This window comes from Grus americana, chromosome 14, assembly GCF_028858705.1.
Source record: "Grus americana isolate bGruAme1 chromosome 14, bGruAme1.mat, whole genome shotgun sequence".
NCBI classification, from domain to species: domain Eukaryota; kingdom Metazoa; phylum Chordata; class Aves; order Gruiformes; family Gruidae; genus Grus; species Grus americana.
This window is the reverse complement of record NC_072865.1, coordinates 8,090,802-8,231,694: the sequence shown is the minus strand read 5'-3', so window position 1 is coordinate 8,231,694 and position 140,893 is coordinate 8,090,802. Positions and strand designations below refer to the sequence as shown.

The 140,893-nt window shown below is 47.0% G+C and overlaps 5 protein-coding genes across 12 annotated transcripts; 2 read left to right on the top strand and 3 right to left on the bottom strand.

Annotated features, from left to right (window-relative positions):
- Window positions 1–25,779: 25,779 nt before the first annotated feature.
- Window positions 25,780–35,418, bottom strand: MRPL22 (mitochondrial ribosomal protein L22). Of its 2 annotated transcripts, XM_054842319.1 has the most exons (8): window positions 35,293–35,418; window positions 35,164–35,209; window positions 33,091–33,226; window positions 31,066–31,131; window positions 30,464–30,541; window positions 29,545–29,614; window positions 28,096–28,328; window positions 25,780–27,974 (listed from the first exon to the last, which is right to left on the bottom strand). In XM_054842319.1, exons 1-7 carry the CDS (start codon window positions 35,318–35,320, stop codon window positions 28,117–28,119), a joined length of 636 nt encoding a protein of 211 aa, XP_054698294.1. In that variant the 5' UTR covers window positions 35,321–35,418; the 3' UTR covers window positions 25,780–27,974; window positions 28,096–28,116. The 2 variants fall into 2 exon arrangements, with proteins under 2 accessions (XP_054698294.1, XP_054698293.1); XM_054842318.1 differs by having other exon boundaries at window positions 25,780–28,328.
- Window positions 35,401–54,054, top strand: GEMIN5 (gem nuclear organelle associated protein 5). Of its 2 annotated transcripts, none has more exons than XM_054842315.1 (28): window positions 35,401–35,610; window positions 35,867–36,021; window positions 36,545–36,726; window positions 37,250–37,401; window positions 37,623–37,751; window positions 38,002–38,134; window positions 38,583–38,742; window positions 39,376–39,588; window positions 40,345–40,430; window positions 40,940–41,034; window positions 41,689–41,825; window positions 43,023–43,096; window positions 43,502–43,683; window positions 43,785–43,924; window positions 44,357–44,528; window positions 44,791–45,015; window positions 45,532–45,645; window positions 46,089–46,217; window positions 46,813–46,908; window positions 47,208–47,345; window positions 47,892–48,039; window positions 48,160–48,279; window positions 49,114–49,324; window positions 49,948–50,205; window positions 50,859–51,021; window positions 51,648–52,227; window positions 52,674–52,770; window positions 53,433–54,054. In XM_054842315.1, the coding sequence occupies exons 1-28, from the start codon at window positions 35,457–35,459 to the stop codon at window positions 53,586–53,588; spliced, it is 4,599 nt and encodes a 1,532-aa protein (XP_054698290.1). In that variant the 5' UTR covers window positions 35,401–35,456; the 3' UTR covers window positions 53,589–54,054. The 2 variants fall into 2 exon arrangements, with proteins under 2 accessions (XP_054698290.1, XP_054698289.1); XM_054842314.1 differs by having other exon boundaries at window positions 37,620–37,751.
- A 1,255-nt stretch (window positions 54,055–55,309) lies between these two features.
- Window positions 55,310–63,513, bottom strand: CNOT8 (CCR4-NOT transcription complex subunit 8). 2 transcript variants are annotated; one of them, XM_054842316.1, is made up of 7 exons: window positions 63,419–63,513; window positions 62,116–62,315; window positions 60,270–60,463; window positions 58,650–58,811; window positions 57,667–57,811; window positions 56,988–57,098; window positions 55,310–56,667 (listed from the first exon to the last, which is right to left on the bottom strand). In XM_054842316.1, the coding sequence occupies exons 2-7, from the start codon at window positions 62,230–62,232 to the stop codon at window positions 56,518–56,520; spliced, it is 879 nt and encodes a 292-aa protein (XP_054698291.1). In that variant the 5' UTR covers window positions 62,233–62,315; window positions 63,419–63,513; the 3' UTR covers window positions 55,310–56,517. The 2 variants fall into 2 exon arrangements, with proteins under 2 accessions (XP_054698291.1, XP_054698292.1); XM_054842317.1 differs by lacking the exon at window positions 63,419–63,513 and adding an exon at window positions 63,265–63,398.
- A 2,561-nt stretch (window positions 63,514–66,074) lies between these two features.
- FAXDC2 (fatty acid hydroxylase domain containing 2) lies at window positions 66,075–80,502 on the top strand. Of its 4 annotated transcripts, none has more exons than XM_054842312.1 (11): window positions 66,075–66,319; window positions 67,999–68,119; window positions 70,879–70,943; window positions 71,560–71,607; window positions 74,469–74,560; window positions 74,664–74,767; window positions 75,509–75,630; window positions 75,950–76,155; window positions 77,068–77,173; window positions 78,652–78,818; window positions 80,062–80,502. In XM_054842312.1, exons 4-11 carry the CDS (start codon window positions 71,560–71,562, stop codon window positions 80,216–80,218), a joined length of 1,002 nt encoding a protein of 333 aa, XP_054698287.1. In that variant the 5' UTR covers window positions 66,075–66,319; window positions 67,999–68,119; window positions 70,879–70,943; the 3' UTR covers window positions 80,219–80,502. The 4 variants fall into 4 exon arrangements, with proteins under 4 accessions (XP_054698287.1, XP_054698286.1, XP_054698284.1 ...); XM_054842311.1 differs by having other exon boundaries at window positions 67,990–68,119; XM_054842309.1 differs by lacking the exon at window positions 66,075–66,319 and adding an exon at window positions 67,767–67,870.
- A 1,885-nt stretch (window positions 80,503–82,387) lies between these two features.
- LARP1 (La ribonucleoprotein 1, translational regulator) lies at window positions 82,388–128,606 on the bottom strand. Of its 2 annotated transcripts, XM_054841443.1 has the most exons (20): window positions 128,170–128,605; window positions 111,600–111,626; window positions 99,211–99,272; window positions 97,520–97,585; window positions 96,560–96,731; window positions 95,840–95,971; window positions 95,504–95,647; window positions 94,632–94,794; window positions 94,215–94,359; window positions 93,817–93,991; window positions 92,830–92,999; window positions 92,167–92,526; window positions 90,830–90,953; window positions 90,034–90,239; window positions 89,831–89,937; window positions 89,295–89,446; window positions 88,872–89,016; window positions 88,538–88,647; window positions 87,961–88,088; window positions 82,388–87,374 (listed from the first exon to the last, which is right to left on the bottom strand). In XM_054841443.1, exons 1-20 carry the CDS (start codon window positions 128,519–128,521, stop codon window positions 87,153–87,155), a joined length of 3,162 nt encoding a protein of 1,053 aa, XP_054697418.1. In that variant the 5' UTR covers window positions 128,522–128,605; the 3' UTR covers window positions 82,388–87,152. The 2 variants fall into 2 exon arrangements, with proteins under 2 accessions (XP_054697418.1, XP_054697419.1); XM_054841444.1 differs by lacking the exon at window positions 95,840–95,971 and having other exon boundaries at window positions 128,170–128,606.
- Between the last annotated feature and the right edge of the window lie 12,287 nt (window positions 128,607–140,893).

The following is a 140,893-nucleotide window of genomic DNA, read 5'->3' as shown; positions in this document are numbered from 1 at the left end:
ACATACCGGGCCATTTTACAGTTCAAGGCTTACTTGCATTCAGTTCTTTTGTTTTCAGTCCAAGAAGCAAGGAGAGACCCCAGAAGTCCGACAGTCTGGTGTGGTACTGCTGCATAGGCTAAGACACTTAATATGAGTCACTTTTGGCAAACAGAGCTATCTCCAGATCCAAATTTGGACAATTAAGTTAAATTTGAAAGGAAATTAAAACTACCCAAAAATTCCAACAAAAGCAAACCACTGAAACGAGAGGGTACACATTTCACACCCAAGCATCCAAAGAAAGGTGGGGTTTTCATTCCTCCTTTCTTCCTTCAGATTGCACAGTTTTATCACGGTTTTTCCCATTTCTCTGTGGGAGAGACTGCCCAAGACAAGAGGAAGATAGGACACCAGACACTACCTGATATCTTGAACAACCACATTTGTGACAAGAACATGCAGCAATTACTTTCAAGACCCTGAAAGACTGCTTTCCTTGATACACATGCTCCAGTCCAAACATGGTAGACTATTCTACAATATCTTTGGGGTTTGCCCAGGGTAGAATCTTTGGGGATAATAATGATAATCTTCCCCAAGCACGGTTACGCCTGACTATGGGACACTGCATACTCTGCCTAATCGCAACTACACAGAAGTCAGAAAACCCTCCCTGGAACATTAAAACACTTAAAACTGCCATTTCAGCTCTACTTGACTACTCTCACTAGAACAAGCCACTACTATTTGCTTAATAAGGTGTTTTGCAAGACAAGTGAAGAGCAGCACAGGATGAGAGTAACACAGAAACCAGCCTGAAACCAGAGAGCTGCATCAATATGTCACCACATACACATACCAGCAAAGAGCCCGACCCTGCAGACACTGACAGCAATTCAGCCAAAACCTGATGAATATAATTAACAGGTGAGGAAAGACATCTTCAAGATCAAACCCATTTATTTGTATAGTTATTTTTCCATTACAATGATGTATTCTGGCATAACTTGCCATATCTACCGTTTCTGCCCCTTTCTTTAACACTTCTGCAAGTCTCCCTGATAAAGAGCTGCGTTCCTGGTCTAAGCAATCTCATTTCTTTCTTAGTTTGTCTATCACTACTAATGTCTTGGGTTAACTAATTGAATTCAAGTTGCTTAATTGAAACATGTTAAGTGCAGTGCCTGTTTCTAATGCAGCAGGAGGGGGAAAAAAAAAATCCAAAACAATGAGTTTCAGAGCTGTCTAAATTTCTTGGCAGTATGTTGTGGTTTTTTTACCTTGATGTAGAATAGGATGTTCAGAGCAATATTATGGAGACTATTCGAATTTCTACCTAAGAACAAGATAGAAAATATTCCTTTTGTACAACAACATTTCTGTAAATTTTGTTTAGCTTGCGTGGGATACAGTTAATTACAGTAATTTATCAAACTGGCACAAGGTAGTATTCACACACAAAGTTTTTCCTGCAGTCAGAATCCTTAGTTTTATATGAGACTGGTTTGTACTAATTGAATTTTCACTTGGGTAGATAAAATCTTTAACAACTCTGGAATAACTAAGTGCTCTTTGTTCAATGATGTGGATCAGAATGATTTACAGCACCTTTCATATAATCATGCTAATTTTGCTTTCATATGATTAATTAAAACAATATGTTCTTTCTTCGTAAAATAGAATTAGTGCACCCAAGGAGACAGGTTTTATTGCAAACTTCTTTTTCTGCTAATAAAAGCAATTTTCACGCACCATCTTTTTGGCAAAGCTAAGTAAACATACTTAAGTGGGCAAGAAAACTGCAGCTGGGGTCAGATCCCTTCATGGTGTACCACCAATGCGCTTAGCACACCGCACCAGAGAGGATTTAGCCCCAGTGCTGTGAAGCAGAGCATAGCCAGCATGAAGCTGGCCTGGACATCCCAAAAGCAGAAGTCCCTTCCCACTGCCATAGTTTCCTATAGACAGGCTCAACTCTCATCACATCTAGAGCCAAACTGAAGGACATACTTGTAACAAAACAGAAATTCAAAGGCTAAATTGCATCGTGCCTGTGGTCCAAGCTATAGATTCAGCACAAACAGGTAATTTTCAGCACCGTTCAAGCACACCTAGAAGGGTCAGATTATCTGACCGTGGTGGTCATGCTGAGTCTGACCAGCAAGTTGAAACAAAAATAAGGCTGACTTAGCCCTTGAGAAGTTATCTGGTAAAGCACAGTTTATGTGCTGACTCCTTGGCTCCCTGCTCAGCTGTAGGAATGCAGAGCATCACTGAGCCCTACAGCTATTGATGGGTCCACAGGTTACCTTAGCTCTTCTAGGCCAGGTGGCTTTTGATGCAATACTGATAATTCTCAGTGAGACAAACTCAGAACATCGTTAGCAGCATTAAATTGCCACACCTCATCATGCTGATGCTGGGTAACGGGGGCAGGGGGGGAGGGAAATCGGCAAAAGGTAAAAACAACAACAAAAGACAAAATTATGTGAAACCATGGAATATGTTTTCTATGATCCTTGTCACCACAGTGGCATGACAATACTCCTTTGATCAGAGGCTGTGCAGGAACCACTGTATTAAAATTCACTGAAGAAGAAAGCAAGTGACTTTCAGGTCTGATCGGCAATGCAAGGAAGCAGGGAGGAGTCATCTTCTGCCATCCATATTCAACTCAGCATCTTCCCTGCACAAGGCTTACCCGCTCTTGGTTAAGTGATGGCCAAGAACCAACAGTTAATTTTACATGGGCACAGTGACTAGCGGTATGAACGAACGATGAATTTTAACAGAGATACCTGGCAAAGACCTGAAACCATCTGGTTGCAGATGATCAAGCTCAACACAGGTTAATTCACCCAGAAAAGAAACCACACTGAGCCAAAGTGTCAGGCAAGAGTAGCACACCAGATTATTTTACAGCCTTTAAGGCAAGCAAAGGGGTGTCAGTCTGGTGCTGTAACCTTCCAGGTAGGCACATCACGAGCTCCTTGCACTTTCCAAACAGGTATGAAAACCAGAACCTAACTTGGGGTCTGCGGCAAGTTCTGTGGCATTTCAGTAAGAATTGGGATTTAAGCAAGAAATTCAAGCAGCAACAGTGACATAACTAAGTGTCTGTGTGCCATCAGTGCCCTGGGTGGCCCAGGAACTCCCCAGCTAATCTCTGTCCAGAGGCAACAGACCGCTCCCCAACAAGGCCACTGACTGCTACAAGAGTGGGAGTTTTGGACAGTGCTGGAGATCACAGAATGGTTTGGATGGGAAGGGACCTTTAAAGATCACCTAGCCCAACCCCACTGCCATGGACAGGGACATCTTTCACTAGAGATGCTCCTAGGCAGCTCCTGCTGTGCACAGATCAATTGATGGACACCACTCCTCACCTCAGAGGGATGGATCAACCCCCTGGGTGGAGAGCCCACCAACCCCTGCTGCTGAAGCAACCAAATTGCACACAGGTAACTAAGTTGGCAGTAAAAACTGTTCCTGCAGATACAGAAGTGGTCACTTCAGACCCATGCAGAGGATGTGAGTGAACTTGACAGGGTCTTACTCTGTGTATTGGGTACCAAAGAAGAAATTGTTTTATAGGGGGTTTTTTATTGTCCTTTCCAGTTTTTATTATTGTGCCTTGGCAGGATTATTTAGATCTTCTCCTTAAGGTAAATACTGATGAAATACCCCAGATAATGAGACCTGTTACAAGAGAGTGGTGAAGTGGATCCCATGGGGAGCTCTAGAGGAGAGGCAGGTGTTCTGGCTGATGGCAAAAAGTGAAGAGGGAACCTCAAGAGATACTCTAATAGCACCAAAGGGGTAATTGTGCAACTTGATGCATGAGAATGTAGTTCCACAACCATCATTACCATTAATGGCAACCACGTGGATGGCTAAACTCCCCACACAGAGTATTTATCTCCAGGTGCTCTCTCCTGTCTTATTTCACTTCAAGCCTGGATCGAGGTGCTGGACAGCAAAGGTTATCCAACTCACTAAGGTCATGATATCACATCTCTGACTACAGGCCCAGATCTAAGACTTTCTCTAATGCATGAAACACTGAAGGAAAGTCTACAGCATTGGGTTTCTTTAACCAAATATTCAAAGCAAGAGAACTTTATTTTTGTCCATCATCCAAAGATCTCAAGTTACTTTATCTGAAGTATCCACGTGTACCAGCAAAAAGAAACCTCTCAACTGTTAAGTGTCAGGGAAAACAGATTCAATTGGCATCATTTATTAAAGCAGATATTTTCATCACAAAAAGAGTATAATCCTCCCAGACAGAAAACCAATGCAAAACCTGAAGTCACCCAATTACACCCAACTTTGAGGACTTGCATGCTGCATAAGATTCCCTGCAAGAAAGGGGAATTCCAGCTGCTTATTAAATATTTTTCTTGTAATGGTCAGTTTATTGCACAAAACTTCCCATGACATTAATATGAAAAGATTGAGGGTTTCTTCCCCACCCTGAAGCATACCTGGTGTTCAGATGTGAAGTACACTGTAAGAGTGAATGGCCAGACACAGGTTTTCTGCTTGGACCTACGTTGTTCATTGGCACTATCAGAGACAGAAGAAAGAAGGGGAACCCAGAGAGGTGCAGCAGAACCCTATGGCAGTCCAAGAGACACCTACAAGTCCTAGCGTTGGCTGATGACATTGAGTTACTATACCATTCCTCCAAGTAGCTACAAACAAAGTGAAGAGCCCAGCAAAAATAGTGAGTCAGGTAAGGCTACACATATGTATGTCTAATCCTTGGAGCTCAGGTATCAAGAAGCACCATCATAGCAGAAAGCATTTCAAGAAGGTAACCCACCAACCATACCATACGAAGAAACCTGCCTAGAGATATAAATATAAGAGTGAAGATCGGTCAAAGCAATCGCTTGGTGGGAAAGAAAAAAAAAATCAACACTGGACAGATGGAAACGTGTTTCTGTACCTATCAAAAAGTCTCCAAGGATGACTGCACAGGTTCTCTCTAACAAAATAAGCAGTGAACCCAGAGACACTTTAGCTGGAAGAGAACCTCTCAGCACTAGATCAGTTTGACAACTGCAGGGAGCATGGTCTCCTCTTATTCTAGTAATTTGTGGGCTAAAATATTCTCTAATTATTTAAAATCAGTATAAATATATTCTACCCATACCAGTACTTTTTGCACCTGTCAGACTGCCACTGTTTTGCAGAAAGATAGATACCCTACTGGGGTCGATGAAGTATCCACGATTGTGTTTTCAAGTCACATTTGAGATCTAGAGTGAACAAACTTTTGAAAAGAAACATACAAGCACACCTCATACACATATGGCTTTTCCAAGAGTTCTGGCAAGTGGCTAAAGACCAAGGCACGTGCAAGACTGCACCATCTGTAACTACATTAGCAGTCACGCTGGTTTTGGTGGAACAGCCAACAAGCTTTATGGAAAGCACATTTATTTTGTTGTGTTAGACACAGAAGGCTCGGTCTTCTCAGGAACTGGTCAGAGCCCATGAAGTAAAACAGCTTTTTGTGTTATTAAAGGACCATCACTGCACTCTCTGCCGCAAGTATCGCCACATCTCAGCTTGCTTTCTCCAGGAAATAGAAGAGTGTATGGTTATTTAAAAAATTCCTACCACTAGAAATAACTTCTGCACACAGTTATCTCCAGGGCAGAGGATGAACAAAACAAACTGCATGTGACAGGTCACTTAATGCATTTTCATGACTACAGCTTAGGGCTGTAGTCAAACTATCTACTATTGGACTCTAATTTAGGTGTCATGACTACTTCTCTTCAGCAGCTGATGAGCATCTTGCTGTCTAAGAGCCCTGGCCAGTTCCCAATCTTAACTTCTCCATGCTCTCTGGAGCTCAGGTGATACAGCAGCTAAGGAAGCTGCTGTGGCTGGCGCGGTTATGCCCATCCATGCTATTGTGCTGAGGACAGAATGAAAACCCCATCTAGAAAAGCATGGGGAGAACAGACCAAGGAGTTTGCTTCCAGCTAAGGGTGGTCTGGACACCACCAGAGGTCAAACAGCATGGTTGGTCTGTTTGTTCTCTTGCTGCCTCTACCACAGTCCCTCTGGAGACAAAAAACGGGCTGTGTGTTGCACACCACTGCCACCTCCTCCAGTGATTGGCATTTTCTGCTTCTGTAAAATTAATTTGATGACTGAATTAAACTAATAATTGCCTCATTTCCAAATACAGTCTCCAGGTGCACTTGACTTAGAACATGCTTCTCTTGGGAGGTAGCAGGGAGATCTAGTTGTATTACTTACGGAATCCGGGTTAATTTAATTAATTTTTGATGGAAAGTGCTCAATTTTGCAATTGTAGCTGTCTGTTTCTTTGGTAGCCAGGGCCACACACAGTTGCTGATATCTTTTCACTTTCCCCTTTGATGTAAGGCATGATAAAGGGCCCAATTAATAAAGTCACCTTGAAAGGGAGACCTTCTGTTAATGGGAGAACCAAAAGTGATTCACCATTTGGGAGAATTCTGGTTTCCTTATTCCTATCCTATCAACCACTCACAATATGCCTCTCAAAAACAACTGAGCACTGAGGGAGTCCATATGTCCACACTTTCACAAAGTCTTTCAAAGCAAGGTAACGATTACAATTGACATCCTGAAATCATGCCATTCTCCTCTTTCATTGAGCATCGCCTCCAGTTCCACATGCTCCCATCAGAGCTCACCAGCCCCTGACCGCCAGCCCCGCAAGCAGGAACAGGGCATTCGGATCCTGCGTCAAAAGTCTGGGAACTCGAGTGCTGACAATGCAGAAATAATACCAGAGTAAATAATGATAAATAGTTGTTTCAAAAGTAAGTCTGTACTGTTCAGACAATTAAATCAAAATTTTCCTTTCCCCCCAGCCAGGGGAAGAGTCACAGATCTCCACCCAGGAGCATCACACTTGCTTCCTGCGCTGCCACTGATGTCCGGAGTAGCCTTGAAGTCATTGCTAGGGCTTCTAGCAAGCTCCTTAGGAAAGGGTGCTCCCCTTCTCTCTTTGCCTTATATTCACTGTGGAAAAGGACACATATTTTTGTTTCTTGCCCTCTTAGCTACCCAGATCTTTTTTTCCTGCAGGTCAAATCACTGCTCATTGTAGTTACATACAGAATCCAGTCCTGCAAAATAAACAGGGGCTCTGATTTCACACGGGATGAGATGCCAACAGGACACAAGCAACATGAAATTAGGCCAGTCAGCATTTAATGGTTAGTGCCTCGTCAGCGTACTGAAGCGAGGTGGAGAGTATCATCTCATTCCCACAGCTCACAAGGAATCCTGACAGGCACTTGAGTCCATAGAACATGAAACACAACAGTAAAGATGCATTTCAGAGCTTGGGATTCACTCTCAAGGGCAAAGCGGTTGAGTTCTGCTGAACAATGTCTAGCTTTAAACGGCATGGAGAATAAGTAGAATCAGCTCAGCTGCTTTCTCCAGAAAAGATGCACCAGATCTAGGTCATCTGTCAGTGATGGGGAGGAAACCTACCCAGAGAAAATTAGCCAGAGGAGGACGAAGTTAGAAAGTGAAAGTGGAATAGTTCTGCAAAAAAAAAAAAAAAAATGAAGAGGTAAGAAAGAGCCATCCACAGCTTTGATCCATCCTAGAGATGAATGAAATGGTGGACTCTGGTGCCATGGCAAGTCTCTGAGTGGTTTAAACCCCACCTCTAGTATGGGTCATTTTCTATTATAACTGGTAAGACAATCATTCACATTTAAATCTATTCTACAGGTACCAAACCAAGATTTGTAAGGTTTTATCCCACAAACTCTCTCAAAGCACCAAATGGAAGAGTAGAAGCAAAGGGAACGGCACACACAGCATCATGCCCAAGCCTGGCCTTGGAAGCTCAGGAGTCCTCTCCCGAGGCACTGGGTGACATCTGCTGTGGTCTCAGGGCTGCCAGGGACCACATGCACATCAGCAGAAGGAGTTTAGGATATTTCCATGGGTTCTGGAGCCTTCACAGCAGAGCATCTCACCATGAAACTCTGGCAGTAATGTTATTTTTGCACACAGTGTTTTCCTATTTATTACAGAGTCTTGAGATAAGCATTCATTCTGGACATTCATTTCTATTAATGAGGCTCAGGATCAGAAAATCCAAAACTAGAAGAATGAAAGCACACACTCAGCAACATCCACGCACATCGACAGCGGCCAGCCTAGAATCTTGCGACCCCCCTTGGGACACTGAGGAGGGCTCGAAAGAGAAAAGCTCGATTCGGCAGCGCTGACATTATAAGGTCTCCAGTACAATATTAAATTAGAGGCTTGGTACTCCCTCTAGGACCACATACTGTTATTTGTAATACAGTTGAGCTGCACTTCAAATGAGGACTTGTGAAAGGAATACACTACCATAAAGAGAATTAATTTTCTGTACTCTAGATCAGAGCTGCAGCACTCAAGTGAGTCCTTTGGAAATGAACAACCGAAAAGCAATAAACCTATTAAAAGAATAAACTTTTACTGCACCAAAGGGGTGAAATAGTGACCTGTCACATGAATGGTTCAGTTAAATTAATACATTTTCTGTTTCGCAAATCAAAGCACATTTCCTAGGGAAATGGATCTTTTTTGAACAAATGCTTCTTTTAGGATTAGGCATGTTGGAACTGCAGCTTGACTTTACAAGATGGCTGTGCATTAAACAGATTTTTACTAGAGCAAAGAAGTTATGGATGTAGTTAGTCAGCAAAAAATTAAAAGAGGATTATCAGAATAGTTCAGCATTAAAGACTGAGAGAGACTATTCTGCATGCAAAATGCTCTCGAGCTGCAGCTTTCAGACTGTGGCAGAGCAATCACGGCTGGTGCCCAGTGCTTTGGGTGGAGGTGCAGACCCCGTTTAAGGCAAGTGCCCCACTTCCCAGTGACCCTCTTGCTCTTGTCTGTTCTTTGCCAGTGCCAGCTATAGAGTTTGCACCTACGGTAGGTTGCAGCAAGGACACGTCCAGCTTATTTAAACCTCTGTGCCCTGTTCCCCAAGTTTCACAGCAGGGGCTGACTGCTTTCACGTTCTGTCGTAGGGACCTCCGTCAAGTTACACAGGTCTCGTGCATCAGGTGTTCATCCCTTCGGTACTCTCAGCACCGCTGCTCCAAAAGTACACGTACTTAGATAAAAGGCCTAGTGCTTCATGGCAAAAAATGTTTGGATTTCCTCCCGGTCTGATGCAGACAGGTCAGATATTCATGATCCACCTACGCAGATGAAGATAGGAGGCTCATGCCTTTAAAAACAAACAAATCAGACATTTCTGGGAGCTGCAGTCTTCAGAAAGACATCAAGTGAGGACTCAAAATTAAAGTGGCAAACCCAGCAATAGTTACATGTACCCAAAACACCCCCGTGGGGGTAAGAGGGAAACCTTCCTCACCCAAAGCCTCCACAAAAATGTATCCAGTCCCTCCATTTTTCCATAATGACAAAGGTTTATTTACCTAAACAAGATGTATCCAGATTTTGATGAGCTCTTGCTGCTTTTTAATCTCTCACTCAGGGAGCTGCTCTTGCAGGGAGTACTTGACACCGCGTGAGAGGCAGCAGCGGCCTGCAAAACCCACCTTGCCTATTTTTACGGAGGCTACGTTCAAGCATCCATCAGGCATGAGGATCCCACCGCCCAGGCAGACACTGCTCTCTGGCAGCTTTGGCAGACATCACAGCACTGTCTCTCATTCAGAGAGCGCGCTGCTTCTTCCCTCGCTACCCAGATGAAGGAGAAACCCGAGGAGACAGGCGCCCTTCTTCCTCACACTGCTTTTGCACTTCAGTCACGGCATTGCCGAGCTCTACAAAGTCTCCATCTTTTTCTTGCTCTAAATGTGCTAAGGCGCAACATTTTTTATTCCACCTTTAATAACATGGAAACTGGCATTTAATTTTTAATGTTAGCTTAAAACCCAGGTGGTTGCGAGGCTTTACACATCAGCAAAATCAATCTCCTTCTGGGTCATTTAGAGAGTTCAGGAGTCCAACGCTACTGCCTGCAGCTAATCCCTTCCTCCCCCTCTTCCCTGCTCTCTCAACAAACACCCTTTCAATTTGGCTGGACTAAAGGCAGGGGTAAGGTCAGATGACTGGCAGGGCTCCTGAGGTACTGCAGGGGCCATAAACCAACAGGAATTAAAGTGGGATATATATGCTAGGTTATCAAGCCCATTTCCTGGCCAGCACAGGTTAGTGGCCCACGACACAGTCCCTTGTGCTTCATCTACAGCTCTTGAATAGAGCTTGCTACTATTCACTTCTGGTCACTATGACTTTGCAGCTCTTATGATGACCTGCAGGCTGGTTTGATCCTACCTGCAAAGGTCATCTTGTCTAAGAAAAAAAAAAAAAATTGAGTGTATAAAGGAATAGATAAGATGATATTCCTGCAGAGATGAGTCCCCAAGGTTTTAGGGTTTCATGTACTACCAGCAAGTTCACTGCACTTGCGAGATGTGTCCATACCACCAGTGTTTTAAAACCTACATTAGAGAACAGACTGCTTTTTCTTCTCTTTGGATTTTCTAAAGGGAAAGATCAAGAGGCTGGAATGGAAGGTGGAAAGCCACAAATAGGACCGGTTCCAAGAATATCAGCTACTTGTCAGCTCTGCAAAATAGCTGTTAATTTATAGCAGAGAAGTGTGCAGGTTCTTTCAGAGCCATACGTCAAAGCTTTCTCACTATGATACCTGGCTTTATTTGGCCTTCATATTATGGACCAAATTGGATTTCTCTGGTTCTGGATAAACCGCACAAGGGTGATGTACACTGTGATTTATTGCTGTAAGCACTTAAAATGCCTCCCACTAAATTTGTTGTGACCTTATCACACTATTAAAACCTGAAGTAAATAAGTGCACTGAATAAAGGTTAGCAACACACCAAATAAAACAAACAGCAAACAGAGGGGATCGGACCTACTCACTCACCTCACTGGCACGCTCCAGGAAATGAAATTGCTGCATGTTCTGGCAGCACAAGGGAAAAGCCCAGAGGATGCAGAGCCCTACAGAGATGAAGAATGGGTTTTAGCTCCCCAGACCAGTCCTGCAGCCCACCAAGTGTGACAGCTTTGCCTGTGCTTTGCAAGGACACTTTTTCACCTCCAGAAGCCCCTGGATGAGGCTCCATAACAAACAGCATCCCTCCACATCCAGCCCAGGCTGGAGGTTCACAGGCCTCCCTCTGCGCAGGGAGCCTGCGACTAGTATCAAAGCCCAAAAACCACCAAAGAGGACCCTTTACAAGAGCATTAAGGATTACATGCACTGCCAGAAGGTAAGCAACTAGCAGCCTTCGAGATAGACCCGAAAGGGACTGTACGACTTATTTGCCTGCATTAGCCAGATTCCTCTTCCTAAGGGGTGAGATGCTCCCCATCCAGCCCACGATACTCAAAGCAACAAGCCCAGGCAGGTTCGTGAAAGCCTGGGTACCACAGAAATCAGTTCCCCTTCTTCTCAAGCAAGCCCCCTTGAGCTGGATTCCCCATCTCCACACCCCCCCTAGCGAGTTAGGCCCAAAGGGCTAAACCACGTACACACCAGAGGCAAGAGAGCAGAGCTGCCCATTTCTGGGGCAGACTTAAACCATCAGATAACAAATCAGTAACGCAAAGTTACCACTCTCTCCCTTCTCAGTGTACCAGCACCCCCCTCCAGACAGAGTAGTAACTTCTTCAGCAATAGCTCTGCTTCCACAAGAAGATCCTTTAGAGAAACAAACTTTACGCTGTCGTCTGAAGACAGAGTCACCAGGGACAAATCTAGCTAAAAGTTTTAAACAAGGGCTGAGTATTTTCTCTATAATAATAATTGTTTTAGGTTGTTTTTCTAAAAGAACATACCTAGGTCATGTCTTCTATTGTTTCTCACCAAGACTTACAAGTTACCAATATCTGAATAAAATTAGTAGAAGTCCTCAGAGAAACATGAGCAACACGTGAACAAAAGCAGACAGCTGACACAGAGAAAGAAAAAGAATCATCTAAACCACTGATTTAAACAGATTCCTTGCTGTTTTGTAGAGGGAGACATTCTCATCTCCAGGTGTTCATCATTACAACTGTAACACTAAAGCCTTGTGCAACTCAGAGCAACAGGACACGCCTTCCCAAAGCCAGAGCTTGCTCAAGTGAAAAGCACAGGTAAAAAAAAAAAAAAAAAAAAAGGCATTTTTCATTAGAGATCCTCACAAAAAGTGTTTGAAGGCTTCAAGACAAAAAAAAAAAAAAACCCAAACATTTCTGAATAAAAGTTGAAAGGGGTTTCATTAGTTTAGCCTCTGCATTCGCCTGATTAAAAAAGGGGGTTTTGTTCCAAAGTAAAATATTTGTTTCACATTTCTGGTAAGTGTGAAGTTCTGAAAGTTCATCCCCAAATGTTAAACTGTTTGAATATAAAATTTAATACTCCAAACCACATTTTCTTCTGATATATCAGCAAAGGCAAGTCAGGTCATTAGAATCTCCTTCCTTCTTATTCCAATAGCAGTTGTGATAATAAATTCATTATTTTCATAATTGCCCCATTATAATTTAGTAATAGGTTCACATTAATTTCAAAAATCTTACTATGAGGCATTATCCAAACAAAATAAGAAACAATTAAAATTAGATTAATCAAAAAATCCTACTTAGAAGGCATTATCCAAACAAAATAAGTAGTACATAGCATGAAATTTATCTAACATCCCATTAAAAATTATGACTTTGAGGCACCCAAAACAATATTTTACTTAAAAGCATATAATATAATTGCCTTTTTCTAGTGTATTTGTGAAGTGAGAGCAGATAGCCAGTCCCAGTGCTAAAACAGACAGAGAACCACAGAGGCTTCAACCTCCCAAGGCAGGCCCCAGAGCCCCCCCCAAGCCCTCTCCTCTCACCCTCCCAAATATTTTCCCTCCATGAATTCAGGGGTGTTATTACACCAGTCACTCACTTTTACCAGGGCAGCCAGGACTCCTCAGGAAACTTCTTCACAGGCTCACCACTGCCTTCAAGCCTCAGGGCTCAGAAATTCCTCCTGCCGAGCTGCAGGAAAGCACCACAGCCAGTATCTTCTCCCCAGCAGATAACCACAGCCTCACCCTGCAGCTCACACCCCCAGGGCACTCCAGCTGGGTGTGGGGAGAAGCTCTCAGCCCATAATCACAAAAACCCTTTCACCTGGGTGCTGCTTGCTCAGAACCAGAATATTTCAAGGAAAAAAGGCTTTTAAACGAGAGGCACCTGATGTGTCTGACTGCTTTGTCCAGCGTTGGTGCACCTTTCTTGCAGAAATGACAGCAGTTACTATTTGTTCCCTAAGGCTTCTGACATCTTTGTGGCAACATCTACTATCTTGAATCATAAACTACTTTATTTTTTGCCGCTTTGGGGAGCGTGTGGCTAAGTCCTGCCTTGGAGTGCCCTTTTGAATGTCTCCCCATTAGGTTGTAGCCCCTTTTAAATTAAAACCCTCATATTTTTTTTTGTTTTAAGCATGTGTTGAACTGTTCTTGCTAGGGAAATGTATTTTCTCTGCAGCAACGGAACTTCTTGTAGTATTGCAAAACAGCCTTTTGTGTTACAAATACATGGTAACCCTAAGACATTTCTACAGTACATCTCAATAACTAGGTCATATACAGCATTAAGAAAAATGCTACAGGTCAGATTCCCATCTGCCATGCCCCACAGGGGGAACTAACAGCATCATTTTCTATGAGTAACTTGATCTCAGTGTCCAGTTTTACATTTGAGAGTGTATGTCCATGTTCAGAAACATGTTCAAGCAAACACTTAACTCCACCTGTCAGTTATCTCCTGTCTCTGCCTTCCTGAAATGAGTCATTAACTGTATTTCATCTGTTCAGTTCCAAAATCCTCAGATTCAGCTGCAGAAATGGAACCCCTTTGATCTTAGATTGCCGCTAATTCATAATTGATAACCCAGTCTGCAAGGAAGTGAAAAGCTTCATCCCCATTAGTAGTTCCACTTAATATGTTCTGGTGCTTCAATTATGCAAACCCGAACTCTCAGGGTCTGACTGCCTTCCAAAATGTGAGTCAATGGGGGAAAGAGAAAAACCCAGATCGAATTATTCCAGCTGTAAATCTTTGTAATAGCATAGATGTCACAAGAGTGATATCCAACATTGAACAATTCTGTTTGTTTTCTGAGCTGTTGCTTTGTAGAATTCCCAAGGCACCCATCAACGACTTCAGAGAGCTCAGCAGAGAAGGACTCATTCCCTCTCACATATTTTTTTGGTCAGGTCATTAGGCTGCTTGCTGTAATGACCCTTTTTGGCCCAAGGCACTAAAAGCCTTGGAGTAAAATATGACCTGGTAAGTGAGTAAGCAAGCACGAATAATTAACACAAGTCATTTTCCTCTTTATTTTGTAGAAGAAAAACTGTCACTTCTTTCTGAAGATGTTTGAATTATGAATGCTAATAATATGAGCACTGTGAAGAAAACAGTAATGTGCAGACTTCACTGGGCCAAAGTATGTTTTTCTACTGGGACACTCTGACAGAAGCAGGACTACACAGCAGGGAACTCAGCAAAAAAGGCACATACCTACATCACCCCGTATGAAACACCAGCAATCAAAAATACATACATGACTGTACCTGTGTTCTGTCACCCAGCAGGTTGTTAGGCTTAAAGAAGAATCATTTGACTTACATTTCTCTTAGATAAAACTGTACAACCATGCGGCAAACTCCCAGGAATCGGGGGAATTAAAGACTGCAATTGCACAGGTGCTTTTCAAACAAGAACTGATTTTAAGCACAGGACTTCCCAGTGAAATCAGGTGGATCACCTGTTCAGGACATTTCAGTTCCATAGTTTTCCAGAATTCACCCACATTAGCACAAAAAGAAAAAAATATAGTTTGATTTTCTACTGGCTTGTGTCAAGTGACTGATTGGACTTCATGCTCTAGTAAGATGTGAACTCCAGTTGAAAGTTTTCCTGGAGCTGGACCAGGACAAGGTCTCTTTTCTGAAGGTCACCACTTAAAAGAAAAACACAAATATTTTGGAAGAGAAATTCACATCCTCTCTTTTCTCTTACATACAGTGAGTTTCTCATCGTAACAGAATAAAGCAAAAGGCTTAGAGCAAATGGAGGAAAAATCTTCACATTGCATATATTGCTAGAATCTGCCAAAGCCATCTCATCAACCTCCTAGTGTTTTCTGGTACATTTTAAGGGCTAACCCATTAACCTCTTCCAATGCTAAATCTATGGAGTTCTCCAGGCTTCCCTTGCTCCGTTCTTGTTTCCCTGCTGAATCCCTTTCAATACTTGGAAATTGCGGGGTAGACCATGTCCTTTATAAATAGACAGAAGGCGCTCGTCCTCACAGAGCATCCCCTTTTCCCTCTTTCCTTTGTGATGTGCTGCAACCCACCCGCTGTTACTTTTGCCCTCCTGGCATTCTCATTCCCCCCCAAATTTCCCCTCATTTCTCAAGAGAAAAACCTGCCTCAGCCTTACACAAATTCACGAAAGCAGTAAACTCTCAGCTTGCTTCCTTGGGCAGTGCAGGCCCTTCCCCAGACCCCAGGGTGGGAGCTATCCTGCAGGTGATGGGGGTTCAGAGCTCTGGCTTTGCTGGCAGACACTGGGAATCCTGTCTTGTGGCCAGCAGGACTGGGACCATTGATCCAGGGACAGTTCTTGCCTTACATTTTGCCTCACATTTTGCCTCTCCTGCTTTGCTGCATGTTTTCCTGTTGGTTTTATTTTTCACAGACACCTGGCAATAGAAAAACAACCCTGCACCTCACAGACATTTTAATAATTCATATCCAAGTTCAGTTACTGCAAGTTTAATAAACAAGTACTTATTAGAATACAATCATTTCTTCTTAAAGCAGGCAGTTTTTAGGAATGAAATCACAATAATTACCTCTAAGAATATGTATGAATAACAAACATTCAGTCCTCCTGTTTCTGTTGTTTCGTTCATTTGCATGAAAGCCTTCCCCATTGTTCCCCTTGTCTTTCTTTTAGCAGAGACTTTGCTTTTAATTGAACTGAATATTCAGCTGGGTTCAAACCCAAATTTGTATGTAAAAAAGCTATACATAGCAACCAGCTCATCCTGGAATCCATTAAAACTAACAAGAAGGATCTAAATGAGATTATTTCAAGAGCTCTCTTGCATTCATAGGAAACAGATTTATTGCACTTGCAGAGAAGCTCTCACAGGTAAGGGAGATGCAGGTGATAACATTGAGTCCTCCTGGTTTTTCCTCTTATCCACAAAGCGGAACCACGCGAATTTCCAAGCTAATTTCATACCTGAAAAACAGCTTGTCATGCACCGAGCACCTGCTATCCATTTCTACGCAGAGACAGATTTTACTTTAAGGACAGTGACATACCAACACCGTCTGTTTCAGCAGGCTCCTTCCTTCAGCCCTCCCTGGGGATGCTTTACAGGCCCCCACAAAGTTCAACTTAGCACTATACGGAAGCACTGGAGAACAGAGTAGCCTGTACAAACCTAAAATAAACCAGACGCTGGTAAGTGGCAACTACAATAAACACACCTGCAAAAGCCAGGAAAGCAGGTTGAAAAGCCGACTTAAATCTCCAGAGAAGGTAAACCCAGCAGCCTCAGCATCATGCTGCAACAGGGGGGGCTGACCACAGCCCTGTGACCCACCCTAGCAAGCACAGCCATCTTCTCACCGGGCTCCAAGGAAATTTGGGCTCACTGCATAAAAAGCAGCGTGCTGCCCAAAGGGCAGACCACAGTGCCAAATTGCAGCCTGCCACCTCAGCTGCCACCCCTCCGGGAGGATGCACGCTGTGTTTTCATTCCAGGGGAGGTTTTTTATTATTTTTCTCACTTAAAAAATAGCTATTTTCATAAAGAGCATCTTTCCTGCACTCCCACTCACAGCAAGAAAATGGAAAAGTGATTCAGAGACTTTAGGTTTCTCTTTCTAGCACTTGACAGGGGAAGTTTCCCAGGAAGAAAAAGAAACCCCACCTTAACAAGATAATGAAGGATTTTTGGGGACATGTGTTGTGGAACTGTTTAATGGAAGAGAACACAGGGGGAGGACAATTTTGACTTTCGCAGCAGGGAAAAATAATACCTTTACAAGTCAGAAGCACACACCCTGGGGCTGCGGCTGAATTTTTGAAGGGCAAGTCCTCCACTAAGACCTGCCTTGCTGGTTACCCTGCAGTGACCTCATACAGCAGTCCCAGAAGAGGCCTTGAAGTCATCATCTCCAAAGGCACAGGCTCAGATGTGCCTCCTCTGAGATAACCTGCCATCCTGGGGAGGACGTACATTTAACTCCAGGGCTACAGAGGCCAGGGTGAAGCAGCAGCATGTTCTCCTGGGTCAGGTAAAGCATGGCCTTTCAAGTTGCTCTTCAAAACAGAGCATTTTCCTTTGGACCACAGAGGCATACACAACTCCAGCTTAGGTTACTGGTAAAGGTCTGTGCTCAGGCTGTGATTAGAGGCCAAATGAAACAGGATAAATTTGTAGTGGTTTTGAGAGAATGTTTTACTGACTGTCACAGACCCTTAAGTGTTCAAAGTCTGTTGATCCCAAAAGGTTCAGGCCACTAAACAGAAGTCACAGGAGCCAAGGGTGTTTTCTTTGAAGTCTTGCTTCTAGTTGCTTACAACATCCAGCTCTCAAACTAAATGAGCTGAAGCTTGGCTCTCTGTAGATAAAGGTCTTACATTTGCACTATACCAAAAGAGGTCCCAGAGCGCAGAGTAACTGCTCTGTACCACGCAGATTCCTCTAAATCACTGGAAAGCACAGTAGGGTCTTTTGGTGAAAAGCACTGAAGTTCCATTTTTTCTTACAGATTCCACATTTCACATTTGTTTGGTTTGAGGTTTGTTTTCTTTCCTAAAAGTGAACTGAAATTAGTTGAACACTAGTGTGCTCAGTTTTATAGTAGATCCTTAACTGATATAAATTAACAGACTCTGACCCATATTCCTAATTCACACCTTCTTGCCAACCCAGGAATGGATGTTCGGTGGTGAAACACTACCAAGATGACAATAGTTTACTGTGCAAGCCTTGGCTTCAATAAGGTGAAGGGCTCATCAATTTACCCTCATTTTGATAGTCCACATTCCACAACTAGAAGAGGAAAGCAGCTTTTATTTCAGTATCCTAGAGTTTGTCCACTCTCCATATGAACTCAAAAACATTTCATAAGAGCCTGTGGCTTGTGTCTTCTGCCAACTCATTTTCCTGGGTGCACTGGCAAAGAGGCATGCCAGGCAAACGCAAAAAAACCAACAAAAGATAGTGACCATGTTTGCATGTAACCTAGTTTGGGAATCCCTGGGATGGAGGGGAATATGAACTGGCTACCCAGTTCCGGCTGTGTAAAAGAGCCCTGGCTTCTTTTTAAGCTTATTTATGTACAGATCAAACAAACAGACTTCCAAGTACTTTCATTTAACTTTGATGCCAAACTTTGATGTCTTCACCATTTACAGTAATCATTTTTATGTGCATTTAATATTATTTTTTAGTCCAAACCGCTACACATAAAAAGACCCAACTTCATTTGAAATATGCAGCATTTTTGCTATTTGAAAACTCTGCATTTTTAATTTGTTTCTTATCAGCAAAGTACTTCTGGGGCAAAGAGAACGTCAAGTTTTTAATGCCTTTCAGTTGATTTAAATTAATATTTTATGTTTGCATTCGAAAGAGCTGGCTAATAGAAGGGTGCTGACATTTTTTCACACTCTTTCTCTGGCATGTGTTATATGCAAAGTAATGGTTATTTCTCAAATGTTTGGTGCTTTATTCCATGATGAGTACCTAAAAGATGGCATCTCCACACAGTTTAATCCACTTGGATTACTGCTCAAAAGCCTTGTGCCCAAGCTGGGGTGGAAAGGCACCCCAACCTCTCAAGACTAAGATTTAGATGATAATATATCAACTCTTTGCTTTAGATACAAATACCTACCTTTGTGTGTTTGAAAGCCCCATCCCCCAACACAAAGTAGGGCAGCATTTCTCTCCCCAGTTCTGTATTTCTGCTGAGCTCTTTTCCAAGAGCATAGCAAGCCAGAGATAAGAGTGAACCTTTTAATCAAAAGGGGCCTGAATGATTTCTATTGCCTTTAATAACCACTTCAGTGTCATGAGATGAGTGCTGTATTGGATTCCATAGCTGACAACAGTGGTGAGGTAGAGGATAGTCTTCAATTAGGAAGCTGTACCCCTTTCCTTTTAAAACTGATGGAGGAGGACATTATCTGAAGTTACCTTTTCACTGCTGAACACTCCAGCTAGCTTTAATCTAGGTAGCTCCGAGGCTGGTAGCAATCTAGTACCAGCAGGATGGAGCTCAGTTTGTATTTATCATTGTATTTATCAGAATTAAGGTCAGAGTGATGCCATGGTCATATTGTTCAGAAATCTTCCAAGACGACAGTACTAGCTGACTGCTAAGGAAGCTGGGAATCATTTCCCATAGGCATCTGCTATACAGAAACTGAGTTAACTTAGTACAACTTAAACACTCAGATTTAACCTACAGGATTCACTAACCAGAGATGAACCCTGAGCTCCCAAAACCAAAAAATGTATTTTTAAGTTGGGATTCCTGCCATGCTACACCTGTTTAGGGCACAACTAGTAACCTTCAGCTCACTGAATCAAGAATATACCTTCCAGCAGGAAGAACTGCCACACTGTTCCTGACATGCCCACATATTGTACTAAACATTTTCTTTCTTTGTGTTTGCGTATATACAGTGTTGTAGCCCTAAACTTTCCCACAGGCCTGACTACTCTGAGAATTTCATGGGCACACAAACCATTTTTTAATGCTCCTCAGTTGAAACTACTGGAGTCAACCTGGACCAGCCGTGCAAATGAGTCAGCAGAAGGTCACCACCCACTCGTACAAAGTTTTCACTGAGCACCTCAGGAGGAGAATTTTAGAAGTGCTCTGGAAGCATTAACTCTTCCATCACTTTGGTTAACAGGAAGTGGCTGAACAGCTCAGAGGAGTCAGTGGAGATACAAGCTCTCAGACTATCCCTGCTACAACTATCACAGTCACAGGCAGGACCTACAAATAAAGTCTGGAAAAGGAGGGAATTAGAGAAAGAATGTAATTAAATAGCTGAGTCCCACACAGCACAGGCTATGGCAGTGTTAGCACCACATTTTTACAGAAAGAAACCATTTATGCCATTATCCAAGAGGACAGAGCACAGGGGAGAAAGTTTTCCTCTCTAGGGCAGATGAAGGAGGACAGCACTGAGAAGCAATTATTAGCAAAATAATTGGCTGCCTGCTTTGCACAGTAGCCACAAAATGTTTATGCTGTCAGTGCCATGAAAGTGTTGGCTTGCCAGTCACAGCTGTGCCAAGGGTCTACTGCTGGGGCTGCTGTTGCATGTCACCTTGTCGGTATATGACACACGCCTGGGTCATCACCCCTGTTCCCCTGCTATCCCAGGAACCATATCAGGAAAATTTATTATTAGCCTCCTTCTGAAACCTAGAATTTTGGCCCCCATGATTGCTGTCAGGAACAAATATAACATCTGAAACTTACTTTTGAGAAATGAAGATACTATGCTGCCTTATAAAGGATCTGAATTAAGTATTTACTTTTTTTAAATAGTCTTAAGTTGGAAGCTTTTGTGTCAGAACAAGAAAAAGACCTTTTTTTTCCTGCTGTAGATACAAAGGAAATGTCTTATGTTTGGGGACAATGATCCTGAGTTTATTGTACTGTGCTGGAGTGGGATAGAATTGTCACTTCCTGAAAGTATTTTTGTTTGCTTTTCCCCCTCATTTTCCAGCTAACTTTAACAAAGCATACCTTGAAGAAGGAAGGATACCTTTGTTTCTTATCAAAGAAGATGGACATAGAAAAGAACTCAGAAAAGACCCAAAAGTGGTTAACTGGGCACAAGCAGTCATTGCAATAATTTCATCAAGAAGTCTCACTTATCAGCGAGAAATCATATTAAAGAAGGGTATGGTCTTAGAAAGAAAGACACGCACCACACAGTAACTTATTCATATACTTCATGGGTGAAGATACTTCCACAAACACAATCCTGAAAGATGCTGCAGGCTCCCTGCAAGTTACTGCTGTTCTCAGTTGCAGTGGCATTGAGCATCCTCAGCACACTGCAGGATTTACCTCTAATGGCTATCTGATCCAAAAGCCAAACTGTTAAATGAATAAAATCCCTGCATGCTAGATCAGGACATGAGAAGATTGTCTGCATTGCTGAGAGATTAAGATTATCCAGTGAATAAATCTAGCATGTGATAGATAAAAGAAATACCCATTAAACTAGGAAGAGAAATGCATTCCCAGCACAGACTCTGAAAGCCTTCAAGAAGACAGACATATCCCGCATCAGAACAGATGGAGATGAACAATAATTTCTCTCCAAGCATCCATCTCCACAGATGTAGTGAGCACAGGCCCCCTAAAGAGACAGATAATAAGAGCAAAAGAAAAATGAAGAGTATCTTTGAAACACCTAGGACTTGATGAGAACAGGTGGGAATCTCTGCTTTGAAATGTGACATACTAGAGGTAAACCCAGACATTTCTAGCTCCTTAGCCAATACTTTAGTTAGTATTGTCTTGATCTCGGACAGAAATTTCCACCAACTTTTGTGGGTAAGAGACATGTAACTGCACCAGACTTCTGACCCTTATTCTTGACTCCTGTCAGTCCAAGGTAATCCAAGTTCCAAATCATTTTGTCCCTTCCCTTTGCTGACTTTGGAAATCACCTTCCCCTTCTAAGGGCATCACAATTCCGGCTGTTTCAGACTCAAATTCTTCCAGATGTGTCTCAGTCAAGAAGGTGCCATTTGCCTTCCCTCATTCAACTGTCTGCAACCACATTTTCACACTTACTGAAGTGCCCAGGCACACTGTGGATGAAACTTAGCCACAGCGTTACTTAAGAGTTTGCTACCAACAGGGATCTTGGGCAGCTTCCCCAGTTCACGTGGACAGGGCAGACAAACCATAGCTAGAGCATACGCACGGATACACTACTATAACATAGCTCTTCCACTACTATAAGCTCTATGTAGAACTCATCCATGGTGACTGAATCTTTCCAGCTCAAGGTTTGGTATTTCCAGCCTGTCTTTTTCTTGCAAGAACCATGTTACAGGCTCCAACTCAAGGCACCTCTGTCATGCCACAGACCGTTGCTTCAGCCTGTGCTCTGAGCTGACAGACTACGACCCCGTCCAGGCGGCCTTCAGCCACAATACTAACCCGAGTAAAACCCCAAGCCCAGCCCTGCTGGGAGGACCCTGGCTGCTAACTCAGGACTGCCTTCCCCTGCCTGTGCAGGCAGGTGGTTCTTTAGACAGTCCAACGTTCAGACTCACTGAACTAGTGACACATTTCAGGCCTGAATGAAGCAGAAAAGGACTTTAAGTCAGGGGAGAGAACCAGAACTGGAAGACTAGCAGAAAGCTAAAGCCATGCAAGTTATGATACAGCACACTGACAAAAGTCAATTAGCTGCTGGACGGAGAACTACCCCCAAGGCAGACATCCCACCTCCATTCACCACAGTGAGGTTCAGCTACATCCCCTTTCTGGTGAAAACTTCTGCCTTTTCTGATTTGCAGCCCTTTTAAAAATTTTCCAGTACACCTTGCTGTACTGGAATGATTCAGGGAATTCAAACTGCAGAAGAGAGGATAGGAGGACAAGGCTCATTATTAATGATTTAATCAGCCATTTGTGGGGGTTTCTGGGTTTGTGCCAACTCTACCTTCAGAGTTTTAGGACGCCCACTGAACAAGGGGACGTAGGACTTCTGTGCACTCTCTCAAGCTGTTCCATTACACCTGACTTATAGCACGACACTACTTGTTTTGCCCATAACCTTGAGCTTGTAAACTACACAGAGGAAAATTTACTAACTACTGAGTTCATCTTAATACACTACAGGGAATTTTAAGTGGGGCAAAAAAAGAAGGCAAGGAATCGGGGGCATCTAGAAGAGCTGGTTTTGAACAGCAATACTTTAACGGCCCGGTGCAGTGCACCTCATGGTCCACTCTGTTTTCCTTTAATTAAAGTTTTAATTTACATGGCCAGTATACAGTAAGGACCTATGTTTGTCTTGCTCTGAAGGAGATAATCAATAGGAGATGTAGACACATTTCATCACTGATTAGCTGCATACATTGATGGAGTTTACCACAACAGCATGTACAAATGCCTTTACTCCACTCTTAGCTAGTCTAAGAGTTTGATTAATAACAGAAACCAGAAAACTGTTTTGCAACTTTCCTATTAGGAAAGAAAATCATCCACATAACAGAACAATTTCCTAGTGGTAAAGGAGTCCTCATTAGTGCATACAGAAAAGCAATGAGAGCTGGAACATGGTTGCCACAGGTACTTAGTGCAATCCTGACAAGCAACCTAAAAAGGACCTGGGGCTTGCATGAACATCAAGCTGAATGCAAGTCAACAACGTGCTCTTATCACGGACACAGCAAACTGCATACTTGGCTTGATTAAAAGCATGGCCAGATGACCAAGGGAAGTTACCTCCTTCTCATCAGTGCTGGTGAAGCTGTACCTAGAACACGGAGTCCGGTTTGAGGTCCCCCACTGCAACAGAGATGGGGGAAGTGGAGAGGGTACAGCACAAGGGCTAGAGAACTAGATTTATAAGAGGCTGAAGCTGGGCTTGTTCATCCTGCCAAAAAGGTGGTTAGCAGCGTGATCCAATAGCAACAGGGCAGTTGCAATGTGATAAGAGTAACCAGGTCTCAGTAGCACCAGGCAATAGAACAAAGGACAAGGACAACAGTACAGCTTGGGAGGCTCAGGCTGGGCTTTGCAAGCTTTCACAGGGAGAGTAGCATAACCTTAGCGCAGGCTACCAGAGAGGCGGTTGGATTTCCAATATTGTTAGACAGTGACAGAGGTGACTTGATGCAGCATTGACAATGGTCCCAACTCAGAGCTCATTTAAAACAAAGATGTCATATGAATACAAATATGCTTTAAGCCTCCATTTCATTATTTTTGGAGGAAAGAGAGAGTGAATCTAGGTTCATATATGACAAAATTCATTTCACCACACAAAACTTGATGACTGTAGTACAGCACAATACACAGAAGCAGCACCCACAGATGCAATAGTTATTCAGATGCTCTGCCCCACTTTTTGTCTTTAGTTTCAAGAATGCTCTATTCAAGTGTATTACATAGACTTTCAGATTAATTTCCTCATCTAGTACTCTGAGACGGATGCCTAATTTGCTCAATGTAAAGTTACACTCTCCTTGGCTTGTTCTCTTCAATGGCAGCCTGCCCTCTGTATTAGCGTACAACTTCCTTGAAACAAGAAGAGAGTGTTGATGTTATAGAGCAAATACAAAATTAGCTCTGCATTTGCTGACTCCTCCCAAGAGATACCTTGTTCCTTACTTCAGTCTAAGTACTCAAAAGTCAGTTCCTGAAACCTTCCCCTCCTTTCAAGTTATTTTCCCTAGGTAAGACTCCAGCAAACAGTAACTTGTGTGATTATTATTGCTATTAGTCTCTTATTTTGTTTAATTAGTAATTATTTTAAATTACATGACTGAAGTGCAGCTGGATAGATGTCACTCAACAACAAAGGCTTGCTCTTTGAAAAGCTAGAAATAGGGGCATTTTCAGCAGGACTATAGCTCATATGGTGAAGAATGTCACATTTTGTTTCTATGGTTCACTGATGATATTAGGAGTAACCTTATTCCTATTTAAAGAATTCTGTTTGCAAATGACTTTCCAGCGTCCCACCAGTGGATTTTCACAGGGACTGGCAAAAGCAAACAGCAATTCCTATTGTTCCTTCACTCCAGTGACTGAAAGATTTCCCAAGTGTCTCCACAACGTGGAGGTGGCAGTACCGTTATACACCTCCCATTTGTGCAAACAGGGGTAATCAGAAGATTCACACAGCATGACAGTGGTCTAGTCAAGTTCCTGCCAGGTACAGCAACACAGCTGAAGCACCGGGTAGAACATGCCTGTCTGTGCCCAGGTACCACCCCAGCCTTATGCAGTCCACTTCACAACAGCAATTTCCAGACCTGACCAGAATCAGAGAACCTCAACTGTCCAGTGTGTTTATCACACTCACATTTGTCTTTCATATTTTTAAATAGGCTGATGATCACTTTATAATTATATTCATGAGTCTTTCCTAACTCTACCTTTGATGAACTACCTCCTCAATAACTGCCCAGGAGTTTTTTAAAGGAAAAAACCCACATCCAAAAAGACTTCAGGCTGTCTGACAGAAGTACTTTGACTTTCTCACTGGATACTTTAAAATGTTTATGAACAAGCCCAACAGCAGGTTTTTAAGTTTTCCTCAATTAAATCTCACATTGCTGAGCACAGCTCACAGCTCTACTCTCTTCAGATTTCCCTGAAGCCTTACTACACCTTCATGCATACTTGCTCCTCCAGTTTCCGTAACATCAGCACATACACAAGTGGTGAGTTTACAGTGCCCCCAGACGTTACTAATAAAATCAGCATCAAATAGATGCTTAGGTGCCTCTCCTCCTCTTTTCTGGTGATGGCTCATTTAAGAATGTTCTTTTATTGGAGGTTACAGTAATAACTGATCTTCTGCTAAAGACTTGTTGCACTTAGCATGGAATTTTCTGTCTGAATCCATATCAAATATCTAACTGAACTGTAGGTGTACTAACTACTAAGAAAGCACAGTAGAATCAAAACCCAAAAACTTTATTTATATATAGAACTTGACGGTATGAAGCTTTATCACTAGATCTTACTGAATTTTAAAAGGTTCAGGCAGGTTCCCATACCAATGTTCTTATACACCTATCACAGAAACCATTTCAGACACTCTTATCGTCCTACCAGCGAAAGGCAGGATCAAGTCAGTTCAAGCCCCTCATCTCACCACATCTCCCATTGTACTGCTACAGCCACAGCTGTGGAGCTTCCTTAAGCCAATACTGTAAGGATCCACTATGGGTTACGCATCTTTAAGAAGGCAGAAAAGGGACAAAGTAAGAGGGATGCAGAAAAGCATGTAAAAAAAAAAGTCTTCCCATTTCTTGTTTTGAGAAAGAAAACAAGAATGACAAACCACCACCTTGCTTTTTGATGGAAAGATTTTAAAGCCCAGGTCTGTTTGTTTAAAGGAGTGTCAGGGCCACTTCATAAAGAAGCTGGAAAAGACATCAGTCACATTCTCACTTCTCTCCCTGTCTGCAGATTCATAACTAGAGCAATGATATCTATAAGAATACAACCTTGTCTGGAGGTCCAGAAGGGATCTGAAGGGAAAAATCTACAGCATGCAGGAGAAACAGGTACTAGAATAAAGTATCTGGAAGTCAGGTTTTACATGCTTAGATGACAAGTGCATATTAACCTTGGATTATTTTGTGATTCCTTAAGTCTTCTCCCAGATCACTGACCCCCCCAAAAGATTAAGTTATTCAAGTTTGCTACAACTTGTAAGAGATTCAGTATGACAAAAAGAGTTTAACGGCAGCTGGCAAAGCAAAGCACAACTGTTTATCACAGCACATCAGAAACAGTTGTTCAAACACGTATCAGAGACTACAGGGATAGAGACTTTCATCAGCAACATACCTTTCAGACAGAAGTTACTAAATCATGGCTTTAAAGCAAGTAATGCATCTGTAAGTGCACTGCAGTATACCAGACTGCAAATAAGCACCCATTACGGGTATCAGGCTATGCACATACTTCTTGTGTAACTTCACCATCCCTAACACACTAAGATCATGAGAGCCTTTCTTTCGTAGCCAAAAGAAACAGCTGTATGCCATCTTCATTATGACAACAAAGATAATTTGTTTCCTTATAGGAACTGTCCCTCTGCCATCATTCAAGTACCCATCAAAGTAAACACATGTAAGAAAGGCTACCACTGGTTGATGTGGTAAAAAAGACCCAAATGAAGTAGGCTAGCTATCTCCCATTCTAATGTTCCCAGAATGGAAAAGGTCTAAATATCAGGCATTTGCATAAACAAGCAACTACTCATTCTCTTTTTATGCTGATGTTCATGATCTCTGGCCATCTGAGTTGAAAATTTGACTGGGTGAAATGAGATTCCCCCTATTGACCTCAGTCTTTCTCTTCAAAGAAGTAATGACAAAAGTAGGATTGTTTTCACAGTAAGGAAATCCTGATTTCCTATTAGCCATTCCTATTAAATCTACAGAGCATTTTATTTGCCTCAATATTACAAAAGTAATTTGTTTCCAGACAGTGCAGAATACTTAGTTCACTTTTCACCAAGACATACTTTTCTCCATATTGTGCCTGTTACCCATACTGAGTTTCCATACAGAACTGCCTGAACTCCATGCACATATCAGACTACTAATGCCATGGTCAGAATCAAGAACAGTTTCAACATGCTCTAAGTTTTCACTGTCACTTCCTTCTCTGACAAACTAAACATTGCCACCTACCGACTCTGTCAAAACCTGACCATTAAATGAATTTAATCCCCATTCCCAGACACAATGCCCAAAATGCACAGCAGAGGCTACAAGGAAAGAGCATTACAGCCCAGATAAAGAAATCATAAACTGATGCCTGATAATCTCAACTACTATTGTTACTTATTTTGTTCCACTGTTGTAGCTACTTTAAGATGTCAAGTTTTAGTAATTTTAGTCGAAGTCTCAATCTTGCAACATGACTGTCAAGCACATATTTTTAAAATAAAAGACCCAACCATACATGACAGATGCAGCTGTGTGAATCTGAGGACAACCACAGTTTCTTACAAGCTTTATAACGCCACCATACGTTCTAGATTTGATAGTCCAGGGTAGAGCTCGAATGCTGTGGTCCAAGTAACTCAGAAAAAGTAACATCTGTTGCTGCTTTTCCAAGATTTTTCCATACCTGTGGCTTGACAAGAAAAAAGTCTATGATCATTCTTGCATCATCCAGCTCCAGGAGCACCAAAGATATAACTAAAACGTGATTTTAATTATTCTTTTATATAATTACATTATGTATCAAGAAATACCTATATAGTCACAATAGTTTGTCACAGTGTATTAACAAGGGTTCTACTTCGCAGCTGCTGCACGTATTCTTTTGCTTGGTCAAAACCAGTCCTTCGTGGCTCTGGAGGAGGAGGAGGACCTTCCACCAACTTCACAAAGTAATGGCACCTGACGATTTTCATGATGCCAAACATGCCTTTGCCATGGTAACGAATCCGCTTCACATAGCGGCCTCTGCCTGTCGTTGACTCAGCTGAAGGAAAAAGGCAGGAGGGAGAGAAGACTATTCAGTCAAGAATAAACTACTATGCATCTGTAACTGAAACACGGTCTTGTCAGCATATTCTTCATGACGGCATATGAAAAGTTAATTTTATTCAGGATTCTCTCCTCCATCTTTCTTCTATTCCATTTAGCAGATTACTGCTATAGAGAAACCTGCGAGTTGAATTAACACTCCTCACAAGTGCCAAAAAGGTGAATTTAGAAAGCATGCATGCAAAAATAAATATGTAGTAAAGGACAAATCCAAAGGAAGCTACACTGAGCACTCACTAGATCATATAGCTCTTCTGAAGGTGGTATTAATTCCACTGCTTTTCAATAGTTTGTCTCATGAATTCCTGTAGAAGCCTTACAGACCTAATTTTCCCTCCTTTCTCCCTTTATTGTATTCATCATAGGTATTTTCATTATCTACACATCCAGTCCTGCACTAGCAGATAAACCTTCTTATGGCAGAGGCCTGGAAGGCTCCAAAGAATTCTAATCAAATCTGCTCCACAATCCATGTAACTTCGAGCTTATGAGGTCAGCTTAAGAACATTTCCCATTTTGCAAAATATGGTATAATTTTTTTCTTTGGGCCTAAAAACACCTACAAGCAAACATTTCTCTAGGCAAGAAAGTGCTGTAGTTATTACAAGCTTATCCTGTAATCATATATAACAAAGCCTTTTTAAGAAGTCTACTGTCAATATTCATTTACTTTTATACTAAACAGAAGTTCAGATTCCGATCCTGCAAAGCTAGTAGCACTTGCCGTGAACGAAGCTTCCAGCATCTATGCTCACTGGCAACATTAACAAGTAATAACAGTTTGCCTTCTGTTGTCTAGTATTTCATAATCATGTCAAGCATGTTTCCCTTCAGGACTTTTGTTTCACACAGGGAACAGAAACTCCACTCTCAGACGAATGCATCTTAAAATCAGTGCATCTAGGAGATGCCAGAACACCAGTCAGACACCAAGTATAACAAAATGATGGTTGAGGGCTCAACAACCACACTAACTTCAGTTGTGCTGCAAGTCAGAAGCACGTGCCTTTCATGTTTTGGTAAGGATAAGTTTACTCGAATCTATCCTCTATTCGTTTCTGCTGATTTCAAGCAACAAAATCTTATTAAGGATAAAACTCTTTCATAGGGTAGGATGACATTTCTCTGCACTAAAATAAGAAAAAAAGTACCTATATGTAAATTTGATTTGAATTCCACATTGTGATTTCTTACTGCCATTTCCTGCGCTTCTAACAGAACCTGCAACAAAAGGAAAAGAAATGGAAATACCAAGTAAGAATTTAAGCAATGCTATTTCTTATCTCTAGATAACATGGAAGAAATTGCAAGTTTAAGTCAGTTACAGAAGAAGTATTCTATAGAGATAAAAATTGTTAAGAGACAAACATCTCTTACATAAGTATGTTCTCTGCATACGGACTGAAAAAGCTTCAGCACAACGTTATTACATTTTTTGGGAGGAAAGGGAGTGGAAAAGATGGTTCACATCAGCATTTGTCAGCCTTCCATCCATGGAGCTTTGTCTAATTAGGCATCAGACCAGAAACAAATTCCAAGATGGGCACAACAAACTTAGGCCATTCAATATTTTCAGCTAATACAGGATACTTCTTTGTCATTATTATCTCATAAATCAATGCTTTGGCCAAGAAAATGAGTAATTTGAGACTCCTAGCAACTACAGTGTATGAAAAACTTTCATGCCTTTACAGGACTCAGTCCTTTCCCTGATGATATCCTTCACATCTTACAATTTGAAGAATCAAAGAACATAGATGTAGCAGCTGTTAGTGACAAGGATTCTGCATTATTTACCATGAACTTAACACCAAGCATTGTTAGAAAGGGTACCCACATGTAATTTATTATCATTACAAGTTAAAACAGCCAGCACAAGTGCCCTCTGCATAGTCGTAAGTCACAACATTACACAACTGCTACAAAAACTTGTTGTTTGAATATGCTCCCAACTGCCCTAAGAGAAACATAGAAAAACACAGAAATAAAACCTATCACCAGAACTTTGGAGATGTTATCAATTTTAAAGTTTTCTTGAAACTAGGAGTGTTAAAGAATAGTACTACATACCTCTTTGATCACCTTTGCTCCCTTTTTATCATTAAACTCCAGCTGAGCAAGAGCCTGATCAATGGACATTCCTTTTATCTGCAATCAAAGTGCTGAAGTTAACTTCTGCAATTACAAGTATTTCCCTTCTCTTATTCAGAATTTAACTTAATTTATTTTGCCATTATAAAGAGCAAATCAAAAGACTTCAGTCTCCTTAATTACCATTTCTTCAGTGTATTATCTTAGGTGCAGAACTTCTGAGCTAAATATTCAATAAATCTTGATAACACATTCTATTATTTTTTTTCTTAAAGAGAAAAAACAGCCTGTTATTGTCCTTCCAAGTCCCCCTCACCATCTACTACGAGGCAGAAACCAACATGAAAATTCTTGCACAGTGCATAATCTGCATATGATCCTGGGTACACATCTGAGAGCATACAAGGACAAAGCAGCTAAACCAAACTACAAACAACTGTTCGCTTGCACAGATGCGTGCTCTTCCCCAGGACTCTATTGTGAAGATGTGATTAGACTGTGATTAAACTAGGCTGTTAAGGCAAATACAGCAATTAAATTTTGTGTTCTAACAAATACAGTGCAAAGCACTTTTTCCTTACCAGTTTTGCCAGATACCACATCTTATCTTTGCTATATTTTATATCCCTCCGACAGTGATATATTTCCTAGGTGCAAAAAAAAAACCAGTTAGAGGACACCAGTAGTTTTGCTGTGAAAACAATAGAGCATACATGTCTGCTCCACAATCTGTATTCTTACTAGGAATAAAATAAGTATGACTCCCCCTACTATACCATGAACATACCAAATCAGGCGTATCTTTGACAAGTGAAACTAAAAGCATTCTAAAAAAAAGTGGCTAGCACACAGAAAATTTTTATAAACTAAATCTCGTAAGATTGTATTAACAGAAGTCCCTGAAAAGGATAATCAGAATCGGATTTCATGAGTTTCAATCATCTTTTCCTTTCCTCCTCCCCACCTTTTGAAGCAGTTTAAGACTGACATGCCCATTCAGTCTTAAAAACATTACCCTGCTGTCAAGTCAACTTACTAGGATAGCAACTAAACAATATTATCAGAATGAACTTAATTAGCTCTTCAGAAGTGAAGAGGGTTTCAAGTTTGATTGGCATGAAGAGCTGTCTCCAAAGACCCATTTAACATCATTACTGTACCAACAGGGACCAAAACTAGCAAGTAAAATTTAACATCAATACAAATTTGAAAGAGATGGCATTCTTTATGAGCAGGTAAAAAACTGATTTAATAAGCAAGTTGGTCGATAACTGCATTTTCCCATACATTGCATTAGTCAGCACAGTACATAGCATGTATTTCTACATCCTGGGCCATAATGTTCACAGAAGTGATACATGCTCATGGCCTACAAAAGCACATGTCGACAAAACCCTATTCTTTTGTGATGCAAATAGGCATACTGCTTAAAGTAAGGTAACAGAGGACACAATACATTCATTCCCAGTGAAGAACAATTACAAAAATGGAACTCCACAATATCAGTTCGAGAGTGAGGAAATACTGAAAAATTCACCTAAAATTCTCCCAGGCTGTGGTGAAGGGAATGCGGCACTGATCAGTCCCTTCAGCAGTCAAATACACAACAGTTTTCATACGCAACTTGCTTCTGTTCACATTTAACTGTGCTTCCCAGTTATAAAATGATCAATAAGAGGGGACAGGGAGAAACAGGCATAAACCTGCTGTTATCAAAAACTAATCTGTTATGACTGCATTTAAAAAATTTACCATGTTACTTATACTGACTTTTCCAAAAGTTGTCTTCAACAGCCAGCAGAAGGCCCTACACTGAGCATACAGGCAGCAAAAGGATTTTAGATTCTTTGTTTCAGTTTATGGTTTAGCAAAACACAAGTTATTGTGCAACAGACTGAAGAAACAACCTCATTGTTTATATATATAGTATAAAATCGTTTCCTAAGGAAAAAACCTCCTGCAACCACATGCCACATGTGACTCTCATGCCCCTCCCCACATAACTTTGGAACCTTAGTCCATATTAAAGATTTCAAGCAATCACTATGACAGAAAACAACCTCTGAATAGCTTCATTAAGGGGAGGCCACAGCAAGAGGGGACACATTATCAGACCTCAGAGAATTAATAACGCAGGGAAATTAAAAATTAAAAGAGTATGCACTCTATTGTACCTACATGAAACAGGCACCACTAGCTCCAGTACTCAAGGAAGGTTACATTTATATCTTTGTGCACAGGAGTAACAATACAATCACATTCTTCTCAAGTTATTTACTCTCAGTACAAACACTTTTTCTAAGTGTGTAATGATACATCCTTGGTAACTTCCACCTCCTTGTAGTTTAGAGACTTCTACAAAGAGCGGATGGTACCTTTGTAGTTCACATTACACATCAGGCAGGCAATCAGCTACAAGCAACTTGAAGCTCCAATATAATTTAGAAATTGAAAACATTCAAAATGATGTGAACTTTTACTGACTATAAAGTTAACAAATGAATAAACCGTCAAACTAATGTCCTGTGCAGTCACCCAGAGACAGTGACAATCTGCTCAGAAATTGCTAAACAAACAGGTAAGGAATTCCACAGGTGTATCCTTACAGCTGGTCTGCGAGGTTCTCCAGGCAGCTGCGGAGGGTAAACAATCCTGTTCTTTTTCTCCCACTTCCCCAATTTCTGCAGAGATGTGCTTGTGTGGATACATGACAGAGGGAAAAGGCTACCGGATGCTAGCCACCTGCAAAACAAGACCACAGTTTTTGCTGCTGAACTCAAGTTCTTTGCTTCTGCCCAGTTTATCTGGATAATTGTGAACTTACCTCTCTTGATAAAGAGAAATGACATGTTTGACTACTCACAAAATAAAACTGTTTAAGTCCTCTATAGTTTACATTGAAAGGGTTTTTTAATTCAACAAGAAGCCTCAGGCTTCCTAAAGCAAACCATGAACCATAGGTCACATTTGTATGGCATGAGGTTCCACATTGTGTGACTATCTGGGGACACTTAAAGATACAAATCACCTCTGATCTTGTGTGAGGTTCATTACTCACACAAATGATCTGTTTCTTTTCCAAGACTAGCCAATACTTATTTAACTCTTATCAACAAAATTTTTAGTAGTAAAATAGGCTAGTTTTTCAAGGGATTGAGTACCAAAAAAGTATTAGAAGTTTATAAACATCCATCTCTTCTGATATTTGAAATGAAAGATATTCTAAACTACTTTCAAAATTCAATCAGGTCAATATAAAACAGCTGACAGAAAAAACCCTCTAGTTTTCAGTCAGTTCATTCACCTCAATTTCAGAAGAACTAAGCTACATTTTGCCCCCTGCTGACTAGATAAAGCAGTACTGGGCAGCCACTGGTAGCTACAAGAAACAGATGAGTTAAAGACCAGATACTGTGACTTTTACTAAGGCTTAAAAAGCTTCATGTGGGTAGCCAAATCACACAAAGCATTTTAAAAATGACTGGCAAACAGAACACATTGATTAGTTTCAAGAAAGCGTTGTACACCTTAAAGTTTTCACATCCTATCAGCAGGGGGTAGCAGAGTATACAGGTTTAAATGTTATGGAGTTTGGGGTTTGTTTTTTTTTTTAATATTTACCAAAATTGATTTATTTGCTTAATACTTAAAAATTTTACTCATCAAGACAACAATTCATCATCACCAGGCATAATATCATCAATTAATACAAGAAAATATTTGACAAGCACATGAATATCATTTTGCAATGTAACAACTTAAGCAGTAATGAATTAATGATTGTCATCTTGGTACTAGCAGAACACATTAAGATAGAGGGAACATAAAATTCCTTAGTTTGCCAAATGTATTAAAGTAACCCAACCTCACATGAGCAGCAACCCTATTTATCATAACTTTAGGAAAAGAAAGAGGACACAAATTTATTGTAAGCAAAAGAAAACAATGATAAGTAACAAACAGAAGTATATTATATATGGGTAAGGGAAACAGGAAAGAAAAAAGCTGAGCACCTTTCTAGAAAGAATCATGCATAAGCAGCAAGTAGGAGACACACAGACTACAGAAACTGAGTAAAACAAGTGATTAGCATGTAACTCTCTTCAACTGCAAGGCTGTAGGCAAAGCACAGGCAACATAAGCCTACTTCTTCTTCCTTCAGCAACACAGACTTCTGCAATTTACCTCCACAGACTCTAGCAGAGACCAAAGCTCTGCACTTGCAGAATCCACATCAGCCTTTCTTCTGAAGTCAGGGATACAGTCAGCAGTGACCAACACCCCCCAGCACAACTCTGCCATTCCTCCGGACTGAGGGGAAAGAGCAGCAGCTACAGAAGAGCAATGACTGGGGAGAACGCAGAGAGGAGCGACACCTACTATGTTGCTGTGATCTACACCATAAAGCCGGAGAAAATCTGAATGCCCGATAGAAAGGGGTCAGGAGAGAAAGACATGTCCATCATGCCACAATCTCCAAGCACGTAGAAGGACACAAGCACGTAGCGACCTGTTCCCTACAGCTCCGGGGAAGGGCGAGAAGCCAGAGAGAAGGCCGAGCCAAGAGACCCGGGGAGTGTACAGACCCGGAGACTCCCCAGGCGAGACGGCCCGAGACCCGGTACCCGGGGCGCCGGCGGAACGGCCCTTCTCCAGGGCCACAGCAGAGCCAGACTCACCTCTCCGGCCTCACCCAACCGAAGAGACCACGCACCCAGGCACTACCTGCAAGGATACAGCACAGTGAGCAAGGATAAAACAGCCGAAACCCCCAAAAAAACCACTCTGCTCCATCCCCTCAGACTTACCCGCGCTGACTGCCCACCGCGCCGCCATCTTCCCCGCCTCGCTCCACGGCAGGCGTTCCTGACGCACGCGCAGTGAGGCGGCTTGTTTGCGACGTTTACGGCGGCGTGCGCGGCGCTTGGCGGCAGCGCCCGCGGGGGCCTGGCGGCACGCGCGGCCCGGGGCGATGGCGGCTGTGGGGGTGCGGGTGCTGCCCGCCTCGCCCAACTGGTACTGTAGCCGCTGCAGCGATGCCAGCAGCGATGGCCGCCTCTTCGGCTTCGCGGCGAGGCACCGTGTCTGCCTGCTGGATGTCGGAGCCGCCGCACCCGCGTTTTACGGTACTGCCACGGCCCGCTCCTGCGGGGACCCGGGCCTACGGGGGGCCCTCCCTGACCCCCGTCTTTTATAGGAGCGCCCCGACCCCGCGGGGCCGCTCCTCCGTCGGGAGCCGCCGTGCGCCGCTCGGGCACTGGGGGATAGCGGGAATCCAGGGGGCGGGGAGGCGGCGGGAGCCCCGGCGGCGCGGGAGGGGGGGTTTAGGAGGGTGCCGTGCCCTCACGGAGGGTGCCATCGCGGTCTGTGCTGTCGGTGCAGGAGAGCTCATCGGACACACGGACAGGATCTCCGGGTTCGCCTTTTGCCACTGCCCCGGGCAGAGCAGCCTTTGCGCCAGCAGCTCCGACGACGGGAGCGTCAAAATCTGGGACACGGAGGCCCTGGCCCCGGTGGCGGAGTACAGCCTGCACCAGGTAGGGTGCCCACCAGGAGCCCCCGCTGCGGGGTGAGACAGAACGATCGCACAGGGTGAGGTGGGGTTTTTAGGTCTCGCACACAGAGCAGGGTGATGCTGCTTTACCAAATTGCAAACCCGGTGAAATTAAAAACCATTGAATGTTTCTGCCAGCTTTTTGTTGTAGCCTTAGGTCTGCAGCGTTGTTACAGCACCTTAATAAGCTGTTGGTTACCATCAAAGCCTCGGTAAGCGAGTACGCTGCAGTGCGTACTCATTGCCACTTAACCCAACTCATTTAAAAATCCTTTCAGCATGTTACCGTTCCACACAGGGCAGCCTAAGAATGCACGTGAACAGTTACCATGACTCGAGACACCATATTAGCAAATCCATCAATTGTCCCCAAGTTCAAAAGAACCAAAACACTTCAGAACAAACTCAGGTGGTGCTGGGGAGTACTTGCAGATTATTTTCTGCCTATTACTCTGTGTTAGATGGTGGTAAAACAGCTTTAAGTGTATTCCATTCTTTTTCTTCAGAATGCAATCTCAGCGTTGCACTGGTCACCACTTGTGAAAGATTTGATTGTATCCGGTGATGAAAAAGGTATAGTTGTTTGTTACTGGCACAACAGAAGTGACAGCCAGCAGTTCTTCCCAGAGCCTCGGACGATTTTTTGTCTTACTTGTTCTCCTCATCATGAAAACCTGGTGGCGATTGGGTAAATACTCATTGCGTTTTGTTTTCCATTATTCTTCTGCGAGAACCTTATTGTGTAATTTTTTCTACACAGTTGTAAGGTTAATTTTAAGAGGTTTTGGTGGCTGGTTTTTTTTCTTCTGGTATACAACAAATTGGACATAACATTTAGATTTGGTAGACCTGCAAGACACAGAAATCCATAACGGTGTGAGGGTCCAGGTTTGGTTTGCATCTTTGAAGTTTCTTAAAACTGTTATTTTTTAATTAGACTTGACTGAAAACTGTATTACTAATGAATTGCTGTCATTCTTGAAGCCAAATGTACCAGTTGCACTTCTTGAAAAGGCAGCTGCAGGTACGCCAGTGCGATACTGGGGTTCCCATTGACCGTTAGTCTGCTACTCCCATTGCTGCTTGGGATTTGGCTTCTCTGTCTGTAATATGGTGATAGTGATCCTGGTAAAGAGCTGAGAAGTCAAGTCAGATATTATTCCACAAGGATCCAAGAATCTCTTCATTAATTTAAATCTCTTTTTTTTAAGCTACAAGGATGGCATGGTGGTTATAATTGATATCAGCAGGAAAAGAGAAGTAATTCATCGGCTAAGAGGCCATGACGATGAAATACATTGTCTGGCCTGGTGCCCCGTGCCTGGTGAAGAAAGGTTACCTGCTTGGCAAGATGAGCTCCATGGTATGTAGAAATGATTAATAGTTTGTGAAGTAATTTTTAGTTCATGTAAATGTCCTTCTAGAGAATTGAGTTCCTTATAGAAAGTCAGTAAGTAGCTAAGCAAAGATAACTGATAAGTTCAATAAAGTATGTTCTTATACAAATCAATATACTTTCAGTTAGTTTTTATAAAGCTTTGAATTTTAAAGTATTAATAACATGACTTCAATGGTCTTCAGTAGTTCCTTCGGAGGAAGGCGAAGTTCCAAATGGGGCATTGACACAGGACACAACCACGAAGAAAGGTTGTTACCTGGCTTCGGGAAGCAAAGATCAGACCATACGAGTATGGAGCTGTACTAGAGGCAGAAGTAAGTAACGTTAATAATGTGAGAGAAACAATAACGATATGGGGGAAGAGTTCTTCTCTAACTGCAGCCTTCATTTGCTAACTTGATAGGTTAAAGTATGGGGAGCGCCCTTAAAGCTTCAGATTCACGGGGCTTCTTTTTCTCTCAGAATTTTGATGTATTAGGTCTAGATCATAGAATTACAGAATTGTTTTGGTTGGAAAAGACCTTTTAAGATCTCATCTCGTCCTCATCCCTCTTGGTTCCATAGGTATAATGACTTTGAAGTTGCCACCCACAAAGAGAAGAGGTGGAGCCGTTGATCCTGCTGTTAAAGAGCGCATTTGGCTGACTGTTCACTGGCCTTCCGGTCGTTCCACAGAAATAGTATCCAGCAGTTTTGGGTACGTAGGGCATCATGAGTAACTGCAGATTCATTTATTGATACAGAAGGAAGAACTGGGTAGGAAATGATGACACCCCCTCCCTCCTTCCTTCCCAGTATAACTGGAGAGAAGGCAGGCCAAGAGTTAAAGTGGGTGTTTAGACTTCTACAAAACTACCATTTGTCCCATAATTTGTCTGATAATCTAACTGAATATTGACTGCTACTGGTACTAATTGTGATTTTGCCCATTTACTGGGAGAAAATTACATGTCAGTTTTCAGTGTGGTTAATTATTGTTCGTAGGGTGGTGTTTGTGTGCGTGTCTGTGTATAGGCACATGTAGTGGATGTGTGTCTGGCTGTATTACTCTTGTACTTGCAGTATGTATAGATGTCATGTGGTCTGTATATACCTGTATTATTCTTTTGAAGTGAACAATGAAGTACACACTTTAAATTTTGCAGAGGAGAACTGCTACTCTGGGATTTGACCCAATCTGGAAAACGCAAGTGGACTCTTCTAGGATCTTCAGAAGGACAAAATCACTCCCGCATTGTGTTCAATCTGAGTTCTGTGAAGCATCAAGACAAAGAGCTCCTTTTTTCCATTTCAATGGACAGAGATGTAAGAACCATTTATAAAATTAACATAAACATAGCTAGACCTAAAGAGCTTGACTGAGTGAGGCTATCTCTTTTAGGGCCACAAATTTTCTCTTAAAGTGGGCTTATTGCAGTGTCTTGTAACATCATTGCTTAAAATTCGTTCTGAGCACAGGTTGTGTATATTTTTGTTAGTTTATAAGCTCAAGCTCTTAACGTGCTGGAGCACATGCTTAAGACGTTCTGGACTTGAATGGTAAGCATTTAATAAAGGGAGTTTACCATTTCTTTTTTCTGTATGTTTCACTTTTAAAAGGCCTATTTTTCCTTCTTAAAATCATTTACTTGTACAAACTCTAAAGGATCTATTTTTTTATATATTTTAAACTTTTTGCCTTTTACAGGCAGCAGAGCGCGTCCTGTTTTGAAGTCAGAGGAGGACCACAGTATTAAAATACAGTCTTTTTGTCCAGTCCATTAGTCTTCCAACTATTGCAGCCCTGTGTGTGACATGTAATCCTCTGGGTGCAGATCACGTACTATGTCAAGCCTTGAATTTGACCCTTTGATTCTTCATCTCACTCACGCTTTGTTTTTCCTTGTCATACCAGTCACTCTACATTTAACCATTCCTTGTCCCTTAAATATTCTTCAGGTGAAGTGCTGGGACCTCTCAACTCTCGATTGTAGCTGGACCATGCCCTCGCTTGGGGGATTTGTCTATAGTCTTGCCTTCTCCCCTGTTGACACAGGCTGTCTTGCCATCGGTGTTGGAGACAGCATGATCCGGGTGTGGAATACTTTGTCCATGAACAATATTTATGATGTTAAAACCTTCTGGCAAAGCATAAAGTCCAAGGTTACAGCAGTAAGTGTGCTTTTGATCCCCCCCCCCCTTTTTTTTCCCTTGTCTTTTTTTCCTCTTCACTCCATTTTTTTCTTTCAAGAATATTTTTCTTTCACTCTGAAGAAGGTTTTTCCCAACTAAAAATCTGTAAAGCCAAGTAGTTCCTTTTGTACTTGATTTTTTTGGTATACAATACATTTTAGAATCTGGCAACAAATTTTTAGACCTTTTTACAACCCTAGATGCTTGCAGTACATATAGTGAAAATCAGCTGAAGTCCAGCTGGCTGTTACGGTACTTTTTCACTTTTATCCTCCTTCATGATCCTTCCTTGCTTCATCCATGGTTACCCCTGCTCAGCTAAGAAGTTTGATACGCACAAAAACCAACATGGATGTCGTCAGTTTGGGTTTAACCAGCAGTTAACCAGAGGCTACTGCTGGTAAAATTGCTGTCAGCAGTAAACATGGTAGCTATTCTTGTTCACACCAAAAGTTTCTTACTACCCTACCATATTCTGCATTTCTATTTTGTAATGTAGATGTCCAATAGCACGTTAATGATTTTTTTCCCTTTCATCTTACCCCCCTATCGCTGGTAGGGGGAGAGCCTTTAAAACTCACAGTGGAGTGATCAAATCAAGTGGCTGCAGTTGGAAGGGTGGGCATAAGGGATGGTGCTTGCTCCTCAGTTTCAATGTTTTCCTTTTGTTCATGATTTAGAAATAAAGTGTCTGTAGCTTGTGTCATTATGGGTCTCTTTCTGTTTTGCTTACAGTTATCCTGGCATCCAACTAAGGAAGGCTGCTTGGCTTTTGGAACAGATGATGGAAAAGTTGGCATATTTGACACCTTCTCCAGCAGGTGAGAAAGTAGCTTTGAAATTCATTAGTGTCAGATCCTGCTGGTATGTGACCAGGCACAGGTGGTGTGGTCTTTCCTGACATATATCTGTACTGTTAGACAAGAGTAGAATTAAATTAAAATAGTCAAACAATTGGATTTTTCAGTGCATCTTTTCATGTCTCCATTATATCTGGTAGCTTCTAAGGTAAACTTGACTGAAGGTAAACTTAAAATTGCATAACCAGAGATCAAACTCTGGGAGGACATCAGTCAAGGAAAACTTTAGCCAGAAAGACATTTTCAGAGAATGAAGAGCAACATGCAGGTGAAGGTCATCAGGACAGTTTTGTTAGGATTTTAGTAGTGTCCTACAGGAGATGTTAAAGAAGGTTTGGTTGAGCCATGGCTTTAGTGTGTTAAAGCACCTGGTGTCTGTTTTCACCACTAGAAATATGTTCCTTTGATTTTTTTTTTTATTTCCCTTTGCTGTAATCTGACTGCCCCTGCTTCCTTATCTTCCTGCCCAGTGCTAAGAATAAGCCACCTCAGATCTCCAGTACTTACCACAAGAAGACTGTATACACATTAGCCTGGGGGCCTCCAACTCCTCCTCTATCTTCTGGTGAGTTTTCCAACGCCTTGTGACAAAGTAGAACATCCATGCAGAGTGCACAGATGCCATCGAGTTGGTATGCCTTCCATCCTTAGGAAAAGGAGCCCCGTTTGCTTGGTAGCAATCCTTTCTAGCAGCTAAGAAGGCATTCTGCTTGAGGAATTAATAGTTTTGCAAGGAAGCAAAATAATCTCTTATGGTTTTTGAATTCTGGTAGCTTCGGGAAATAGGTGGGAGCAGCATACCACACCTCTCTGCTTACTTCACGGTATTACAGACCACTGACTGCCTGCACAGGCTTCCTGCAGGAACTGCATTGCATCAAATGTAGGTTCCTTAGCTCCAGAAGTACGTTTCTACCATTTGAACTAAACGGAACGAATCCATTAGCTCTTCTTGCACAACTTGAATTTTTTTTAAGGACCAAACTTTAAAGGGAATTTTAACGCTTGCAGTGATTGCGTTGTAGAGAGATCTGTTGGTAGAAATGAGCAGTCCTTTCAGAGGATTGTATTGTGAGAATTCCGTGTTGCCAGATCACAGACAATTGAAACGTGTATATAGCCTTTTAAAATAACGTTTTGATTTATAGTGGGAGTGATTACTTCTGGGAAGACTGATGAAGAACATGGAATATTTAGCTTTTTTTTCTCTGTTGGATAGGAGGAGAAGGTGAACAACCCTCTGTAACTTTATACAGTTGTGCTGGAGAAGGTATTGTTTTTCAACACAACCCCTGGAAGCTTAATGGAGAGGCAAATGACATCAACAAAGTCATCCGAGACACTAATTCAATCAAAGTGAGTATGATTTTGAGGGTTTTTTATGGATTCGTGGTAACCATGTCATAGTTTCTGTGGCCTTGTAGTTTTAGGTTTCTGATTTTGCCTTCATGATGTATCTGTAACAGATAAAAAATTTGAAACCCAGGGTCTCCACAGATGAACTTCAGAGACACTTATTGCCTCAAACTATTTAAACAGTTTGCGTTTGCCTCTGAAAAAGGGTCTTTTTTTCCCCCCCCCAATGTCAACATGGCACATCTGTTCCTGGCGTCAGTCAGTTAATTTTCTACTGTGTAATTTACTTAACCAGAAAAATTGAATTGCAGTATAGAGCATGGTTTTAAAGCTGTGTGTGGCTGTTTAAAATAATTTGTTCATACAGAGCTTTCCCGTTTCAAAGCACTTAAAGTAATATCCTGAATAATGTCCTAGCTCAGATCACGTGGTGGGCATGCATGAGTTAACTACCTCAACTTCTCTAGTTCTCGTTTCAAACGTTAACTTTTTTAAATAAATTTTGCAGTGAAAGCAGTCATGATTTTGCAGGAGTCTGTTTCCATTTACACTGCAGCTAATGCAGAGTGCTTGGACATAACTGACTAACATCTTCTTAAGTATGGTCAGTCATTTCTTAGTTGAAAGTACAAATTCAGTGAAATGGGTTAGATCTTCAGTTGCTTTAAGTCAGCATAAGTCAACTGAAATCAATCAAACTATATTGATTTATATCAGCTGGGTTTTGGCTTCTTCCTTGAGTAGAAGATTCACTGAGGTTTAAGAGACTAATGTTACAGGCAATGAAACAATCATTTTTAGGCATCTAAACTGTAAATTGTAAGTAGCTTTCATCTGAATTAGAAAGAAGTAATTACAAGTAAACTTCGATTTCTTTTGAAATATGACAGAATTTGCTTCCAATGTCTGGGGCTTTTCAAGGAGCATAAGGAGACCAAGCATCAAGGTCCTACTGGAATCCAGACAAAATTCCTTTGAGACATTTCACTGAACTGACAAAAATAATCACTGGTTCTTGCATCAGTTCTTTCAGTCTTAATTGCTCAAGCTTACATTACTGCTAAAAAAGCAAGGGACCCTTCTGTGACTTTCATTTTGCAGACTGATTGCAGCTCTGTCCAGTTGCTAGTCTTGCTCTGTTGAATGTACGCGAGAGATTTAAGAGTTTTTGGCAATGGTTGTGTCTTCTTTCTACAGCACAAATTGCCTGCGCGTACAGAGGTCAGCTGGAAACCAGACGGCAAACTCCTGGCTCTTGGCAATGAAGATGGGTATGTTTCACTTGTAGGATAAGGTGGTATATGTGCTGATCTTGACTAGAATCACCGTAGTGAAGCAAAAGTACTTTATGTTGCCCTGGTTTGTCTCTGTTCTTTTACTGCCGACATATTTCAATTGTGGTAATATAGCATTCTTTGCCGTTATTTGGCTTAGCTGCTCTTGGCATGGAGGATCCACATCATCATGTTAAATTATTTTGCAAGGATCCAGTCATGATTGAAATGCACTTTTGCTGATTTACTAAACAAGGATTTGAGTTGAATCCAGAAAAGAAAAACTCATGTAGTTACTCTATTTCATGATCTGTAATTCTGCTCATGCAGGATAACAAAAAAAAAAAAAATCCCATTTTCACTGCCTACTGGAATTCTTACACTGTTGTTCTTACATTTCAGGTCAATTGAAATATTTCAGGCACCAAACTTGAAGTTGCTCTGCACTATCCAGCAGCATCATAAACTGATTAACGCTATCCGTTGGCATCATGAGCATGGGAGCCAGCCAGAGCTGAGTTACTTGGTAGCTTCAGGCTCAATCAACGCCACTATTTATGTGCACAATCTGAAGAGTGTTGTAGGTAAAAGTTTGCAGACTGTATTTGAAGTCTTGGCATCTTGTTTTGGTTTACTCCCAGTTTGTTTTGCTGGCCATACTCAACCCTTTTCTGTTTTCTTTCAGAGAGCACTTCAGAAAGTCCTTTGACAATAACAGAGCCTTTTCGAACTCTGGCTGGGCACACAGCTAAAATCACAAGTCTTTCTTGGAGTCCCCACCATGAGGGAAGATTGGTATCTGCTTGCTATGATGGCACTGCACAGGTAGTGTTCCATAGCCACTCAGAAATGTATTTCTTTTAGTTTCAAATCATCCATTCTGCAGTGTTTTAGAAGCAAGCTGACTAAACAGCAAAGCTTCTTTTGTGAGAGAAACTACTAAATTACTGCAAATTTACCCTTGGTAACGATTTCCTGGTTTTGTTTTTGCCACTTGCGAATTGATTTGTAAGTCCAGTCATTATCGTTTGCATATTAGCACTTTTGGATCCTTAAAAAAGAGAGATACTATGCAAATGTATGGATGCAAACAAAGGAAGCCTTGAATTTTCCCTATTTGCATGTTGGTATTTGAAATACCTGTGCAAACACCCTAAAAGAGAAGCTCCTACAAGTGCAAATCACTGAAGAGAAAATGCAGGGTATTGGGGGAAGATGAGACTTTCTGAATAATTGGATTTCTTTCTTGTTCATAAGGTATGGGATGTTATGAAGGAAGAGCCACTCTGCAACTACCGAGGGCACCAGGGCCGGCTACTGAGTGTCCAGTGGTCACCAGTGGATTCAGATTCTGTTTATACAGGAGCAGATGATTTTTCTGTTCACAAATGGCACATCTCAAAGCAGGAGCATACACGGCCTCCTCAGGGTAAGTACGTTCAAACAGAAGATCCTTTCCTGAAGGTAATGTTGGAGCTGGGAAATAGAAGGTTGCCAGGTTGAAATGATGTGATAAGGTCTGGTGCTGAATTCCAAATCTGCCTGCTACCTCTTCAGGAATAAACTGTGTCTAGGTTTAAATTGAGCTGTGTCGTTATTTGGAAACTATATGTTGGTCTTGAAAAACAGACAGCTAACATACTAAAAGTCTCTACAGATAATATCAGGGTATCTTTTGCAACTTTTTACAGGCAAAAAGAGTATAGAATTAGAGAAGAAAAGAAGTATGCAACCAAAAGTCAAAACCAAGAAGAAAAAGCCTACAGGAAAGAGTCCAGCCAAGCAGGACCTAAGTGATGCCATGAATGGAGATGACAGCACGAAGGAAATGTTGCTAGAGGAAAATGGAGTGTCATACCATGAAGGAGAAAAAGATGCTCAGGAGGCAGAGTTGCCTGATAAAGTCTCCATGACTGGTAATAATCAAATCAAATCATCTTAGTTCAATGGTTCCCAGACTGTTTAGCCCTCAGAGCATCACCAAGTTTAATATTTTCACGCAGATTTTCTCCTAATACAATGTTATTGAAATAGTCCACTTGAAGAAAATACAGTTCTGGAATGTCTTTCATAATTTTCTAAACTAGTTTGGGACTAATTGTCTGTAAATAAGAAGATTCTGGCCTAATGAACAAAGTTACTGTGTTTGACTTGAATCAATGTCATTTTTTATGAGTGTTGCCTTCTGGTGATAAATCTTATAATACTGGTGGACCTTCGTTAGTGGCTGTTGGCATCTTATTTAGCTTTCTGACAGTTCCATAATGTTTTCTTAATATTTCCTTTCCCTAAAAGCTGTTAAGTTCTATGGCAAAGAAAAGCTTGGTTTCTGCATATTTCAAAATCAGTGTCGTAGAATGTGAATATGTCAGGTATTTTGCTATGGGCTTTTCCATGTAATATTTTTCCTTTTTTATCACTTAACTCCACAGTGTCCAAGGATACATCTTCATCCGCATGTGATTATTCTTCATTCAACTTGCCAAAGCCTTTTGTGACCCAGAAAGCCACTCCTGTGAAAAAGGATCCACCTAAAGAGAAACCAAGTTAGTATGGTTCAGGGATTTTTAACAGTCCTGCATCAAGGCACAGTTCCTCATTCTAATGCTCTGTTTGGCTGCAGCTTCCTTTCCTAATGTGACACCAAATAAATGCTGGAGAAAGAAGAGCATGCTTTTAAAATCTTAAATCTTTTAAGTTGCTTCTTTTATTTCCCCTGCTTGTCGGGTCAATTGAGTGGTTGTTTAATATGGGTTTAGATACTGCCTTTTAGTTGCTAGTCTCATTCCAAGCAAGCTGGGCAGAAAAATATGCAGTGATCAGTATTCAAAAATCAGAGTTGTCACAATAGAGATGCCTGTGGCACTTGAGCATCTGGGTTTTGTTTTCCTGCGTGAGGAAGAAGGGGGTTTGGAATACATTGGAGTGTTCTGCTGTAGAAGACTCTTGTAACTGTGCAGCAGCAACTAAAATGTGCCTGATTTTTCAGCTTCTGATGCCTCTCTGAAGAAGAGGAAGCCTCGTTCTATTCTACCCTTCAGCACATTCATGGATCACAGATCAAAAGATGAATTGCATCAGGATTGCTTGAGGCTGGCTACATGTCTGAAAACCAAAGGTACCAGTCTAAAACTAAAATACTTAGAGGGCAGGTTCTCTAAAGTATTCAAAGCGTGTGTCCAAGGACTTGAGTGTGACCACTAGGCATTATTTTCTTAAAATCCTTACCTTTATCAAAGTGTGTGACTAGTTGTGGTCTCTTATCTAACTTCTCTTGCAGTGTTTCAGCACTCTGTAGCCACTCCAGACAAGTTTTGAGTAGGATCCTGTGTTGTGGAGATAGAGTAGAATTGTCTGCATACGTGCCAAGTGTTTTTCTCCTTCAGAAGTATAATATGGGCAGGAGAAAATAAGCCATGAGGGAGATGTTTGTATTCTCACAGAATACATCCTTAGAGCATGCAAAGGAACATGCTGTGTTTGGTTTAGAATAAATGTTCTGCACAAACATGGTCCTTCCTTCTAGTCAAACTTAGATGTAAATTCTGAGTGTTGATCTGCAAGTTGTTACATCTGCTATACAGGAAAGAAAGTAGAAGACACAAGTACTTGCCAACAGTCGAGTGTAACGTTGTGTGTGGTACAGTGACTTGGCAGGTCCCAGTTGCTGGATGTACCCAATCTTAAATACTCATTCTTTTTATCTGGTCTAGGTAATAATGAAGATGTGTCCCCTGACCTCAAGGATCGCATCCACCTGGGACTGTTCACAGACAGGGCTTCTCTGCATGAGATGATTGATGTGGAAGGTAAGTGGAATAATGAATCCACTTTGACAATATGTCCATTGTAACTATTACATTCAAGGAGAAAACAAATTGGGAAAAATGCTCGAATTTTCTTTACTGTGGATTAAAATGTAGGATTAAGAATGCAGGTCTGTGTCAAAAGAAGAAAAGACATATTTTTCCCAAATAGTTTTTACGTCTTTCAGATGCAAACCTGCAATACCTTAAGCTTGAATAATCTCACTTTTGCCAAGTTATTTTAGTATGGTAAATAATGCTGTTGCCCTCACACTGACAGGAAGTGTGTTTGCTTCCAACAGGAAAACATCACTTGGAGAATGGGCATCCAGAGCTCTTTCAGCAGCTCATGTTGTGGAAAGGAGATATGAAGGGTGTCCTCCAGGCAGCCGCTGAGAGGGGAGAGCTGACAGACCAGCTGGTAGCAATCTCGCCCATGGGTATGTTTGTTCTTGTAACACGTAAGCAGATGGAATTAGCTGCCAAGGGTAGCCTCATTCTGATTGTTCTGGGTTGGAAACTCATGATTGTTCCAGATTAGAAGGAAGTTGCTTCTTTAACTGCCTGATAACAAAAATCAAACACAAAACCTATCCTATTTATGACAAAGACCTGGATGTTTCCACAAACACCCTTAGGTTGGAATAGCAGGAAACAGAATGGTGTCTTTGGGACTTCTTGAAGGAGCAGGCCCATCCTTCCAAGCACAAAGTTGGTTCTTTGTAATATGTAGCAGTCCTTCTGGCTTGTTGTTGCTTTAAATGTGCTTTTTAAGTTATTTTACTGGTAGTGAAGTGCTACAGTCATGTTCAAGCCCTAGCTTTGCCCTGTTTCATTGCCTCAGTGACTCATATTAGGATGGTTAAGAAACAAGAAACTAATCTGGGTCAGAGAAAAGGTACATGTTGAAGAAACCAGTGATTATCCCACAGGAATTCTTCTGTTTTAAAACTTTGCCTCCAATTGTATTGCCTTCTCTTTTGCAGCTGGATATCAGGCCTGGGTTTGGACAGTAGAAGCCTTTGCGAAGCAGCTGTGTTTTCAGGAGCAATATGTGAAGGCTGCCTCCCATCTCCTGTCCATCCATAAAGTGTATGAGGCTATCGAGCTCCTGAAAGTGAACCATTTTTACAGGTTGCTGTATATTTATGTTTAGGATTTGCTCGTTTTGTAGTGGGATAGATTTGACGTTTTGGTTCACTATTTGTACACAGTCAATTAACTTTTCTATCTGGTTTCTCTTACATGCATTAGGGAAGCAATTGTAATTGCTAAGGCCAGGTTGCGTCCAGAAGATCCAATTCTGAAGGATCTCTACACCAGTTGGGCAGCTTTGTTAGAGAAAGATGGTCATTATTCCATGGCCGCCAAATGGTGAGTGTTACTGCAGAGAAGACGGAATTGGTTCTGTGCCTGAAACAGAGAAGGTTCTTGGGTTTATAGCAGCTGAAATCCATTAACTGGTCTGGTCGTTATTTGTCTAAGGTGCTTTCTGAGTGTGATCTCACTAGACTCCCTCTAGAAGCTCCAGAGGGCCGTTCAGAGCAGAAGGTCCACATGCCATGCTACAGTAGAGCCATTTCACTCCATAGACATTACTGGAAGTCTTTGAAAACCAGTCTAGTAAGAATAAGATTAGGATGTATACGAAAAGACTATGTGATGTTTCCAACCTTTCCACTGGATATGTGCAGTGCAACAGTTCACCTTGAGTTTCTGGAGGCTTTAGCTGATATCCTAATCACTGGGTTATCTGCCTCCAACTACAGTGGAGGAAGGTATTACCAACTAATAACGCTTGAAATATTTTGGCTGGAGTAGTGTCCTTTGCTTGATGCTGATTTCAGTTCTGGCATTTTTGATGGTGTTCATGCTTGTGAAAGGATTCAGATGAAATTTGGAGACAAAGGTTATATGCATTTCTCTGGATCTATTTATTTCTGTCATCCAAGCCGTGCATGGTATGCACACCACCAGAAGCTCCAGTACAGATTATTAAGCTGTGTGACTTTCCCTTTGTAGCTTTGCATCAGATGAGACACCATATGTCTATAGTAAACTTCAGTAAGACAAAGTGCTGAGAGCTCTGAGAACCTGTGGAAAATACAGGTTTATCTTCATTTGTATGTGTGTGCTATTATCTTGCAATACAATTTTAAAATGGTATTTTTGTACTAAGCAAGTTGATTTGCTTTTATCTCTTTCCAGTTATTTAGGGGCTTCCTCACCCTATGATGCAGTTAAGGTTTTGGCAAAAAAGGGAGATGTGACATCCCTTAAAACTGCTGCTGAGCTTGCGCTGATATCGGGAGAGGAGGAGTTGTCAGCCACTTTGTCTTTCAGATGTGCCCAAGACCTGCTGTTATCCAGGAACTGGGTGGGAGCTCAGGAAGTCCTTCAGCATCATAAAACTTTATTTGTGAGTCTGGTCATTTCCTTTCTGCTTTCTTTAGCGTTGTCTCTCTCCAGATTAACTTGATTAACTTGGCACCACTTCCCATACGTTAATAGACCACAGGTAGTCCTTTGACCTGGTTTTGCCTCAAAATATTTTTCCAGAAGTTTATTGCAATGACCCTATGAAAAAGCACATGCCTTCACAGAGGCAAAGGGCCCGTGGAGGGGAGGCACATAGGCTCGATGCTTGTTAGTTAGATGAGAGGTAGTTGAGAAAAGTGGCATTTATTTTAAGTATGTAAAACTGATCATAAGAAGAAAGAAGTGAAGTATTTGCTGTTTACATTAAAGGAACAAATGAGCTAACTCCAAGTCCATCTGCTGGAGGCTTAATCCAGAAATTTGTTTTTGTGTGGATTGAGAAGCAGAAGGCTGTTTTAGTTTGTTCTGAGGTTTCCTTCTGACCTTAGAGTCTCTATCAGCATTGTTCTTTGGTAGCTGCAGTTGTGAAACAGTCTATCACTGACAAGCTGCTACTAGCCATGATGTTCTTAAATTTGTCTGCCTGCTGTGGTCAGTAAGGGATTGTTTTTCTTCTAGCAGCAGTTCAGTGCTTTTTCTTTTTTTTTTTTTTTCTTATTAAAGGGACAAAGACTTGTTTTCTGCCTTAACGAACTGCTTTGCAAGTGCCTTAGTGAAAGAAATCCCTGTGACCGAAGGAGCCCCGTGCCTCCCTGTTATCACAGCTGGGAGCTGAACAGAGAGGCCTCATTTTTTGACATGGTGATACAAGTGTGGCAGAATGTATTGGGCATGGACACCACTGAACAAGCCACGTGTGCGCAGGAGCAGCTGCGCAGCATTGAGCATCCTCCTTCTACCAGCAACACACACCCAAAGCAGGTAAATGGACTTAGATCTGTATACACGCTAAGCCTTGCTAAAACGCAACCACATTGTGGTGGTCTGCCAGCCATTCCCAGGGGACTGATGTCTGCACCCAGCTGCAGGATGAGGTCTGGGAGAAGTAGATGACAGGCAGCTGGGACGGCTTGCGTAGCCATCAGTTTGTTTCTTCGCAGGGTAAGAACCAACGTATGGTGTTAGCGATGAGCACTGAGATCACCCACATGTGCTGGCTGGGTGGGAGTGACTGGCATAGCTGAGCAGCAGTCTCAGCAGTGATTCCGGGGTTTGTGTCGAACTGTTAGGAGAGGCAGGGCTGCTCGTTAAAATATCCTGGAGTTCAGAAGGTCTGTTCATAGACTGGTGCTCCCGCAGCTCTCCTCTCTGACCACAGAGTTACTGACCTTTGGTGTGCTCCCGCTTCTCATCTGTTTAGCAGGACACGTGCAAGCACAGCTGCTGCTTTTACAGTTATAAGTAATGTAAAAGTGCTGTATCTCCTGTATGAAGGAGCCTATGTAAATTGCATTGTCATTAGAATTGCTTTTGGTTAAGTCATGTGCTTCTAGGCTTTTCCACAAGTCATAAGCTGTGAGTAATTCATACTGTGCAGTAAAACTATTAATCATGCTCTCTGGTGCTTCCTATAGGTGCTTTTCCATATCTCCCATGACCTGACCCTTGCAGCCCTGAGCTATCAGACTGCTACCTGGGATGAGGCAGTGAAAAGTATTCTTGGAGCTGTGACCCGCAGTTACGATGCTGGTAATTTCACGCTGATGCAAGAGATTTGCAGTATCGTCCTTCCTGAAGGTAAGTCTCTTCTCATGTATCTCCTGGCCCTGACAGATGGGGTGATCTTCCTTGTAAGCACAGCTGTGTGTCCATTAGTATTATTGGGCATAATAATGTTTGCAAGGAGCAAGACATACCCATATATATGGAAACCTGTGGAGTTTGGTTAGTGCAGGGGCCATTGGGTGATCAAAATTCCCAACCGCGGAAGGAAGCTCAGCAGTGTTAGCTGGTGTGGGTGATGTAAGAAACTGAGCAAATTGTTCTGTAAAGGAGATGAGGACATTGGAAAACTGTGTTCAACAGTGGCAAATCGCTCCAAGCTGCCCTTCCCTTTTATCTCTGCAGAGTATGCAGTGCATTAATTTTGCAGCTCTTCATCATGTGAGTGTCTTGATGTGCAGCTTAGTACCAAGGAAGTTTGCTGTAGATGATGATAACATGCAGTCTCATGCTAGCTAGCACAAAGGATTGTATTTAAAAAGATACCAAAGATGCCTGCCTTTGCTTTTTTGCTTTGTACACCACTCTGAGAGCATCTGAGTAAATCTCTGATTTGGGACTCCAGGACAGCCGTTCATTTACCAGATTTCTTTGGGAATCTCTAGAAACTATTTTTAATCCTTTTTTTTTTTCATTTTTAGGCTGTGATAAACTGAGACACAAACTGGACAACACAAATTCTCAGAGCACGGATGCTTGCAGAAGTTTAGAGGGCTTTGTGGCTTACAGGCTGCTGTATGACCTGTGGTGGAACCCACCCCAAGACTCCCTTGTCTTGCAAAAGGCTGGTTTGGATCCTGTGCTGTGTCCCAGTGAGCAGACAGCTCTTGAGAAGAGTTACATTTCAGGTCACTCCTCCCCTGAAGAAACTCCTGATCAAACTGCAGTTGAAATGCATGAAAACCCCTGTGGTACAACTGAAGTTTGTAGGTGTGAGACAGAAAGTGACTCAAGAACTAGCTCAGTCGATGACTTGGTAAACAGACAGTCAAAATTGACCAGCTGCGAAGTGCTTCTTTCAGAAGAGATTGCTGCTTTACAGAACACCCAGAGAGATATAGCTGAGGTCCAGCAGATTTTAGCAGATATGATCCGCCAGCATCAGCAGCAGAGGAACAATCTCCAGGAAAACACAAACGGAAGCAGCCAGGAAAGCAACCCGCAGCAGAGTTTGGAGACTGAATCAGACAAACCGTGCTCTGACAGCGAACAGATGAATTGGTAAGTGTCAGAACATGAATGAATGGATTGAAAAGCGTTGCTTTTTTTGTGTGTTTGTGCAGCACATTTCTTGTTTAGCTCAGATTGCCTCTATTCTCAAGCTTGTCACCCAGGGACGTTTCAACATACAGCTTACAAGTCTTGCATTTCCCTGGGGCTGAACTATTATGTGCATAAACCTACTACAGCTGAATAACTTTCCGATACACAGGCTATGTTGGTACAGTGATTAAACAGGGCAGCTTGAAAAGGGGAGGATAATGAAAAGGACAAGCGTGATCTAAGAGGTCTGTCTCTTTGTTGAACAATTATTTGGGACTTTGGCAAGAACAAGCTAGAGTGTGTTATACTTGTCCAACTCTCTCCTGTGCTCCCTGTACAGGAGGGAGTTTATGCAGTCGTTTAAGCTAAACAGTTACTCATATCACCTGCTCTTTCCTTGACAGTAAAGATGAAGTAAAGGAACCAATTACACTCCCTGAGCTAACGAAGCAGCTTCTAAATGCAAAGCAGAAACTAGCAGAATTTCCAGACAATTTAAAGGTAAGTTTTCAGAAGGGGCATTGTGGTTCTGAAAAGAGAGCCTTTTTATAAGGGCAGCCTCATCCCAGAATCCCTTTCATACATAAAGTAAGGAACAGTGACTTTCTTGGTGATCCTGAGGCAATTTTGAGAGAGAATTGACACATGGCATCAAGGTGATGTTTTTGTTTGAAGCATAATTTTTTCCGTGCAGTGGGAAAGTGTAGGTAAAGCATGGGAGAACTCAGTGGGATATTCTGTATGAATTTCTCCTGTGCATTTTAAAAGTAATCCCTTGCTACTTACAATTATGTATGCAAAAAGTTTTGATAAACAGTGAAATCAGGAATTTAAGGATAAAATGGCCTTTATAGATTAGGAACTGTAGAAGCTACATGTTTGAAAACAATGTTTCCTAGCCTGTCTCATCCCCTCTGTTCTCTAGTCTGTAATAGTCTATAATATAACTAAAGATAATCATGGTGATTGTGCAAGAGGGAGCAAACCTGGTTAAACGTGAGCTAATACACTAGAAGAAGAGGAAAAAATGCATCTGACTCATGACTATCTGTTCCAAAGATCCTGTAAAGCAGTATCTTTAGAGCTAGCTGCTCTGGAGTATGTTGTATTTGAACAATTATAATTGAAAGAGTAGACATGACCTCACGTTCCTTTTTTTGCAGGTCTTCCCATTCCCCGATGTGCTGGAGTGCTGCCTTGTGCTCCTTCACATGGGATCCCAGTGCCCTCCTGAACTACACAAACAGGCATTGGATCTTCTTAGGAAACACGGTATCGCTAATATTTACAAAAAGGCTGGCAGGAGGTTCCTGACATGACATTTTGAGACCAAACCATCTCCCTCGAGCTGCCTACAGCTACTTAACATGAAGGCTGCTCTTTCTTCAAGTGCAGGCTTGTTTCAATGGCCATGGTTGTTGAAGGCTATTGTTTTGGATAAAACCACAAAAAATCAGGTTTATATACAGACTCACTTGTGGGCATCTACTACTACTACAGATTGTGTTAGAAAATTGAAAAGCAGTAGGTTGTGGCCTTGAACTGTATACAGGATTATTGTATAGTTTGTTTGGGTTATTTGTTGGAAGTTGTGAAAGCTCTTGGAATTTACATGTAAGAAAAGCAGTTTTGAGCAGCTGTATCAGTCTTTCAGTAGAAGGGAAATAGTAGCTGCCCTCAGGAAAAACAATGGTTTCTGTAAGCAAACTGACCCTTAAGCCAGTATTGTTCTTAAAAGCAGTGTGAGTTTATTTTCTCTCCTTTAAATAAAGTCTTCTACCACTATGAATTGTTATTTAATTTGATGGATAGAAATCAGTATCAGTCAAGGGCAAATGCATGAAAAATAAGCCTGCTTGAGTTTCTTTTAAATATACTTTATCAATCAAATTCAGTAGATAAAACAAGTGTGTGCTTTGACTTTTAGCTTTGCATGGTGAAGCTACCTGTACAACATAACAGGGAGGACAAGATCTTTTATATTTGTTTCCAGCATGACAAGGAAGAGATAGGGGATTTCTCCAGATAAAGAAAGTCCCTGCTTTTGGCAACATCCATGACTGAACAAACTGCTTTTTGCTACAGTGATGGTAAATGTGAGGTACTATCAAGTTCTCTAGAAAAGCCGCTATTCTGGAAGTGCCAAAAACAAACCTCGACTCTGTGGAGTCTTGAACATGCAACATTTTCACCAGTCTTACAGCTTACCTAAAGGCTGTGCCTGTCTTGGTAGAAAAACCAAAAAAAAAAAGAAGAGGGCTGTATAAGCCTTAGTGAACACAGCATCTTAGTAATTTCTAGAAGAAAGTTTTTAAATGCAGCAGAAAAGTTCAAGGGGGAGGGGTGTATCACAAATTTAGAAAGTTTCTAAGTACAGTAAAGATTACTGTTTAAGAAAAAAAGTAGGAGAGATGGAGTTCTTAGATCAGGAGCTGTTCTAGATGCTTTCAGCCAAAATGCAGACTTGATACTGATAGATTCCCTGCTCCAAGCTGAGTAAAGCCTCAGAGCAACCTGGAAGAGCAGTAGGTGAAAGCCAGGGGTTACACACATCTACAGAAGGATCTTTTAGTATGTTAATCTGGTAAACTGTTACCACTAACTTGAACTTGCTAAATTTTGTACTAAGTACTTCAAAACCAGGAGGGGGAGCTAGTGCTTAACCAAACAGCCCTTCTACACTAAGCAAGAACCACTAGAGTTTAAATGGAGCAGCAGAACTTCACACAGGACAGATGAGCAAAACCAATTTGTTACCAAGTGGCTATGCTGTACTGAAAGAATACCCCACGATACTGCTAGGTGCACTGAGAGACGAGCAGAAAGAGAATACAAATCCCCCAAAGAGGTCTTAAGCTCAACTTTCATCAGCTACTGTACAGTAACCTCAAAAGCAGTTTTTACCACAACCTACCCCAGCAGCACATCATAAATGGTAAAAGAAACTTGAGCAGCTTGGAGCATGTATTGCTTAAATTCAGATTCCAAAGGCTGAACTTTGGGAACTTTAGTGCTTGATGGAAAAATCCAAAACAAGGCCTGGTTTAAAAAAATTTATTTTATAAAAATTAAAAACAAGTAGTATTTACAAGCATTTTAAATACCAGCGCTAAACCTCAACTCCTAATAATGTATTGTTTCAGCTTGTTTAAAACGCAAGACAAAGTCTTAAAATTTTGTTTGTGGTGTCCAAAAGGGTTGTGGTTGTTTGGGGTTTTTTTAAGAAATCTCATTACAGAGATGTTAAAAAAAATACTATAGAATAGCTCATTTTTTTAAAAAGTCAGAAGCCCAAGTTGTTCTTCCATCCTCTAACTACTTTTCAGATGTTTATAATGAAGAGAAGTGAAGCTGTTTTGTCTGTTATGCATATAGTAAAATTAGAGTCTGGAGAAGGGGGACAGAAGAGGAACAAATATTTATCCACTTGCTGAACTGCTTGTGTTGCAACAGGAAGAAACAAATTTGTAGGTTAAGCTGAGGAAGACTGAAGTCAGAGTATTGGTCCAATCCTCTGTCAAAAGGTCCTTGAGCAAAGCTAAGCTTTCAGGCTCTCAATCTATTTCCAGAACAGTTTATTAATACCCATAAAAACTAAGCTGAGGCTCAGTATGGGTCCAACTTGTACCATACAGAATTAGAAACTATGGAGAGCTGATCAAATCAGCTCCAGTAATATCCATTCCCCCTGTTAAAGCAAATCTCTGAATATTTGTAGCTGCAAGGATCATTTTTAATGTCATCCATTCCCAAACCTCTGCAGTGATCAAAGGGAGCGATTTCCACAGACTACACAAAGATAAAATAATCAAAACATGAGGTGAAGCAGTCACCCTCACAACATGCAGAAGTTTTAAAATAAGCTTTATAAAGGACAATTTGCAAATTTGTGTGCATGTCTGTGTCTTTTCACTGGATTTCCAGACCCTTAGCTCTACTGAATATTCTACCGTTAAGTCTTCCTTGCAGATTCTGTACAGTATAAAGAGGAAAAAAAACAGAGGTATACACAGTAGGTTCTGTCTTTTGCCCTTGGTATTAAAAAGATGGCAAACCACAAATGCTGGCTTTAGGAATTCAGTCAGCTCTCTTCTTGGTTTCAAATGAAGATGCAGCTCTTCGGCAAAACTGCAGGCCTTCTGCAAGCTGTATACTGTAATGCCTTTCGTTTGAGACATTATTAGGGAAAATGGTTGAGGACAGCAGCTGCCAATATGGTAACCACATTCTGCTGAGGGGTACCGCTTATCAGGGCTGCATGTTGTTGATAATGGCCAAAATGCTCATTTTCTCTTGGGCGGAGTCCACATCTTCATTTTGTTTCTGAGCCACTCCTGTGCCAAGGCCATACAGCCGCCCACAATACTTTGCATCATCAATTGTATCCTCAAAAAACAACTGCAGATTAAAAAAAAGGAAGAAACAGGTATTGTTTAATTGTGCCTCTAAATCAGAAAGCACCTGATCTTAATTAAACAGCTCATTTCAAGTCAGCCACCTCTAAGATGCAGCATGGGAATTCAAATAAGCACATGAAAGAGGAGTAAACAAAAGAAGTCTGTGCCAATATCAACAATTCCTATTATTGACAGTTTGAAATGTGATGGCCACAAGGCTCAAAAAAAACCCCAAACCAAAACAAAAGCCACATTGTGCATGTTGACATTTATGGATAGGAACTGGAGAAAGCAGCAGCACAAAGAAGAATATTGCAGTACCTCTTTCATTCTGAAGAATGCCATTCCTGTGAGAAGAGAGTCTGATCCTGCCTGGTGTTGTCGTCCGATTCGCTGCAAATCCAGCTGATCTGCCACTTCTTGAAGGCCACCCTGCAATCAGAACAGATTTTATTTTGTAATATCCATCTCTTACCAAAATTGCCACGCTCCTCCAAAACATGAAGGAAAACACTGGCTACAATGAATCAATGCAGATACTCTTGCTTTCCTGCTGCAGATACTTGAGATGACTGTGGGCACATTCATAGGTTACAAATTCCTGAAACAAGGCTGTGATTCTGTAGATAAATTACTTTCAACCCTCCAAGCGTCTACCAGTTAATCAAGTCATGTAATAGTTCATGTAAGAAGAAATACTCCACCTTGCATAGGGAAGATAAGCATGCTGAATTATAATTAGCCTCTGAAATTACAGATACACAAACCGGAAGGTTATGGGAATGTTCCCTATATAATATACATATCGATAAGTCTAAAACTGGGGAGGCAGTATCTAATAGATACACACTTAGTCATAGGTGCTTACATGTGACTACTAGCTTTTAAACACGTTCCAGTTTAAAGACTTGATATATGCAGCATTTCTGTCATTTGGCTAACCGTACATTTACAGTGTTACAGCCCATCCATCCCTTGCTTGCTGGGGAGATACAAGTACCTTGAGGTTTTTGCAGCTCTTCATTAAGTACTTTACATCATAGATAGATGGGAAGAAAAGGTTCAAGATATGGAAAAATTCATGTTCCTCTTCTGGTAACCTGGAATCTGTCAACAACTTCACCATGTAGCCAAAGTCATAACCACTGAAAACAAACACATACAGAAACCCGATAAGCAGGCAACACCTATATCTCACCTATATCAGTACCAATATCTCATTTTTCACAAGTTTTACATGCTTTAGCTTTCAAACCGTAACATTTTCTGACATTCATAAAACTCAGCTGGATCAGAGGCAGAATTCATCCTGATCATCTATGTCAATATAGGACTTTTGAATGTTCCCTGCGTGCCTCCACTCACCTCTTGCAGAACAGCTAAGCCGTTAGGAAGAACATACTTTTCTCCCCAATGCTGCAAGTTTCTGTAGCTATGGGCAATATGGAAAAGCAGGAAAGCCTGTAAGTATCTGTTGCCAGCACCTCCTCCTCCCTCAAGTTCTTTTACTTGCAATGCTATCAAGGACCACAGGCTTTGTAATCAAGCTGCTTGAAATGCTACAAGACACCTTAACTACACAGATTTCTCCCTTTATGTAGACACAAAACGGACATTGAGAACACCAACATTGTAAGGAAGAAACAAAAACCTTACTGTACAATGCATACAAGTTACTAAGTGTAAAAATCACATTTCAACTTGTTAATAACTTCTTCCATAGAGGAAAACTGTAACAGCGAAAGGATTTGCAATAAACACATACACGAAATTCAGACTGCAGTAAGTGCTAGTACAAAACAAAGTGCCAAGTGTCCTTATTTCTTAAACTTGGCCTTTATATCTTCAAGCTTATTCTGAGAACTGCAGAGCTGCTAATTCTTCTCCTTAAAATCTGTGTCAGTCTCCATGGACAAAAGCAGCAGTATTTCACAATCAAAAAGGTTTCTCACTTGATAGCATCAGCGTCCATCTCGGACCTACCTGTGGAAGGACAGCCATTTCACACTGTCACTAAGGACGACCCCAGATGTCATTAGCAACTCAGCAAAATGCAGGGTATCGATCCCTTCTTCTTCATGCTTCTGGAACTGCAGCCCAGAGCTGGCAAGGAGGTCTATGGAATCCTGAGAGTACATGTCCTCCCTGAAGGAGAAAAGCAGCTTTGCATTCAAGGTGCTACCAAGTCAGGCTCATTTTAGCAAAATTCCCACATACTATATTGGAAAAATTGGAGCGACCAGTAGGCTACGTCTGGATTCCACATTTTTCTCTCCAGAAAATTCAAATTGAATCAGTTCTAATACCACTACTGCAGCCTCCTACATCTGTAACAAGCTATTCTGCAATCGTAACTAGTTAATAACTCTGTTGCTAGTGCAAATTCCAAAGATTCCATGTCCACAGAACTGAATGACGTTTTGAAAAACGTCACTTCTGCAAGGCAAATGGAAGCATCACAGATGAGAGCATGGAGAAAAGGGGAGTTCTCCCAAATAGGAAGACATGCAGCTCTAAAGCACTGACCATCATTCCTGTCTACATTTTTCTTTTTCACTTCACAGCACATACCACCATATCATCATCTCCTGTTCCATCACTGGGAGTAAACAAAATTGCATCATACTTGGCTAAGGGAGGAGGACAGGGATGAGTGATGATATGCTTGGTGGACAGCTGAGCAGGAACCTAACTTTGATACTCAGTTGTTCCATCTGAGGGTGAGGGGGGAAGAACATGACAACACTCAGAGCAAAATTCATGCCAGATATGGTAATTGAATCAAATGAAGTGATCACATTGTGAAAACCACTTCAACACTTTTAAGAGGTCCACAAATTTATGGAAGTAAATATTGCAACTTTGGGGTTCAAGAACTGTATGATCTGCACATGCTAGCTATGAATTTTTGTAATGTTTTCCACCGACAGTCCCATAAAAATACTGTTTGATTTCCAATAAATGTGCGAGTTTAGCAGATAAACTCTCTATTTCCAGGCAGCTCTAGTGGTAATTATGCTGAGTTTGTCTTTACAGTTACAGGGGATGGGATAATGAATCTTGGCTCAACTGTAACAAGGACATTGCAGTATGGAGGAGACAAGAACAACTGCCATGCTTGATTTAACAAGATTCCTTCTCCTGAACACGTGTGACAATTATGCCAGCTTTTTTTTTTTAGATCCCAGTTTATGTTTTAGCACGGATCTGGTACAGAGGTACTTTCCTTTTTGCTGAAAATAGCACATCCATTTATTTTTAGAAGAGATAGATTTTTTTGACATATATATAAAATGTATAAAGTTTAAGACTATAACATTGTTGCAGAAAAAAGTTTAAGGTACATATAATTATTGGGGATAGGCTATTTATCAAGGGAAAAGGGTAGAGAGAAGAGGATTTTAGCATGGCTTGGACTTCCAGAAATACTGCTAACTCCTGTCATACCCAAATAGGTTCCCACATAATCTGTGTTAGAAACTGAATTTTTATTGCTCAGAACCAGCCAGTGATGATGAACTTAGGGACACCTGCACTTGCTAAAGGAAAGCAGCACTTCGGCAGAATAGAGTAGGTGATTATTCCCTAGCTCAAGAGACTCACGTAAGGTTGAATTTGAAGTTAAACTGCCAGGTGTTGATGCCGGAAGGATATTCTCCTTTCTCATTTGTGAAAGTCAGGCCCAACTGGATAATTTTCAGAAGGTCAACATTACACCGAAGGAGCTGATATTGATAGTCTATGGAACTGCGGAATTCACCAATTGGCCTTACAACAACTCCAGGAAACTCTGTGTCCTAGGAGAGAAGGGAAAAAAAAATATGTTATTTCACCACTTACTTTATTAGGAATCATCATTGTCACTCTATTAGGAGTCTATTCACTTCCACACTTGCAGGTCTCAGCACTGCATTCTGTGAATTCTTCTGTAAAAATGACTTATTTTTTTCTCCTTTTCCATATTCATACAGATTTTAAACTGCTACAAGTCAGACACCAGAAGAACCCTACATAATTTGTTAACTATTGCATTCATTCGTTACAGATATCCTTTCTGGCAGTTTTGTTTTATTCCAAAACAAAAATGGTATAACATCATCCAATATGCACTATTGTATAATCTAAACATCTCTCTCCCACAAAGGACTCTCTCATTTTTCCTAAATCTACTAAAATGGATGTTTGTTTATTTAGTGTTCTTTCATGTTCTAAATACAAGTTAAATTTAGCACTCTGACCATCTTCATTCGATAGTCCAGATAGCGTTTTCACTGGTTTTGAGGAACACCCAATGCCTACATGAACAAAAACTACTGCCAGTCAACACAGATCTTAACAACAGAGCAACCATCTATTAATTAGATGAAAAACATTTTACTTGGCCAGTGATTGCGTGCTGTCTTTGCTGAAACCCAAACTTCCATACTATTTCTACTTTACTTCCATACTATTTTTACTTTCAGACTATGTCATATAACTTCTACTGATTAGAGTGTATGCAAAAACTTTCATGAAGAACCCAGTGCTATGTACCTGACAAAATTTCTCCCTTGCCCAAGATTTTTTTGTGTCTGCCCTTACAGCACAGCCACTAAAACAGGTCATAAGCACACCTTCAATGAGAACAAATAGAAGCAAGAAAGCTCATTTCCCATTGACATATGATAACAAAAAACTCATATTCACTTACACAACTGCATTCTACACTGACATACTACACACTCTGCAGGGGCGTGTGTTTTTATGCCACGCTTTTATTAAGGACTTTTCATATCTTGAAGTTTAGTGTTCCTAAGCAAAGTTTGCATAACTTACAGTATCATAACTAAACCCAGTTATTTATGTAACTTACTGGCTCCTGCCAAGCAGATACAGACTTTTAAAAGCAGGAAGAGATTCCTCCCACCTGCGGGGGATTCTGGTTGTCCTAAACAAAGCTTTCTGAACACACTGTCATATCTACAGCCAAAATATTTTTCTTCCATAAGAATCAACATCTGACCCAAAAAGGAGGCAGCCCAGCTTACTAGCCATCACTTGCAGGTCTTTTGTCCCACAACACCATAGCATCTTCCATAACCAAACAGAGAAAGACATTCAAAGGACAAATACACTGGTGAAAATCTGAAGATTTGAACCCCGTTGTACATCCAATCTGTTTCATTTTCTGTTGCATAAATTAATACGCACTGAATAGGTAAATATGAAATGAATTCAGGTTTTTAAGGTGGTGTCTCTTCCTCATCTTTCATCCAATGCATATTCAACACTACTTGTATTAAATTCTGGAAAGCTTCTACTGAACTGCTTCCTAATTTTTCACCACTTAACTTCTAGCTCAATTTGAATGGGGATGGGGGAAAATAATTTCTTGCTCAAGAATCAACTTATTCCCCTTCCCCCAAAACCCCCTTGACTAAGGCAGTTAGGTCAAGTATAAAACATTTACCATTGCAATATAGCTGTAACTTAGAACAATCTCTCGAATTTTCCTCATCTCTTCTTCCAGATTGTTCGCCCATACTTCACAGATGACCTGGCTGTTCTCTGCAAGGGCTGCTGGCATCTTGCAGGGACCAGGGTAAAGACAGCTGATGTTGAATTCAGGTGACAGAGTAGAATTGCAAGCCGTGTGATCTTATCGGTGTGCTGCGTTAAACAGATAAATAAATAATGCTTTATGTGAAGAAAGATCTACATATAAGAATGAATGCTCTGGCAGAGTTAGTCACACCTTCATGTTCAGATTCAACTAGCCCATTTAAAATTTACACCAAGTTTTTTTTTGCTTTTATCACTTCCTATAAACATGCTGAACGAGAAGAAAATCTAGAGCATCTGTTCAGGTGACGAGAGCGGATGCACAATTAACAGTCCAGTTATTTACGAAGAGAGTCATTCTCCTTGTCTTTCTTCTTGTCCTGGCACAAGCTCTGAAACCTTGAGCATAGGATGTACACGCAAGGAATCCTCACGTTTAGTACTGCTCAGCTATTGTGACAGCTTTTAAAAACAGTCACAGAACGCTTTACAGACTACATTTACAGACACCAGCTTCTCTAATGTAATTCAGGAAACACTGAAGTAAGGTATTTCAGCCCGCGCTAATGGCAGTTCCAGCAGCGCTACGCCGAGGATAAATCACCCGTTGTTTACCGTTTCCTGCAAGAACGCGGGCAAAACGAGCCCAGACTCCTGCAAGCAGCGCTCAAGCGCTCCAACCAACGGCCGGGCCCCGCGCACCCAGTTACCGGGAGGGCCTTAACCCAACCGCCACAGCTCAGCCGGCCGCGGGGGAGTTCCCCCCTCCTCAGCCCGCCGACAAAGGCCCCGCGGCCTCCGAGCCGGGGCCCGCCCTGAGGCACGGCGCCCCCCCCCCCCCCCGCCCCGCAGCCTGCCCCGCCGCCGTCAGCCCCGCGCAGGGCCGGGGCCGCCCAGACGCCCGGTCGGTAAGCCGGGAGGGCCGCTCCGCTCCCCTCCACCACCACCACCACCACCACCACCACCCCCACCACCCCCGCCCCCGCCCCCGCCCCCGCCGTCCCCTCAGCCCGGGGGGGGGGGTCCCGCACAGCGCCCGGGGCCGCCCCGCCCGCACCTGCTCGCGCGCCGCCGGGCCCCGCCGCTCGCGCTCCGGGAGCCGGGCCCCGCCGCGCAGCCTGCAGCGGGCCGCCCGGCCGCTTTAGCCCTCACTCCCCCCCGCCGCTCGTCTGCTCCGGAGCTCCCCATCGCCTTCCCTGCCCCCACGCTACCTGCCCGGAAGCCGGGGCCGGGCCGTTCGCCTCCGCGCAGGCGCGATGCGGCCTCCGGGCGGGGCGGGACTTCCGGGTTTCCGTTTTACTCTCGCGAGAGATATGGCAAAGCCGCAGGGGCGCGCGGTGGGGTACGTTGCTGCGCGCGCCTATCTCGCGGCCGCGCGCGCTCCCGCGGAGAGGAGGGGAAAGGGAGGGGGCGGGGAAAGCGGAACGCCACGCGGGGTTCTGCCCGGAGTGCGCCTGCGCAAAGCCCTCGGCCTGCTGATGAGTCCTCATTCTCCTTCCCCCCCCTCCTCTTTGCGACTAGTGGATTCGCCCGGGCTCCTTGCGCTGCGGGCTGCGGGCGAGTCCAAAGTCCGCGGGCGGGGGGAGGACTAAGGGAGTTAGGTGCCCTCCTCTCCTTGAGGGAACAGGGGCCTCGAGGCTGGGTGGCCACAGGCACCCACTGGGGCTCGGGTGGACTTCCAGCATGCCGGCGTGGGGAGCCCCCCTGCAACCCTGCAGCCAGGTCCCCTGTGACAGGGGCTGCACCAGGCCCTGGCTGAGCGTCCCCAAAAGAAATAGCGGCCACCCCTCCCTCACAAAGCGAGGCGAACGGGTCGCAGCAGAGACCCTTGGGCCGCGGCCTCCATCAGGCCTGGGCTGCTGCGAGGCCCGAGTCTCCCTATGGACTCAGGCCTTTCCTGTGCAGCCCAGCCATGGGCGTGCAGGTTTGCGGAGCAGGACGAGGATGTGTTTAACAAGGCCATGACGGCAAACCACTGCTGTCCTGGCACGTGTTGCTCATACGTTGTAGTGTGTAGCAAGCGTGATAGTTGAGGAAGTTCTGCCTCTTCCTGCAGAAGTTTAGAAGTCATTTTTCAAGTACTTACTATGGCTGCAAACGTTTAGGCTGGCTTCTCCTGTTCAAGAAATGCTATTTAAATTACATTAGTAACAGAAGTTTGTATCCGGTAAAGCAGCATAATGTAACTTATTGTGTAACGTAGCTGCCAACAGTGTTGCTTTGCTGGCTGATGCTGGCAGCAGACGCGCTACATATTTGGAAGCTTATCTACTAATAATTAAGCTTAGATAGTATTTCCTTTCTTTTGCCCCTTCTGGGCAGGGTTGCATCTGTTATAAAGTACTGCTGTTCCAGTACTGCTGCAGAATTGTTACATGCCCACCATTTGGGTTCAGTTGGAGACTTTCCTCTCACTGAATCTCACATACCTACTACCACTTTGATACAAGTACCTGGATAAACAAATCTTGGTATCTTTTACACTTCAGACATAGTTCAGTGTCTCAGGTTTAATGTTCATACCTCAGCAGAAACATAACTTTTAGAAAAGGTTTTTTTCGAGTACTCTATCAAGTCAGTCTATCAAGTGACCTTAGTGCTGTCGGCATCTGATGACATCCCATTACTGAACGTTATTTTCATTCAAAGTTTATCTTTATAGATGATAGATAGCTGCCATTTTGCCTTCTCAGCTCTGCAGTCTCTCATGTTGTGTAATTTATTTATTATGCAATATGCTAGACTGGCAGAAAGTAATCACCTTTCTTCCCGTGGTCACTTGAGTTTGGGATTTGTGCAAGAAAACATATGTTGTTAGCAGGCAAATATAGCAGGTTAGATTACAGCACTCTCTAAATATAAAGCTAGAATTTCTTTTTTTTTTTTCCCCTAAAGAGTTCAGAATAAAATACATATTTTTCTTGCTCATAAATGCAGCACTTAAAGGTATGTTGAATGCAGGGAAAAGGGAGGATGAATCCTCTCAGGACAGCGAAAATATGTGTGCCTTGCTACTCTAATAAATGTATTGCAGGAAATAATCACTTGTGATAAATTATGCTTGTAATGTTTAACAGTTTGCATGTAGTTTAAAAAAAAAAAAGCTATTCAAGGATGTTTACAAGCACTGGTGGTGAGAGCTGGAAACATATTTTGTTCAAGGAGATTACAATTTGGGTTTTTTTTCAATCATGGCTAATTTTCATCATGGCTAATAAAGATGAAGAGTAGCTGGAAAAGGCACCCAACTCTTTAAAAACAGCCTGTAGTTCTTGTGTTTGGAAGTTACCAAACTTGCTTCCAGGTCCAGCACTCCAACAAAGGTTCTTGAAGAGTCCTCACACCCTCTGTATGGTTGTTAAGACCACAGTAACAAAACAGTTTGTGTGTGTAGACCTACAACATCATAAGGTGGAAGAAGGGGCTTTAGCTCAACATTTTCACATTAGTCAGCTTGAGCTGCATGTCCTGGACCGTGCCCTGTCGAAACGGTTGTGTGTTTCCTTTGGAGCTTAGTAACAGCACCACAAATGGCAGAAAACTTACTTATGGAAATCTTAAAATGTGAATTGGGAGTTAAAAGATGCAACCATCGCAGAACATGTTTGAACCATAATGGCAAGGCCATCGTTTACATTTTCCTAATCCTTCCATTACTCCACAGATGTTTCCAAAGTGTACCCCTGCATATGTGCACTGGCAGATGGTTAGAAATACAGTTCAGAATGCAGGGAATTAATGATTCGGCAAGGTGCACTAAGTTCAGAATTCCTCTTTGACATTAGATGAAATGTCAATGTAGTTTTGTACAAACCTGAAAGATAATTCATAGTTTTTCTCCTAATGTGTTTTTTTTTTTTCAAACAGCAAAGCAAGCTGTGGTTATTACAAAAACTATGGCAAGTGAACAAAAAGAAGTTATTTTACGAAGTGTCTGATCAAAAAGCCTTTCTACTGACAGGAAATCGACCTTCTTGCATGCTTCAGCAAAGATTGCACTAACGTTGGAGGATTTGTGGTGAAGGCACCAGTGAGGGCACAGGATAGCCAACAGACAGAAACAGCTTTTAGATTACTGCCAACCTGCGCTAGACGCAAACTTGGAGCAGAAGGTAAATTGCATTTACATCCTAATGTAATTACATGACTAATACGCTGAGCTGACTGTTCCTGTTGGGTATAAATATTTCAGAGATAACCCTTGTTGGAACTGAACAGCAGTTAAAAAGAAACACTGTGGTCTGTGAAACTCACTGGCTTATCACCGACTTTTGGCTATTGTATGAACAGTTCTCCCAGTGCAAGCTCAAGTCCAAATAAATGTCTGCTCAGGACAATGTTCATATGGCACTCATCTCTTGAAATGCCAATTTCCACTTCCTTCTCTGCACGTGTGTAAATAATTTGAAGGAATTGCATTCTTCCCTGTTGAGTCTGCTGTCTATGATAAATAACAATTAGTAGCAACAGCTAAGAGTTACAAACTCTTTCCCCACTAGGGAATAGTTAGTATTAGTCAAGAGAAAGTGTCAATGAAAACAGTAACATAGTCTGAAATCTGAAATGAAGCAACAGTGAATGTTTACTGGACTAAGAGGACAAACAGTGTCAGGTTGGGAGAGGAGTTCTGGGAATGCTCTCCTTCCAGAAAAAAGTAAATTGACAGAAATACAGATGTAGTGTTAGGTACAAGAAACTAGGCACAGACACCACCACCATTATTCATGTTGCCAAACCCTCTGCAGCTCTAGCTGCTGCTAGCTTGAGATGTTGCTTACCAAACCAGAGCGTGTGTTGCTTCACCTGTGAGTGGCCATATAAGGCTAACTGTGAGGCAAAGCTGATGTTCCTTGTTTTCTCTTGTGTGGAGAAATAAATCTGGAAAGTTATGGCGAGTAACACCCTCAGTTCTCAGAGCTTAGTTCATAAGAAGACACCGTATATTAGGTAAGTAACATAGATTGGGGCCACATTTGCATAATAAAGACCAATGCTACTGCAAATTACATCTTGCTCTCTGCAATACCATAATTACAGACTTTATAGTCTGTAAACATCATATTTAAAGACAACTGAGCCCAAGCACATTCTAACCTGTTTGCACCTTGTCCTTACTGATGGAACCAATACCTGTAACTGGCTGAGGAGACTATGGAGCAACAGCATTGTTGTAATTTATAGATTTAGTGCAACACGATGAAAACTGCACTGCTGTAATTTTTTTGCCAAAAATTTTTTTTGCTTTTAACCTTTACACCTTTCACCCATTCAGTTACACTGGCACTAGCTATTTTGTGCTCAAAACATGAGTTAGTGCACTATAAAAACTACTTATCTTTAAGGTGTAAGTGGCTTTTTTACTCTCAGCTACAGCCATTAACTCTTGATGAAAAACTCTCACCTGCAGAGATGTATTCCAAATGCTTAACTGAGCGACAGCACGCGCGTGCGCACAGGGAACACTGCCAGGACTAACAGTGACATGGCACTGGCTTCACATGACTTGTCTGGGAGGGGACAGCCAGCTTCTGCTTGGAAACACACCCCCGTCGCCTTTGCCTAAACCCTCATAAAGTTTCCACAGCAGTAGTGAAAGGTGAGGAGTTGAACTGTGGGCTCTGAATAGACACAAAGGACCTCTCCTAGGCTACCATCAGCAGGAGGTGAGCAAAGAGTGGGCAGCCAGAGTTCAGGGGTGTAGTGGCTTGAAAAGATATGACAGAAACTTGGAGGAAATAATTAAAAGGCAATGTCATATGTCTGTTTAAAGTACGATTGTAAGCTTTTCTAGGAACTGTGGTTGCCTTCAGATCTGTGCAGTGCTTGGCACAGCAGGACATCCACCAAACACCAAGCGTAGTCCTGTGTCTCTCCACACAGTGTGGCCAATATGCAACTTTTTGGGTGACCGGGTAAGTTGTCCTTAAATTTTCCTTTCTGTTTGTTCTATACTTTCATGGCTAGCCATAGCCCTTTGTCTCTCAGGCACAGTTGTTTTCCACTGTCTATGCTCTATAAAGGTTAATTCCAGTGAAGTAAGGTCTACAACAGAAAATTCAAGCAGGAGGGAAAAAGGAGTACCAAGCAACTGTGGTAGGCAGCCGGTCCATCCCAGCAGGCGTACCCTGTTACTCAGCTGCACCTGCCAGCAGCGGGACTGCCTGGCTGCTGTCGGAAGGATACAATACAATACCGGGTACAATAAAAGGAAAAGCGGGCACTTGTGCAGCCTCAGTTTTGGCCTGCCTGACCAACAGCAATGTAAGGGGACAGCAGAGATGGGACATAAAAAAATGTAAATGTTAAAACAAATGTAAAAAAAAATTGGCAGGTTTTTTTTTTTTTCCTTTTCAGATTATGTTAAGCATTTTAAAACACGACTTAGACAAACTAGGCTTCTCTGATACCTGAAGTAGAAAATTCAGTGAAAACAGATTGGTGACTTGATGAACAGTTGTTGCACAAATCATGAAGTACATGGAAATAATAAAAAAACCATGTATTAGAATTCTCTATTGACTAGTGTATGTTTCCCCTTTAACGTCAAGAGACTGATTGGAAAAACAATTACTTTTACTTTATGCTTGAGAATTTGGTTTGGATCAAATTTTGTGTTAACTAGTTTGAAATAACCGAAAAAGAACATTTTAGTTTTTTTTTTTTAAACAGCACCAGTTCTGGCAAATATTTGGAAATAGCTGCAGGCAGCTGAGATCTTCACTGGTTGATTCGGGGCTGTATAACATGCCACCATGAGATCAGTGCCAAGCAGCTGAATGGCCTTTTTGTTTGCTGAAACAGCCATGGTTACACAAATGCTTTTAAAATTTATTTGGTATATTCTGAATCAGAAGAGACATTATCCAACAAAAAAAGAGTAGGTAGTGAGATGTTGGGGAAAACCTAATCCATCAAAATTTATCTTGTTTGAATATAAATAATGTAAAATTTTATTCTGTAAATGTGGCTTAATAAAGGGAGTGTACTGAGATTTTTGGGGAGAGGGAGGGTAAGCAGACATGGCAGTACCATTGCAAACCAGAATTCTTTGCCCATGCAAGACTTCTATCATAATTTGATTATTTTAAAAGGAGAGCTGCTAGAAAAGTGATTGTAATTTTAAGTCTTTCCTAAACTCACAGAATGTGAGACTCGATCAAGCAACGTCTCTTTCTCCTCCTAAAAACTCAAAGCAGAGTCACACTCTACTGTGATCTGCTCTCTAGCTCTTCACACGCAAAGACTCAGCAGGGTTTGACTGGGCACTGCTCTGTGGAGGAACCGTTCCGCAGCATCCACCTCCCAGCAAGCAGCTAACTGAGATACCCCTTTTATATCTGCCTCTCTGAGAGCTAATGTTGTCTACTACAAGGCCATCAGAGTAGAAGAATCTCTTTAACCACAGAAAACTGTGGCCAGCACTGGTTACTGCACTGTCCCAGCAGAATCATTTCATGTTGCTGTTTTCAGCTCCCTGCTGGGTGGTTGTAGAGAAGACAGGGAAGTGCACAGCAAAAAGGCAAGTGATAAGAGCTGTAACAAGGGAAACTCTGATTAGATACTGAAGGGGGCGGAAAAATTACAGTGAATGTAGTCAAATACTGGAACAGATTTCCCAGAGAAGCTGTGGAACCTCCCTTCTTGCAGATACTCAAAACCTGAATGTTCAAAGCTCCAAACAGCCTGCTAAGAAACCTGGAATGGAGCAAAACCTCAAAAAAAGGAATGGATTATTCAAGCTTGACATATTTCAAGCATTAGTAGTGTTTTCTTGGAGACAGTGGGCACACCTGGACTGAGACGACCTGTGTGACAAGATGGGCATATAGTGCACGTTACGGAACATAAAATGCATTACTGTCATCAGGTCTTTTGGAAATGAAGATAAGATCAATTTGTCCTGTGGCAAGTTATTTACGCTGTTCTATTCAGGCTAGCAGGTTATTTGTGATTGCTACTTACACATATTCTTCATCAGATATGTTAGAGCCCAGCTATATTCTTTCAGTAAGGTTGTGGTTGGCAAACTTGGTATATCGGGGGAATAAAACATACAGAAGATCCCACCACCTGGCTCTAATAGCTCACACAGGCTGATAGTGAGGAGCTCTAGGTCTGGGGAAAGATGAGAAGTCCTAGGTCACTTCCTTAACACATTCTCATTTTAAGCAATAGCACCTTAGGGCGCCTCTCACACTACTTTTTTTGGCCAAGGGAGACAAAGTTAAATTATTCTTTTTTCTTTTTTTTTCTTTTTTTCCTTTAAGGCTGCTACCAAAAGTCAGCATACAGGATTGTATACAACCCTAGTGTCAAAATAGGGGGTTGGGAGTTTGGGCTCGTGGTTTCACGTTTCAAATCACTTTTTGCCTGTTTGGTTTGTTTTTTTTTTTAATTCCCAGAACCGTTTAACATCAGTTTCTTCCACTAAAGTATGTAGTTTGGTGGCCTGGCCTTGTCCTTTTCTGTCCATGAATAAGCAGGAACCAAGCAGGAAGAAGGTTTCCAGTTCTGTCTCATGCCCCTTGACCTGCATACTAACGTGTAACGTAGGGAAACAGCTGGAAACACCTGTAAATAAAGAGTTGCATTTGTAAAAAAGTACACGTAAATCTATCATTTATAAGCTGAAGTGTAATTCCTGGCTAATACGGGTACTTCTTTTTGGCAGTGTATTCCTCCTTTCTGAATCGCTGCAAGAGGAGTACTCCCAAGCGGCTTGCTACTATCATAAAGGTAATAGAATATCGTCTTTCTAATGAATAATTTTCTGATTGTTTTTCTTTGTACCTCAGACAGGTGCCTTTCTACCTTCTTTGAGCCTTTCTTTGTTACCTTAGGTAACACAGTTTGCCTCTGCTTGAATAGTCTTCTGAGTATGAAAAGCAAAATGGATTAGATTCTGCAATCCTCAGTAACCTGCCTTCATATTATTAGAATTTGTGTGTTTGTTCTTAAAGACCGAATGAAAATAAGATAACCTTAAGGAATGTTTTGTTAGCTTTTGCTAATTACAATTTATGGTAAGAATGCAGCACTATAAAACCAGCTACACAATAATCCCTAGCCACAGCACGTCCTGAAATACAGAGATCTTTCCATGGCCACGAACAGCAGTGAACCCTAGCAGCTACTTAAACCCTGGCTTTCATTTTTTCATTCTTCTCAATAGCTCAGCTTTGTGCCACGGTCAACATGAAGGAGGGAGCAGGACAGGACAGAGCACAGAGAGTAAATATTTTACAGTTTTGCAACTGAGCTCGAAGTTGAGGGGATTTGCTGTTGTCAGCAGTGTATTCTTCCATTCTCCAGCTGAACAAGGTTCACTTACCTAGATCACCTCTTATTTCAGATGAAAAAAGACTCTGGATATTCCACCACGGCTGAGCAGCAGAAGCAGGTAAAGACTCAAGGTCATCTTTTAAAGGAAGTCTTATGCAGGTGCTTTGGAAGGCTGGATGTGTTGAATCATCTTCTAAGAGAAGTGACAGACACATCCAGGCTCTGATCACTTTAGCACAACTAGCAGCTCATCTTTTATCACTGCAGCAACATTTTCCCAGCATTTTTCCCCTTCCAGTAGACTGCAGCTACAGCAGCAAGTGGTGGAGGGCCTGTTATCTTTGCTTGCGTGGCAGGAGACCACAACACTCAACTGTAGACAGAAGCTGTGCCACCTAACTGGGCCCAGTTCTAAGTGGTCCTGCTAAACAGCATGCTTCCCTGCTGATCAGCCCCCATCTCTTGACCATGCAGGCAGCAACCCCGTTCTGCAGTTAAGGAATTTGCCAACTTGTAGAAGCCCTTTAAGGGCAAGATCTTGAGCGATCCATGGATCAGAGTTTAGAAACTACTGTGCTTGAGCTGTTGGCATGAAGAGAAACAGGGTGTTAGCGCTTGGACTTGATGAACAAGATTTTTTTTTTCCTATGTAAACTTCTCTGCTTCTATAGCTCATGTAATTATACTGTGCAGGATTCATTCACGTAATCATTTCATCATGTGCGATAAAAACACAGCCTCAAAACAAGACAGTTTCTAGCCAAAGGGCCTTTAACTTAAGTGCTGAGCTTTAGCTACTCTCTGTCCTGTCTCAAAGTGGGACATACACAGTGTCCAGTGAGTATTAGGAGTTAATAGTTTTTGAAACTTTTGGAGTTCTTCAGCTGGAAGATGCTAAAGAATCTGAAATACTATTTGGTCTACTTAAAAATTCTGACACTTGAAAGACATCAGAGTTTTTCTTTGGTTATGTTTTTTCTTCATCCCAGGAGAAAGAAGGATTTATAGGATACAATTCTGTTAAAAAGCAATTCTGGTTATGATTCTGTAACCTTTTTCCTAAAGAATATGTAGATGGTGCTCCCGGGTCTAAAGATTAAGAAAGTCTTATCTCATGTCAGCATACATGAGGCATAAACATGGATGCAGTGGGAAGCATGAAACTGCTAAAAGAGCAAATCTGCAGCCCAGAGTCCAGCACGCACTATCTGAAGCTGGAGTAGGTGGCTTTCGCCAGTCTTGTCTTGCATTTGTAGTGCAGCATGCCCAGCGATAATGCTGGCAACTGGTTGCATTGCTTCGAATATCAACCTACAGGGTTCACAAATATCAAGCTGTAGGGCAAGAGTCCTTTAAATTACTTCCTCTCCAGTTGCTAATTTGATTAAAAAAAAAAAGAGAGAGAGAGATTATAGGAGCAAACGGTTGTTTATTTTAGTGAGGGAAGTTTCAGTGCTAATGAGCAAAGTTCTGTCCTGGGACAGATAAATATTGCTGACAAGTCCTGAGCAATGTTTAATGTTCTGTAGCTGTTACAGAATCTTAAAGAAGCTCTTAGCACCGAAAGCTGTGCAGAGAGGATTCCTCTATATTGCATTACCTTAAACACACCTGCATTCAACATTTATTAGTGAGCTGTCTCTCTTGTTTGTCCTCTCTGACAGGAGACAAGCAGGACAGCAACTATGAATCATGCTATTTTTACTCCAGTCTCTTTGTGCAGCACAACACCACAGTTAAAAAACAGGAAGGACGGAGTAAGGAACAAGACACTAGCTGGTTATTACACTATATTATTTTAGAATTGCATTGATTTTTTTTAAAAAACATTTATCCTGCAGATAAATATAAAGCATATTCACCCAAGAAAACTCAAACTAAGTTGCTGAACTCCAGAACCAACTCCAACTTGGGGTACTCTAAAAGACACACAGTTATTTATATATTTGTCTTATATTTGCTAAACAACTTGTTTTTGAATATTTAAATGCTCAAATATGTTGAATACTGCTTTTTGAATATACTTTTTCCTGGAATCAAGAGGTCTCACTGGTAATTTTCTAACTCTCTTGCAGTTGGTTTTTATATTTAAAATCCATACTGTGATAGGAGCCATGCTAACATCACAGCTGCCCTTATGCTGTACACAGGAATATTTCTTCAGTAGATCACATTTCTGTGACTGAGAGCAGGAATTTAGAGAACTTTATACTCTGGAGAAGTTGGGTATTTTAGCTCCTTGTTACTGTGCAGCTGTTCTGTACAGATGGCACGTGGTACCTACTAGACAAGTTGTACTCTCAGTGCTAGGACTGAGTTGTACCTCTGATGCCCTAAGGCACAGCAAAGGGACTTATGCAAGGAAACGTAATATCCTGTGTTAAACCTCTGTTATGCCAGGGGGAAAAAAGGCAAGCTTCTGGGCACATGAACCTGTCTTCAGAATCAGTCTTCAAAGCAAAGAGGAAAGTTGAGAGGAGCAGTTCTGGATTAGCTGGAGCTGCTAATCAGATCATCTGAGCACAACAGTTCTTGACTACTGCATACTGGGAGGGATAAAATACTGAGTGAGGGAGGTGTTGGGATGGAGCACCATTCCTCACCCCCAGGTCTTCCTTTCCTACTGCTCTGAGTTATCCAGAAGCCCCTTATGTTATAGTCCCCCAGGTACCGAGAAGCATGCCAAATGAAAACAGAGAGGGAAAAATCAGTGGTCCTTTCTCTCCCTTTGGTCATTCCATAGAAATTCCATGTCAGTGACGCTTCAGGTCTCTAAGCATGGCACATGACTGTGTGTGTGTACTCCTCTACTCCCAGTCACACACAATATCCCATAACAGCTTTGTCATTACGTTCTTTAGAGAGTTTGTGAAACAAAATGGGCCGTCATAGGACAGCCTTTACCTCTTGCATTTCAAATACAAAAAGTGCTAGTGTTAGACACAGCAGCACATGCTTACTCTTGTGGCTTGCTCACAGGAAGAGAAGCTCTGGGATGCCCTGAAGATCACTGCCTGCGTCCTTGGTACAGGCCTGCTCATAATCACTGCCTTAGCAAACTCTGTTTCTTGGTAAGATTGTTTGAACAAAGGGGCTTGAGGAGAAACTTTTCTGTGGGGAGGGAAAAAAGTGGATGACAAAAAGATGAGCAACCAAGAACACTTATTCCCACAGGTATGTGCAGAATATCTGGGATGCTTTAGGCCATTTCTGGCAAACAACATGGCTAAAGTTCTACTACCTGTTTGAGGGAAATGAGTGGACAATCTTCCTCCTTGGTGAGTTTTAACAACTCTCTGCTGCAGGAGGAACCATCCACGTATTACATCTAAAAGGGGGACATGGACATGCTGTCCCAAGCTGACTAATTCTCCCACTGAGGAGGCATGTGTAGGCTTCAAAGCCAGCCACAGCTGATGTAGCGCAACCGTGCTGCCTCTGGACCGGCTCATCATTACACCCCCTGTACACATTAAAAATTTGATCTTTTTGCTGCTGCTGACATGGCTTCCCTGTGAAAACACACTCTTGGCTCCTGTGAGAACTGAATAACTCTGTAGAATTAATTACTGGAAATTAAAGTAAAATTAGTAAATTTTTCATCCTGCCATAGCACCTATAAGACTCAACTCTCTCTCTCTGATTAGTGGCTGGTGAACAAACCTGGTAGGGACATTCAGAGGTCCCAGGAATCATCTTGACCTTATCCAACCTGTATTTAAACCACACCCATGACAGAGATCCCCCAGCCTCCCAGAAAAGCCCTTTCTTAGCCTCAGTTGTGGCAAGCTTCAACCTACGAGAGAGACTTGTCTGCTTGAACCTCCTCCCCATTCCCTAGGGAATTCTGACACTTAGGTGTCAGACCTACCCATATTCCATTTGAAAGCCTCTCAGGGCAGGGGATACACACCTGGGTCTCAACAATGTCCTCTGGCAATACGTCACTGTATTTTGTTTCTGATTTAGCTACTGCTCTCAGTTTATTCACACAACTCTGCCCTTTCCTCATACCACAGGGGCTGCACTGATTCCTGCCCTTGCTTTCTGGTGCTTCAATGGAATCCTTATGGTGGCTGATGTAACAGGAAAGCCGGCTTTCATTACTCGCTATCGCATTCAGCTGGGCAAGAATGATCCTGTAAGTATTTCTCACTGTGCCTCTTCTGCTGGCTAAACGCTTCCTGCAGTCTCTTAGGCTAGGAGTGGGGAGAAGAACCTGTTATGCTTTTCTCTGGCAACCAGATAGGATTCAAGGAGAATCAAGCTGAGTCTTGTATATCCATGGCAGAGAGGAAGGCAGTTGTTGTAATTAGGATACTGATCAGATCTGGATTGACTGCTTGTTAAAAAGTTGATCCCAAAACTAATATGGAAACTGCCTACAAATCTTAAAGCTCTTTATCCTCCAAACTCAAAGTCACATTGCTTCTGATTTGGTCCCGACTTCTCTTTTGCAGGTGGACACAAAGAAATTGCGCCAAGCCATCTACACAGTGCTGTGTAATCAGTTCTGTATCTCCTTGCCCATGCTTGTGGCCATGTTCTATGTCATGAAATGGTGGGGCAACACCTTCAGCAAGGAATTACCCACCTTCCACTGGTTTCTTGTGGAGCTAAGCATCTTTACCTTAATAGAGGAAATTCTTTTCTACTATACACACAGGTGAGCTGAGCACAGGAACCGGAATGGTTTTCCCCCATGCCTTGAAGCTTATACCCATCTCTTGCAACAGCAATAGTCCCAGCGCCCCTGTTCCACCAATCTTGCATTTATATGGGAAGACTTAGAGGTCCTGAAATTCACCCTTAAAACACGATGCTTTGGTGCTGCCAGTAACTACAGTAAGCAGAAATGGGTAAAATTACAAAGGTGGAGCAGCTTAGAAGTTAAGGAAGAAACAGAACAGGTAGCTTTACGCAAAAGGTCTGACCCAGCATTCTTTGAAAAGAAAACAACACTGACTATCCTGAAAGAAAAAAGCTCAAGAGGTCAGTGAGTCCTCTCCCGTTCGCTTGTACGGCACCTACCAAACAGGGCCTGGCTCCTGATGCTGCAGGCTTTCTAAGCACTGACACCAGCATTAGAGGAAAAAACTAAAGCAAGGAAGGAAAAAGCCTGCAACAGACCATGCAGAAGCAAGCACAGCATTCTCAGAAATATGTAGGTTTCACTTTTAGACAAATGCACATGAAAAACATAAAAAGCCATTTCTTACGAAGGACCTATGGAACCTAAAATTCTGACTCTACAGTTGCCAGTAGGAAGAGTCAAAACAGTGAAAACATAAAGTGAGCCTTCCCCTAAGTAGTACTCCCAGGTTTGAGCAAGTAAGTCATTCAGGGACTTCGATTTATGGGATTTATCTGGACTTAAGTTTAACATCAGCCAATGAACACATCAAATGAGGGAGAGCTCAATACTAGAGAAAGAGAGGGAAGCCAGCAGTCCTTACTCTCATTCCCAGCTGCTCTGAAATCTTTATGTTAAAGAGGAGGCACGAGCAAGTCCCCAGCAGAAATTCTGTTATGTTCCTGTCTTGTGGAGCTCAAAACCTGCCCTCTCTTTTTCCTGTAGGCTTGTTCACCTCCCGCTCCTGTACAAGCACATTCACAAGAAGCACCATGAATGGACAGCCCCCATTGGTGTGGTCTCCATTTATGCTCACCCAGTAGAACATATAGTAAGTGGATTCTCCCACAGTCACCCTCCAGTTTCTGCACGGAATGTGATTTCCATGGGAGGAGGATGAATGGCAAGAGAAGAAAAGCAAATGTGCCCTTAGACTCTTCTTTCTTAGGAAGAGGAAGCTAAGCTGCATTGCCAAGAAGCTTGGCTGTAGAAGGGTTGCAGTACCTGTTTGTACGGGATTCCACTAGCTTTAAGAGTGCAGATCCGAGGGCCTCCAACAGATAAGGAACTGACTGAGTGGTGCTTCCTTCAGCACAGAGGGGGCTGGGAGCATCTTCAGTAAGAGATGTGACGCTTACACAGTCTGGATTACGGCAAGGACATGGACCTGTTGGAGTGAGTCCAGAAGAGACCACAAAGGTGATGAGAGGGCTGGAGCACCTCTCCTGTGCAGACAGGCTGAGAGAGTTGGGGTTGTTCAGCCTGGAGAAGACTCTGGGGAGACTTTACAGCACCTTCCAGTACATAAAGGGGCCTACAGGAAAGCTGGAGAGGGGCTGTTTACAAGAGCATGGAGTGATAGGACAAGGGGTGATGGCCTTAAGCTGAAGGAGGGGAGATTTAGATGAGATATTAGGAAGAAATTCTTCCGTATGAGGGTGGAGAGGCACTGGCACAGGTTGCCCAGAGAAGCTGTGGAAGCCCCCTCCCTGGAAGTGTTCAAGGCCAGGTCGGATGGGGCTCTGGGCAATCTGGTCTAGTGGAGGGTGTCCCTGCCCATGGCAGCAGGGGTGGAACTAGATGATATTTAAGGTCCCTTCCAACCCAAACCATTCTGTGATTCTATGGACTCAGAATTCTGTCAAGATACCATGCTGGGATGACTGTTTGCAGGAATGTCTTCTAGTGCTGCTTCAGCCAAGATTTCTCAAGCAAACACATCCTGCCTTCAGAAGATTCCACTTCTCGGTACCATCTCCTGTTAGCAGTAGTCCTGGGCTGCAGCACCAGCTCTTGAATCTCCCTAACTGACAGTCTTTGGGCAGCAGAATGACTTTTTATATTCAAGAGCCCAGCTAATCCTAGCTGGTGCAATAAGCTTGGTCTGGGCACTGGTAGGACACAATGAAGTGACGCAGCTGGGATCACCACATCGCTGCCTTTGACTGCGCATGTCCCCAGGCCAGCCCTTTGACAGCGAAGTTCCCCAAGAGCAGCTTCAGCATTATTCAAAGGTGAAGCTGAAATTCAGACCTCTGACTCCAGGGTGATTTACTGGAATCATGCTGCCCTCACACCCCCGGTTTGATCTTACGTCTAACTTTACTACTAGTGAGTAAAACTCAGCTCAGTAATTATCTCTTTGATGATTATGTAATTTTAGTAAGGTGTTTGCAGAGGAATCCTCCCTTTATGCTGTTTGCACAAAACTAATGCGATGTATCACCCAGGTGAAAGAATTCAGTTCCTATAGGAGAGTCTGCTTGTTGTGTGCCCATTAATGAGGTAGAGTTTGTTTCTCATTTCTAGCTCTCCAACACGTTGCCTGTCATGACTGGCCCGATGGTCATGGGGTCTCATATTGTTTCAATCGCAGCCTGGTTCTCCCTCGCTCTCATAACAACAAGCATTTCGCACTGCGGCTACCACCTGCCCTTCCTACCGTCGCCGGAGTTCCACGACTTCCACCACCTCAAGTACGTCTGGGCACTGCTCAGCTTCCCCTTCCCCTCCTGCCTGTGCCCTGCACCGCTGACGGGCAAAGCTCCTTTCTGAGAGTCGAGTGGGTTTGTGTAACTCACACACAAGCAGAGACGCCTGTTCCCATTCACCCGACAGCAGGCTGGACGCCATCAGTCCTTAAAGCAGTTAAGCAGAGATCAGGATTTCAGAGGACTCCAGCCCACTGCCCATGCGACTGCCAGACACCTCACTGACACCTACCCTCCTCCATCAGCTGCCTTGGAAGCTTTCCCCAAAGCACAAAGACTGCAGCTGGGGCTGCATCTCAAACTTCCTGAGATTACATGGGAAGAAAGCACATAGTGTCTGAAGCAGCAGGTATCACCTGGACTTTCCCCAGCACAAGCGCAGGGTCAGAAACAGTTCTCTGCAAGGCTCTTCCTAGAAGTTCAGCAGATTTTGCGTGTGATCTAGAATAAAGACAGAGCAAGGGCAAATCACACAGTTGAAAGAAATTTGCAGGGAGCCTCCCTGTCTGTCCCTCTCCCATACACTGGGATTAGTAACACTGATCAGATAACACCTTGCCCCAACAATTGCAATTAACCCTTCTCGGCAGAGACTTCCAGCCTCCTCCTGTGCTGGAGAGAGCAGAGTCTCACCAGGTTGTTGAGGGACAGATACCACAGCAGTGGAAGAAGTGTTCCTGTCTCCCAGATGTGCACTGCATTCATAGACATACTCCCTCCAACAGTTTACCTCTCCTGCAGAAACAGCCCATGCGGCAGTTCTGTCGCCACCCAAATGCCCGGCAACACCCAAACCACAGAGCCAGTTCTCATTATCAGTCATTTCCTCAGAAGCTTGGTTAGTGCCAGGACATGGATCACTGCAGAGCTGAGACGCTCTCTGGGCAAGACGGCTATGCCGCATCAGCTGTGCTGGAAGCGCAGCAGCTCCATGTCCTGGGGCAGCTGGGTCTCGGGAGCAGCAACGCGGCTGTTAGCTGCTCCCGCAGCTCTGAGCTGCCTGGGAGAGAGGCAACTGTTGTGCAGTGCCACCATTCTGGGTAATGCCACCGCCAGAAAGGGAAGTTGCAGGAGAAGTTTCACCCAGGCTTCGTTAGAGCTGCAAGGGAGACAGCTGCAGTAGCAGAAGTCGCACAAACAGCTTATGGATCTGAAAGGAGATGGGAATGGGAAGGGCGAGGCAACCTCAGTAACTTCCAGTGATGTTTAATCTCTGTTTGGTTTCCAGGTTCAACCAGTGCTACGGAGTCCTGGGAGTGCTGGATTACCTGCATGGAACGGATACAGTGTTCAGAAAAACCAAAGCCTACGAGAGGCACAGGGTCCTCCTCAGCCTCACACCACTCTCAGAAAGCATCCCGGAGGGACCCAAGAGGGCAGAGTGAACCCAGCAGCCTGCGGTTCCTGCAGGGCGAGAGACAATGATTTATGCCAAAGAGTATTTTAATTGGGAAACGAGTTACTGTTCAAGGGTAACAAAACTTAAGCTTAACATAAACTGAACTTAAACATGCTACTTGAGATGACTGCACTAAAAAAACTGCTCTAGAAAGCTATTTTTAAACAAAGCTTAGATGTTGGTTCAATTACTCGCACTGTTCCTTGGTTCTAGCTGGCTGCGCGTAAGCCAGATGTGTTCTGGGCCACGTGGCTTTGGGGAGTTCCTGGGGAGTCCTCATTTTTAAGGTTTTAACACTTCAGTTTTCACAGATCATGCTTTGGCCTCTTTCAGCAGCATTCTATAGAAATACCAGCAAGATCACTATACAATAAGATTAAACCCACTGTTTGTCTGAGGCTCAGAACACCTGGGATACAGGATACAACCCCATGGAAAATCAGTGGGGCCACAGCTTCAGGAACACTCCCCTGCACTCATAACAAAGGCCTGACTTCCCCCAAGCAGTTTTTCTTCATGTGAAGGGTCAGCACAGGGCTGAACTGAGGGCTGTTGCATCCTTGTCTCTACTCCACAAACTCACGTGTGCAAACAAAGCAAGTTTCCCCTGCGTGGGGCAGGGAAGCAGAGCCGGGAGCTGATGTGCTCCATAGCAGAAGCCCTGGTTCACCACCTCCTCCTGCTTAGCCTCGTCTCGCTCTCACACGCCATGGGGAGGGCACAAACCAAAGCCAAAAGCTCTGTGCAATGATAAAATATGGACAGGGACCCTCCAGGGAAACAAGAGTCACCACTGTCCTGAGCTCTGCAGAGATCAGTGAAACCCCGTAAGAAAGGGCCCAACAAAAAGCACCCATACCTTTAAGCACATCCAGAAGTACCTACACAACCGATCAAGACACACTGCGAGTTTTCTCCAGGATCTTTTTCAGTCTCAATCCTGTCTGGGGGCCTGGGACAAAAGTGACATCTGCCTCTCGCCACTGCTAGACCCACGGCCCCGGCCGGCCATCCCAGGAGAGGACACACCGGGCTGCCCTGCGCAGCACTTACCGCTGTCAGCCCAGCTCTGCCCATGGAAGCCAACTCTCCTCCCAACCTCCTCCAGTCCCTACGAGCCCCCAGGGACAAACCCAGCCCGTTCATCCACCCGCAGGCCCCTGGGGAGGGCAAGTCAGCAGAACAGAAACCCCAGGCTGCATTGTCTTTTGAAGTTTTTATTTTTATACATTTTTTTTGTATTAAAAAGGAAAAAGCATAATTACCACAAATTACAAAGGACTAAAGCATTACTAGAATAATGAATCACATCAGCCTAGAAAGCAGATACTCTGAATAATATTAATGTTATAATACAAGCTCTCATTCAAGTATTTTACATTTTTCTCTTTTCCTTTTATATGTGATGATGATCCTAGCACATGGGTCAAAGATTATGTACTATCGACAGAAGATGGATCATGTACAGCGGGCCGTATTAACAAGATTTCCCTCCCAAGTGATACATGGTCTGTGATGAGTCATCTTAAGTTTGTCTCTACGATAAATGCAGCTGAAGAAGGTTGCACACACTTTCTAGTTTTGGGAAACAGAAGACTGAGGTTGGGACACACAGGGTTTGAGAAGGGCCAGCACATCGAACCATCACCCTTTTTGCTCCAGGCGAGCGAGCAGAGGGCCACCCTCGCTGGGGTGCAGCTCAGGGGGTGTTTCTGAGCCGCGGACCCAAAGGCTTCCGACCCCACTGGGACCACGACAGGCTGGGAGAGGAGGAGGGGGAGTGGGGCTGCACCGAGGAGGCTTGAGGTACCCCCCCCCACCGCGAGGGGCACCACCGGCACCAGCCAGCCCCTGTGCGGGACCGACACTGGGGGAGCGGGCCGCAGGGGGACAGCATGGGGACCCCAGGGCTGACCGCAGGGGGCTGGCTGGCACCCAGAGCGCTCCCCGCTCCTCTGGAGCTTCCACCAAAGGGATGTGCTTGTCACAGATACATCGGTCCTATGTTCAAGTGTCTGCAGAAAGTGAAACTGTAAACTACTCATTGAAACGCTGCCCTCCAGCCACCCGCTCCATGCCACCGAGATGAACATTTTCTTTAAAAAAAAAAGGTCATTCTATTACCTGTATTGGAAACTTTTTTTTTTTAGAAAAAAAAAAAAAAAACCCAAACCAAAAAAACGAGTCAGCGAGGCATTTAACATCAAGTGTAGCAACCCTCTCTTAAAAAGAGCCTAGCATCCATTTCAAAACAGTGACAAAGTGACATAACCAGTCTCAGAGGAGACAGGAGAAAATAAGCATTGCAAACACAGCTTGCTACATTTACAGTTTTCCTTTTTTTTTTTTGATAAAATAACTGGAAAGGCATTAACAGCTAGAAGGCCCCCTCTGCACTGCCTTGCTGAACGTGTACACACGTGGCAGGATACTGAGGTTAACGCATCGTTTTGTTACAGTACAGTCAACCAGTCCCAAGCAAGATGAGCAGTTGCCAAAAATCGAGGGACCCTAAGGGCTACAGTGATGAGCCACCATCGGGGGTGCGAGGGGGGCAGCAGGAAGAGGGACAGACAGGCGAATGGTGCAGCAGGATTATTACTTTTTTCATTTTTTTTTCCCCCCACAAATAAGCATGGCAAAGCAACAAAGCCTCCTCTGAAACACACCTTCCACCTCCACTCCTGACCTCACGCCAGAGCTCTGCACTCATTGCAACCGCCTGCACCCCAAAGACAGGCTGACCTCAGCAAGGAGCCCCAGCTGTAGCAGCCTGGGACCTCCGGAGAAAAGGGACGAGATGGGGAGCACTCGCCCCGCTGTGCCTGCGGGCCTGACGGCCTCCACCAGCCTTTCCGAAAGCAGCTGGGGCTCCCTCTGGCCGTGCTAGTGGCTGGACACCAGCACCATGCAGCCCTCACGACCTGCAGGACAGATGAGCTTTCGCAGGAGTATGCACGTCCAACCACTCAGACCACTAAAATTAAAAAAGCACAAGACATGATCGTGGTGAAGCATCCAAACTAAAAGCAAGGCCAAGCTCCCTCCTCAGCAGGAGGACAAGAGCTTCCTCAAAAGCAAAACCCCTCTCTGGACAGCCATCCCTTTGTCCAGCGGTGGAGCGAGCCACGTGCGATGCCTTCTGCACACAGCAGGAGGGAAAGTGCCTCTGCAGACCTGTCCCCTGCACTGGCCACACGACAGGGGAAAGCCTTGCTCCGGCCAGCCCTTCCTCGGCCGGGCACTGACCACAGGCTCTGCAGCCCCGGCCTCCGCACAGCACAGGGGGAAGGACACGGCCCTGTAACCAGGGCACCCCCGAGCTCCCTCCCTCTGCCACCACCCACGTGCCATCGCCATCGGCGGGCATCGCGCCCCAGCAAGGAGCAGAAGCGAACAGCCAGCCCTGTGTTCCCTCTGTCTGGAGGAAGCCAGGCAGGAGCAAGCAACAGCTGCCTCAGACTGACACGTCTGTCTTTCCTTCGCTCCCTGGCTATGCTGCCGTCTGTCTGACTGATTAAAACAAGGCACACAGTCTGCAAATCCGGAGGGCGGCAGGATGGATGGGATTGCTCTTCCAACCCAGCTTCCCCTGGGAAACAGGGCGGGGGTTTCACACAGGGCCCTCGGCCACACTGATGTGACAAACCACTGACTCAGCAGAGGGGAGGGGGAAACTTCCATGCCAAGACTAAAGTCTCAGCCTTAGAAACTAAAAAATAATTTTAAATCAATTCAGATTTTGGGAAATTCTCTGGGAAATTTCTAACCTCTTCTACCACCCAAGCAACTCCACAGTCTGCTCCATAGGCAGCAACTCCACAGCAGGAGTTGTTCCACAGAGGAGCTTGTTCCTCATTTCCTATTTAATTCGTTGCAAAACCACAGACGATTGGCTTCAAAAGAGAACACGCACCGACAAGAGCACAGGGACACAGCAGCAAGGACCACCCGCAGCACATCCAGACCTGCTTCCACTTGCAAACAACCAGCAACGCATTTCCCATGTCCTTGATCAACCCCCATCTCCAGCCTCCAGGGCTCCTCCTTCCCAAACCAGGGGCAAACCCGACTGCATCCGTAACCTCAGAGATCTGACTCCAGCTCACGAGAGAGGGGAAATCCAGAGATAACAGTCATGGCCGCAGCACTGTACAAGCATTACTTGCCCGTCTTGCCCAGTTACCGCCCCACAACCCCAGAGCACTGCTGCTGTAACAGAGCAAGCCACAGACTCGGACAGGCTGGTGCACTGAAACCAAACCTGTGAGCGGTACCACGCTGCAGAACAGTGTTGCAGGGGCAGATGGACCAGGACAGGATCACACCACCAGGAAAGGGCAAAGTAGCAGCTACCCAGCCTCACTCAAACCCAGCTGTGCTTTTGATTCTAGCAGCAGTTCACAAAGCTGCTCCATGCGGACCAGCCCACCTCCTCCCCCCCGCCCCACCTAACTAAAGCAGCATCTTCGACGCAGTGTCAGTTCGGGAAGGTGGTAACGTCAGCCAGGGCCCTGCAAGCGTCCACAGCTGCTGCTGATCAACAACTTGCCCAAGCTCGCCCTCTTGAGCTCCACTCTCAGATCCTGGCAGCTCTTACCCACCACCCCTGCAGCCGTACTGGGACGGCCCTGGAGAGATGACTCCTCCTCCCAGCTATGAGACACGGCTCTGGATCAACTGGATACTTTGGGAAAACACTGTGTGCTCCCAACTTGTGATTTTGCAAAGAGGGTAACGCAATTAGCTGCATCTTTGAGTAGCTCATTGCAGTGCCCGCTTCACACCACGCACAGGAGCACATGTTGCGGCTCACAAGGATGGAGTGCCAGAGCCCCAACCAAGCCAGCTGCAAAGCAGGTGTGCCAGCCTGGGAGACCAAGCACAGCAGCAGCAAGTGGCTCTGGCTGAAAAGGAGCTTTTGTACCCTTATAGTGGGAACATGACTCTCCAGCACTGCTACTGGGCCCCAGGAGATCTCACCCCTCTGACACATGCTCCCTGTGAGGGAACGCAGCTTACAAGCCTGGGGAGGGTTTGCCTGCTGAAGCCCACTCAGTGCTGGGTGGAAGAACCAAGTAAATGCCAGCAGCTCTCCAGCCATCCCCTTGCCTCAACCGAGCAAGGAGCAGCATGGTGTTACCTCAGTCCTTGGAGATGCACAGGGACACAACCCTGAGCAGCAGACTCCATGCAGCTGCAGACACAACGCACAAGGAAACCCAGGCAAGAGCCATCCTTTGCTGGGCAGTTCTCGTGCTTGCACCCAGCACAAGTCCCACCAGCAGCCCCAGGCCAGCGATCGCTGTGAGAGATGGGTTCCCCAGGGCTGCGTCACTCCCTTGTCAGGCATCAGGGACAGACCAGCCCTCCCACGCACTCGCAGCATGGACCAGTCCCTCCAGCTGCTGTAACAGATCTCCCTGCTGACCTCCCGACCACGCTGGAGGTGCAGAGTGGAGCAGACTGACCCCCCACCCCAGCCCGCCCAGGGAGGGCACGGGGGTCCGAGCAAGGCCGTAAGCACATAGAGTTGCTGTCACAGGGAGGATGCTACAATGGCATATACACAACGTAGCGGCTTCAACTATTTTGCGAGCACAAGTCTTGGATTTGACTGCCCTCGGCACCTTCCCCCGGGAGAATCAGGGCTGGCAGGGGGTCTCTGCAACAGGGGGAGGCATCCGAGCGAGCTGCAGGGTCAGAGGAAAGGCCATGGGGAAGATCGGCTCGGCAGCAACGCTGTGAGGAGTCTCTGGGCTTGGGGGGCCAAGAGCCCAGCGCGCCCCTGGGTGCAGGCTGCCAGCGAGCCACCCCAGTCCAGCTCCACCATAAGGCAACTTTTTTTTTTGTTTTGTTTTGTTTTTTGTTGGGGTTTTTTTTGATTTTTTTTTCTTCAGTAACATTTCCAAGGAAGAAAAGCAAAGGGAGATGTGTCTTTAGGGTTTTTTTGTTGTAGTTTTAGAGGGATTTGTATTTTTTTTTGTTGTTTGCTTCATTTTTCCAAGGGAAAAGGAAGAGAAAAACTCCTTCAGCAAAGTCCTGTCTTTGCATACGATGGGCATTCCTGGGGCAGCGGGTGCACCGTCCACGCAGGCTCAAGTCCAGGTGCCTGCCAACCTCCCACCGACCGTCCTCACAGGAAGGAGTCAGAACAAGCCTATCCTTGGCAAAGGTCCTTTGGTTGACTTCCAAATTGTCCGTGATGGAAGGGAGAGGCGAGCAGAGGGAGAGCCAGACCCTCGGGAAGGTTGGAGGTGAAGACGCTTGGGAGGAGGGACCAGGAAGAACAGGGTGATGCTCCTGTCACGGCGGTCGGCGTCGGAGAGGCACCGCCGTATGTGGAATGGGAGACGTCAGCCAGGTCATGGAGATCAGAGGCTCCACAGCATCGTGACACGCTGCGGCTTCGGTCCCCCATCGGGGAACCTCGCTCCTCCGAGCTTCCTGAGCAGGCTGCCCTGCGATCCGAGGGGGGACACAGAGGGGAGTCATTGGGGCTGCACAGAGCAGACTTGTTTTGGTAAATCCAGACAAACTTCTAGCAATAATTTAAAACTTGATATATATATATAATAATAAAAAAAATCTCCCCTTTCCAACCCAGCCAGAACATTTTTTTTTGAAGAGACACTAAGACATGAGTGTGTGCACAGGAGGGGAGGGAAGGGAAAGCAAAGGGTGGGTCTGGCTCTGGTCAGAGTTGTAATAGCAAAATGGCATTTTAGATGCAGATCGTCTTTGCTTTCCAGCCACAAGAGAAAAAATCATGTGCGTTGAAGTTTCTCCCAAGCAGCCTATTCCTGGGCACCCACCTTCCAGCTCCCTTCCTGTCCCACCCCCTCACGTCTCCCCTTCTCCAAGCCAGTCCCCCACCAACCCACCCCATCCCCCAGCAGGAAGCAGATGCTGCAGCCTCTCTACTTCCCCACTGTCTGCGATTCTGCAGCTGATGGAGCAGGGGATTGCTGGCTCAGGTTTTTGGCATCCTCTTGTGCAGGCTGGCTGGGCGAGGTGTGGGCTTGGCTGGATGGGCACTGGCTGACCGTTTTGCTGGAAGACTGGGATGGGTAGCGCTTCCTGCCATCTCCCCCTGACGTCGTAGGGTATCTTTTATGTCCACCTTCCTCCCCCATGGGTGGCTGGAAGAGAAGCACCCCAGTATCAGCAGTCCCCTCCAAATGCAGATGCCCTCCCCCAGATCAGAGAACAGCCTTCCTGCAAACCTCCAGTTGCAGCCTCTCTCCCTGACTCACAAGGGACGCATGTACCCGTCCCGAGCACACAGCTGCCCTCCTCTCCAAATCTACTGCTGCCAAATTTGCTGACAGAAAGACAGACCGACTTCCAATCAAGCACAAGGGTGACAAACTTTCTCTCAGGCACCTCCTTCCCACACAAGGGCACAGTCCAGAAGCTGACGCTCCATACAACGCTGGCTCTACTCAAACCATCAAGGCTCACTTTCCTCCTCCCTCCCCTGCTCATTAGGGAAGATGGTCTTGTCCAGTTGCCCAGAGAGCTGCTCTGGAGGGGACTTGAAATATCCAAACCCTGCAGCTTGTTCCTGGCCCAGCTGCAATGATTGGGCATGACACTAGGTGTCACTGACTTGTCCTACCTGGCACCAGCCACCAAGCCCCTCTGTCCTTGGAGAGGGCTCAGGGGCATTTGCAGGGGCCAGTGTGGTGCAGGCACCAGTGTGGTGCAGGCACTGTGTCTACTCACATCCACTCGGAAGTCCTCGAGGCGCTTGAACTTGCTGAGGTATTCTTGCAGTTTGCTGTTAATGTCCAGATTTTTGGCTTTGGAATATTTTAAGAAGGCCCAGAACTTTTCCAGCCCATAGAGCTGTCCTGGAGGGGGGGAAAACCAAACCAGATGTCAGCAGGACAAAAATCAAACCCAATGTCAGAACCCGTTCCTCCAAGCTTCCCCACTGCTCGCCCCATGAACCCTCCTGTCCTGCTGGTGGGCACAACCGAGGCAAGATAGAGAACCTGGGGGGAAGCAACCTACATCAGTACTGGGCAGCCCTCTTGACAGGGGATGTCCCCAGGCTCAGCTGACCTGGTGGTGAGAAGGCTCAGCCACTGCAGGGCCTTGAGAAATCCTAGAGGAACTGGTGCCTCTAGAGAAATGTTTTGGGAGTGCTCCATCCTCCCCCAGGCCAGGGAGCATCCACTCAACCCTCTCCTGTGAAGCGCGCAACAGGATGTCCAGCCGGTCCCCGTCACACACAGCACTACATGGCTTCCCTGAAGTCATGAGAAAAGATCCAGGGGAGACCAAAATAGACACCTACCAGCTTCGTAATCCTTGATGGTCTCTTCTTGAAAGTCCTTAAATATGTCTGGCCGGAACTTCTTCTCCAGCCCGTAGCTGTAGTATCTGAAAAGGCACTCCAGACCGTACCTGGGAACAGAGCAGCACGTGGTGCTCAGGCACCGGTGCACGCAGCACTCGGGCACAGCAGCTCCTGAGGCAGAGCCCTGCTGCGTAACAACAGCAGGTGACTGAGGGTGGCTGCAGTTCTGCCTTCAAGCAAGGCAGAGATGCTGCCTTTGTTTGGCTGTGAGCAAAAAGGCCAATCCCTCACTCCACTCCCAGGAAAGGCCACTCTGCCCCTCCTCTCCTACCTGTATCCCTCCTTCCCGTCCTCCACAGCCAGTTGCTTGAACTCCTCGTACATCTTCTTGTTGAAGTGATCTCGGAGGAAGAAGGACCAGAACCGGAAGAGCGTGTTCATCTCCTGGGACTGACCAATGCCCAGTCGCTTCCGCTCTGTTTCAGGAAGAAAGAGTGATTACAAGGCAAATCCTCTCCCAGGGAGCCAGCTCTGCACTGGGGTTCACATACGGGAGGGCCCTGTGACTACACCCATCTCCAGTGTAGCCGCAGCTCAGGCTCACCACAGACTGCGGGGAAACATCAGCTACCAGCAAGGTTGTCCTGTAGGACCCTGCTTATGTCCGTGTGCGTGCTCTGCCGCTGTACCTTGCCCCCCGACACAGCGGAGCACAAACACCCTGCCCCACACCTCGCCATGCAGGCATCCCTACCGTTAAGGCAGCGCCGACGGTATTTGTGGTAGACATGTTGCGTGAAGCCGTTCTCCTTGAGCAGCTCGTGCGAAGGATGCTGAAACTTGGGCAGGGACTGCGGGGTGCAGCCGTAGCTTCCGACAGCTGGAGTCCCCTCCGAGGGGCTTGAGCTGAGCACAAGAGACTCCTGTCAACCCCCTTTCCTTGGCATCACCCAGGTGACAGTGGAGTGGTGTCACGCTCCACCCTGCAGCTCTTGTCTGTCGGTCCCACTGGCTCCCTGTGACTGTCTGCTCTGGGTTTGGGACCTGACCCTTGGGGTGTCCTACTAGGAAGGGAACCAATGTTCCCAACCAAGTCACGTCTTGTTATTCCAAGACTTCAGAATTTCCTCGGCTCCTTCCGGGGGAAACAAGTTGGGTCCCAGCCCTTTCTGCAGCCATCTAGCAGGAGACTTTGCCTGCAAGACCAGACATCGCCTTTCCCCTTCCTTCCCACTCACTCCCCTTCCCATGTCTGGCTCCTCTGTGATCATGCACGCCCATCTCCAGTACCTGATGGAGGCAGTTCGGGGCCTGTGCTCCCGAGAGTCCATCACCCAGCCCACGTGGCACTCCATCGGGGGGTTCGAACTGTGCCTCGTCTTCCTCTTCCGCGGAGTCTGCAAGACATGGTGCATCAGGGACGTGTCCTGTTCCTCCCCAGGCCCCAGCTGGGAAACCCCAGCTCCTGTTCCGCACCCCAGCCCTGGTCCCACCTTGGCATCTATCGTCCTGCCCTCTTTCACCACCGGGTAGAACCGGGGCGTCTGCGTTGGGTCCTTCAGCTGAGGCGTGCGAGGGGTCCGGGGGGTCCTGGCGTTGCGGTAGTTGGGCGATTCTGGTACAGTTGTAGGCAAAGACCGGGCGATGGTTGAAGGCTCAGGGACTCCAAACAATTTGTTAGCCAAAGCGTCTGTAGGTACTGCAGAGAGAAAGCCCCCCACGCTGAGTCAAGCTGAGCTCTGAGCATGAGAGCATCACTACAGCTGAGGGCACCCATCTGGCCCCTGCTGCCTTCCATCTGCAGGAACACAGGGACACGTTCCAGCTCTCTGAGGCAAGAAGCTTCAAATCCAGCCTGCCCAGTCAGTCCAAAACCTAGCAGCAGATCCAAGGACTGAGCTTCCAGGGTTTCCACAAGGTATCTGCTTCCCAGCGGCTATGACAAATCTCCCATCCCCAGGGGAAGGACGGGGCACCAGGCCCTGCACACAGGCAAGCGAGGCTCAGGGGGCAGCTGCCTTCCAGGTGCGAAAGAAAAGTCACATTCGGGGAGCTACATCAAAGTCTGCCGAAGTTCCCTCACTCTGCTGGGATAGCCCTGCTTATGGGCCTCCTCTTCTGGACCCCAAAATGTTCAGCTGGGAGAAAAGCATTGCTCTGGGAAAGGTAATCTCACACACCAGGGGTCCCAATTCCTTCTCCAAAGCTGCCACCCAACCTCTGAGGACCTCTCACTTGGAGGAATAGGGACAAATTCAGTCCCACCCGCTCATGCCTCCTGTCTCTTACCTTGCTGGAACCTGGGGGGACCAGGAGGGACTTCCTGGTTTGGATCCACAGGGGGCTCTGGCGTCAGGGTGTCAAACTGCTCCCTGCTGATCATATTCACCTTCTTGAAGTTCTCCACTTCTTGCTGCATTGGAAGAGGAAGATGATGAAGTAACCAATTGCCCTCTTCTGCCCTCATCCCATCAACTCATCATGACCATTGCTCTGCTTGTGCAACAGCCACAATGCTGGGCACCAAGTGCAGCCATGAGGCGTTGGTGCTCAGAAGGACAACGTGCTGCACAGAGATAGGAGGGGGAGATGCAGCAGATGGAAAACAGAGCCCCGGCACAGGCCAGATCTGAGCCACTTGCTGCTCCCAAGCTTTCAGGGACCTTACAAGGCAGCTCCACTAACTGTTGCTTGCTTCTTTCAGGCTTTTACCCGCCTGTGTCAGTGCTAGTGCAGCAAGGTTCGAGGCAAGCTTGGCCAAGACCCCATTGCCCCCGCCATGTTCTTGCATCCCAAGACCCTCCTCCCTGCATCTTCACCACTACACTGCCATTAGGGCACAATGCTCCCACGTATTTGAAGGGCCCATACCCCCAGCACGCAGTGTCCTTCTGTCACCTGCTCTCCCCACACCCTCAGCTTCTGCCACCTCAAAGAGCAGCACTGCTTCAGCAACGTGCCAGGTTTCAGACGTGAGAACACTGAGCCCAGCTGGTAGCTCCAATGGGCCATCCCACCTTGCAGCCAAAACAACTTCAGTTGCTGAACGAGCATAGGCAAGTGCCTGACCATGAGAGTCACCAAGTCAGGACTCAAATGTTTCAAAGCAGCAGATGGGCTTTCTATAAAAAGCCCAAGTCTGTGCAAACTGGCAGCAAAACGGAGAACAGCACAGGCCAAGTGCAGCCCAGCCATCAATGAACCAGTCCCCAATAAGCGTGGTCTCCAAGGGACTGTGCCATGGAGCCCTGGGCACTACAAACAGTGCAAAGACACCCAGTTCCCTTTGCAGATGTGGCACTGCCTGCCAAGACCGTGGCAGACAGCAGAGCAATGGACTCCTCGTTCCAGGTCACCTCATTACTGGCATTTTGTTTACCTGGCTGCGGCCTTACACCACATTACAGACCTGTGTTTATCCTTGACACAGCAGAGCATGACACTGGGAGCCAGAAATCCTGAGCTCTACAAGAGGACTAATCTGGGCTTAGCTTTACTCCATGAGTGGGCTGTAACCCGCTGTACCGTCCTCTTCAACCCACATCACCAAGGTGGCCAGTCTGCTGCACACCCGTGAAGAGCCCTGCACCCACATGCATTCCCTTCCTTGGATCAGCTGCTCTCACCTTGATCTGTGAATACTCTGGCTCAAACTGCTCTGTCCATAGGTCCTGCTCGTAGTAGTACAGCCCATCGTTGATCACCTTGGCAAGCTCTGAGCTCATTTTAGCCCTGGATGTGTGGTTACCAGTCCGGTCCCCGCCAGGATGCCGGCGCAGGTAAGGAGGCGTCTGCGTTACGATGAGGATCTTGTTCACGTCCCGATCGTCAATCTCATAATCCGAATCTTCATCTGACCAGTCTGTGAAGGTGTTCTTGCGGCCGTCCATCTGCTCCATCTCCTCATCAAAGAGGAAGTCTAACTCCTCAGGTTCATCTTGGTCCTTCTGCTTCTGCTGCTGCAGTGTCTTTGACTCCTCTGGTTTCTACAAGTAGGGAGGCAAGGGTGACACAGGGTAAAGACTGCATAGCAGCACAAGCCTACTGCCTGGAGACCCAACTATTGCCCCGTGTTTCCTTAACACGGTCAGAAGTTGCCCATCTGGGGAGAATACCTTATTTATACCACAGAGGAGCAGCTCCAAAGTGGGTCAGGATGGGGCCAGGAGACTAGAACATCACTGCCATGACCACCAGACCCTATTTGATCTGAAACCTGCCTACTTATGATTCAAGTCACCCAGACAACTGGGAAACGCCCACCCCAAGAGCTCCACATCACCACCTACCTTGGGCTTGGCTGGGGAGGGACGAGGTCTCTTCTTCACTTCAATCCATGTCTCTGAATCCAGGTCTGGAAGACTTGCGGACAGGCCCTTCGGCATCGTCTTCAGGTTACTGACCTCCTCCGTTTTGGTGGGGACCGGGCTGGCGGGACGTGGGGAGCCAGGAGCAGACTCTAGAGCAACAAGAGCCACGAGGTGCTTTAGAGGGAGAGAAGGAACCTGGGGTTTTGTGTACCTAAAGCACCTGACTAAAGAGGGAGTTATTTTGGCAGCATGGCACAGCTTGCAGGACTAGCTAGCATCCAGTGGCCAAGGCTTACCAGAACATTGCCCACAAATGCTGAACAGAAGAAAAAAAGAGTGTCCAGTAAAGGCTGCAATACCGGTAATGGCCACAGTGCTCTGCAGGTGACAGCATCCCAGACACTCAGAGCTCTAAAGCAAGATCTTCTGCCAAAACTAACTCTTATGACACCAAGAAGATCCTCTGCTTGGCCTCTCAGGCCCAGCCCGGGGCTCCTGCCAGCCCCCACGGGATGGGGTAAAAAGAGCAGGGGGTAGCCTCATGAAGGACAGCAGACCCTTCCCCAGCGCTCGGTTGACAGCTCCATACCTGCTGCCCCATTTGTGCCCAGTATCTCCTCACCCATTAAGGTAAGGATGGGTTCACAAGTGTCCTCTGCTCTGCCCAGCAGCAGTAGAGTATTTCCAGGCACAGCCAACACACCTCCAGCAGGACTGACCCTCCCTGAATCCCTTCAGCCCCTGCAGAGGACAAGCCACAGACTCAGTCTCTTTCTATTTCCCCATGTACAGAGGCAGTAGCACTCTGGGGCGTCCGAGGACAGAGCCCATACCAGCTCCCAGCACCAAGCAGAAAGCAAACGGCAGAGCCTTGCCCTAGCGAACACTCCTGACTCTCAGGGCGTCAGTCCTGCTGCAGTACCAAACTGCAGCCCGCGCCTCCCTCCGCATTCCCCCAGAGCTCACCCGTCTCCTTCTGGAAGCTTTGCCGGGGCACAAACTCAGGGCAGTTGATGAACTGTGAGAAGTCTGTCTGTGTGTAGTCTGCCATAGGAGGGCCAGGAAGAGCCCATTTTTCTGGCTGCTCTTTTCTCCTGATCTTCTCATCCACAATTTCCACCACCTTGCTGTCCTTCAGAGCCTGGAACCAAGTGATACCCAGTTAACTTAAGGCCCTGCCTTGGCATGTTGAGTGGTTCAGCCCCAGCCCTTCCTCCCTAGGAGGACCAAGAGGAGGAGAGAGCAAGTCGAGGACAACGGAAAGCTTCACTTGCATCTCACCCATAGCCCATCTAGAAACAAGGCTCAGACAGGGGTGGTGGTAAGCAGAACAAGAAGGAAAGTTCATCTTTCCTTGCCCTCACCTTGATGATGAGGCTGATGTCAGTGGTCAGCGCCTGCACTCGGTGGAAGCTAGCGATCAGGGTGATGGGAAGGAAGCCATCTGAGTCCATCTTGCGACGCAGGAAGAAGTCTCGCTCCAGGTTGTCCACGCTGAAGTAATATTCTCTGTATGGACAGCACATCAGTGAGAGGCAGCTCCAAGCCACCTTCCTCTGGGTAACCCTCCGAGGAAACAATCACACGCACATTCTGCTACTGCGAGGCTGAAGACAGACAGCCTGCAGAGCCCAGACTTGGGGCAAACTAGTTCTGTAAGCTGCATGGCACAGCCAACACACCTAACCTCACCCACAGAATGAGCAGCAGAGTCTCTACGGAGGGCATCTGTGAACATCCCACCAACAACCAACACTCAGACAAGAAGAGGTGGTACTTACATCTGCCGCTTGATATAGTCCTTGAGCAGTTCCTGGTCCACGCTGTAGAGCTCAGCGCTGCTGATGTTGTCAAAGTAGTAAGTGATGTTGCTAGCGTACTTCTGGGTGCGGGACCCATCTGAGCCCTCGAATTTCCGGTACCCATACTGGTAGTCAAAGTGCCCTGTGGGACACAGGTAAGGGTCAGCACAGAGCCCCTGGGAACTGCTAGACAGGCTGTGCTGCCAGATGGGGCCGGACTCCTGCACAAATAGCTCCCTCTGCGCTGTTCCTGAGGCCCCCATGGCAGCCCACAACGAGGCATCACTGATCCACATCCCTCACCTCAGCCTTTGCTGCAGAAGGGATCCCAGTGAAGCCTCAACACATGAGGCCAAAGAGAGGCCAGGAGCCCTCTTTACCCAGAAGCAACTGAGCAGCCCAGGCGGCACACGAAGGCCCTACACTGAAGCTATGTCAGGGTTAGCACAGACCCTGCCCTGCCAAATGCCAGTGCAGATGCTCTTCCCCATCCAAGGCAAGACTCCTGCTTGGCTCTCAACGTGACATAAAGCCTACGCAGAGTATCAGAATGCTTCAACTCCTGCACACAGAGGTACTGCAAGGGGCAGAAAACAGGTGGAAGAGCTTGGCCTGAGTAGTGGAAAGACATTTGCCTTTATTAAAATACTAAGAATAATTTCCTTTTAATAAAAGCAGCTCAATTTATCAGCTGGGATTACCTGCCACAATATTTCCCTGTATCCCTACAGCACTCTGCCCTCCCCAGCCCACTTTGAGCCCCAGGTCTTACACATACACACAGCCCTGCGCACTTTGGCACACGCCTTGTTCTCTCCCTACTGTCACAAGACCACGCATGCAGTCCTCACCTCCTCTGCCACGGCCCCGGCCTCTGCCACGGCCCCGGCCTCGGCCCCGGAAGGTCCCTCGCACGGCTCCTCCCTCACTCTTCACGCTGGAGGTTTCGTCGTGGTCCTGCCAGCTGCGCTCGTGCTTGTTGTCCGGGTGCCAGCCTGCAGCAGACGGGGAAGCAGGAAGAGGAATGTTATGGGATGAAGGCACCTCGCTGGAGCAAGCCCGCTTCCCCCAGAGCCCTCTGAACACAGGAAGCATCCCCACCGCTCCATGCCATATGTGGGCAACGGGGCTCACTCTGCCCCATGGCCGGGGGGCAGGGAGAGCGGGTCCCCAGCCCGAGCCCCCACCTTTCAGCTCGCTGCGGTTGTTGGAGGGGTGCCTGTGCTGCTCGTTTTGCCGGTTGTTCCGAGAGGCCGTTTTGTCCCTAGGCACCTCTGACTTCATGTCTATCTGCAAAGGGACCCACTTGTGTTTGTTGCCTGCAAAAGGACAGGGTTTGGGTGTGACACAGGTTCAGAGAGCATCTGCTTCCTCCTCCGCAGCCCCCTGTTGCCACACAGCCCCCATACATGAAGGGGAGAAAGCAGGGGGCCTTTTGGACCGACCCTGTCCTCAGGCATCCCTCCAGGCCTCACTGGATGCAGAAAGGCTCCAACAGGGACTCTCAGGCATGAGGGGACATGATGTAACACTCCCCTTGCTTCATGGCACTTGTCCTTCCTCTGCCCCTTTCTGCCCACCGAGGCTCAGGCCTGAGTGTCCACCACAGTCAGGGGCTTTTCCATGCTACCACAGAGCACACGTGAGAGGGCAGACTACTGCTATGCTCCCCAGACAGACACATGGATGCCCCTACTTGGGCCCTGCTCCACCTGCTCCCCACCAAAATGACCCTTTGTCCCACAGAAGCCTACAAACACCTTTTCACCGCAGCTGTCCCTGCGCTGGGACCATGTCCCACAGCAAGGCCCCGAGGGAAAGTGGAGGATGCTACCACCTGGCTGTGGGTCACAGAAAGGGAGACAGGCTGAGCCCAGGGTACTGGTCCCTTCCAGGTCCTGCCTTACCTTTCTTCTTCTGAGCTGACTTCTGGTTGTCATCGTCACCATTCTTCTCCTCCCCGGACTCATCCGATTTGGTTTTCAGGCTCTCTTTGCCATCACTCCCATCCCCTTTCTCCTGCTCTTTCATGTCTTTCTTGACAGGCAGTTTCCGGAGCGACGGTGCTTTGTGTGGCTGCTGGAGACACACCAGTGCAGGAAAGATGTGAGACGTGGGAGAAATAAAGAGCTGGAGGCAGACCCCAACTGACCTGGCAGGAACAGGAGGTCCTTGCCCTACGCTGGGTGCATCCCTGCTCCATGCCTCCCAGAGCTGTCCTGTTCCTGGGGAAGGGCTTATGTCCGAGCAGGGCAAGGGGCACTACAGATGCTGGGAAGTGCTCGAGCTGAGACACAAACCCCAGGCACAGAAGTTACTGAGATGGACTGTCAGGGAGGCCTGGTCCTCCTGGATGGGGGCATCCTACAAGGGACCTACAATGGCAAAAGGGTGAGTGACCCTCGTGCCCTGACAGCCAGCCAAGAGTTGGCAAAGCGGTATCCAAAAATAGAAAGGCTTCAACAACGCCCACGTCTGTAGCAGGGAAGGAAGGCCATGCCCCTCGGGCACACTAGCCCATTCTCGTGCATACTTTCAGTTTCTCCTGTGGAAGTCTTGGCTTTTGCCCAGGCCCCTTCTTGCACTGAGCAGCCCTGAGGACAGCAGATCTGGGAGCTGCTCTACCTGCTTCACCCAGGCCAGGGGTTTAGACTGGACTCCAGGCTCCCAGAATAGCACCGAGGGAAGGAGCCCGATGTGCGGGGCAGCCCTAAAAGGAAATCCCCTGCACGCTATTCCTGGCTGCCTCTGTGCTGACACTCGGGACCCCAAATGGCCTGGCTCAGCCAGCGCTCCCAGCACCGCAGAGGGACAGGAAGGTCTGCAAGGGCCTTATCCTGCTCACCGGAGCGATTTTGTGTTCTCACCTGGACGCTCTTGTGGGCTATTTCTCCAGGTGTTGGCCAATTTGTGGCATCACCGAAGTCACCAACCTTGTATCCAAAGAGAAAGGTCTCATTAGCGCACAAGCTGCGGGTGCCGTTCCTTGCAGCCAGAAGTCACAGCCACCACCCACCACTGTCCTGCAGACAGCTGTCCCTGGGAGGTTTGGGGGTAACACTCAAGCTGCATACACGCAGCCCCTCTCCCCACCCAAGCAGGGCTCCCAAATTAATCCCAAATAACCGCAGACAAGTTTATATCTATCAGGGATTGTAACGAGGCTGCCACCAGACCCATAAGCCACCAGCCTCCCAGCTCCCACCAAACTTTTTGCCCCAGGAGCAGCATTTGGCACCAAGCCACCCAAGGTGGCTCACTCCTCAGAGGGACAGGGAAAGCACGCAGCTTTCAGCATCCTAAATCCACCTGAAGCAACCACATCCCATTAAAGAAGCTGCCTCCACCTAGTGGCAGGTTACAGCCAGGCACAGCTTCACTTAAGCGCCCAACTGCAACCAAGCACTGGCAACAACAAAGCGAAGGGATCGCCTAGTAGAATTGGTGGGAAAAGTGAAGCAGGTATCTGATGGTGATGGGATCTCCCTCGTTCCAGACACCCCATGACCACATGGGGGACCACCAGTCACTTCTCTGCCAAACAAGTGACCTTGCCACTACCACCATTTCTACCTCTTCCAGGTTTCAGAGAGGACCTGCAGGACAGAGAGGAAAGGACCCAAACTACCTAGGTACACGACAAATCATGGCTGGGCACTGAATTTAAGATTATCTGGGCACAGAAACTCCTCCTTGCCCCTGGGGGTTATTATTTCTAAAAAAAATTTGGAGTTAGCAAGTCCCCCATGAGACTCTGTTTCTACATTCAGGTGCCATGCTCCTCTCCCCAGGAGGCAGGTTTCCTTGGAAAACTGCTCCAGTGCGGGGACATGCCCATTTCACAGGCAGGAGCACCTTCCATCCCCAGGGCCCTCCTCTCCCCAAGATGGAACAGATAAGGAAAGTCATATCAAGTTTCAGATGAGTCTTCAGTGGCTGCTGGGAGCCAACACCAACAGCCCGTGTCCCTAGCTGTGCCCCAGCTGCATGTATCATCCTCAGAAGCAACTGTCCCTCCAACACATGTTGATCCCCTGGAACAGATTGCCCTGGTTCCTCCAAAGGAGTCTCTTTGTTTGAAATCAATTACTCTGGCTCTCCATGTGCCAGTAAAGAACAGACTGCACAGGGAAGAAAAGGACCTGCAGACACAGTGCTCTATCACACCACTACTCTGTCTGCACTGCAAAGCAGGGCACTGGCTAAGCCCACAAGGGACTCTGGGTGTCCTCGGGATGGGAGGAGAGGCTTTTCACATGCAGCACTGCACTCCAAGTGCCTCCCTGCAAGAAGGAGACAGGAAGGTCTCCCCTGGCCTAGCTGGGCCAAAAACCAGTCCAGGCAGCATACAAGACAACTAAAACACTGAAGAGGAGATGGAGAATCAGGATGTTCTTCTCCACACTCTTGGAAGCGGCCAGGCCAGCACATCAACCCCTCCACAACCAGGCTTGCAAAGGAAGCGGTCTGCCCACCAGACCCTCAAGATGGCCATGCAGTGCTGACAACTGCACCAGAAGCTGAAAGCCAGTGAGAGGGGTGGCAGGCACAGCCTTACCTTGCTTCCCTTCCGCTGTCTTGGGTTGGCAGCCCTTACCACTTTCGCAGGAGTTGTATGTTCTGCAAGAGAAGAACAACAGAACTGTTAAAACACAGCTGAGGGTTGTGGAAATGTTAGCTCTGGAAGGAGGCAGATGGGAAGCAAGCCAGCTCCCCCTTCAGCAGAGGACAGCTAAGAGGAAAAGGTGAACATAAACCAGAGCCAGCTTCTGATCTGGGTCTCAGAAGGGCCCCCATCAAGATCAGAAGACTCCTGATCAATCTAGGTGGCCAAGAAACAGACCTTTAACCCCATCCTACCACAGGAAGGCACTCCCTGACTTGGCTCAGCCCTCCCCACTTGGCCTTGCCAGCCAGGGAGGAGGGGTGGCGAGGAGTTCAGCTTGCTCCGTAAAGTGCCATGCAGAACTTGATCTGCTGTTATGCACAGCAAAACAAACATGCCCTTGAGCAGGCAAGGCCCATCACCGTTGCCAATGTGGCTGGCCCTCGCCAGAGAGCAGAGGAGGGCTCTGACGAAGGGACACACAAGCCTGCAGCACACAGGCACTGCTCGTCTCACCTTTGATCTCCAGTGGGTCTCAGCATGGGGTGGCAAGTTCACGAGAGGGAACGTACAGAAAGGAGCCAAATCTGGGAAGTGCTACTACAGCCAAAAACATTTTGGGCGCTTGAGAGCCTCTGGGGTGTTGTAGTGCAACTGTTAGGGTTCACACCACCATGGACCTCACACAAGACCTGCAGCAAGTCAAGACCTCAGCCACACTATGACCTGTCTTGGCTCCTGCTCACACACCAGATCCTTACAAGCGGAAAAAGAAATTCAACTTGTTTTCCCCCTCCTGGGTTTGGCTGCAAGGCCTCTGGGTCAGGCTCACACGGGGCACACACAGAGTGCTGCTGCCGAACACAAACCGGCTCTGCGAGGACCACATATGAGGGTCTGCTTCACAGGGAGAGGAGAGCTCATCGGCCCCTACCTTGAGGAGCAGCCCATGGCAGGTGCCACGCACCCAGCAGGAGTAAGCATTTCTGCTGGCTCCGCTGGCTTTGTTTCAAAGAAAAGTACCCCAGACTGGGGTGGGGGGCGAGGGTGGGAGGGAAGTGAAGAGGAACGGCCCTGAGGAACAGCACAGGCTACCCGGGGACGCCCTTGGGAAACACCCTGAATAGCCTACCCAGCTCCACTCAAAGCTGGCTTTGATCTCCTGTGTAAGGCAGGACAATTTTGCCTAGATGATCAAAATCGGTCCCCTTCCTAGCCTCAAAACCTGTGATTCATCCTACCGGCCCAGTCTTGCTCAGAGCTGGAGGCTTTGAAGTGTCAATAAGGCAGAGTCGGACATGGTACAACAGAGCCACGTGCACTCCCCTTCCCTGGTTCCCCTCCCTAAGGCTCCTGCGTGGGGATTTCACTCCTGGGAGAGCCCAAGCTCTCGGTTGGATCCCCAAATCCTCCCCTTTCCCCCCAGGATGTCCCCAGCCCACTGCCTCCCCCCATGAGCAGTGTCAGTCCCACGTGTCCCTCATTTATTCCATGTGCACCTCATTGAGAATCCTAGTTCCACAGCACAAAGCTTGCCACAAGGCTTTTAAACCTTCCTGCTAGCGTAGGAAGAGCAAGCGCTTTCAAAACAGCCCCTGAAATCCTCCACTCAACGCCCACAGATGCCACCAACTAAATATAGCTTCAAAAGGCACCAAGTGCTACAGCACAAACCCGCAGCCAGCCTGATTTTCCACAGGTAGGGAGCACCCCTGCCTACTCCAACAGAACTGACAAGCCTGGCACCACAGAAAATTATAACTGAACTTGCTCTGCAGCCTGATTAGGCACCAATCTCTCTGGCTGAGGGAGAGCAGGGCTCCTCTCTCACTGCAAGCATCCCACCTGGCCGGGCACCTACTCCCACGGCACTGCAGCCCTGGGGTTCACAGCAATGGCATCCAGCCCTTTTCTCCAGCTGCTTCAGCTCAGGAGCCTCACAGCCATAGATGTTCTTATGCTTTTTTGTGGACCAGTCAAAGGGAGGCCCCCTCATAACCTCTAGTGAAAGAGGATGCAGGGGCACAGGCTGCAAAGGTGGGTGCCGCAGACTCACATCATCTTTGCGGGGGAGGGAAATTGTTTGAAACAAGTTCTGCTGCTTTCCTTATCTGCAAGATAGGAACAGGGATCCCTTATCTAGCTGAGGTGCTGAGAAGACTAATTAGCATTTGCAGAGAGCTGCAGAAGACAAAACACAAAGCAAAGAGCTGCAGCCTGGCGGGGAGGCTGCTCCAGGGAGCGCAGCCAGGCCAGCACCGCGCTGGCTCTCATCAGCATGGATGGAGTCGAGATCTGCAAGTCACAGTGGAGATCGCTCAGACCAAGGGGGTGTGACCGTGCCAGCAGACACGGACAATCTATCTGCAGAGCCGAGAGCTGCAGCAAGCAGAAGCTGCAGCGATTCTGTAGTCGGGCTCCTGGACATCAAACCCAAAACTGCTCTTCATGTTCCCTTGCAGAGACTCTAGCAAACCCAAGTGTTTAAAGAAAACAAACCCAAACCTAACCCACTCAAAACACATTTAGGCTAATCCAGGTGCTCAGGCTTCAGAAGAAAATCTTCCTACAAGGACAGCAACACATCTTGTGGTGCACAGCTGAAAAGACTCCCTGCCAAATCCCACTGCAGGAAAACCCTGCTGCCCTCTGTCACTGCATCAACCTGGGAAACAGGGAGCAAGTGGGTGCTGCTCACCCCCACACAGGAGCTCAGGACAAGCAGTGCTAGCGACAGCTACGAGATACTACCCTGGTTGATAGCCGAGCCCTTAAAGCTGCTGACAGCTGTCTCAGACCTCCTGGCATTTCACAAACCTCCTTTTACATTTATTTGGTGGTAGTAAGTAATTTTCAGTTGCACTAGCACCACCTAGCTGCCCCTCCCTGCCAAAAAAACCCCAGCAACAGGGCCCCTCCGTACAAGGGGACAGACAAAACAGATGCAGCGGGAGCCAGGGCTTTAGTGGTGCAAGACTGGCAAGGGGATAGCAGGCAGGGAAGGAAGGAGTGGCTTTGCCTGCAGCCACAGAGCAGATGCTGGCACAGCCAGGAACAGAAAAGCAGGTCTAAAGTTTTGATCTGCTGCCTGCAGCCAGAACTAGATCATTTGCCCATAGGGTTGCCCAGCCAAGAGGAGATTATTTCTTAAGAACCAAGGTGACAGGGCGCGGGTAGGAGCACCGTGGCCCCGATGACAATACTGCAAACCCCTCCCATGGACAAGGCACAGCCAAAGCATTCGCTGGCTTTTGACGTTTGCTCCCCAATGTGCCCAGTGAACACCAAGAGCAGCAAGGCTGTGCAGACACCTTGTGCTTTCCTGCCAGCCAGTGGCTGGCTGTGGCACAGCAGCCCTCAGGGCGGGAAGCTCATGGGGGCGTCCAGGTGAGCAAATGCCTCATACCTGGAAGGAGAAGAGCCATTGCACAAGGACCAGACAGCCAGGGTGGCGGCAGCAGCTCCACAGTGAAACGTGCCTGCCCTGAGAGGGACACATGCCACAAGATCATTGTGCTCAGCCTAGCAGACATATTTACTACCTTACATGAGAAAAATCAAACCCAACGCCTGCCGGCCTAGTGCCCTGCTTTTTCTTACATCCCATGCAGCTCGTAATGGATTTTTAGAGAAGGTGGATGAAGAGGTGCAATAAATCTGCACGTCTGGGCAGAGACCTGGCATTATACTGCAGAAATATCTGCACTTCTAGCAAAAAAAAGCTGTAATGCCTGCTCCTGGTGTACCACTCATGTGCGACATAAACCACGGCTCTGAGCACCCCCAGAACCAGCTGGGACAGCCTCAGAGGGCAGCTCAGTATCCCAGCAGGAATGCAGAGTCCTCAGCTCTGGCATGCACTCCATCCCTGACACAGCACACCCCTCCTTCCCTGACAGCCAAGTCTACAGAAAGGAGCCGGCCTGCCCCCAAGCCACTCCAGCCCACCGCCTGGCACCTAGGAGAAACTGCTGATGAAGGCAGTTTTGAAGCCAAGAGCCCGGACTTTGCGCTGGAGAGGCTGAGGCAGGGGCACATGCTCCATGTTGCAGGTCCTGCTGGGGCTGGAAGTGCCAAACTGGTATCCCGAGTTTTCCTGGAGCCCTGGCAGGAGCCGGATGGCACCATGCAGGACAGCCGGCCATGCGCCCAGGGGTCAAACGGGATCTACTTCACCACTCAACAGATGATCCTCCCCAGACTCCGTGGGATGGTCCTGGTTCACGAGGACCGCAGTCCATACCTAGCCGTGCAGCAATGTTTCTTTGAAGTCTCCAGGTGAGGAAGAGCAAGTGCAGCTTAGGCAAGAGCAAGCTGAGCCCTGAGCAGCTTGCAAGTGAGAGGGGGACTGTGCCCCAGCCAAAATGATGCTGCATGGAAAAGTTATTACATTAACCTCCTGAGAAACCAATGGACACCCAAGTATGACAACAAGCAGAAAACCCCAGGATTTATAGCACTGACTGCTTGGCATGCTCACATTTTGCTGAGGACATCATAAGTTACAGAAAAGCAGCAAGGTTCAGGGCAAACTGGGCACGCAGACTGCACCTCCTTCAGGTGTGCAATGTTCTACAGCTCCACCTCCTGCCAAATCACAGTCATAGCTGGAGGTGCCTGCGTGGTGGGGGAAATCAAGGGAGCACTGGATGGAGTTCTCCAACAGCTTTAAATGAGATGTTATCACAAGGACATCTTCCAGGATAAAGGAGTCGGTGTCTCCACAACAGGGGTTCCCACCCACTCCCAGGGACTGCGGAGAACCACAGTTGGCTGCACTGCTTGCGGCACACAGTCTTGCGGCTCCCAGCTGGCAGCAGAGCATCTGGCCTTGTTTGCAAACGTAAGAGGGATATTTCTAACACCTCTGCAATATTAGAAGTTTCCTGCACATGCAAGAAAAACTACAGTAGAATGGGCAAGGTCAGGACCAAACAGAAAACCAGATCCTTAAGCTGCATGCCTGAGTGGGATTTGGGCTTGTAAAGCATGTAGGAAGCCTGTTCAGCAGCAGACAAGCTGCAGGCACCATGGCCCAAAGCCTTCCAAGCAATTTTTTGCAGCTCCTGGTAGACAGCTCCACCTTACAAGCTCTACTGTAACAGCAAAGGAAGCAGGGAGCTGCCTACACTTCTCTGCAATGTAAGCTCTGCAACTGCTGCAAAGATCACTCACTAAAAATAACTTCAAAAAGGGCATCTGACAGCTCCACAGAGAGCATGACTACACTCCCACCTGGGTGTCCTAGGCAGGCTCCAAGAGCTCAGGAGTTTGCCCTGGAAAAGTGCAGGGAGAGAGGCCAGGGGCACAGGCAAGTTCAATACAGCATGTCAGGGCAGTGCCGTCACGGGCTGGAAGTGTGGCCACCTGTGTTATATTCCCAGCTCTTCAAGCCCTCACATCCCTCAGCTGATACTCCCAGGACAGGTCCTGAGCAGGAGGAGGTGAAAGCAGCTCCAGACACTTGCAGAGCCTGTCTCTCTGCTGACAGCACCCTACAGACAGAGCAGACCTGCACAGAGACATTCAGAGCAAGCAGGGCAGATGTAACACAGCCCTGGCCACAGGGAGCTGATGAACAGTATTGCTTTTTAAATGCAAGTAATTGTTTCAAGCTCTGCACACACAAGTTATCTGCAGGGTCTGATGAGGGGCAGGAAGGGTCTAGACTTACCAAAGATGCATAACCATCTTCCCCTGCAGCCTCCCAGTCCAAGGCAGAAACCCTTCAACTCGTGGCCAAGCTACACTCCAGAAGGAGTGGGTTAAAAAATACCAACAGGCATTTCTAATGTTAACAGCATCAGCAAGGGCACTGTGAATTCTTCCTGACACAGATAGCTACTATTAAAAGGTAGTAAATGAGCTCTCTGAAGGGCGAGTGACATCTTTCCACCGCCTTTTCAAGCAATGCTCTTCCCTGAAGAGGATTTCTAGGAAACTTTTGACACACGATCCATGCTCACACCACCACACCGATCCCCAAGACGCCAGGCTCATGCAGAATGCGATGGCACAGGAACCCTCCCAGTTTTCTAAGGAAAAATCGAGCCCTAAACTAAGGGGTCTCTGCTTGGGAAAGCCAGTGGTTCCCAGACCCCGGGAGGCATCGCAATGGGGACGCTGCCAAGGTCACCCAGCTGACTGAACTCCAGAACCTGTCAAAACGAGGGAGCCCATGGTGCTCCGAGGAGGCTGGGGCCCCTGAGAAAAGGCACAAGTTGATCCAGCTGCTGCCCAGGACAGCGAGGTGCAGCAAGGACACCTCGGCGCTGGGAGAGGAGGGCGCCCAAGGCAAGGCTGCGGGGGCCCAGGGCATGCAGGCAGGCCAAATCGTGGAGGAGCTGGAGGGTCAGGCTCTCCTCCAAGCTGGCTTGGAAACCAGCTGATAGTTCATGACCTTAAAAAATTAAATAATCAGTGGTGGGGAGAGGAAGGGGTGACATGAGCAGGAACTACAGGACAGCATGGACAGACACACAAGGCATGGCAGGACTGGCAACTCCTTATAAAACACAGCAAGAAAACCCAACCCACTCACCTTTGGGGGCAAGTGATTTGCAAATTAAAGGGGGGTGTCCGCCCTCCAGGAGGGACAAGGAGCAGTTTCCTTCGCTCCTGCTGCACCGCTCTGCCTGTTCTGGCAGGCTCTAATGAAAAGCTAGTTAACAGTTAATTATTACCCATTCAGACACATGATCCCCTACTCTGACTGACTGCGGGCAGGGAGGGATAAGACAGTCACATGATGCAAAAATCCCGGCCTTATGAAAGCACGGGCAACTATATTTAGTTAGAAAAACCATGACCTAGTGAGCTCGTCCCTCCCTGGCCCCCCTTGGAGGAACCAACCTGCCACCTCCATAGATCCTACCTCTATGGCACCCGAGAAGTCCCTCATCCAGCCAGGAGATGTAACATTGAGAGAGGGGTGCCTGGCACAGGAGCGAGCCCGGTGTGCTGCACATGCACGGACTGTCCCAGGGGAACCAGACCGGTGTGCAGCTCGGGCCGGGAGGGCCTTGCCTTCCCTCCCCATCCTCAGCGCTGCACAGTGGGTCACCTTGTCAGCAGCAAAAGCTGATAAGCACCAAGAGCAACAAACAGGGCCCAGCCCAAGGTCCTGGACCTTATCTCAAAAGTGGGAGGCACACCGGGAACCAGACCAGTGTGACCAGTGCAGGGGTGGCACTCAGCAGCGATGCTCCTCCTCTGCATGCCCACGGCTGGCAAAGCTCAGAGCTGGCGATGGGAGTTTGCCTCATCTGGATCAACCCACTCCTCTCTCCGCAGGGCAGCTGGATGAACGAGACAGACACAGCCATGCCAAGAATGGAGAGGGAGCAAATGCAGCTGTGCAGCAGTCACACACCACTGCAGAGAGAAGGTCCCAGAAAAAAGGTGTGTGGCAACAAAAGCCAAGAGCATCACTTGCTCCCCCTCCCACTGCAGTGGAAGAGCTTCAACGGCGAAGACAAAAAAAGAAGGAAAAAAAAAAAGAAAAAAGCCTGAGGACCAGACATCATTAATCTCTTGTCATCAGCAGAGGGGTGCTCTCTACCAGCATCCCGCTGCGGCCGATGAGACAGCACAACCAGCAGTGCCTGTAGCATGAGCAAGAAGAGGTCACCGCATTGCTGCTGAACCCAGGGCATTGCAGTGACGTGATCCCTTTAACGGCTGTCAGCCTCTTCTGCCGCTGCATCTGGGGACTTGGAAGCTGACAAAACCATTCCTGGGAAGCATCTGGTATGTCTCACTGTAAATATTTAAAAGGAATTGAGAGCCAAGCGCCTGCCAGGAGACCCTCCAGCTCTTAAGCATTTCACTGTCTAGGAGGGGATTGCGCAGCTCCCACTGCCCGTGCCAGCGGAGGGGTGAGGGGTCGTACGAGGCAAAGGTGCAAACTCTGCAGAAAACACGCCTCTGGAAAACCTGTCACCTCAAAGAAGAGAGCCAGAGACTGGGTTTCTAGAAAGGAGACTGTGAAGTAATTTAAATAACACCATTCTTAGTTCCTCCCTGCTGTGATTCCTGTACCCGACTTTGGCTACTTCTGCAGAGGGATCTCTGCAGGACCAGTGTATCCCCTGTGCAGAAGCCACTTGCAAAGCGGCCACTAGACCTCATGCTCGAAACCTGCACCAGGCCAGCTGCAAACCTGCCTCCCCGACTGTGTGTAACAAAAAGATATGGAGCAGCAGGAAGGCCAAGGAAAACAGAGCCACCACCAGGCAGAAATCCAGCCCCATCTCTTGGGGTGGGAGGAACGCAATAGCGATTTGGTGGTAGGACTAGGTGCAACAAACACTCCCAGGAATTCAGGGAGGCCAGATCCAGGTCACCCACTAAGCAGGGTGTATCTAGAAACGAGCTGAAGAAATCCTACAGTCCCATAACCACCTGCATTAAACTCAGCACAGGTATGGGGGCTTCCCCCTGTCAGCGAATCCAAAGCATTAAAACCATAACACCAACAAGGCAGCCAAATATCCTTGCAACCCATGAGAGCAGGCAGAAAGGCTCCTTTTTTTGCTATTTAAGGATTACTGTACCTCAACCAAGCTGATTTCAGGGCACACTGTCCAAGCGCAAGATACAACATCCTCACTTAAGCCCCCCACCTTAAGCCAACAGCAGTGACGTTCAAGATTTTTCTAAATAACTTTGATGTAACAAATACTGCCAACTTCCTTCCTGGGTGCAATCACATGGATCCTGCTGCATAAATCACGCTCTCCAATCCAGGTAATTCCAGTGCTCTCCCATCCACGTAATTCCACTGCTACAGGTGGCTGCCTCCCCTGTCTCAATACACACCACAAAAGAGTAAAACCACCCTAATATGAGTGAGCCTTCCTAAAGGAAGCTACAGCCAGCTACAAAAGAGCATAACACAGCACTTTCTTTCCTAATTTAAAGGCGCATCTCTCTTCCTTTTCCTTATAAAGGATTAAAACCTGCCTCCTTGCAGTGGGAGCATCACACACATCTCTTTATGAAGAACTTCATAGCATTCAATTCAAAGTGGCATTTATAACTCAAGAAAGATATTTCAGCCACTGCTGACAATTCTTCAAAATGATCAGCTTGGGGTGCAGCAAGAGATTTAAAAAAAAAAAAATCAGGAATAGCAAGACCAAGACAGAGCATCACTTGCTGCTGTGTTGAACACAAGCGCATCCACAATTGCACCCTGCAGTCAGCTCTAGTCTCTGCATTTCAACAAGGGCACAGCAGTGTTACACATGCACAGAGAAAAGCAATTAAATTGCCCAGAGGCAGCCCCTTAAGAGGTTAGAGTACAAAGGGTGAGATCCTCCACAGCTGAGGAGGGCTAGTTGTGGTGTACTGTGCCAGGAGGACACCTCCTGACCAACTGGAGCCAGGAACAGCACACAAAGATAGCAGGAGATTCGTTTAAAGCAAGCAAAAAAGCTTGCCTTAAATAGCAGGCAGCAAACTTCACCACCCCATGCAGCAACAACTCCTGGGATGGGGACAGCCTCAGCAGCCTCGCAGAGAGGTTAGGTGTCCACGGCCAACACGTCCACAGATGTCTGGGTTGGAGATGTGCCCTCACGGCCTTCCTCTAACAGCAGAAGTGAGGAGCATGAGAGTCCATCCCTCTGCCCTGCCACCACACTGCCAAGCCCAGCACCGCACCTCTCAAGGGTGTTGAAGTCTCTCAGCCTTCCACCTGAACTCCAGATCACAAGGTCTGAAGTGGCTTCTTCCGAACAGCACCCTACAGCTGCCAAATTCTAGTCGCTGGGTGTGGGAGAGGAGAGGACTGAGGAACCGCTGTGCTAGACAGAAGGAAAGTCGGTCGCCTCTCTCTGAGAACAGCTTTATTTCCAAACGCTGTTAGGTAACCAGGACGCAAACACTGCTGCCCTTCCACCTCCACAGCACTTGCATGTGACACCAGGCTGAGGGCAGAACGCCTCCAGCATCCACACGCTAACAAGCAGGAACATGCTTTGGGGCATGCTGCAGCTGCTGCACCTACAAAATGGCTGATTTTTGGCTCCGGCTCCCCACCTATGCAAGTCCCAATTCTGTTACCACAACTCAGCATCCTCTGTCACTATGCTAACTGCTTCCTTGGGTGGAAGAACAGCGGACTTCTCACCAAGAGGGGAAACCAGCCATATAGACCCACCTGGCCGTACAAGATTAACATTAAAAAAAAAAAAAAGGCACCAACATAGATATGGGAGTGCTGGTGATTTGCAGTAACAGACTTGAGCAAATTAACTCATTAAACAACCTAGGCAATGAAAGGGAGGTGAGGGAGTCAAACCCAACAGCCTCAGCAGCGCACAACTCTGATGCTAGGAGCAGGTATGCTCCCGGCAAGCCTGCTGCCCCCCGCCAGCCGTGCTACCCTGCCTTTGCCTGCTGCCTTCACACTTCACTGTTTCGAGATATCAGGGCTTCCACATAAGCTTAGTGCATGGGAAAAAAAAACATGGCACCAGCTTTAAGGCTTTTCTGGAGAAGAAATAAGAAAGGACTGTGCAGCTACCATTATGAGGAATCCTGTTTAAGCTTTCACTTATCTCCTTAAAAATATAAAATTGTAAAAAAAACCCCAAACCCCCAAGCTCTGTAGGTAATGTTTTCTGCAATACTATTGACATGTAACATGCATTTACTGAAACGCTATCATCTGCTGCAGACACAGGCTCGTGCCCCACCCTGGGGGCAGCTGCAAAGGTCCCCAACCAGCTGGAGAGCAGCGGATGGAGTTGTGCCAAGCAAAGGACACTTCTGAGCCTGCAGCACAGGCAGACAAAACCCAACACTCGATGAACGATGATCTTCAGCAGGGTGAAGAAAAGCCTCTTATGAACTCAACACATGGGAATATACCTTTGCTTCTTCAAAACCAGTCTTAATTTTTCACTCACACACGTGTTCTGAAAGCAAGAAAGTCATGAAAGACTTATAAATGGGTTTGCTTACTACTTGAGCTACTTCTCCAACACCTACAGAGGCATCTTCTGCAATGCTCCAGTGGATTTAGTTATATACCACAGCCTCATCAGCTAGCTAGAGCTCTGGAAACACATACACACAACTTCCAACCGTCTGTTTACTTCGTGAAGTCAAATTACACTGTCTCCAACATTACCCCAGACCACTCAAAACCAGCAAGTTATTTTTACTGAAATCAGCTTTAAGACAATAGAGCTTCCAAATTCTTCCAGTACTTCCAAATCCTGACCACGCAATGCCTCCACAATCAGTAGTGATTTATCCTCACAGTATTGCATGAACTGGGGAAATGTGATCCCATGCAAAGCCAAAGATGCAGGTAGGAGGTGGACATGGTGACGTGCCCAAGGTTGCACAATGCCAGCCCAGGCACTGACCCCCATTCCCAGTGCCATTACCTCGGGACATCTCCACAAGACGCTACAGCTCTGAAACAACAGGATCTTACTGACTGCTCTTGGTGGTGCTGGGTAAAACATAAACCTTTCCTTCAGTCTTGGCACTTCAGCATCACCCCAGATGAAGAGCTTCCGGCAGTTTGGCAAAGACAAGAATTGAGATCATAGATATCAACTTTTAAAAACTACATCCCCCTTCTGATTTGGGACCCCCACCCAGAGTAGCCTCCTCTCTCTCGAGGCTCCCCAGGAGCCCAGTCCTTTTCTGTAGGGCCCCTCCTGGCGAGGCTGCACGTGCTACTGGGGCCATTGGTCTTGCACTGATGGCAACGCAGGGTGCATCTTCGTTGTAGTTAACAGCCATACTCAGCAGCAACACACAGGCTAAACAAACCAAGGGGGAAGTCCGCATCTTTTCAAAGTATTGCAAATTCAAACATGTATCTTCAGGTTCATGGACACGTCAAGCCGTATACAGCTAACATACAGACTAACAGCAGCAATTCCAAGTTACATTTGCATCTCGAGACGTAAATGTTTTCAGTTATGTGTGATGATCAAAACCTACAAGTTCCCAAACTCTTTCACCCCAGACACCCAATTTTGCCACCCTACGATGTATGGGAGGAAAGTAACCTTCCAGAAGCTGTAGTCATCACTACATGAAAGCAAAAATATGTCACTGCCATACAGGAATGGTCAAATATTACAGGGGCCTTGTTTGTTTGAGGAAGGTTTTTTGTTTTGGCTTTTTGGGTGTTTTGGTTGTGGTTTTGTTTGTTTGGTTTTTTGGTGTATTGGGTTTTTTTTAAAAGTTAATGTCTGTTGCATATCTGCCTATCAGTCTTCTAAATATGGTTAGTGCTGACTCTGTAGAAAGAGAAGTGTGCTGCATGAGAGAGTGGGGTTTGAAGAACTCCATTTTTAATTAATACATACCAGACTGGCCGTCAGTTGGAAATATATCTGTAAAAGAAAAAAAAGCAAAAGAAAAAAATTAGTATTAGTTGTAGCTGGAGTGCAAATCATATTTAAAAGGTCCCTCCTCTCTTGATTTGTTTGCTTTAGCTAAACAGAGGAAGTATTTTCTTAGTATCCCAAGTTAAACATCAATCCAGTCTGGAACCCACCTCAATTCAACCACTTGCTGTGAGACAGATTTTGAAGGAGACAGTGTTTACCTGAATGTATTGCTCTCAAATAACCTTCTATATTGGCTTCTAACAGACAGTGATCAGGAATAAAAAGCTCATGAGATGTACAAAGCTCCACACAATAAGCTAGACAGTGGCACCCCCACGCTCCCCCAGCCAGCGTTATCAAATGGAAACCCGCACAGAGAACATCTAACATGGTGATCGGCCAGGGAGCGCAGGTGGCAAAAAGCAGAACAAGCATTTTCCTGATGGTTCTTGGTTTTCATAACCACAAGGGACATCGACAGCTGTGCCTGGCTCCAACACAGCACCTATAACCAGAGAACAGCCAGGAGCACACACCCATCACCCGAACGGGCACCCAGTGTCTTGGCACATCACGCATCATCCTGGGGGAACACCTTCGCCTTCCCATCTCAGGTGGCTCTGCCAGCAAGTACAGCCCATTGTGCAGAGCTGCTGGAGAGTTTCAGATCCCAAAACAGATTACTCAACCTTCCCACTCCCAAGCTCTTTCCAGTTAGAGGTACAGGTCTTTCTCCTGATGGACCCGATTTACTGTTGGGAGGAAGACATTCACGGAAGTAGCTGGGAAGGATCAGATGAAAGATTTGTTCTTTTGAGGAGCATGCAAGACAGCATGTGTGGAGAAACACTGTTGACAAAGGCTCCCAAGAAGCTATGAAAACAGCACTTTGAGAGCAATACACTGTATTTTCTTCAAGAAACTTAGAGGGGGAAGGGAGGCTGCCAGCAAGCCAAGGTCCTGCTAGGACAGGGGCAGGCCCCTGGCTCCTGCTTATCAGCTGCCCAAAACACACATTCAGCTGAAAAGTCACAAGAGTTGCAGCAAGGACCACCCCGTGGACAGGGCAATGCTCTCTGGCCTGGGCTCAACCAATGCAGAAACAGCAAAAACATGCCTCTATCAAAGAGCTCCTATTTCTCTACCTTTGACAATGCACTGTCTTCAACGCATCCTCAGGCAGGGATGCTTTCATCCCAAGTATAAGCAGCGGAAGCAAGGGGGGAAAAAAAAAGAAATCAAAATTCCCTCCAACATTACACAGAATTATGGTCTGTGGCCACGCTGAAGGTATGATCTCGGGGGAAAATAACAACATATCCAGAAAATCCTCCAAGCACTAGGTTGAATCCTTTGCAGACTGCATGTTCTACTGTAACCCTCCACCAGCACATCGCCCAGGCGCATCTAAACAGCTTTTATTTCTGTGATGGTTGCGACAAGGACAGGCTCCTAAAACAGTGAGTAGAAACACCCTGTACTTGATCTAACAGGTCCCAAACAAGAGGCAATTTCTGCACTTCCTTACTTGGGCAACTCCCAGACAGCTCCTCTGCAGAGTAACAAGGTAGAAGCACCGATGAATGCGTATCCCACCTGTTTGGATCAAATAGCTGTAACGGCTATTACCAAAACAAAAACTTATTATTAATAATAATAATAAATTAATACTACAGTGGCTGAGAAAAGGAACTTCTTTGTGCCAGCCAAGAACTACAGGCCTTGGCAACCATTCCCCTTGCTGTACACCGCCAGGTACAGTTCTCCAGTTTGCATTCCTACTAGGCTGTCCAACCAACTCTTCATCAAATGCGTGCCTCAGCCTGGCCAGCCATCTGCACAACCAGCCATCCACAAGAGGTCCAAGCTACTCACTTCTAGAAACCCCAACTGCCACCAAATCAGGTGGCAACTGCAGGTGACCCCTCAGGGACATCTCCTATCAGCCATGCCACTGATACAACTCCAAGCTTGCATTCCCTCGAGGTCTCTACTCAGCTCACTGCTATATCCCCCACTGTCCTGTCTGCCTCTAGAGATGCACAGCAAGGTTCACCTGGCTTCTCTTGAGCTTAGCCACAACAGCTTGATAGGAGATTTGCCACTGGATTTGCTAGAAAAGCAGTGAAAACTCCTCAGTTGCTTACGTCAGGAGAAAGCAAGGACCACGCATGATGGCCGGGGCAGATATTGCTCATATTCACCTCAAGAGGTTTACCAGTGCAGCTTCTGTTGAGGAAGGACCCTTGCCTCCAGTCCTCAGCCCTCTTGTCTGGGAGAGGCTGAGCTTGTCCAACTCAGCACACCTGCAATTAATGCAGATTTGACTCCAAGCTCTCCGGAGCAGAGACCCAGAGCACTAGGTTTGCAGGCAGCTTTCCCCACTGCTGAGAACATGCACAGAGCAATCAGTCTGCAGGACTCACTTTTCTGAAAAATAGGGTTGCTGGGAGGACAGATATGAGGCAGGGCTGGTCAGGGACTGCCAGGCAAACGACCCTTTGGGACACCTTCTTCCCTTACAAGCTTGAGTGACTAGATTAGAAATTAGCCTGCCAATTAAGGGCAGCACCTGAGATGCCCAAGAGAAGCCTAAATCAGGCAGCACTTTCTTTTCCCAAGAAAGCCATGGTGGGGAAGAAGGCAGAAATGTGCGTGGCCGGCAGATAAAAACCCCTAAGGCTGCTCTTCAAGGAGCCCATCTAGCACACTGCAGGACTGAGGCTGCCTGTCTAGGTCACCTCCGCTCCCAGGGTTAAAAAAAAATCAAACACAAAGGACCCAGGAACAGAGACCAGGCTAGGATTTTGCTCAAGCAAAGTCCCAACATGGAAAGCCAAAGCCAGCAAACTAGCCCCACTGATTCCTCCCACCACACACACCACTTTGCCACCTGCTTCCCCCCAAGGCACCCCGATCCCGGGTATCCTGATTCAGGCCAGATGCTGCAGAGGACAATGCTCAGCAGCAGCTCTCCACCATCCGACCAGCCACCTGCGCAGCAGTGGGCACTCCCCATGTGTGAGCCAGGCAGCTCTGCCCCCGCATGCATCACACCTCCCAGCCAAATCCAGCCTGCCCCCTGAGCCGATACAAAATAGCCCCCAGGCAGCCAAACAGGAAGGAACAAGAAGTAACAATATCGCGATGCAAGCAAGGAAGACCCATGAAATTTGGGCCTCATGGTCTCACATTTCCTTCCCCTTCTTGCATGCAGACACTTTGTTTTGCAGAATGAACCCCAAACCAGAAAGAACTGGTGTCTAAACAGAGGGATTATAATCACCACAGGCACAGGCAATCTCTTCCTTGTAGCACCAGTCTCTGCCAAGCCAGGTATTTCTCAAGCTCTTTACCATCCTACTCAGTTCTGTACGTTATCCATACAGCCTACAACATCTCAGCGGAAACCACATTTCACAAATCTCCCTGTTATCAGCAAAGGGGGGTGGAGGAAGGAGCGAGCAGGAGGAGGTCAAGGGTGTGTGTTGCAGCCAGGAGGATGTTGGGGCATCCCTTTCAGGACTGTCACACGAGGGTGCAGACACGGTACAGAGGTGCCTGCTCTGAACACCAATACCCAGAGTTGCTGCACAAAAAGCCCAGGAGACACAACTAAATTGAGGGCAGTCGTCCTTATTTTAGGTGGTGCTGGGGGGTGGATACAGAATCCCAATTTTTGCCTTATGGTATTTTTAAACACGGGAGGAGATTGTATGCTAAAATGGGGCATTTAAAGAGAAAGGCTGATGCATCCACACACATACCCCCTCCCTAGGGCTATCTGGCCACTGCTGCTATTCAGGTATCTGGGACAGGTCCAAAAAGGCTACCCCAGTTACGGGCCCATATCTCCCCTCCACTGCTACTCTGCTCACTGCAGAAGCATGCTGCCAACCAGGCTCATCCACCAGCCACGCTTCAGTGCCAAATCCAAACACCCTCACAGGAAGCCTGCCTTCTCCTTGCTCAGGAGCAATGGCCAAGAAGTGACCTCCGTCACCTGCTCCCCATCCCCAGCCCTCCTGCCACCAGTGCCCCTCTTCCACCACGGATGCTGCTTCTTCCCAGCAGGGCCTGGGAGGCAGCAGCTGAGGAGCAGCTCATTAGCCCTGATGCAAGAGAAACGCTGACTCGTTATTACAGCAACCCACGGCCGTAACTGCCGAGAGGGGCAGCACGGCCGCAGGCTGAGCGCCAGTGAGAAGCAGCTCCCTGCACACACACCCCCTCCCCTCCCAATTACCCTTCTGCTCCCCAAACCGGGGAAAAAACACCCTCAGTGCACCTATGTCACCTGCCTGTCACCAAAGCACACCGGTGTGCTGAGCAAGAACTGCTCCTCTGCATGCACCGGTACAAGTGTACATGACGGCATGCTCCTCAGCTGCTCTCAGCAGGACACAGGGCCCATCCACACTGCCACTGCTACGGGAAGACACCAGCTGATTTTTTCTGCCTTTTGACCCATGAAGTTGTAACTAAATCATCCTCCACATTTTGCAGACAAAAGACACGGACGTCAGCAAAAAAATGACCTCTCCAAGGTCACACAGGGACTTGGCAGCACAGACACAACCAGAATTCAGTTGTGATGGCTCAAAAGCTGCAGGGCTGCGCTAGCTACCCAGGAGAGAGATGAGGAAGGGAAATGCTGGGGGACAGCAGGATCACTGGGGATCTCTCCTCCTAACCTGACCTGCCACTCAACAGGGACAATTCAGTTCTGCTCCTCTGGCTACAAGAGCAATCCTCCCAGTGCAAACAGCAGAGGCAAGGAAAAGGTCCAAATTACACAGTCCAGTGTCTGCTGCAAAGAGACCAGTGCCGCTTGAATCTCTTCTCCTTCCCCAGGCAACTCTTCCTCTCAAATCTGTGTGATCGGGCTCCCCCTCAGAGGCCACAGTAGTGCCTGCACAGGTTCCCAAGACAGTTACTGTCCTCTTCAAAGCAATGCTCAATGGAGAAGGGGGCGAGTTCTGCTAGGAAAAAGCAGCAAAGCAAGAAACCCCAAACCCAAAGATTAGCATAGCCAATTACATCCCTCCTGAGATCTTGCTCGCTTCCTGCTCCCCTCCATTACCTGCCAAGCAGGCTCGGGGAGGGTCCGGCTCTCAGCCACCCAGATCTTCCCAGCCTTCCCCAACTGCCAGGTACAGGTTCCATGCCCCTTAACAACACTCAGCTACTGTAGTAAAAAGTATCTTCACCCCCTCAAAGAGAAGCTAAAGTTTGAGATGAGTAAAAGATCCAAGCCAGATGGACCAATCCTAACCTGATATTGGTTAGGTCCTAAGACACCAATAAGGTCTGTGCAAGAAAAAGATAAAAAGCTACAGAAGCGTTTATCAGCCCCCAAATTGGTTTCTCTGCAAGGGTATCTGGACCACTGGATGCTGGTAAGTGGTTTCCTGCTCTCTATCCAGAGGAGAGGCTTGATTCCTTCTCAGACAACCTCATCACCTACACTAAGAGGCTAAAGAGCTGCAGTCAGTGTAAGCTCTAGCATCGATTTCCCACAAACCACATGGAAACAAATGCTTGAAATAGATTTTCAGTGTATAAATGACTGTGGTTTTGGTGAAACTCAGCTGGGGTGCCTCTGCTAACTTCATGTACTTGAAAAGGGATGAAAACTTCCAGCATTACCAAGTTGCAAGAGTTTTCAACCCCTGGAAAAAAACCCCACCTACTCCAAAATCAGAGCATTATCTGTCTGAGATAGCTCCCTAGCTTTAACTTCACACCACACACTAAACTAAATTAGCACCTTAATGCTGATGTTCGGTCTCTTCTGGACAAAAGGGAAGCAGAGCTGACCAAGCAGGGCTGCCAACTGGCTGAACACACGGTCACCAATGGGACCGGCACCATGCCCAGCAACAGCACCTTTGAGATCCGCTTGGAAGAGGGTCCAGGTCTCTTCTCCAAGCACCAGAGATGCTGACAGGGTTCTGGGGAATGCATCTGGTCAGTCTGACCAGAAAAAATGAGAACTCTCCAAACAGGCAGTAATGTGAATCCAACACTCACACAGGCACACAAGGAATAACTGTAAGGTCACGGCTGTTTTTTCTCCCATCCACTTATCAGTGCTTGCAGTGGAGAGAACAAACACTGGGTGTTCTCTCCCATTAACCCCTTCTTCCCTCATCTCCAAAATGGACAAGCAGCAAACCACTGCTGCTCCAACCAGAAGCCCTAATTTATGCACCCAACGAAAAGCTACAGAGAAAGTACAAGGCACCTTAAAGATGCCCGATTACTGTTCCCATGAAGCAGCTGGTGACCCAGCTCTCTGCCTCACATCCTTTAATCACCAGTAAGCCTGAAGTGACACCGCCGGAAGTCTCCAGCCTTCCAGGTGACCAACCCTACATGAGTCTGGACCCAATGACCACAGTCACCCTGCCCAAACTGTACCTCAAGCTACTGGATATTGAACAGACAGTAAAATTTCAGGCATGGTAAAGCAAAATTAACACGTCTCAGAGACTCTTGTTGAAACACAGGAACCGTTTTGGTGCGGCCCAGAAGCCAACTAGATCCCAGGCTGTGGAAACAGATACAGGATGGGGTTCCCCTCTGACAGCGTTATCGCACACAGCTCTGCAACACATCTGCGTGCACATCAAGTCTCAGGCACCATATCGAAGCTTTGCCTAAGGACAGCTCAATAAGCTGCGAGCAAGACAGATCCTTCTCCCTACAGAGAAGAATCCATTATCGCAGCCAAAAATCCAGCCTCTCCACAAAAGAGGATCTCCCCCCCCGCCCCAACTCCTCAAAAGCCCCAGTATCACCGGTATGTCCCATAAAGTCAGGCAGGAATGCCATAAATCCCTGTGAAAACCCCAGGAAACTGAAAATTGCAAGGTTCTCTCCACCTTAGGGCTGCAGGCAGAGGGCCAAGCAGGGGGTCTGCAGGATACGCAAGGCAGCACAGTGAAGACAACATAATTAAATCTCTTAACTGAATTAGAAATCATCAGACTCAGTCTATCTGAGATGTTCCCCGCCTCCGGTCCAGGCTATCTGGTTGGCTTTAATCAAATGCACAGCTTTTCCAATCACCCTCCAAACTCCATCCTTGCTTGGTTCCACTTCTCTGCTGTTAACTAGATCAACTAAGATTTCAGCTCCTACTGAAGAAGGTTGACTGCCTGTAATCTGCCACATCTCTTCCAAATCATCTTCACAGTTGTACTTACAGGTTTAATATTACATTTTAAAAATGTGGGTCACTCACAGCAAATTTCTCCCTGCACAGCGTGCAACTGTCACATCTGTTATTCCCCGATTAAGAAAAAGGGGAGCTAGAAGAGTTCACCCAAGATTGGAAAGCCAAAAGAAATCAGTCCCCCTTTGTTCAGCTCAGTGCAAGACCTTTTGCAGTGGCAGAGGATTTCTGAGCACTCAGAAGATGCATTAGATCATATTAGGTATTCCCCCGAGCTCTCAAGGTTTAGCTGGGAGTTGGGAAGTGAAATTTAATATGATTACAGACAGCATAGTCTCATGCTTTGTCATCTCAGCACATGGTGGAGACACCTCCGTGATTCACTTTTCTGTCTTGTTGGGTGGGATCTCGTGAACAAATACCCTATCACTTCTGTTTCAGAGTAAAACCTCCAACAACATTTTTGGGATGTATTCCTCCACATTTCGGTATCTGCTGCTATGGTCACATAGTTTCTCAGCATCACGCACACTGGTGTCACTCTTTACACTTAATTATTTGCTCTGTTTTTCCCTTTACTTGCCCCCTTGCACAGCCTTGTAGCCAACTTGCCAACGCTCATCAGGAGGTTCACGGGTAGGACGAAGTGCTTCAGTCACTCCTTTAAATATCTCTCTCTGTGCTAGGTGAGGCCAAAAGCATTGCTATTTGTTATTATGGTCACGTCTTCATTTTCAATAGGCTTGTTCTGTGAGGCCAGGAGAGAGGACATAAACAGACATTACTCTTCAGGTATGCTGACTTTGTGACTATTTGAAAGGGCTACAGTAAAGGTATAAAGTTATTGTAGTGAGAATCCTAAGTGTCTTGCAGGAGTAAACTCAGTGCTTCTTTTACAGCATTTAATGCAAAAAATAGAAGATCTGACCTTGGAGAACCTGAAGAAATTAATTTCCTGTAGTCTGAAATGAAGCGAATGTTGGCTTATCAAACATTTGAGTGTTGCTTACTGACCATAAGTTCTCACTATTTCATTCCATCACTGGCTTCATCATCTGTAAGTGTGCAAACCAGATAGTGTAGTAACTAACATTTGGTAAATTAATAATCACTCATTTGCACCACTGACCAGAAGCTTTCAAAAGCACAGCTATAATAAAAAAAAAAAGAAAGCAGAGTGAATTTAGTGCGATGGCTGAATACATATTACAAATAATCTGCTTAGAGACAATGCCAAGTATTTAGCAGTGAACCCACCTTCTGGCAGCACCTCCGAGTTACCAGGCAAGTAAGACACCAATCTCCCCACACACCTTTTCTCTTACTTTCCCATCAACAAAACTCTACCCTTTCCTCATTTTTGTGGCTTTTCCAATTTCATACTTGTTTCCCCACATATTTGGTCAGGAAAAACTCACCTCTTTTCTCAGCATTTCAGACTTTTTAAAACCTAACTTATCTAGCCCTGAAAACCCTCTGTTCTCTCCATGCATGCATCCGGCAGGCAAGTCAAAAAAAGTCAAATGACTACCAGGAAAGGAGAAGAGATAAGCAGCCCCCTGAGCCCTCCCTCTTGCCGGCGGATCCCTTCCAGCACGCAGCCATGCCCTGCAGACTGCAGAGTCACTCTGCAGGAGCACGGCATACGCTGCCGTTCAGCTGGAAAAACGTGCTCAGCAGAGTGCTCGGGAGGGACTCTGCTTCCTCCCACCACCCCTGAGCCTCCAGGACTGCACCCCCATACCTGAGTAGGGAAGAGTGGACCTGCACTGGGCTCCCACGTGCGGGCCGACCCCTCAGGCTTGCACAGCCCCTCCGGCTGCACCCGTGCCCAGTGGGAAGGACACACAGCACATTTCCGTCCCCCCGCCCAGCTTTCCAATCACAGTTTAAACTCTGGCTCGTGTGTCAAGGACACGTGAGGTTCACAAGCCCCATCCAAGCCCCCATTTCTCCCCAGTGGTATCGCTATCGCTCTCACCCTCACCAAGGGATCTCTGCAGAGCCTGCCAGAGACCAAACAAGTCACACTGCGGAGCACCAGAGATGCTTCTCCTCCACCACCTTCCTCGTGGGGCAGGGATGCCTCTCCTGTGCCCTGTCAGAAGCCAGGGCCACTTTGGGGAGCAAGTCAGGAGTGGAGAGAAGCACCTGCAGGCATGTGGCCAGGTCACAGGCCAGCTCTGCATGCTAAAGCAGCAGGTTACAGACCTGTTTCCAGCCACTTCAAGGGGTGCCTGGCAAGAAGCAAACGTGCTTCCCCAGGAGCACAGGTCGGGGCAAGCTGCGCCCGACAGCACGTTGTACGCACCACGCACACTCCGGAGGGAACCGGAGTGCCATTTTCTAGATCAAGTGAGCAAAGGGCACCTGCATCACCTCTCAGTGCCACCAGAGCCAGGCTGAGCAGCACTTGCAGACCTCAGTCACACCAACAGCTACCTCCATTGGCCATTTCTAAAGCAAACAATCTTCTACCTGACCCGTTGTGCCAGAGCATCCAATACAGCCAGGGCCACCGTGGTCACCTCCCACACACCATCAGCCCCAAGCTATCTGCAGCAGAGATCTCTACCAATCCTTCCAATTTGTGACCATGTAAAGGAATAGGATGACTCAAAACAAAACAGAAAAAAAATAAAATCACAACCACCGCAGAGTACTGAAGCCAGCTGCCTGCTTCATGTTTCCATATAGCGATGCGACACACGGAAGTGTCAAGGTGAGCTGCTACTCCTAAGTCAGCTTTGCTTCAGAAGGACACTGAAGGTAAACCACTGATAATGCAGGTATTAGATCAGCCAGTTCACAGCCCTTCCTCCCTCTCCTCGCATGTCACAGCAGAATATCCCCAGCACACGTTGCTTTAATGCTGCAGGAAGAGCTCTTGATCCTGGCAAAGTCCATAGCGAGTGTCACGCCGAAGCTGGGCCAGACTTGCTAAGGATGGCTCTGGCAGCTCAGCCAGCACTGGCAGCACAGTGCAATACTGAAACCAGCAGAGCTACAACACATCACGTGCCAGTTTGCTCAGGAAAGGCAATTACCCAGGCCTGCCCACAGAAGCCCCCCAAACTGTAGCACAAACCTGTACTCTGACAGAGGAAAGTTCAGTTAGGAGGCTCTTCTGGGAACCTGCAATTACAGGATGAGCCTCTGTTTAGAAACATGTTGACACTTGACTTGACCACCGTTTCCACAACCCTTCCCAAAACAAATGCATATCTTGCGCAGTATTACAATTGCTATCAGCAAACCTATTTTCACCAAATGCCTCGTGCCAGTTTTTACTCCACAGCTGCGGGACCTTCACGTGCGCACTCGCTTCTCCGTTCAGCGCAGCAATCCAGACCGACCCTGACCTGGGACTCTCCCCACATAGAAGCCTAGTAATAGATTTATTCAAGGCCAAATTCAGTTCCCATTTGTTCTGGTCACCAACTATTGTTGCCTAAATACACAAGTAGCTGCTTTAAGTTTTCACAGTACTACATTAACTTCTTCGAAGCCTTTCTTTTACCTCTCCTCTGACCTGCTCAAGTCATGAAGCGGTATCATTTGCTACTGGATGTTCAGATTAGCCAGTTATTTCAATGCAAGGAGAAAAGCCTCCCAATTCCACTCAGAGATCATGAATAAGGACCTGGAGCTGCAGAATGAGTTTGGAACTGAAGCCTGGTCTCAAGCAAAGAAAGGGACAAATGCAGAGCTGGCCATGCCAGAGACCACACATCTACACAGAGTACCCAGAGCTTTACCCAACCCCAGGAGATGACTTCTTGCCCATGCAAAGCTCCACCTAGACAGCATTACCACCATAAGAGCCCAGCAGGTATCACCAAGGTCGCACCACCTCTTTTCCTGAGCTCCCTGTGTGCACAGCGAGCCAGGGATTTGACAGAGCCGGCAGAGTGGAGACTTAAGCCCTTGGTACAAAGTCAGCGAAGGTTCCAATGCCAAAACAACCAGAGGATAAATAACATTTTAAAGACCGTAATGTAAATGCATATTGTGGTTGGGAATGAAAAAAGCTCATCACTCCCAACTGGGCTTACGGTAAGAGCAGAGCAAAAAGCCTTCCCAGCTCTCCTATCAGTTATCTGCCATATCCACAGCAAGGCCACCGTACCTCTGTTCACCTGGTTACTGAGATGGGAGCAGAGCTCCTCCGAGAGATGTACCACCATCCTCTGGCAGTATTCCAGTGTATTAAAGTTTTCATTAAGATACTGTTGTTTTTTAATCCCTTGCTGTTTGCAGTCGTAGTAACTGTAAGGATTAAAACGTTCAACCTGGTCGAGGCAGCACAGCTTTCTACTAAAATGCCCATTCCTTGTTTAGCCAAACAAGTACTACCACTGAGGTGGTGTCAGAGATTCATTACAAAGTAGTTTTAAGTATGCACAGAGCAACCTAATTCTATCCAAGTCGGCATTTGGCATTCCCCCGAGGACAGTTTCACACTATTCAAAAGCACAGCGAAAGGATCAGGTGTCATAATTTGGAAGGGAGAGCAGAGCCTTGCAGCCCCAGTGCCCCCATTCCCAGCTCTGCTTTTTGCAGTTGATTTATCTTAACATCTGACCCAAGTCCGTCCTTCCACTGCCCAATCCAGTGATCCTTGGTGCAAGCCTGATGCAAACTCCCATGGCACCACAGGCAATAAACAGCTTAAAAGTGTTGCGAAGGTAAGGAGGTGGTTGGTGAGAATCCTCCAGCGATGCCTCGAACCTGGCAATCTAGAACTGGAGGTCGCAACAGAAGCAAGCGCTGAAGCCCAGCAACCAGGGCCAGTGAGTCAGCTCTCAGGAGCTGTGCCGCATTCCCCAGCCTTCCCGAAACAAACAGTGCAGAACAGGGCAAAGGTCCAGCACAAATCTGAAGGGCAAAGGTATGCAGGGGAGGGAAAACACTAACCTTCACAGTTTTTAGGAGCAGTGAGTTCCAGTTACCCTCTTTCTCCCCAACAAGATGGGAAGAGTTACTCAAATGTGAGTTGCAGGATTAGAACAAAACAGTATTTCAGAGAGGAAACTTAGGGTGGTGGGGGAGAGGACTCTTACTGCGATAGCAGCTCTGTTGCAACAGCCAGCCAGGAGAGCTCCACAATTACATGCCACGACAGAGCGAGAGTTGCCCAACACTTTGGAAATAGGTGTGTGTGGCACTACCAAGCTGGATACCCAAGCAGGCAGATGCGCACATCTACTCCGAATGCAAAGTAATGCCAAAGGTAAAATAAGCTTCCCATACATCTTATCTCTTGTACTGGAGGCTAGTTTCAAGGAAAGCCCTATGGGGACTTAGTCAGCAAGGGGTGAGAAGCTAATGAATCTTCCCCTGCCTTCTCCTCAGTACCGGTAGCCAACCCAGCCTCTGCTCTGGCATAGAGCAACATGGGCTCTCTCTGAACAATAGTCAGCTAACCTCTGGTGCTTGCTGCTGGCAACTAAGGTCTGCCTTCTGGAAAGTACTGCTTATCCGCCCAGCACATTTGCCAAACGGCAAGCAAGAAACTCTACTTGAGAAATTAAGACACCTCCTGCATCTCCACTAGGAAATACACTGCCTTCTCCTTGCTGAGTGTTTGCAACCAGAATGAAAACCGGCATAATAGTTAGCATGGGCAAAGCTCGACAATTGCAGCAGCAGTCGTTAAAACCTGCGTGTTCTTACTTCCAAGATGTAAATGGCTTTAAAAATTAAGAAGTGCCAAGTGTCTTGATGCAACATTTCTTGAAATAAATCCAGCAGGTTTTCAAAATGGGGTGCTGTTAACACCTGTCTGCACCAATGCTTACATCAGCACCAACCCCGGTGCAGGGCACAGCGGAGGAGTACAGCATGTTCCAGAAGGTCAAGTTGTCTTAACTGCAAGCCACACTCCTCCTCTATACAAGAATTTGAAAAAATAGTTTGAATTTGTTTTCTAGCCAAAAGTGCAAAGCTGGTTTTGCCAGAAAATGCTTCCTTTACTACTGCAGACACACACACACACTACCATCATGCCTTCGCCAGTCAGTCTGCTGGCTGCATTTATTTACATGATAAGAAGAGAATGTATAATAACGAGAGGACAGTCACGCAGACCTTGTTACTAGATCATCAGAGAGTAAAAATGAGGCATCATTACCAGCTCCTCCAGCATCCCTCACAAGCAATAAGCAGCGTCAAGTACGAGACTTGCCACGTAGGACAGGACCATGTATTATCCCAGGACTGAAAGGATCCCCTCTGCTCTCTTGTACCTTGACTGAAACGCACATGAATGGAAACCTAACACGCATCTCGTCAAGGCACCAGGAAAATCTTCTGGTGTGCCACTTCAGCTGAGCCTCAGCCTCTGCTTATAGCATCAGCAGTATCACTGTTGTCTAATTAGATCTAATGGTTGCTCCACTTACTGCCATGCCGTCGTGCTTTTGGGAGGAGGGATTAAGAAGGAGAGGCTTTGCTTCAATAGTCCTCCTTCCTGAAAAAGCAGAAACATTTACTCAAACATCCTATTGCAGACCTCACTGTCAACCTTGAGCACAAAAATGCTGCAGCAGGTAGGCAAGGCATCAACTTCTGAAGATAAATCCTAATCCGTCAAAAAAAGGACACTGTTCTTCAATGCCTCCATCAGCCCCTCGATGCATTCAACGTTCCAGCTGCAGCAAGTCAGTTCAAAACAAGCAGAGGTGAATTTGTGAAGCTCTTCCCTATTCATATTCTGACACAGACAGCAGAAACTCACAAAGATCTTGAGGGCAGCTCTGTTTTCTCTGGGCCAGAGCTCAATGTCTTTACTTTTATAAGTACTAATTCCAACAGACCATTACAGAATGGGCGAACACCTAAGGAGCAGGTCTTGTCCATTAAATCTGTTCTATGGGTCTATAATTAATATAATCATTATAACAAAATCAGGGCTTTCAAAGCCTGTAGAACAAGTCATAGAGGGATCCCTTTATCTTTACAGAGCTGTCCTCACTAGGCTCCTTGCTGTCCTCACTACCTCTGGCACGATCAGGGCGGGAGACATTTAATATCTCCAGCACAGAAGCACTGCTCTGGGAGCACTGCTGGATCATGAGCAATGGTTTTCTAAGCTCTGTTGAAACCCCCAAAACATCCAGCAGTGACTTTCCAGAATTTAAAAGCTCTCAATCTGCTTTAAGCATACAAAGGAGTCACTTTCTTTAGGTGATCTCCTGGAGGTTAGCGCAACACAACTCACCTCACCAGCACCATCTTTTGCACAAACTCACACTCCAGATTTTTTTGGTAACCGTCTGCCAAGAGAAATCCTCCACCCAAAGCAGAGAAGACACAACAGGAGCCTGCAAACTCTACGAGAGGGTACTTGCACGAAGGGCCGCCAGGCAAGGTCAGCTGCCAGCCTGCCTCTCGTGGGAGCTTGCCAGCCGTGTTTATTTTACACGTTTTCTCTTCTGCTAACGAACAGGCAGCAAAAGAAACAATGCCCCAAGAGAGAAGAGCCAAGTGGCAGTGTCTGGGGCACTGCAGGAACCAGTCGCTGCTGCCAAGCATCCCCAAACGCACCACTAACCAATTCCACTATTTGAACACCTTCACGAATACAGGCACAATTGTGCCAAGCCCAAGAAAATTCTGAGTGTTGCAGCATTACTCCCTTACCGTACCATAGGTTAGACATGCTACTGACACACTGTCCCTCAAAAAATCATCTCAGGATTTGCAAGGGCCCCCTCCTTGCATTGGGCATACGGCCCCGTGTCTGCTCAGTTTGATGAGTCACCCACCTTTGCGATGGGCCTGGTAACGAATCTGGATGCGCCTTAGACACGAGCCTCAAACAGGAACGTTCAATCTTGCAGTTTTGCATCTTTTGGTTTTATTTCTAGTGACTGTTACCCAAGAAGGCAGCAGGATGGAGCGCAGCTTTCACACAAAGGAACGATGTGACCGGTTTTATGTCACACCGCAAGAGGCAAATGCAGACAGCAACGCTGCCCTGGATTTTGTTAAGCTTTGCTTATGTTGGTGCACACAATGACAAACCACCAAACAATGCGAACACGCACTTTTACCTAGCATAATTAGCTTCTCCATACTCCCCACTAAGATGACAGCTTTCCAGGTGGAAATTGCAGAGCTGTCCATCTTTCAAAGATCGATACTTCTGATGAATCATCACACTAGGCAGTAACAGTTCTTACAAAACAGTAGCACATACAGTAATTGGGAATCTGATGTCATATCTGGCAGTGCAATTACAGTTAACAGAGGCTGGTCAGAAAAATTATAAAGTCTTTCCCAAACAAGACACTTAGTGAAAGCTTCTGTGCTTTCCTCTTAGTACTGATTCCCTTGAAGCAGGTATGAGAGATGGCCTCCTGGTAAGAGCAGCACCTATCCCGACTTCAGAGGAAATGGTGTTCTGCAATTTTAGCTTTTGCTGACGACAGCAGCGGGTTACAAACACGATTTGGACAGCGTCACCCCACCGCCACTGCTGCACGCTGCCCCTTCGCTTCCCCACGCGACTCCCTTTTGGGGACATCCCCTCTCCCCAGCCGCGCACTCTTCACCGCTGACAACCCCTATTCACGGCTGCAAGCGTGCAGGGGCAGAGCCGCGCTCGGCCGCCGCCGCAGCCCCCGGCCCCGCCGCCATGAGTCGGCAGAGAAAGGCGGCGCGGCCTGCGCGCCGGGGGAGCCGCCGCCGCACACGTGGGGCAGCGCCAGGCCGCGGCCGGGGAAGGGCCCCCCGGGGGGGCGGTGGCGGAGAGCGGCAAGGGCCGGGCCGCGCTCCCGGGGGAAACCGCACGCTGGCGGCGCCCGGGGAAGCGACCACGTTGCCTGCGCTGCGCTGCGGCGGAATGCTGGGAGCTGGCGGGGGGGGGGGGAGGGCACTCGCAGCGGGGCGGGCGCCGCGTGCCCGCCGCCGGGGCCCGGCCGCCGAATGCCTTCGGCCGCCTCGCGCCGCGGCCGAGCGCCTTCGGCCGCCTCGCGCTCGAGCCCGCCTCGCAACCACCGGGCCCTCAGCGTCCCCCGCCTCCCCCCTCCCCCGCCGCCGCCTCATGGCCGCTGCCCGGGCCGGGCCGCGCTCCCCTCCCCCGCACACGCGCTCCCCGCCTCATGGCCACGGACGGCGCCGCCGCTTCCTACTTCCAGCGCCCCCCTCTCACACACACACACAGCCACCACCCCCCCGCTCCGCGCTGCCCTCACGCCAGCCGCGGCCCCGCTCCCCCGCAGGCCTCAGGCGCGGCGCCGTCCCCACGCCGTGCCGCATGGCGCGGCCGGCCGGGGCGCGGTCGGCGGCGCAACCAACCTTCTCCCCCCTCCTCCACCCCCCCCAACCTCTCTCCAACCCCCACCCCCCGCGAGCACCCACCTGGAGGCGACTGTCCGTTCACCGCCGGCGCGGCGGCGGGGGCGTTCTTCGTCCAGGGGTTCACCTTGGGCGGCGGGGCCTCGATGAACTCCCGGCGCCCCGCGCCTCCCGCCTCGCCGCCGTCCTCCGCCTCGCCTCCCGCCCTCAGGAGGCTCTCCTTCTCCTGGTTATTGCTCTCCTCCTTCTGCTGCTTGGCGCTGGACGGCCGCGGCGCCGCGGGACCGCCGTCGGGGCCCATGGGCGGCTCGCCCTTCTCCCGGCCGCCGTCCTGCGGCGGCTTCAGCACCAGGGCGCGCTCCTCGGCGGGCAGCAGCGGGGCGCCGGGCAGCAGCGCCTCCACCTGCGTCGCCATCTGCGCGCCCCCGCCCCGCCGGGGAACTCCCCTCGCACGCGGCGCCCCCGAGCCCCGCCGCGCTGCCCGGCCCCCCCCCCTACCGCCGCCGCAATATGGAGACGCGCGGGGACCACGCGACTGCCGCGGGGGCGCGCGCCGCGCCGGCCCGAGCGCGCCGCCGGCGAGGGGAGGGGCGGGGCGCGCCCCCGCGGGCCGGCCGGCGGCGCGCACGTGCCTGATGCAACGCCGGCGGGGGGGCACTTAAAGGGGCCGTAACGGGTGGGGCGGGGTGGGGGGTATCGGTCCGTTTCCCGAGTCTCCGCGGTAGGGGTAAGCCCTGCCGCCGGGCTTCACCCCGGTCCTGCCGGCTGGGAGAAGCCCTGCTCCGGCTCGGGGTTCCGCTGGCGGTTCGGGGGCTCCGGGGCTCCCCGGTGCGTTCCGGGAGCCCCGGAGCCCCCGAACCGCCAGCGACACGCTGCTGCAGAAGCGGGGGTGGGTGGGTTGCCGTGAGGCGCCTCCAGACGGATGTGAACCGGGGAGCAACGGCTGTCGCGGGGGTGTTGCTGCACGCTTCAACCCGGAGCCGAGGGACCGGGATGCTCTCGGGTACCCACGGCCGGGGGTAACGGAGCGCCCCACTTCTCCCCAGAAAGGTTCATCGGGAAGCTCCAGGGTGTCCTGTAGCCCCGGTGAGATGTCTGCGCAGGAGACCCCACGGCGTGACAAGGCACTGAAGATGTAGCTCCCAGCTGACGGTGCGTGGAGGAGGGTGAAAAGTTGGTTTCACAGCGGAGCTGTTGGAAGGAAAGAAGAGGGCGAGAGACAAACGTGAGCTCAGCACCCCATTCGGAAGGGCAACAGCATCAAGGGTCTGGCGGATCTGCAGAGGGAGTCTCAGGCGATCAGGGATGCTCCGCTGAGACCATCTCTGTGTGCCATGGTACGCAGCCTCTTGGCTCAGAGAGCACCCTCATGTGCTGCAGCCTCGGGGATCACCAGCGTGCACCATGTCCCAAATACGTTTAAGAATCTGGCCAGTGAAATCCTAAAAGGAAGTTTGTGTAAGTTGATTTTGACTCCCGAAGAGCCGGCCACTGGCCTGGCTGTCTGTCTCAGTACCCAGAGGGAATGCGCTGATGCCTGAGTTGCAGTACCACAAGCTGCGTCCTGTACTCCATATAGCCCAGTCCCGTATTTGCCAGGGGGTCACTACGCTCCTCGCAAGCACTGCTCCGGGGCTGCACAACTCCCGTCGACCCGGGCCACCTTCCCTGCCAGCCAGGCTGGCACCTTTACCCTCTCTAGGAGCAGGTCCCCAGGCGGGGACTGCAGCCCATTGCTGGTGGAGGAAGGTGGCTGTGGCCAGGGGACGTGCAGCCCAGCGGGGTCCCTGTCCTGTCCCCCAGCTGGGGCACAGCATTCCTGCTGCCTGGTCCCTTTGGGATGCTGCTCTGCCTGCCACGTGAGCAGGAAGGAGCCTGCAGTGGCTGAGAGCCAAAGTGGCTCCAGGGCTGCCAGGCAGGAGGGAGCTGGGCGAGTCTCAGCCTCCTCGGTGGCCAGCAAGGCCAAACCTTGGCAGAGTTTGAAGTATTAGAAAATAAATGCATGGGTGAGGGGGGAGAAAGGAAGCGTCCGTGCAACCTTTCTGCATCAGCCACAGGGACAAATCGCCTTGGCTGGTCAGCTCTCAAACACCCACCCTTCATGTGAAGGGAAGCTGAGCGTGCACCAACTCCAGCTGATGTAACCACACCAGCTGTGTCTAGCAAGCTCCACGCGCCCCACTCCTCCCTTGGAGTCCTCACCTCTGCTGGACCCATCTTCCCCAGTTCTGCCCAGTGTTTATGGCACTGGGATGTTCTGCTCCTCAGCTCAGGGGACTTGCTGAGAAGCAGCTAAGAAGTCGCCACATATCTGCGGTACAATCCACCAGGAACAAATCCAGCTCTGCTTTCCACAAATACAACAAAAGCACCTAACCGTAATCCCCAAGCCTGCCTCTCCACCTCATCCCTCACCCCAGATGTGTCTCTGTGCCTGCCCGTGCCACGCCAAGCAGCTCCGGGTGCTGCCTCCCAGCCCTATGCTGGCCCCGCGCGGGCTCCAAGGAAGCGGTCCCCGGGGTAACTCCTCTGCTGAGCAGTGATTTGGGCAGGAGCTCCCCACCTCCCCTGCTCCTGTAGAACAGCTTGCTTATTTCTTGCTGACTGAAGCATGGCTTGCATATTTATCACAGATGCCCGGTTGCTTTGATGCTGGCCTGAAGGTTTAAAGATCCTGTCATGGTGGCTGTTAACCTCTTTGAGCATCTCTGGGTCTCTCCTGGCCATGAATATCCCCAGTTTCATTTCTGCCAGGCTGGCAACCTCACCTGTGGTCCCAACCCTCCCTTTGGGAACAGCTTTAATTCAGTGGCCTGGAGCACAGGGTGTGTGGGGGGAGCACAATGCAGCCAGGGTGACTGATATACCCCTTAGCTCCACCATCCTGTTTGGATGGTAGCTCAGCCCCTTTCTCAGGTTCCACTTGCCTAATTTTGTCTCTATTCACACAAGCACCATGTTAGTCCACATCCAAGTGGAACAGGTTGAGCTGTTCTTCTTCAGCCCAATGCATCTTCCACCTAGTCCTCATAAATCCCAGAGCAGGATGCTGCTAAGCCAGCAGGGTGGCTGATGGTTTACACGGAGCTACCAATACACTCAATCTTTTAGCTAATGTACTTTAAACAAACAACTTTGTGATAACAGTTCCTGAACTGACTGGTATTTAAGGCGGTATCAATACTCCTGGGGCATTTGTGGCCAAACCTGGAGTATTTTTCTCCTAAGTTGTGTTTGTAAATAACTAACATTAAAAAAAAAAAGAAGAAAAAAAAAGAAATATCTTTTCCACTCTCATTCCTCCAGCAGCAACGTGAAAACCAGAGCTGAGCCCAGCTAGGCAATACCGGTCTTACAATGACAGCAGCTACATCAGCAAGTGGCAGAGCCTGACAGGCTCTGGGGACAGGGGATCACCACGACACGTGGTGCCTGCAGTTTTACTTTAGCTCTAGCCTGGTCCCGAGGACCGAATGCCCACCAGTGGCTGTGGTGTCCTCTTGGTCACATCTCTTTTCCCCGTATCAGGGGGCTGTGCGGACTTCACAGTCAGCTCAGACTAGGAGCGTGCTTCCAAAGGGAATCTTCTCATTCCCCAGCTCCTTTGGACCAGCTGGCGCTCTGCTGGCCAGTACTAGTCACACTGTTCCCTGGTGAGGTGAGCAGATGCAAGCCCAAGCTTTATTCACGAACGGTAGAATATTAAGGCTTGGGCACCTCTAATGCTTTGCAAAAGAGAAAGGGGCTTTTGCCAAGAAAAGCCCAAACTTCCTATTCTGAATCATATGCTTTGACTTATTTATGTAGTAGTCACCGCTCCGTGAATCCTGCCAGGCAGGAACATTGTCAGGGACGACGCACTCGAGGCTGGGCAGCCCTGCAGTGCCACCCTCCAGCAAACTGCCCCTGAGAGCTGTCACAGCAGTCCTGCTCCTGAGGGACCTGCAAACACAGCGTGACCGACCAAACCGCATGGCTACCTCTGGCATCCACGGGGGGAAAAGCTTTTCAAAGGGCACCCAGAGCTCATTCCTGTAAGAGAAATATCACACTGGTGCAGAACCATTCCCAGGTCTCAGGGCCACCAGTTACAACCCTAAGATCTAACTGGGAATTTTCAATTTCAGAAAACCTGACAGTTTCCCATTGAAAAATATCCATCTTGCCCTACCAGGATCCTCATCAGGAAACTCTAAGCCAACCATTTCGGTCTGGATCAGGTTCTGTCCCACACCGGGGGGAAGCCCAAATGCCAGTGCCGGTTTGCAGCCCCAGCAGTGAGGGGGGCCGAGGGCAGGCTGCCAGCAAGCCCCTGTCACCCTGCCATGGCAGGTGCCTCCCATCCCCAGCAGACACCTATCAGTGGCATGCTGTGGCCATCACAAAGGACTCAAGTATTTTTACAATAATACCCCAACCTTTTTATTCCTCTACCCCAAGTACCGGCATTTCAACCCACTTTAGCTCAGAACCAGAAGAAAGCGCCTATTCCTTCAGGTTTCTGCCAGAGAGACCTCCTGCAACATCTCCTTGCTTAACCCCACTTTTAACCTCTCCTTGCTCAGGGTTTTTAACCCCAGAGCTCACGCTCCTGCTCTGGGGAGAGGGGCCATGCACAAAAGCACCACATGCTGCCAGAGCAGCAAACTCTCCGCTTCTCCTGCCAGGGCAAGGGCATGAGAACACACCGAGTGCTCACCGACAGTCCCGTAGACTTTTTCTATCTGCGGTCGTGTGATCCAGAGAGGTGGAAGATACAACCTGGCTCTGAGACAAATACGCTTGGACCCTTTTAGCAAAGCATATGAACGATCAGCATGAAGAGTGGATATATTCACACCAGTAAGTAATTTTCAACCCACGTAATAAAACAGCAGACACTAACGAGTTCCATTACATCCCCATTAAAAAGTGCTTCGGCTTAGCAGGACTCACAGCCCAGGGGTTTGGGCTCAGGCTTGGCAGTTTGGTGTTGCAGCCCAGCCACAGGCACCGTGCTGCTGAGGCCACTCCTGCCACGCGTGAGGTAGAAACCAGCTCCCATCAGCTCTGCGGAGCCGCTGGCTCCTCGCCACTCCCACCCATTTTGTGCCCACCGGGAAGTGGTGCTGCAAAGGTGTTTGTGTCCAGAGTGTGCTGCGTGGATTTGCCTGGTATAAAAAAGTTAGATTTAAATGAAAGTAAATAGCCCATAATTAAAAATCTGAAGCCCGCTATGCAGTTTTTGCATGTTTTTAATAAATGGATTGGAGGGGGGGATATCTAATGATATGTAACTGCTTTTATCATCACAAGTTTTTCATCCAAAAGCCACAGTTCTTGTAGGACTGTCCCAAAGCCAATAAATAACCTTGTCCACTCAAGAAAAATTCTGAAAACACCCCCATTTCATAGTTATTGATGACATTGGCTGTAGAAAGCAATTCATCCTCTAGACGAGAATTTCCCATCTTGTATATTTTGCTGTAGATATATTAGCCCGAGATTGCTTAACATGTCCCCTAAGTCATTTCGGTTTCCAGGTGCTCATGTAAACATGGCATAAGTTGACCACCAAGGCTGATATTTTCTTTGATGGATATTTACCCCCTATGCCACCCCTTTACCATCAGAAATTTCAGCAAAAACATTTCAGACACTTCTACAAAGAGAAATGAGGTATAAATGCTCTAGCATCCATCTTCAAAATGCCTTAAGCTCTCCATGCTTCAGATGAGACGTCCTGCATCCTTCCCAGGTCCTGGGCTGCCCACAGCAGCCCTGGAAGCCCCTGGCTCAGCCCAGCTGGGGATGTGCCATTCCCATGGAGAAGCGACGTGTGCTGGCAATGTGCTGCGAGTCCCGGGAGCCCACGTTCCTCTGCCATCAGCACCTTGCGCCAGAGCTGGCCGGGGACATACATCTTTCTGCCTCGTGCCTAATGTGCAGGGAGGCACCAGCCAGCAGCTGCTCTACAGAGCTCAATTAATTCAAGTGGTGGCAGCTTGTGCAGGTGCCCTAAAAGCTCCCAAAGACTCAAGGTGAGAATCAATAAGATTTACGGGTGGAATTGCTGGGGTATTTTCCTCTAAGCACCTAAGGATAATTAACAGCCAAAAGGCTTGGAGTCAACCACCAGAGTTATGAAATACTAAATCAGAGGCAGCTCCCAGCAGCTTCATTCACTCCCTTTGCAGGTTGTGCGTTCACAACAAAACCATCAGCCATGCACAGCCGCAAATTCTCTCTTTTCCCATGGGACTCCTGCTCCTTTCAGTAGCTGGCAGTTATTTAAATATTGTCTTACCCCTCTGAAATCAAAGCAAAGCCCTGGGCTTTGCCATTCAAATCTTACCCTGACCCACAGCACAATCACATCGCTGCCGGGTATTTCTCTGGCGAGCAGCATGCTAGAATCTGCGTGCTGCACTGATATGTACGGATCCGATGAGCGCTGTTGTCCTCCTTCGATAGCTAGGGAACTGAGAAATGGTGAGAAGAAAAGTTAAAAGCTTCTTATTTTGTGTGCAAGAGCTCAGACTTTTGCCCCCCCCCCCCCAACTTCCCAGGGCACCGGGCATCCTACCTCAATGCTCTCCTTCCCACTTTTGCAGCCACATCGACTCTGGCACCAGGCACAAGCACCCAGCAGCCCGGGCTCTGGTGGGCATCACAGGGGTACCAGAGGAGGGGCAACCAGGCAGGAAACCCCATCGAGGGAGCCAGTCCTGAAAGGTGGGGGCCGAGCTGCCTGGCTGACTCTCCCGCACGGCGTTCAGGTCTCCTCCCATCACCCGCAGCAGAGGGTCTCCGCACACCCGCTGCCTCCCCAGCCCAGCCAGGCTGCCTGCCCCGAGCACCAGCCGTCACGCCGCAGGTGACAAAGGATTCCAGGAGGGTACAGGGCATCTCTCTGTGAGCAAGAGCTGCATCATGCATATGAACAAAGGGGCCAAAGCGGGGGCAGCTCCATGCCTGGCTCTGCCTGACCCCCAGGTGTGACCAAACGACCTTCCTTTAACTGCAGGGATGTGCTGTCGCACGCCAGGGGCGATGAGGGTCGTCTTCCACCACGCACTGCTCCCGTCCCTGCTCCCATTGTGGGGAGGTTTCCGTGCTGAGCTGGTTTTCCTGGCTTTTCTCTGCACACTGTCTCTTGGGGAGACCTCCATCCTGCACAGACACTCCCTCCAGCCAGCACCACTGTCCCAGTGCACCCAGCACCCTGGGTGCAGGGGGAGGCCATGGCTCCATCCTGCTCTGAGCATCCCCTCCTCTCCACTTGTGCCCTGCAGTGAGCTGGGCTCTCTGGCTGTAACTCCCACCCAGCCTTGCCAGCTTTGTGTTTGTTTTCCCAAATATTTTGCTGGTGCAAAGGAAACATCAGCCTGCTGAATCGTGGGCTGAGCCACCTCCACCTCCAAGCTGAAGGCCCATGAAGTGGGAGAGATGATAAACTGCAAGCAAAGCAATGCCAGAGCATAGAGCAGCACACATCAGTCCACCACCCCCCCACCAGCCTGTCCTGGTGCCACCAAGTCAAGCTGGGCACAGTCCCCTTAGCCAGGATGTTGGCACCGCCACCGAGCTCGCCGCAGCCTCCCGATAACACCCCGTCAGCAGCTGATCAGCGAGTCAGAGGTAAAAGGGCTTCAGTAAAGTGCAGTGCCAGCACCCAGCCGTGGCCACTGTTGTACAAGCACAGTCCGTGGGACACAGGCAGGGGGATTAAGAGATCTGCGTCAGCAGCAGGCCTGTGTATACAAACACGGCAGCTAAAAGGGCTCATGTTTGTGTTTTGTCCCCAGGAAGGTCATCGGGGATGGGAATGAGTTGTGGAGGGGCAGACGTGCGGCATCCGTGTCAGCCCTCTTCTTCAGCCAGAGCAGCCAGCGGGTTTTGGGTCTGGGGATGGCAGAGTGAGATTGGCCTGGGCAAGGGGAACCCCCCCTGTGCCTCCCGCTCCCCTCCCTGTGGAGACCTGGACTGGGGATGTCAGATAATGCCATAGTGCTTGGAAGGTGGTAGGGAGCTCTCTGGCTCTGTAGTGGCCCTCAGGAGGGCTGGAGAACCTCAGCTGGTCCTGGAGACAGGAGCAATGGAAAGGAATTGCTCCATCAGTAATTTTAAAAAGTCAACCTGAAGCTATTGCTGTAGGAAAGGCTCATCGAGATCAGCAGCTGCAAAGGCATCAACTGAAGTATCTCCGATTAACCCCAGAATATAGCATGTGTGTTTTCCCAGCTTCGGGGGGCAAGCAAGACTATGGGATGCTCATGGACAGGCTGCTGCAACGTATCCAGGAGGATCCTGAATCCACTGCCCACAGAGAGCTAGTTCAGGTCAGGGACCAGGAGTCCAGGCTTGAGACACTGTATTTTATGACTTCATTCTTGCCTGTTCTACCCCTGTACTTCCCAACGAGCTCCTGAGGTTCTGAACAGCCAAGTGAGCAACAAGAGAAAAAGAGACCCACCCCAGGGACTCGAGACATCCTCTGCCTCCAACACTGTCAGTGGAAATTAATGTGGGATGGGAAGTTTAATTGCAAGGCTGGGGATGCAGTGGCTATGTTCTGCATCGATGCATTCATTTTTACAATTATATCAAGCAATATCAATTATATCAAGCAAATGAAGAAGTCCTGATGACATTAGTTGATGGAGGTTGTTGCAGTGGTGACAAGTACTGACCAGCTCCAGCCACGCTGGGTGAAAAGGATCTCAGGCCAGAAATGCAGAATTTGCAGGTGGATTTTGTTGCATTTTGGCTGCCCGATTGTGCAGTGATTCAAGAGCTTTCTTTCATCCAGCAAGAGGGATGGTGCTGACCTATAAGGAAGTCTGACCTCCTGCCAGGCTGGTTGTTAGACTTTGATGTTAAATCATGAGCAAAACAAATGCAAGGTGAAGCTGTGTGCAGTCAGAGCCAGGATTTCTCACCTGTGTTTCAGTCTGTTCGATTTTCATGCTTCTCAGCTAACCCAGTTTGTTCCTAAACACATTTTTATCCAACAGCAAGCAGGGCCAGGACTTCAGAGTGGAAACAACAGGAGCCAGACCTCATCCTCTTCAGATAGAGACACCTTTCAGGTCCTCTCCATCCTCAGGAAAAAAAAAAAAACAACAGGGGGAAAACACATATTGCCCCTCTCTCCACCCCTGCAAGTTTCTTCTAAGCTCCTGCTCCCACAGCAAAATCCCGTCTCTGTTTCAGCAGAGCCAGCACAAGGTCAGCACAGGACCATCCCGAGGCAGCACTGGGGGCTTTCCAGCTCTCCAGAAACCCTTGGCAGCAATTTATGTCCTAAACCACGATCGCCTCACGAGTCTGCTGGGCAGGAGAGACCTCTTTACACTTGAAATATAGGTTTTTTTGAGCTTGCTTCCAGTCTACAGGCTTATCTTATTATTTTGTAATTCCTCTCCTAAAGATGCAAAACCAAAGCTCGTGCCAAACCAAAACATCTCTGCAGTTTATCGGAGCGGGGAGGAGCACGCGACGGTGGCGTGGAGCCTGGAGCAGGGCAGCAGCCGGGGTCTGCAGAGCAGCTGGGGACAGTTAACGCTGGTGGGGCACGAGACCTCCCCAGTCCAACATAAGAGAAGGACAAAAGCCACATTAGAGGCTAATTTTGACTTTCTCTCCTGCCTGATGGGATGGGGCCACCGGAGAGGGGAAAACCTAGGGCAGCATCAGTCCCTGCACACACATCCCTCCCCTCCTGTGCCTGCCAGATCTCCAGCTCCCCCGTTCCTCTTCCAGGCAGGTCCCGAGGCGGTTTTGCCCAGCACGCTCCCTCTCGCAGGCACGAGCCATCCTGCTCCGCACAGCACTGCAATTCCTGTGCCAGCGCTGGTCATTTCTGCAGCTGTACTGCCTTAGCTGGTAATTTAATAATTTACTTTAGTGAAGCTCATTAAGGCACCTCCTGCCTTTCTGCATATGGCGAGTGACAGAACGGTACGATTGCTGATAATATTGGCAGAGGCCGAGACATCGAGCCACTGGTGCTCACGCTGACCACGGAGCACCCGGGCACCTCATCTGTTTGATCTTCAGACAAACACGGATACCTCTTCCCAGGGCTCTTCTGCCTGTCTCCCCCTCCCCATGCTCCCTGGGGGACCAAACATTTCCATGTTGTCCCCTTTCCAAGCAGAGGATCTGGTGATGGATGCAGAGGCTCCATCAGCTCTTTGGGGACCATTTGGGATGGCACCATCCTTTCGCAGGGCAGTGGACGATGTTTCTGTGGAGCTTCCCCAAGTTTCGGAAGCTTTTCCCAGTGATACAACCCATCTAGTGACCTACTTGGTTGTGTGATAGCCCAAACACCAGGAAAACCCTCAGGGAAATTGCAGTGAGGCTGGATGCTCACATTTAAATATTGTCTAACACACTACATAACCCTTTTCAGCCCATCTTGAAGGTCTGCTGACTGTTCAAGGGACATCCTGCCCCTTCATCCCACTCCCAGGGACAGGACAGGGCTTGGAGCTGGCTCCTGGGCTGGACCTGTCCCAGGAGCAGCTACTGGTGTTCAGGGGGTCACAATACCAGCAGGAGAGCAATCAGGATCTGTCCTTCCCTGGAAGAACCAGTTCTCCAGGCAGCGGCAAATGGCACTTTCCCTTGGGCATAGGCCAAGGACCCTGTCCTGCTCGACGTTGCTTTTCAGATAGGCAGGCTGCAAGTCGTGTGGTTCACATGAAGAGGGGAGATAGCACAGCCAGGCTCCGAGCGCAGGGCTCTCGGGAGCGGCCGGAGGGACTGAGTGAGCCAGCAGGGCTTTGCCCATGATAAAAGCTCCAGCACCCATGTGTGTAATCAGGAGAGGGCAGACCCAGCTCTTAGCTGCATCTCCGGCAAGCCAGGCTGGGTGGGGTCACACAGGCACCCAGGACCCCAGCGCTGCAGATAAGTCAGTGCCCCAGAAGGCAGAGCTGGCGAGGGAGAGAGGGGGCTGCCTCTGACAGGGAGAATTTCCCACCACGGCAGATGCTGGTGCAGCCCGAGAAGGCCCAAGAAGCCATGGCGGGCTTCCCTGCATGGCCAGTCCTCCAGGGACCAGCAACGCCGGTGCTGGTGCTCCCTCCCTTGCCCTAGACTCCCATAGGAGAAATCCCCCCATTCCTGCTTCCAGCAAGAGGAGAGCCAGGGGAGTAAAGGAGAGGTGTTTGGGGGTGGCTCAGCACTGGGGGCTGCAGGTTCTGCCCCACCAGCGTCCTCGGCTGCTGCAACCACCCTCCCTCTTGCGTAGAGTCGCTTGCAGGCTCATAGACTTGCTCTTTGCTTGCAGCAGCCTTCGTGTGCCCCTGTGGCCAGGCTTGGGCTTCCTAAAATCATACAGCACTGAAGCAGGGCCTGTCCCCACCTTTGCAGTCCTCCCCATGCCTCCAGGGACAGCTCGACCCCATCCCTGTGCCCACCCTCCTGGCAGGAGCCGCTCCACCAGCAAGGGCTCCGTGCTCGCAAAGCAGATGTTGCTCTCTCCCTTAATTTTTAATTTTTATTTTTAATCCAAGTGGGGTGTCAGAGGAGCCTGGTAGGCTGGAGAAGATGCTCCCAGCTCCCTGCCAGGGGTTACAGTTTTTCCCCCCGCTGTTTTTTTCAGGGTGGCACAGACCCAAGCCTCCATCTGGCTGGTGGTGCAGCACTGGACACTTGCCAGTCCCGACCTGTGACTCAGCAAAACCACCCGCCCCTGTAAACAGGCTCCTCTGAGCACCCTGGGGAGGGGGTGTCCTCGGCCCCCTCCTGGCATCGGCCTGGTGCCGGGTGCCAAGGGAGAGCTCCATCCCAGTGGGCTCCGGCTGTGCTCCCAGCCATCAGGGCAGGTGCAATGCAAAACCCACCAGAAACCTGTTCATGACTCTCACAGCCTTGTGCTTTGCTTTTTTTTTCTTTTTTTTTCCCCAGCAGAAGATGTTATTTCGGCGGGGGGGGGGGGGGGGGGGGAGAGCTTTCCCCTTCTCCCCTGTCCCCAGGGCTCTCACTTGAGGGATCAGAAACCACTGTTTGATGCAGTGGGAATTACTTACCCTTTCTGGGAGGGATGAAACCTCCGGATGGGGCAGGGAGAGAGATGTTTGAACTGTCACAGTGCCCCACGGAGCCCCGGCAAGGTCACAGCGGCGGCTTTGGGGTGGCTGGGGACAGGGAGCAGCCCAGAGCCGGCTTGAATTCGCCTGTGTGCTTCCCCTTTCGTGCTGGGAAAAGAGCCAGGGCACAGCAGAGCCGGAGAAAAAGTCCCTCGCCCCGCAAGGAAAATCAGTTTGGAAGGAAATGCTGCTGCTGGCTCCTTCCAGGCTCGGTCTGGGAGCTGGGCAGCCCCGGGGAGCGGAGGCGCAGCCTGAGCCCGGCTTTGCTGCCATCTGCCGCCCGGCCAGCCCGGCTGAGCCCAGCTCAGGGGAAACAAGGAACACTGATTTTCTCAGCTGGGGGATGTCCCTTTCATCCAAAAAACATTAAAACCAGCCCTTTCTCTCTTTCAAAAGGGAGGCATTTGACCTGCGGGGACAAAGGGTTCGCTTGAAAAGCAGCTAGCCCGGGGCGGGGAAAGCTCTGCTGGCAGGCAGCTGCCTGCAAAAAGCCTCCTCCTGCCTGGCTCCGTCCCAGAAATAAATCTCAGGAACATGTCAGGATGTTTGCAAAGTGTCCTCAGCGTAGTACGGGTTGATACGCCCTGGCTCTGGCTGGGACTGCCAGCTAGTCCCTGAGATAGCATCTCAGCTCCCAGAGCCAGCATCCCGCAGCACCAGTGCCAGGTGAAACAGCGACGCTTCTGCACAAGCGATAGCCTTTG

Bases quoted from the DNA above. Each gene is read 5' to 3' on its own strand.
- MRPL22 (XM_054842318.1), bottom strand. From the start codon at position 35,320: ATGGCGGCGCGGTGGGCAGTCAGCGCGG. The intron at 30,542-31,065 runs GTAAGGAAAAAG...CTTTGATTGCAG, and splicing joins TGTGGTATCTGGCAAAACTG to ATAAAAGGAATGTCCATTGA. The intron at 28,329-29,544 runs GTACTTTTTTTC...TTTTTCCTTCAG, and splicing joins CAAATCAAATTTACATATAG to CTGAGTCAACGACAGGCAGA.
- GEMIN5 (XM_054842314.1), top strand. From the start codon at position 35,457: ATGGCGGCTGTGGGGGTGCGGGTGCTGCCCGCCTCGCCCAACTGGTAC. The intron at 37,752-38,001 runs GTAAGTAACGTT...TTGGTTCCATAG, and splicing joins GAGCTGTACTAGAGGCAGAA to GTATAATGACTTTGAAGTTG. The intron at 49,325-49,947 runs GTGAGTCTGGTC...TTCTTATTAAAG, and splicing joins AGCATCATAAAACTTTATTT to GGACAAAGACTTGTTTTCTG.
- LARP1 (XM_054841443.1), bottom strand. From the start codon at position 128,521: ATGGCGACGCAGGTGGAGGCGCTGCTGCCCGGCGCCCCGCTGCTGCCC. The intron at 93,992-94,214 runs GTGAGGGCAAGG...ACTTGGTTCCAG, and splicing joins ACATCAGCCTCATCATCAAG to GCTCTGAAGGACAGCAAGGT. The intron at 88,089-88,537 runs GTAGGTGTCTAT...CCCCCCCTCCAG, and splicing joins CATCAAGGATTACGAAGCTG to GACAGCTCTATGGGCTGGAA.
- FAXDC2 (XM_054842312.1), top strand. From the start codon at position 71,560: ATGAAAAAAGACTCTGGATATTCCACCACGGCTGAGCAGCAGAAGCAG. The intron at 74,561-74,663 runs GTAAGATTGTTT...TTATTCCCACAG, and splicing joins TTAGCAAACTCTGTTTCTTG to GTATGTGCAGAATATCTGGG. The intron at 75,631-75,949 runs GTAAGTATTTCT...TCTCTTTTGCAG, and splicing joins AGCTGGGCAAGAATGATCCT to GTGGACACAAAGAAATTGCG.
- CNOT8 (XM_054842316.1), bottom strand. From the start codon at position 62,232: ATGCCAGCAGCCCTTGCAGAGAACAGCCAGGTCATCTGTGAAGTATGG. The intron at 60,464-62,115 runs GTAAATGTTTTA...CTTCTCTCCTAG, and splicing joins GTTACAGCTATATTGCAATG to GACACAGAGTTTCCTGGAGT. The intron at 58,812-60,269 runs GTGAGTCTCTTG...TTTCTCCTTCAG, and splicing joins AACTTCAAATTCAACCTTAC to GGAGGACATGTACTCTCAGG.